General features: G+C 35.8%; 7 protein-coding genes across 53 annotated transcripts in view; 3 read left to right on the forward strand and 4 right to left on the reverse strand.

Annotated features, from left to right (window-relative positions):
• Positions 1-14,307: 14,307 nt before the first annotated feature.
• LOC18427795 (transcription factor MTB1) lies at positions 14,308-18,254 on the forward strand. The gene is made up of 2 exons (XM_006836841.4): positions 14,308-15,620; positions 16,025-18,254. Exon 2 carries the CDS (start codon positions 16,041-16,043, stop codon positions 17,736-17,738), a length of 1,698 nt encoding a protein of 565 aa, XP_006836904.1. The 5' UTR covers positions 14,308-15,620; positions 16,025-16,040; the 3' UTR covers positions 17,739-18,254.
• Positions 18,255-19,765: 1,511 nt separating this feature from the next.
• On the reverse strand, positions 19,766-22,930 carry LOC18427796 (B2 protein). 2 transcript variants are annotated; one of them, XM_006836842.4, is made up of 6 exons: positions 22,790-22,930; positions 21,944-22,406; positions 21,306-21,406; positions 21,105-21,188; positions 20,657-20,767; positions 19,766-20,044 (listed from the first exon to the last, which is right to left on the reverse strand). In XM_006836842.4, the coding sequence occupies exons 2-6, from the start codon at positions 22,308-22,310 to the stop codon at positions 19,988-19,990; spliced, it is 720 nt and encodes a 239-aa protein (XP_006836905.1). In that variant the 5' UTR covers positions 22,311-22,406; positions 22,790-22,930; the 3' UTR covers positions 19,766-19,987. The 2 variants fall into 2 exon arrangements, with proteins under 2 accessions (XP_006836905.1, XP_088707344.1); XM_088851218.1 differs by having other exon boundaries at positions 22,577-22,930.
• A 3,141-nt stretch (positions 22,931-26,071) lies between these two features.
• Positions 26,072-31,488, reverse strand: LOC18427797 (uncharacterized). 2 transcript variants are annotated; one of them, XM_006836843.4, is made up of 4 exons: positions 31,272-31,488; positions 27,029-27,382; positions 26,864-26,936; positions 26,072-26,776 (listed from the first exon to the last, which is right to left on the reverse strand). In XM_006836843.4, exons 2-4 carry the CDS (start codon positions 27,359-27,361, stop codon positions 26,280-26,282), a joined length of 903 nt encoding a protein of 300 aa, XP_006836906.1. In that variant the 5' UTR covers positions 27,362-27,382; positions 31,272-31,488; the 3' UTR covers positions 26,072-26,279. The 2 variants fall into 2 exon arrangements, with proteins under 2 accessions (XP_006836906.1, XP_088707343.1); XM_088851217.1 differs by lacking the exon at positions 31,272-31,488 and adding an exon at positions 30,588-30,739.
• Positions 31,489-35,930: 4,442 nt separating this feature from the next.
• On the reverse strand, positions 35,931-42,063 carry LOC105420161 (protein FAR1-RELATED SEQUENCE 5-like). Of its 8 annotated transcripts, XM_088851223.1 has the most exons (6): positions 41,510-41,695; positions 40,679-40,714; positions 38,059-40,233; positions 37,085-37,213; positions 36,636-36,811; positions 35,931-36,531 (listed from the first exon to the last, which is right to left on the reverse strand). In XM_088851223.1, exon 3 carries the CDS (start codon positions 40,141-40,143, stop codon positions 38,068-38,070), a length of 2,076 nt encoding a protein of 691 aa, XP_088707349.1. In that variant the 5' UTR covers positions 40,144-40,233; positions 40,679-40,714; positions 41,510-41,695; the 3' UTR covers positions 35,931-36,531; positions 36,636-36,811; positions 37,085-37,213; positions 38,059-38,067. The 8 variants fall into 8 exon arrangements, with proteins under 8 accessions (XP_088707349.1, XP_088707348.1, XP_020519070.1 ...); XM_088851222.1 differs by lacking the exon at positions 40,679-40,714 and having other exon boundaries at positions 41,510-41,981; XM_020663411.2 differs by lacking the exon at positions 40,679-40,714 and having other exon boundaries at positions 38,083-40,233; positions 41,510-41,965.
• Positions 42,064-44,107: 2,044 nt separating this feature from the next.
• Positions 44,108-77,682, reverse strand: CAND1 (cullin-associated and neddylation dissociated). Of its 21 annotated transcripts, none has more exons than XM_088851228.1 (31): positions 77,423-77,563; positions 77,146-77,176; positions 73,859-73,996; positions 73,493-73,651; positions 72,708-72,877; positions 67,921-68,131; positions 65,792-65,957; positions 65,418-65,547; positions 63,844-63,958; positions 63,253-63,413; positions 63,032-63,155; positions 62,396-62,446; positions 61,185-61,267; positions 58,252-58,336; positions 58,052-58,153; positions 57,789-57,887; positions 55,624-55,734; positions 55,351-55,434; positions 55,134-55,274; positions 53,539-53,631; positions 53,268-53,389; positions 52,876-53,038; positions 52,314-52,553; positions 50,950-51,198; positions 50,579-50,764; positions 50,016-50,162; positions 49,722-49,838; positions 49,422-49,590; positions 48,806-48,883; positions 48,545-48,683; positions 44,108-44,611 (listed from the first exon to the last, which is right to left on the reverse strand). In XM_088851228.1, exons 4-31 carry the CDS (start codon positions 73,526-73,528, stop codon positions 44,515-44,517), a joined length of 3,669 nt encoding a protein of 1,222 aa, XP_088707354.1. In that variant the 5' UTR covers positions 73,529-73,651; positions 73,859-73,996; positions 77,146-77,176; positions 77,423-77,563; the 3' UTR covers positions 44,108-44,514. The 21 variants fall into 21 exon arrangements, 19 of the variants coding, with proteins under 19 accessions (XP_088707354.1, XP_088707358.1, XP_088707357.1 ...); XM_088851232.1 differs by lacking the exon at positions 73,859-73,996 and adding an exon at positions 75,988-76,064; XM_088851231.1 differs by lacking the exon at positions 73,859-73,996 and adding an exon at positions 75,988-76,064 and having other exon boundaries at positions 77,355-77,438.
• A 10,325-nt stretch (positions 77,683-88,007) lies between these two features.
• LOC18427800 (protein BEARSKIN2) lies at positions 88,008-92,130 on the forward strand. The gene is made up of 3 exons (XM_088851238.1): positions 88,008-88,263; positions 89,766-90,031; positions 90,632-92,130. Exons 1-3 carry the CDS (start codon positions 88,104-88,106, stop codon positions 91,283-91,285), a joined length of 1,080 nt encoding a protein of 359 aa, XP_088707364.1. The 5' UTR covers positions 88,008-88,103; the 3' UTR covers positions 91,286-92,130.
• Positions 92,131-96,095: 3,965 nt separating this feature from the next.
• The window catches only part of LOC18427802 (tetratricopeptide repeat (TPR)-containing protein), a 52,215-nt gene continuing 4,131 nt past the window's right edge, over positions 96,096-144,179 (forward strand). For 2 of the 18 annotated variants that reach the window (XR_016043823.1, XM_088851239.1), the window contains exons 1-18: positions 96,096-96,445; positions 97,495-97,597; positions 97,783-97,890; positions 99,013-99,194; positions 103,846-104,041; positions 105,566-105,823; positions 106,171-106,317; positions 110,625-110,703; positions 119,742-119,855; positions 119,955-120,127; positions 121,794-121,912; positions 122,945-123,068; positions 123,152-123,220; positions 133,768-133,894; positions 136,682-136,796; positions 137,147-137,230; positions 143,802-143,989; positions 144,104-144,179. The exon at positions 144,104-144,179 is cut by the window's right edge and continues 37 nt beyond it. Coding sequence is in view for 6 of the 18 variants with exons in the window: in XM_088851239.1 (XP_088707365.1) it covers positions 96,144-96,445; positions 97,495-97,597; positions 97,783-97,890; positions 99,013-99,194; positions 103,846-104,041; positions 105,566-105,823; positions 106,171-106,317; positions 110,625-110,703; positions 119,742-119,855; positions 119,955-120,127; positions 121,794-121,912; positions 122,945-123,068; positions 123,152-123,220; positions 133,768-133,894; positions 136,682-136,796; positions 137,147-137,230; positions 143,802-143,989; positions 144,104-144,179 (2,564 nt within the window). In the remaining 12 variants the exon portion in view is untranslated. Of the gene's footprint in view, positions 96,446-97,494; positions 97,598-97,782; positions 97,891-99,012; positions 99,195-103,661; positions 103,733-103,845; positions 104,042-105,565; positions 105,824-106,170; positions 106,318-110,624; positions 110,704-112,262; positions 112,357-119,741; positions 119,856-119,954; positions 120,128-120,439; positions 120,560-121,793; positions 121,914-122,944; positions 123,069-123,151; positions 123,221-123,611; positions 123,681-133,767; positions 133,895-136,681; positions 136,797-137,146; positions 137,231-143,775; positions 143,990-144,103 lie in introns of those variants that run through there. The other 16 variants (XR_016043826.1, XR_016043825.1, XR_016043831.1 and 13 more) reach the window with 14 other exon arrangements.

Below are 144,179 nucleotides of genomic sequence, written 5' to 3' on the forward strand. Positions count from 1 at the left end.
CATGAGCATATGGTAGTAAAAAAAAATTAAGATTTCAAGCGCTTAAAATAGTGTATATTTTAACAAATTTTTTAGACCGTCCATTTAGCTTTGAAAAAAAGTGTTCAAAGATCCGTAAGATCTATACGATATTTTGAGTTTCAAATTTTATTTGGTATTAGAAATTGAATTTAGAGCCATCATCGAGTTTTCTGATGCCGAAAGTTTCAAGTTGAAGAGGCACTATCCAAACTGCTTCACCTCAATAAATTGGAATTTAATGACATGTCTTCATATTCAAATGCATAGCACATATCAAAAGAAAGGGACAATTGTTCTAAAACCCCACATAAACATGTGTACAAATTGTGTAGTTATGTTTATTTAGTCATATCAAAAGAAAGGCACAATTGTTCTAAAACCCTACATAAACATGTGTAAAAATTGTGCATGGTAAAATTGGACTTTAGACACGATATATTTATAAATTTTCTTCTTTTTTAAAGAAATAAAGACAAGTATTGCAATAGTGATGTGACCATAAAAAACATGAACATTAAGTGTAAGTTTTTTAAGCTTCAAACAAACATCATATTTTAATGTATCCACAAATGCCTAAACAAGTTTATCCAAGTCAGAAGGAAGATTTTCGATATGGGTGTGGCTTGCATAAGGCTGTAACTTTAAACAATCCAATTAAGGTGCACTTCTAAATTTTATCATAAATGTAATTTTGAAATAAAAAATTACTAAAATAGTTAGTGAATCTATTTTCATATCTAATTGCAAAATTTTAAACTCTAAAAATGATTCAACTCAAGTAAATTTATAAACACATGAAAATCTTGACAGTGGACGGTCTAGATAATATTTTGCAAGATACACTATTTTGTGGAGTCGAAATCTATTTTTCTGTTCATATTCATACATCTTGATGTCGAGATGATAAATTAGAGGGTTTTCCAACATTCAACAACCATTTATGATGGATTTTTGACGTGCACCTTTAATTCTACATTTTAAGGTTACAACTTTATATAAATGTTTTCCTTTGGATATTTGTCTATTTAAGATTTATTTTAACGTTCCAAGAAAATGGTTTGATAGGGTTGCAGCCCTATCAAAATAAGTAAAGCCTCACCTTACAACGCATCAAAAATTACAATTCAAACATTGAAAAACCTTTATATCAGTCATCTCAAATGTAATATTATGATTGTGAAAAAAAATTAGGATTTTAAGCTCTAAAAATAGTGTATATTTTAACAAATTATCTAGGCCGTCTATTTCACTCTAAAAATAAGTGTTCAACGATACACAAGATCTGTATGATTTTTCAATTTCAAAATTTATCGCCGATGTTGAAAATTGATTTTAGAACCATCATGGAGATTTCTATTGCCGACGGTTAATTTAATTTTCATAAAGCTAGTCCAAAAGAATTTGCACTCGCTGGAGAGTTCAAATGCCACTACCCAAAGTGCTTTACCTCAATAGATTTGAATTTAATGACATGTCTTCAAATTAAAATGCATAGCAAGGAGGGTCATAAGTTGGTGGGATACTAAATGATGATTTTCCCCTTTAAAAACATGAGAACTAAAAGTTCAAATGAACAAAGCGAGGTCCATAAGTTGGTGGGATACTAAATGATGATTTTCCCCTTTAAAAACATGAGAACTAAAAGTTCAAATGAACAAAGCTAGCCAACATTCTCACGAGTCTAACTCAATTAATTTTTCAAAAGTATTTGGTGAGTATCAACTTCAAAAAATGGGTAGGGACCTGTCTTCCTCATTGAATTAGCAAAAAGAAAACAAAAAGTACATGATGAGTCATTTTCAAAGGACTTTGGGCCAAACACATCTTAAATCACTGCAAATTTATTTTCGATTCGGATCTACGAGTTTAGAACTCCAAACTAAGGTAAATTTAATAATTTTTAAAGAAAACATTTGAAGTCCAAAATATACCCTAGATCACTGCAAATTTATTTTCGCTTTGGATCAACAAATTTCGAGCTCCAAAACTATTGCAAAATTAATGATTTTTCAATAACTAAAAGGAGTATATTTATATTCTCAAATTTATATTTAATAATAATGGTGATCAAGATGATAGACATGTGAAATTAGTACTAAAATCTTTGGGAAGATCTTGAATTTGGAAGGTGGACCACCAAAACCCCCACCCTTAAATAATTTTCCCCAAAATGAATGGAGTGAGAACTTTTTGTCATATTTTATTTTTCCCAAAGAACTTGTGAGCCGCCCATGTGGTCCACATGTCAAACTCCACACTCCTATTTTAGCGATTAGAGGGAAAGCTTCACTACGCAATACCACTTCTATTCCCTATAAATCGTCTACACGTGCCTATTTTAGAAAGCACGTGCCAATAGAATGTCGGAGGGAGCATAAAGCTGGTCCCATTGTTTGGTATGCGTGAAGTCAAAAGCATTCCATTATTTCTGTAAGGGGTCTATTTCACTTTTTTTTTTTTTTTGTTTTATTGGGTAAACTTAGTGGGAAAGAAAAGCCCTTGCTTTTTCTGTTTTTTTTTCTCTTTTTTATTTTTATTTTTTTCAGATAAATTAAAGAGTTATTTTTTTTTCTTTTTTAAAGAAAAAAATTTATATAAAATTGTAACTTTATAATGTAGAGCTTCGGATGCATTTTACGTCCCAGAAATAGTATATTTTACAACATATTATCTACATTGTCCATTTTCAAGATTTTCATATGTTTATAAATCTACTTGATTTTAACTATTTTTAAAATTTAAAATTTTATAATTAGATATAAAAATAGATTTTGAAGTAATCCTAAAAACATTTTACATCAACGCACTTTACCTCTACAGCGACAGCTACATATGCATCCATATGCCAACCGCACCCTTTTTAAAAAAGTTAGTGGGTAGTGTTTGGATCGGAAACTACCACTTGGTAACTAAGTACGGGTACCCGGCCCCTTTCTTCATAGGCGTCACACCTGAGTAAATATTTGTGAATAGTTGCTTCTTCTTTCTTTTTCTTTTTCTTTTTTTTTTTTTTAAATAAAGAGTATAGTGTGTGTCCTTGGCCTTTGAGCTGGCATCTACATGTGTACTCATAAAAAAAAATCTAGGATTGGGAACCGGATTGGAAACCTGTTAAAAATCGATTAAAATAATAAATAAAGCAAAATTAGGGAAGCAAAATTTGGTATATGTTGGTATGAGTACAAGAGAGATGTAGAAAGATATTCAACCCTCTTATTGCATAAGAGCAGTACTTAAAACTTTTCAGGCTCAAACTCCCCTGGTTCACTCACACCCGATACAGTTTTGCCTTGGAATGACTACCCCTATAAATGGAGCAAGTATGGCCAAGTGCTAAAAGTATTTATTGAGACTTAATCGAGTCAGGCGGACCGATTTGGCTCAGTGGACAGTCAGACTCATGCTTGGGACCTTGGTGAGTTAGAGACCGAACCTGGGTTCTTAAGTGCTCCTTGAGGGAGATAAAAGTGGAATCTAGATTTCTAGCTAAATAATGTGGATGAATGGAATCAAGAAGATGGGTCCCCAGAGGATTGCTTGATGAAAGGAGTCGAATGATGTTTCAATCTACATTCTACAATGCAAATACAAATGGTTTTGTTTTGAGTATTCGAAACATTTAGATGAAAATATGCCTCTCTCTCTCTGGCATTCTAAAATCTAACTATGGGAATAGCAAAAATATTGTTTCACATAGCAAAGATTGAAGCAATACATATAGGGTAGAGCTCCCTATTAGTCTACCCTTCCAAACTATATAATTGGAGACAGTTTTTTAATTTAACTTTCTGTGGGTCTATCATCTCGAACATCATATTCATGAATCTGAAAAAAGAGAAGAACTTCAATACTATTTTCTTTTTTTTGGACTATTCATTTCAATTCTTCAAAAACTCGTTGAATCTCTATAGTTTTTAGAGCTCCAAAATCATGGAATTTAGTCCAACATGGCTCTTGAGTTATCGGAAATTTGATTTTAGGTGCTATAACCCTTGAAAACCAAGACAAACACATGAGTTAGCATACCCACCAAAAGCTTTTTCACACATGCATGTATTTAATCTTTAACTGCCAAAACTCTTTTCACAACTAAAATTTGTGAAAAGATTAAATACATGCATGTGTGAAAAAGAGTCTTGACAACTAAAGAGTCTTGATAGTTCAATATATGCATGTATTTTATCTTTGACTTATTTATCTTTAGGTAGTTGAATAGTAGGAATTGAGCTTGAGATGGTGCAATATTTGACTTCAATCTAGAAAAACAAAAAGGCAAGCACATAGTGGTTTTCTAGCAAAATTATCTAGTAATCAACTAATAAATTATAAAATCTATAAGAAATGTATTCAATGAGCACAACTAAAATTTGGATGGAAATTTGACATATCACATCAAGCCAGTGGATGGAGGTGGACAGCTCTCATATGTCATTCCTCAACTCAAAATTTATCATTAAGTAAATTATTTAGGGGTGGAGATTAGGTATAGCCTTGAAGGCACCTATTTTAGTGACTTAGGCTCTCCAAAGTCTATTTAGGAGGTGGTTGGAAGATCCAAATATTTTTCAGCCTCTCATCTCAATTACTACAATCATGAATCTAAAAAAATAAAACGGAAATTGATATTGTGCTTTAACAATGGTCCATTTTATACTATTTTTAAGCTTTCATTTCAATTCTTAAAAAATTAACAAATCTACCCTATTTTTTAGTGATACTTTGAGCAAAGGAATTACACATAAGTTCTCCATATAACTAAGGGAAAAAATTCAAGAAGGATTTAAATGAGAGATAATGCACATAAATTTTATGAGGTGCATGACATCTAGCAATGCAATAAAGCAAGTAAAAAAAAAATAGAAAATAGATAATACGTATACAAGGAATGGCCTCTAGGCTTAGGTGGTCAAGGTGGCTAGGTGCCACAACATGATATCTAAAATTTCATCGCGAAGTCATGAGATAGCATTGAAAAGGAAAAAAAAACGATATAGTGCATCCACAAATTATTGAGGTGCTGTAATCTACATAGAGAAACTTGTATAAAGGGTGAGCTTTTTATGCATCTCTGCATGCATAATTTTTTCTTGCTCAAAAATGTCTAGTCAGTCGATGATCAGACGGCAAGATTTAATTGACCAGGCATTATCATTACCTGACAAATACGATGGCATGTGACATTGTTTTCTGTGAACTTTCAATCGTACGATTAAGATCAGACAATTGTACGCATCCAGAAACATACAAATCATATGTATGCATAGAAACATCGGCAATTTTCCCTTGCAAAAGAATAGCTGCGATTACTTAATTTATGCTTTAATCAAGACGTGCTGTTTCTCCCTTTTTCCTTTCATGGATAAAACAATGTGCTAAACGTTTCTTACTTGAGTCCTTCCAAGAAACGTTAATAAGAAGAGAAATTCAATGTATACATAATGGAAAAAGTTTATATAAAGCCGAGGCTCTGAACAATCAAATTAGAGCCTACATCAAAAATTTCACTAGAAGAGGTTGTTTTGATGCTCAAATATCCTCAAATTGATCATCTCAACATCAAGATGCATATACATGAGAAAAAAATGGATTTCAAGTCTTGGAAATAGTGTATTTTGGAATACATTATTGGATTGTCAATTTTCAAGATTTTCAAGTTTTCATAGATCTGTCGATCTACACTATTTTTTAAACTTTAAATTTTATAAAAAAATATTAAGGCTATCACAAAGATTTTTAGTATTGAAACCACATTTCTCAACACTATTTGAATGTAGGCTATAATTTGATTGTTTAGAGCCTAGGCTGTATACAAACCGCACCCATACATAATACATAAGGAAATAGTTTATGTAGAGCCCAGGTTCTAAACAATAAAATTAGATCCCACCACAAAATTTTATTGTTTTGATGCCCAAATATCCTCAAATTGATCATCTCAACATCAAAAAATACACATGAGAAAAAAAATGAATTTCAAGTTTTGGAAAAAGTGCATCTTGTAATGCATTTTTAGACCGTCAAATTTCAAGATTTTCCAGCTTTCATAGATCAGGTTGAAAGGCTATCGCAAAAATTTCTAGTACTGAAACCATATTTCTCGACACTATTTGAAGATGAGCTTAAATTTGATTGTTTAGAGCCTCGGCTCTATACAAACCGCACCCAATACATAAACATAGTTGAACTCGAATATTTTTTGAACCCTAGAGAGAGAGAGAGAGAGAGAGAGAGAGGGGCATTAGTTTTAGTAAGTTAGGATATCATTCTTAACATAGAGTTATAAGGCGATATACGAATAGCATTGGAATTTAAAAAAGTCGTGCTAGAGAGAGATGGTACATGATGAGAGAGAGATAAAGGTGAAAAATGAATAAGATCAAACTCGAGGAAATCGTGTGTGAGAAAGATGGTGCTTGATGAGAGAGAAATGAATAATGTCAAGCTCTAAAGAGAGAAAGATGAATAATGTCAAACTCCAGGAAATCATGAAGTAGATGGACAAAAGAGAGTATGGAAAACTCGTGATGTCATAACTACGAGGGATGTAAGAGAGAAGAGAGAGAAAGATATGAATAACGGAGAGAGAAAGAGGGATTAGAGAGAGAGAGAGAGAGAGAGGGAGGGAGGTAGGTGAATAATGCCTGGCTCGAATACCTCGTGAGGGTTTGTTGGATAAATATCGAAGCCCAACTTATCATCTCCATGTAAGAGAGAGAGTTTTTTGTCTTGTCCAGCGACTATCCTGTGTTCCTGCACGAACATTTACTCCCTCGTGGGTTTACTCGAATTAGTGTTTGACCAGGCCCGAGTATATCCAAGTTGGGTCCATCTTGAGAATCTTAAAAAACTCAAAAAGATTTATAAAAAATTTAAAAAATTATTTATGGTATATTTATTTCTATTTCCTGTAATTTCTTAAAAATTGAAAAATGTTTTGGGCATGAAACTTACTCTTTTCTTAGATTTTATCTAAAATAACCTGATCCACAATTGTTTTTTTAACAATAGTTTTTAAGTTTTTTTTTTTTTTTAACATTTTTTTTGCTGCTACAGTACTTGGCTCGGCCAGTCGGGTCGAGCACTTAGATCGGGCACCGGCTAAGTACTCAACCCGAGTCATTTTGATGGGAGCTCGCTTGGTAATCTAGGTCCAGCGAGTTTTGGAGGAGTTTTGAAGGATTGGGAATGACATATTCTTTTTTCTTATTCAGGTCTTTTGGGTGAGAAAAATGCAAATCACGTTGAATTTATAGCTCTTCTTCATGGTATGAAATTACTTAACGACCGGTTTTTAGGTTCGACTTGCAATATTGAAGGATATTCCCTTAATATTATTATCAATTGGTACAAAAGGAGATGAAAGTATCATGGGAGTTGTGTTCTATTTTGCTCCAGATTTTGGACTTGCCCCGGTCTTTTCCTCTTTCTTTCGTCCACGTTTATTGGGAGGCTAACGTTTTTTCTGAGATTTTAGTCTTTAATGATGTAATTTTTGTTTAGCTATTGAATAAAATTATATGAATTTTATCAAAAAAAAAAGAAATACTGACTCAAATAAACTTTTTTTATGTAAAATTTTGAGAACCACTAGAAATTACTAAACAATTATTGTTCAAAAGAAAAAAGAAAACTCAAATTTTGATATTTTTTCTTACTCTAATATCTCACTTTTAAAAAATTCGGCGGTCCTATTCAATCTTGAGACCTTCTAAAATGCTATTTGAAGTTTTTTTATTTTGTTTTAAACATATGAGTTCAGGATGTTACAATCCTAAATTTTGGTATCCCTAAAAATGCTCCCATATTAGATTTTGCCTGAAGGAGTAAATAGATTGTATGCTCCCTCAAAAAAGGTAGAGTGAAAATGGGGATGAGAGAGAGAGAGAGAGAGGTGTGGCACTTTTGTGCATCTTCACGTGAAGTGAGCCGAAAATAAGCCAAGTAGTACGTGAGTTGGCATTATTTCAAACGGACAAAGCATGTTGCCCCATTCTATCTTGGGTTAAGGTTTAACTTACTCAAATGTGATAACTTTTGGGAAAGTTCATATAATTTTTTTTAAAAAAAAAAATTAACGAGCAAAAAGTTTATATATAGCCGAGCTCTAAACAATCAAATTAGAGTGCATCTAAAAAATTCCACTAGAAGAGGTCGTTTTGATACCCAGATATCATCAAATTGACAATCGTGACATCAAGATGCATGGACATGAAATAAAAAACGGATTTTAAGTTTTGAAAATATTACACTGGTCAATTTTCAAATTTTCATAGATTTGCTCAATCTATATTATTTTTTAATTTTTAAATTTTATAGTTATAGATGACAATATATTTTATGATTATTCCAGTACTAAAACCACATTTATCCACACTATTTGAAGGTGCGCTCTACTTTAATTGTTTAAAGCTTCGGCTCTATAATTGAAATAATTGAAAAATTCCTAAAAAATATCTCAAATTATGCACGAAGAAGGATGTCAAATGGAAATAGAGGGTTGATAGAGGACTACAGAGACAGAGAGAGGGGCAACAACAACAGCCACGACATGGAAAAAAATATGGTCCCATGAAAAAAATAGCTACCACCTATGCCGACAATTTGTTTTTTAAGAAAATAAAAGAGGATATCATCGAAGCTTTATTCTAACTATTTGAAGTCAAATATACAAATCGTCGTGTTATGCAATTCTAATCTATCAAAGGGTATATCGGTAAATAAATGTAAAAGAAAACATACAATAGGACCTTCACATCGCTTTAGTACAAGAAAGTCATAATTATATCTTTCCGCTAGATGTGAAATCAAATAAATGAAAAATCATTGAAAATTTTTTCAAACTACGTGTGAATGACGTCAAACGAAAATAAAGGGTCGAGAGAGAGGACGAGAGAGAGGGGTAATAGCAGCAGCCAAAACATGAAAGGAAATTGGAGTGCCAAAGTGTCGGCATAGGGGTATTTGATGAAAGCAACGAAGAAAAAGCCCTAAAATTGTCGGAAGAAGCATTACAGGGCACAACGGGGGGTCATAAGTGTCTATACCATTAAATCAATTATCTTCATAATGAAAAAGACTTATCCGGTAGAATCATAACCACAAAATACGACTACATATAATCGGATGAAATAAATTCTAAAGAGAGAAAGGCACGAGTAAAAGGTGCAAGCGGAGAAGAAGAGAGTGGCGATGACGAAAAAAGAAAAGACGCCCATTAAAACGAAAGAAGGATTCTAGAGAGAGAGAATCTAGAGAGAGAGCAGCAGCACATGTAAAAGGTGTGAACACTAAAAGAGAACGGTCTATAACATTAGAGAGAGAAAACAAAAAGGTTACACAAGTTCAAGAGAGAGAATCCCACTACAATAAAGAGAGAGAAAAAGATGGAGAGAGGTGGTGGGTTGTTGCTCAATATTACCTCGTACCGTTCAGTCAAAAGTTTTTGGTGTCAATTTTCTCTCTCTATTTTTCTTTTTTGAAATCCCTCTCTCTATGTCTCTTTCTCCCTCATCTCATCCACCAATATATCTTTGATTGCAGTTCTCGTGAAACACTAAAAAAGAAGGCTCCACATGATACCAAACACAATAAAATATGAGCATTGATTAGAGAAGAATCCGGCGGTTCTTTTGCTAAGATGGACTCACTAAGGAGAGAGCCACGAGTTTCTAAGAGAGAGAAATAAGAGTGTTTCTAGAGAGAGAAAAAGGAGTTGTAATCAGTTTATCGAAAAATTCGGGCGGTCTAAATTCTAATCGCTTGGTTAGATTCGATTAGATCGGAACTCGTCATTGGCTGGTTTTGATGAATTGACATGATATTTTTAAAAAATAAGTAAAAAAATAAGTTATATAAATTCTCAATAAATAATGGATTTTTTATATGTATTTTTTTAATGTTTTTCATTATTTTGACAAAGATTGGACATCGTTTTGGCCATTAAAACTTATTTTTATATTTTTTTCATCTTTTCTTTTTATAAATAAAAAATACCTTGGGCACAAATCGATTATTTAAATTTTGATATTTTCATTAATTTTCAATTTCATTTGGATGTGTTCTGTTTGATCGTGTTTTAAATATATTTCTTTATTTTTTAATATCGATTTGATTGCCCGAGACTTATTCCAACTTCATTTTTTTATTTTTTAATACCATTAAGACCTAATTGGTATTTTTTAATATCAATTAGACCAATTGAACCGTTTCCAACCCCATGTCCAATTAATCATTCCGGTTCAATTTTTCCGTTGTAACGTACTTCCGTATATACCATGGTAGGGCCTCTAATCCCCTGCTATTTACCCAAAAAGAGAAGAAAAGAGTAGTTGTTGCTAGAGAGAGAAGCACGTTCTTCCGTTTCAAGAGAAATAAACAAGTGTGTTTTTAGAGAGAGAGAGAAGAAATAGGAGTTGCGACATGCTTATGTGTACCGTGAGAAATAAGGTAGGGCCTCTAATACCCCACTGATTTAACCAAAAAGATAAAAAAATAAAAGGAAAAAAATATAAGTTGTTGCTAGAGAGAGAAACACGTTCCCCCTTTCTTTGGCCTTAAGAGAGAGAAGCACGTTTTTGGAGAGAGAAAGAACAAAAGGAGTTGTTGTTAGAGAGAGAAACATGCACTCGGAGAATGGTAGTCGAAAAAAAATGGTATTTAATGTGAAAAATAATCAGTAAAGTAATCAAACTTGCACTTTTGTTGTTGTTGTTGTCCTCAAACATGATCTGGCTTTTATGATTCTTTGGAGCGGTTCAAAACTCGGGTTATAGATTGTCCACCCCTGTATCTATCTGGAATACGTGGATCGGCTGAATCGGTACGAATTCGTCAAAATGATCATTAAAATACTAGTATTGGGTGATCGTGGGGAGATCCGGATCACCCACTTGGTGGTTTCAATCTGGGTTTGCGATTTTCGATCCACATTATTGGGTTTTAAAATGAAAAAATATTTACAGAGACCATTTACCTTAGGATACGGTTTTCATGCGGCCTAGCCTGCACATGTAAAAATATGGGCTTCTTAATAAATTTATTTTTGAGATGGATTTTAAGACTTAAATGACATGTAATCCCTAACATGGAGATCATGAATACAAAAAAATAAATAAATTTAAAAAATTAAAAATAATAATTCTAGTACCATTATCACTTTCACTGCCAAACTACTTTCCCTCTGCTGTTATGTCATGGGCCATAGATTACCATTTATTTTCTCGTACCATTATCACTTTCACTGTCTCACCTCACATGTCTCTCTATAACTTATGCTCTCTCCAAGACATCGCCCTGTTTAATTAGCATCCCACACAGTCAAACAAGTTTTTATTATTTTTAGGCCTTACTCAAACTCTTACCGCACAAAGCATATCAAATGTCAAATTATTTCATGTTTCTGTCGGAGCATTTTGTGTATTTACTTCCCCAATAAAACCAGATTTAGGATATTTTTTTAGATCCTTAAAACTGGGGACGTGAACTCTTCAAACCCAATACTCATCTCAATTAAAAGAATTCCAAAGTGAATTCTTTATTGACTTGAAGAGAAGTAATATCTAGAGATTTACAAGACTATCTAATATTCTGACTCTGATATTTATGTGTTAGAAAATTTAAGATTCAATTTTTTTTTTTCTTTTGAAAATAATTGCTTGGTGATTCTTAAGTGGTTCTTAAAATTTTGAATTGAAAAAAATACCCTCTCAAGTTGTTTTCTGAATGCGTGAGTACGAGTACAGTGTGATCCTGTGGGAGCATCATAGACGTCCTCATTTAACATTAACATTTATTTCTCACTTCAATATTCATTCATAAGTGGCGTGTCACGTGCAAGCAGTCACCCACCGCCCATATTTTAATTTGTTTATAGATAAATTAACGATGAAAATATAGAACTATTTTTTAAGCTTTAATCTTTACAAATAAAAATGGAAATATATTTTAAAACTACCGAACAAATTTTCAATATTAAAACTACATTTCTCAACACTTTTTGAAATTAGGTTTTAATTCGATTGTTAGAGCCTAGGCTCTATACAAACCGAGCCCTTTATTTATTTGTTCGATTTGACCGCAATAAAATAATTGCTTTAATTTTATTTTATTTAACTTTAAGAAAAATATTTGCTTATTTGACAGACTAGCTTTGGGCACGTGTCAAGTACAATTAGGTGGGCCTCTACCTTCTCTTTTTCTATTATTAAATTAAGGAAGATTGTTTCATATGGGCTGCATTTCTATATATGCGGTCCAAAAAGTGTAAAGCATCCATCTTTAAAACGGATGTAAGAATGTTAATGGTCTAAATGTTTTTTTATTAAATTGTTTTTTTTAGTTTTTAAAATTTATTTATTTTTTCGTATTCGTGATCTCCACGTAAGAGATTAGTGTCTTTAAAAATTTAGTCCTAAAATTCGTCTCAAATATAGATTTATTAAGAGGCCCACATTTCTATATGTGCGAGTTTGGCCGCATATAAACCGGGTCCTTAAATCAATGAGAAAATTACATAAATATCCGTTATATTTTGTATTATTATGGATCTACTAAACAGTTTCCGTGATTACATGTATGTCAGTTTTTTACCTTTTATAAAGTAAATTTTTTTAAAAAAATACGATTTTACCCTTTTTCGGATGTTGAATAACCGAATTCGAGGGTTTTTTGGATATTCAACATCCAAAAATAGGCCGAAAGTTTAACGTTCAAAATCCCATTTTCGGGTGTTGAACATCCGAATTGAAAGGTTATATCGATACATTGTATTCCTTGTGAAAATGATTTCAAACGTTGGACATCCGAAAAACCTTTCAATTCAGATGTTCAATACCCGAAAATGGGAATGTTAAACTTTCGGCCTATTTTCGGATGATGAACATCCGAAAAACCCTTCAATTCGGTTATTCAACATCCGAAAAAAAGTAAACTCGTATTTTTTTAAAAAGTGCATTATAAAAAGTAAAAAACGAACATAAATGTAATAACGAAAACTATTTGGTACATTCTTAATAACACAAAATATAACGGAAATGTATGTAATTTTCTCTAAATTAATTATATTCATGAACTTTTCGTACTCTTGATGCACGTGTCAATGTAAAATTCAATTCGTGATTAACACAAAAAACAAACTTGAATTACAATTTTCGATCTTATGACATTGCTCTTAATTATGAATTATAAAAAATTTAGATGGCAATATATATATTTTTTAAAATTTAATGTTGAGTATATTAACAAAGAAAAAAGTTTATATAAGGTTGCAACCTTAAAATGTAGAAATAAAGGTGCACCTAAAAAACCGATTATAAGAGGTTGTATGGATGTTAAAAAACCTTCTAATTGATCACTTTGACATCGAGATGAATGAAAAAAAAAAAAGATTTCGAGTCCGTGAAATAGTGTATCTTGTAACACATTATCTATACCATCCATTTTCAAGATTTTTATGTGCTTATAATTAGATATAAGTTTAACCATTTTTAGAGTTCAAAAGTTTATAATTAGATATCAAAATAAATTCTCAAGCCATCTTATGAATTTTCTATATCCAAAGTACATTTATGATAAATTTTAGAAGTGCACCTTAATTGGGGATTTTTTAAGATTGCAACCTTATGCCACACCCTTAGAAAAACAACATATGCAAGTGTACACTGGCAAAACCTATCTGTCGTATTTCATAGAATTAAAAAATATCATGAATAATTTATATTTTACAAACATGTGCCTTTTATTAAGGAGGAAAAATTGCAGATAACTCTCGATTTAGTATTTTTTAGACAACCTCCTCCCAATCAAATTTTTTTTTAGCAACCTCTCCGTATTCAGTGTGACGTTAGAAAATTGTGTTTTGGGGTAAAGGTTGTAGACAACCTCCTCCTAATCAATTTTTTTTTGACAACCTCCCTTTATTCGGTGTGACGCTAGAAAATTATGTTTTGAGGTAAAAGTTGTGAACAAATTTAATTGAGAAAGATCGTCTAAAAAGTCCTAAGTTGGGGACATTTATAATTTTCTTATTAATAATGCATTTTGTAGATAAATTTCATTTTATTATTTATTTATTTATTAACATGTAAATTACCCATATTTTGATGTACGGTGAAGATTACCCGCGTGCCCAGCGAAATCTCGCGGAAACTTTTCTCCATAGCGCCACGTGCGAAATCATTAAAACACCGGCACCTCTTAACCCAACCCAGGTAACTAATTAACCGCGGTTGTTTAATCCCAACCCACCCCTCGTATAAAGAAGCCATGGTTCATTGCCATCAGTTTTTTGTGGTTCAACAACTGGCTTTTTCTCCTTTCCAAAGGTTCTTTTTGGGAGTTGCAGGTTTTAAGGAAACCCTAAAATTCTCTCTCGAACTTCCACTAAAGAAGGTTGCTTTTGTTTCTAGGATAAAGTTATAGCTTGGTTATGCTATCTTCTTAGGTTAAAGATATGGGGATGAGAGGGCTGAAGCTCTGTTGAAATTCTAGGTTTGAGGAATAGAGGTTGAAGCTCTGTGAGAAACTTGATTTCTGAGGTTAGGATCTGAGAGAGAGAGAGAGAGGTATCAGAGGGTTAGATGTCAAAGGAGAAGCTCAATTTGGTGGTTAGGGATCTGGAGAGAGGTGGGGGTCACTATTGGGGAACTGAGTCATTGGGTTTGAAAGTTAGGGTTAGGGATCTGTAAAGGGAAGGTCGGTTGGTTTCATGGAGGCCTTGTCTCATAGCTGGTGTTGATGTTTTGTTTAAGGGATCTGAGAACAAGGAGTAGTGTTGAGGGATTTGGTGGGTTTGGGCGTTTTGCTTTGTTTGTTGTCGAAAAGGTTGGGTTTTTTGGTTTGAATGAGCGTGGAGATTCTGGGTCTTGTTCAATTGGGAAATGGGGAGTTTCAGGCCTTTCCGGAGCTGGTTTCATGGGGCTAGGATTTGAAGGTCTGTTTTAAAGATCTGCAATTTCTAAAGGAAAATCAAGGGCTTGTATGTTTATTGAATCTGTTGCATTCAATAGTTAGTGGTGTCTTCCAAGTGGTATTAGTATGAGGATTTCTATAATTGATTAGAAAGGAAGAGAAAGAGAAATTACAGCCGAGGCGATTGTGAGGATGTGATTTTAGTCCAATGACCCTTGCAAAAGAACCAAAATTTATTGTTTTAGCACTTGAAGAATGCTATAGTGCTAGTTAGTTAGAAAAAATCAAGGGAGTGAGCAGGCAAATCAATTATCTTTGCAGATTCAGGGTCTGGATAACCAATTGCATCCTAGAAAAATCATAGAAAAAGAGGAACTTTTGATACTTGGGTGTTGAGAAATCAGCTGAAAGAGGTATTTTTTATGCCTGGGTTTTAAGAAATATTCTGAAATTTTTCTCAAACTGAGCAGAAGTCAAAGGTGCGTGTTTGTTTTTCTGGGTTTCATGCCTGCTCATTGCCAAGAAAGCACATATTTAGCTCAGATATATGTAATCTGGTTGAAGAGATTGTACCCACAAGCAAAGCATTTTTTGCTATTATGGCCCATGCTGTTCCTTTAACAAGTTGTTGGCCAAGTCACATCTTTTTGGAAGTGATGAATTGCCAACATTTGGAAGAATAATCTTTGAAGGTTAGTACCTTTCCTTTTAGATGCCGTATATTTTGTTCATGATGTTTTCATGTCCTTTTATTAGTATCTGAATTGTGTTATAACCTTTTGTTTATTAATAGAGGTTATATATTTAACTCTGTACATTTTCTTCTAAAGACATCTCAAATTGAAATACAATTCATAACCGATAACAGTGTAGTATGAGCCAGCAATGTCTTTTGCTTTTTATGCACATACTTTCAAAAAGTCAGAACACTGAAATCTTTCTGTTGTAGCCCTTTTTTTTAACCATTAAAAAAGATGTCATTTCTTCACTGTTGCGGTGATATAGCATCCCATTTCCCGATTATGTACACATATATAAGATATTGGAATTTGAAAAAGGCAAAAAGGATATTGATTTTTTTTGGTGATATTTTCAGTGTGAAATTTCTTGAAATGGAGAACTATGGTAAGTTTTGGAAAGATGAGGATAGGGCCATGGTGGAAGCTGTTCTGGGGCCCCAAGCATTCGAGTACCTGACAACTAGCAACAATGTCTTATCTGAGGGAGTTCTAACCTCCATTAGTGATGGCAGTTTGCAGCAAAAGCTGTGCGATTTAGTGGAGAAATCGACCCCTTCAATTAACTGGACCTATGCCATCTTTTGGCAATTCTCTCGATCAAAAACCAATGATCTTGTTCTGGGGTGGGGCGATGGCTATTGCCGAGAACCAAAGGAAGGAGAAGGAGAAGAAGGACCAATCAACCGACCCGATCAGAAAATGCGAAAGAGGGTGTTACAAAGGCTTCACACTTTTTTCGGGGGTTCAGAAGAGGACAACTATGCAGTGGGTTTGGACAAAATTTCTGATACAGAGATGTTTTACCTTACTTCCATGTATTACTCGTTTCCTCGTGGGGTTGGGCTGCCTGGTAAAGCCTTAACAGCTGGAAAACCCATCTGGATTAGTGACCCAGAGAGTTGTTTTGCTCATTACTCTTCGAGGTCATATCTTGCTAAATGTGCAGGTTTCAAAACCCTTGTTTGCTTTCCTATTGAAACTGGGGTTTTAGAGCTTGGTTCAGTGAACTCAATTCCTGAATACCAAAGTATATTACATGAAATCAGGTCTATATTGACGGGTGTCTATTCTTCTAATCCCCAAGCCTCAGCTTCATACCCAAAAATTTTTGGGCATGACTTAAGGTTAGGAAGAGACAAATTGCAACACACTGGTAATGAACTGTTAGCGGCTAAGGTGGAAGAAAAGGAATATCCCAATGTTTTGGGTCCCCCACAAGAGAGAGTCTCTCTTCCAATGATGGGAGGTAAGAAAGAGATGAGTTGGAACCAAGTTCATAATGTTGACTCAGGAGAGATCTATAAGCCCCAAGCTTTTCAGAAACATGGGGGTGGTATTCTGATCACTAACAGTGAAAATGTTTATGGCAAGTATTCTAATGGTGGAAACAGTGTGGGAGATAACAATAGAACAAAGTTGTTTCCTCAACAAAGGCAGATTGACTTTACAGGAGCTTCGCGAAGTCCTGTATTGATGCCTGTGAACCATCATATGGGGGCCCTGGAATCAGAGCTCTCTGATAAAGAAGAGAGAGCACCTCAGGCTGATGAGAGGAGACCAAGAAAGAGAGGAAGAAAGCCAGCAAATGGAAGAGAGGAGCCTCTGAATCACGTTGAAGCAGAGCGCCAGAGGAGAGAGAAGCTTAACCAGCGGTTCTATGCTTTGAGAGCTGTGGTTCCAAATATCTCTAAGATGGATAAGGCCTCTTTGCTTGGAGATGCCATTAGTTACATAACAGACCTACAGAAGAAGCTCAGAGACATGGAGGCTGAGAAAGAGAAGCAAGCCAGCTCTTCAGAAGCCAAAGCAGCTGATGATCAGAAGCTAGGTTTGGTTCCTGAGATTGATATTCAAACAGTGAACGAGGAGTTGATCATTTGTTTGAGCTGCCCATTGGATGAGCACCCAATTGCTAAAGTTGTCGAGACACTTCGAGAAATGCAGGTTACAGTGCAAGAATCTAGGGTTTGCACAAGAGAAGACTCAGTTCTCCATACTTTTGTGATCAAGCCCCATGTAGGAACAGAGCAGTTGTTAAAAGGGAAGTTGAATGCTGCACTCTCTAGATGACCCACGTCATGGGCTACGAGCTAACACTAAAGCCATTAACTGCCTGGTATGAATACTTAAGACTCTTTTGATCTTTGTATCAAGGTGCATTTAGTTATGGTAATTTTTGGATTATAGTGTATATCCATGCCCTTTGCACCATATAGGGACAGAGGCGCACAATTAGTGAACGGTGAAAGAAGGTGCACAATGTTTTTTTTTTTTAGAGTATTAAGTACAATCTTGTCCTCATTTTGTTTTAGTGAAATGAGCTTCTTTGTAGCGTTTTAAGTGTAGGTTAAAATATGGATAGTTCTAATCCACGATCACAAGCTCATTCAAAACCTCATTTTTCTTTTTTATACATGAGGAGAACTACTGTTCTTGCAGTTTTTTTGATGGGCCCATGGGCACCGTCAAAAACAGTCTCCCTGTTATAAGAAATGTAATGGACATGTCTAATGGATTTTTTTCTTTCTTTTATTTATTATGGTTGTAAATGCTGATCATATGTATTAAACGTGGCTTTTGGATGGATGAGTGATGGTTTCATATTGTGGTTTGTGGATGGGGCAGCAGACTGGCTTGTCTTTTTAAATCTGTTATTTGTCCGCCCCTTCTCATGCTATGTATTATATCATTTTCTTCTGCGCCCCAGCTTGATCATATTCTTCCAAGTTGTGTTTTGATTAAAACTGGATCATTAGGACTAGTTTTACTTGGGTAAAGAAAGAAAGAATGCACGAGGGAAAAACAAATGCACGAGGGAAAAACAAAGGCATGAGGGTAAGGAAGAAGGAAACATCTGGGTTGGATTCTTTATCAAAAAAAAACATCTGGGTTGGATTCTTTATCAGAAAAAAACATCTGGGTTGGGTATTTTCACTATAAGGTGCAACTAACATTGAGGGTATAATATTTTATCTACATTAAGATTTTTGAGTTAGATTCTTTTCGTGGTAATTGAGATGGTTAGGAGACAGTGTAGAGGGATCCTTGAAAATGGAGAGAAAGAGAGAGAGAGAGAGAGAGAATGTTTAGAGTTTACTCCCTTTCATGATAAGTTGTTATATGATGTCTCTATCATTCATTTGCTCTGATTTGCACTATTTTACCAATTGTAAAGTTGACTGGGTGTACATAGTATAGTATAAGAGAGAGCACCCCTACGAAGAGATAAAAAGCAAAGACAGAGCACATGTATTTTGTGGTTTAGTAGCTGTGGTTCCTTAAGAGATTGGTATAGTCATATTGTAGCCTTGATGGTCTTTGCACTTTGGGTATATTAATTTGACTATTTAGCGCTAACCAATTTAGACTAAAGAATTTGTATTGTATTAGGCCTAGGCTTTACATAAAGGTCAAAGTTACACCTCAAATCAGTGAAACAATGACACTATGATAAAATAAAAATCCATTTCTGCCCCTGATTCTGATATTTGAACTCCAAATATTTTGCAGATCTAACTTATCTATAAATTCTTGCAATGGACATCTAGATAATGTATGGGTTAGAAGATGCACTATTTCAAAGACTTGAAACCATTTTTTTTTTTTTTAGGGCTTGAAATCCTTTTTTGTTTTTTCATCACTAAGGGCTTTCTGATGCCCTACATACATTTCTCACCAGGATTTTGACGTGCAACTCTTGTTTTTCACTGAAAAGCCTAGGTTTTATATTAATTTGTTTCTTCCTTGATTGTAGTAGTACCCGTTTTTGAACACAACATGAACTTGTTATGATGTACTTCCCCACCCTGCCTCTCTCTTCGCCCCAAGCTTACCTGGTCAGGTCCTTGTCAGTTGGACCCAACCAGATCCACCGGGTCCACGCTAACTGGGTTGTCCCAACATGATATGCAACCTTAGTGCACGTACCCATGGACCTTGTCAAGTCTTGGTTCAGTGGACGCAGACCAGACCTGCTTGGTCCACACTTGGACCCAGCCTGATCCGATTTGCATCCCAGAGTACGCTTGCATGTGTAGTCACAAGAAAAACAAAAAAAGGAAGAAAAACAAAAAAGGAAGACAAGGATAATAAGACTATAAGAGAAACTATCTTCAGAGTTTCCATTTCTTGTCGATTCAATAAAAGGAGGCTGGAAATTTGATTCTTATCGAAGTACATAAATACTGATCAGAAGTTGAAAACAGTCCAACGTTCCACATTTTCACGGCCATTGCTTCATTCTATAGTTGGGCAGAATGTTCTCCCTCTCCTTTATCTAAACAGATCACAGTCTCCATCTTTTATGAGGATCTTCTCTTTCATTGATCATAGAGGGTTATTGCATCCTCGGTGAACAAGTCCAGCAGTGCCAACGCCTGAAAAAAGAAAATACAATATTTGCGTAATTGCCGTGGATTTTTTTGGGGTTTTGGGTGGGGGAGAGAGATTCGGATGGTAAAAAAACGTGTTACAAAAACCAAAAAAAAATATATATATATATATTTAAAAATAAAAAATACAAAAAATCTAAGAAAAATTTAAAACAAAAAATACAAAAAAAATCTAAATTTAAAAACAAAAAATTACAAAAACAATCTAACTAAAATGGAAAAATGTAAAAATAAGTATTAATAGCCAATACACTTTTCAATCTTTACAAAATGATTGAAAATCATTACAAAACACAGTACAAACAAATCTCTTATTTTTTGAAATTTTATATAAATTTTTTAAAATACCTAGACTTGCTGGTTCTGATCTAACCGGCCATTTCTGATTATATTGCATTCACTGATGGGAAGAGACATGGGATTTCTTCGATGTGGGCAGGGAGAGAGAGAGAGAGAGAGAGAGAGAGAGAGAGAGGGGGGGGGGGGGAGGCCATTTCTGATTATATTGCATTCACTGATGGGGAGAGACATAGGATTTCTTCGATGTGGGGAGAGAGAGAGAGGGAGGGAGAGAGAGAGAGGGAGGGAGAGATAAACCTCTTTGATGGAGAGCTGCAACCTGAACTTTGGGCCATCGTAATGGTGCAGGACGGGCCTGAAGGCATCTTCTGTCAGAGGCCTGCACCGTCTCTTCACCCTGATTCTCACCTACGCAGCATTTTCATCAAGTGTCTTACTCATTTCTCAGCTATTTTAGAATGAGAAATCCCCATTTGGTTTTGCTAAAACTTAGCATAATAACAATAGGTGTAACTTAGTGGTGACCTATATCTGGATTGCCGGATTCAGATCAGGATTGGTAGGTGGGGGATTCCCGGTTGAGGAACCTCAGAAATGTTCTGATTCTACCAGTTTCGTATTTTTTTTGTTAAATCTTTGTAGTATGTAGTCGATCTGACTCAGCAATCACACAAGAATTACTAGAAATCGGAGTCTCAGGAATTAAAGGCTCGATTTGGATTTTTGAAACAATGATAATGAATACCTGTGCTGGAAACCTGGACTCTCCTTTGCATTTCTTGTCCTCCCATGCTGTGGGATCTATGTTGGACCCTCCAAAGCTATCAGCCTGTGTCAATTATCATCAACATAGTTTTTGAGAGAGAGAGAGAGGGGGTGGGGAGAGGGATTCATTGACATTCTTCTTTTAATGGCTAGAGCTTTGTGGTTGAGAAAAAGAGGGGACCTGAAAGACACCATGGAGTTGGTGGGAGGTGTAGTTGTAGAGGAAGAGTGGTAATCCTGGAGTTATTTCCCTCACTGAGTCCTTGTATCTCTGTGGCAACCCTGCACCATTAACCAATCATCCTTTTTAACACCTCGAAGAGAGAGAGAGACGTACATTGAGCGGATCTATGTAATACTTCAAACTTTTGAAAATCGATGGTTTAGATAACGTGTTATAAGGTCACTATTTAAAATTTGATATTTTTTTTATTTTTAATTCATCCATACGTCTCAAGATTGAGAAGATCAATTATGGGGTTTTTTAATATAAAAAAATTTTTTTCTGTGGATTTTTTAGGTGCACAATACTTCTACCATATAAGGTTGCTAACCCTGTGAGAGAGTGTTTTGCCCACTAAAAGAGAGAGTTTCTCTTAAAGGGAGAGAGTGTGTTTTGCTCATTAAAAGAGAGTCCCTTAAAGAGAGAGAGAGAGAGAGTGTGTGTGTTTTGAACCCAACAAAAAGGGCAAATGGTTGATCCAACTCAAGGAAAAGTGAGATATCCTCCATATGTTCTGCACAACAAGAAAGGAGAGATATAGACTTGGCCATTAATGGAGAGAGAGAGAGAGAGAGAGAGAGAGAGAGAGAGATGACCAAAGAGGTGGCGCCTGAGGTCCTCTTGCATGGTATCATTGTTGCACACAAAAATGTAGCCCCCCAACCTCTCACTCCTCGGCAGCATCTCTGAAGCAGGCAATGTCTTATTGTTGTATCTCTTCTCACAATACCCCCCAATGTTACCATTTTGCCCCGAATTCCAAATGTTGCAAGTGTTTAGAGAGATGTAGTCCTCCATTTTCTCACTCTTCTGCGAATTCATGGTGTAGGATAAATTACTGTTTTGCCCCTGTTCCGTGCTCGACTTCTCAGTCAGAGCGAGCTTCGTCATTGCGATGCTCCAGTTCTGCTCTTCCTTCTCAGCCAACTGCATTGGCGGCCATAAGGTGTAATTCGATCCCATTTTCACCCTCTATATTTTCTTCTTTTCTCTTCCCTTTTTTCACTTGGGTTGGTGGTGCTGGGGGCGGAGGGGTGGGGGGAGTAATAAAAACAAGTTCTGTGAAAGAAAGGAAGGTTAGTTGTTTTAGAGAGAGATAGAGAGCACAAATCAAGAGAACTACACAAAGTTTAAAGAATTCAGTGTAGAATCTAAAAGACTAAGAGAGAGAGAGCTTGAATCAACAGAACTACGTGAATTCTAAAGAACTCAGTGTAGATCTTACGTACAGCTGCAAAAACCTCAAAATCCAGAGAAACCCATGTCGTGCTCATAAAACTATCCTATAAACATCAGAGAGAGAGAGAGAGAGAGAGAGTGCTTGAATCAACAGAACTACGTGAACTAGATTTTACATATAACTGCAAAAACCTCAAAATCCAGAGACACCCATTTCAAACTCATAAAACTATCCTATAAACCAGAGAATGAGAGAGAGAGACCTGGTGAGCAGCAGAAGGGGAGAATGCAGTGGGCTCTGCTGTTCGCTTCGAGTTAACTTTTGTGTCTCTATGTAGGCATTCCCTCTATTTACAAACGCTTCTCTTACTGGCTGCTTCGCATTCCTTTACTCTGCATTCATTCCTTGTATTTATTTGAAATCTCTCTCTCTCTCTTTCTCTATTTGTTCCCTCTAAATTTATTCAAACAATAATGTCCTCTGTCCTCATCCTTCACTATTTGAAAGATTTGAATTAAAGAGTTTTCTCTCTCTACATTCAATATCGATATATTCATTTGAAATTTTGAATCAAAAGGTTCAATCAATACTGTTTTTTTCTCTCTCTCTCTCTACCCATTTGAATTGAGTTGTGCGCCAAATTTATCCAGCTGCATTGCAACTACTGCAAATTTCGAATTTCAAGGGTTGAATTTTATGGATATTCTCTCCATGATACTATACTGAATTTCAGTTATACCCATTTAATGAACTTGCCAAAAAAGAATCCTGTTGTGGGAGACAGGACAACCGTTGTGCGAGACTGAGATTTAAGGGGTAGACCCCATATGTGTCCAAACATTGGACCTAGTGGGCCAGGTCCGAATCCAAGTAATATTTTTTGGATCTCAATGGACGATATATATACGAGTAATGATACTATGAGACCCTCACATACCCATGTGTGTAGAACTCTAAAAGATCACTATTAAATTTGGCACAGATCTCTAAAAATGTGTGATAACTTTTTAGAGATCTGCGTCAAAATTTAATAGTGATTCTTTGGAGTCCTGCACACATGGGTGTGGGAGGGTCTTATAGGATCATTAATATATACATATATATATATAGAAAGATGCTAAGGTGAGCCCAACGGTCCAGATTGAATCTGGGCCGATCTGACGATCATGAATATCCGGTAGTATTTGAACTTTAATTTTTTTTCTACAAATCCAAATCACTTGAAATTTGGAGCGTGTGTATATAAAAAATAGGTGAATTTTTCAAACATATCAAAAAAATATTTTACATGAAATAAATTGATCAAAATACCCTCGAAATGTTTCGGAGGTATTTTGGTCAATGTGTTTTCACGATTTTTTTTTATATATATTTTTATTAGGTACGGCTTGATGAGAAGAACGCACGCTTAAAATTTCAAGTGATTTAGATTTGTAGAAAAAAAATTTAAAATTCAAACACTATCGGACATTTGTGATTGTCATATCGGCTCAGATTCAATTTGAACCGTTGAGCTCATTTTTTTCTGCGAGCTAGTGGGCTCACCTAAGACTGGCTCAGACATTGAGGGCAAGTTCCAATTTGTTAAAAAGGGAAATTTATGCACATATCCTCAGTTTTGTTATTTAAAAAATCTCTAAACTTTCATGTTATTAAAGTCATACTCAATTTTTTGCGAAATCTTTTAAATGATGATATTGCCTCTACTTCAGATTTTGAAAGTATCAAAATCCAAAGTTTAATGCTACTAGTGAAACACTTTTGACAGTAAGACGTGTTGGAGGTTAAGGCTTTCTTTAGAACTTTAGATTCTCAAAATCTGAAGCTCTTTTTGGAATCCAATAAGCCTACACAGGTTTATTAGAGGCCAAGCTTAAATATTTTTTTTTCTTATTGCAATAACTTCAAATTGACAACAAAAAAATATAAAAAATAGGTATGAACATAATATTCACATTTTTAAAAGAATTTTTTTAATAACGATAATTTAAAGGCATATCGTCGAAAACCAGTTTCTTTTTTGGAACGTTATCCAATCCATTGTTTCATGTTCAAATAATACTCCAAAATAAAGCTTTTTTCTAGTTGATGTTGTAGGGGCATACAACACATAGGGATGTCAACAAGCTCGAATTGAAGTAAGGCTGGTCATGCCTGAACCGGACTCGTTAACAACCCTATCAATACCTAAGAAAGGCATTGGGCTTTAGGGGTGGCAATAGTGTTGGATTGACCCACCAAACAAAGTCGACCCGACCAGGTCCAAGTCTAAACCTGATTGGTCGATCTATGTCCATTTGATCTTAGACATGGTACAGTTGGGTCTGGGTCCCAAGACTGTCTAAAACCTTGTTGGATAGTGTCAGTGTACATTTATACATTATCACCATCATTATTATCATTTGAACCTTATCCCAACAATTTAGCCGGCTATATGAATCATGTTCTATCAATGACCATTACCTTCAATCGTATTGTAGGATTCTCGTGAACCCCTTGGCTTGCAGAACCGGAAATCCCAAACACCGGGATTCCACCCAAGATCGTGTACATGATTGACTAAATGCGAAGTAGATGAATACAACTATAAATCGAGTGCGAGAAATAAAGCACACATAAAAAGCATACTAGAACAACACACGATCCCCAACAACTAGAAATCTACTATCACAATGAAGATTACGGTTTCGGTTACAAGAGATAATACCTATCTTTAAACATCGATAAAAGACTATCACCGATCTTCCCTTCTAAACCCGCTCTCCCGACCGAACACTGTCGATCAACATCCTCTTTCCCACAGCGATACCGCTATTGGAAAGATAACTTTGAGAGCAACATAGATACTTTCTCACTTTATAAGTAAAAGTTAACCAACCCAAAACTCATGAGAATACTGCTTCTCTTTAGGAGGCCATGTCTCTATATCTTGAAGACTCATCTCCATATTGGATATCCATTCCCATAACCTCCAAAAAGGTGACCCTGAAAGAATAGGTATTATGCCATCCTTCACTCTCTTATAAAGATATCACTTTCTTACTCCTCAAGAAATCCATTTTTTATATACCCTAATATTTAGAAACAAATATAGATATGGTGATTTAGCTATCACCAAACCCAACACATATAAATCGCCACATCCTTTCTTACTACTTCCATCCATGCCCTTTGGGGCCATTCCCTATCCCTTTTATAGCCTTCCACTTGTACCGTACATATATATGTGACTACTTCCATCCATGCCCTTTGGGGCCATCCCCTATCCCTTTTATAGCCTTCCACTTGTACCGTACATATGTGTGTGCCCCTTTTCAATATTTGAGCTATGTTAAAATAAAAGTAAATATAAATGTGTATTACACTAATAATCTACAACCACCTTTTAACATGTCTATAATCTCATCATATCAGTCACAACATATCATTCTAATGTCAAAAATGAAAACATAAGAATAAAAAGCACAAGATATCAATATAAACGTGCACCACACACATGCCAATAACATAAAGCTATACCCAATCACAATCATGCCAACCCTAGTAGCTTAAAGTACTTGTATTCAACTACGTGTCTAACGACAACCAAACACTATAATAAACGACCTAGAAACAAGATTGACCATGTCCAATGTTATATTCATGTTCTGGTACTTGGCAGCAACAAATACATTGAAATCAAAATTTTGACCAAGTTTGAGCATGTATGTTAACATATCCATGAGATCTAGAAAATCATGGGCTGAGATTTACTATTCACCGATCTTTGAGCGCAACCAAGCCACACGAACCGATCCTTTCAATGTCATAAATGCATCTCTATTGTATGCATCCTTCAAAATTTCCACCAGTTGCACTACTTCGGTTTCAGAAAATCCTTGTAATCCCTGTAGCTCATTTAAGCAACTTCTATAAGAAAAAAGTCCTTCATTACCACATCCAATCATCTTACCTTGAATATGATTTGTGTTTTGCACTTCTATATTTGCTAAGGCATTAGTAGTTCGATGCCCAGCACCCATTCGACTCCTTTTTTTGGGATGACGAGCGGTTACAGGAGTAATAGGCCATTGCGTGTTACTTTGAGAAGCTTCCCCTTCAACTTCATTAACTTCTGGTCCATCATTATCTAAAGCAAGTGACACATGCAATTCTGTTTGGGCGTCTGGAGCCTCTAAGTCTCTTTTGGACTGCTCTTTTTCATCTAGTTGGGTAGTTGACTGCTCAGCTTTGCCTTCTGCACTCATATCTATTAAAAATTGGGGTCAATTTATAAGCAATTCAAATAATAGATAAAATGAAAATAAATTGAAAAGAAACATATATAGCAATATACCTTCGAATATCACTGCAAATTGTTCATAAAGTGGAAAGCACTTGTATCTATACTGTTTCTCTTCGTGGTGCGCCTATACATCATAATAACGTTAGTTGCTCTCAATAGCGTAACATCAATAAAAAGCAATGAAGGTCAAACAAAAACTATACATATAATATTTACCAAGAGATAGCCATTCCAAACATCCTCTGCAGCGGTCACCATATGCATTTGATCGTCCCACTGAAAGCCACTTTGCCCAAGAAGCTTCTTGATCGTCTTATATTGTTTATATAATTGCTTCTTACGACTCTTTAATTGATCGATGGTGAATGTTGTTTTAAATTGTCTGTTAAATTTCACTATCATAATCTTCCATGCTTCTTTATTCCATCTAGTGTCACATTTCCTGCCGGCATTCTGTTGTTCTACAAGTTGTTGTACCAAAAATTCATCGTGCCATGGTGGCCAAGTGGCCTTGTTGCGGTCTTGGGTTCCAGGAGTAGAGGAAGACATAATTCCACCCAAAAATCCACTCTACAATTATAATACGAAAATAAAACTAAATATTATTTCTCCTGTTTATCAGATATGTAAGACCAAATGCACAATGAAAAACAAGAAATTACACAAAGAAATTATGAAAGCTTTAGTTGACAAGGTTTACAATTGGGCCCAACCAAATGAGAATAAATATGGTTATATCCTAATCTAAGGTACCCCTTCTATCTGTTTTCTAAAAAAAAAAAAATTGCTAACATAGAAAAATAGTTATCCAAGTCATAAGCAGGCCAAAGGGCGAGCCATGACCCCTTGCTTGTCTAGAAACCTAACCAGACCCAGGCATGTCACAATTACATCAAAACCAGGTTAACTTAGTCATCATGTCTATGGTCATTCAGTCTTTCTTTTTACAGATACACACAACTCACTTGTCTGGCAAATGTAGGTTGTATCAGTCAAATGATCATTCAATGTTTGTAAAAATATACACAACTTGCTCCTATCGTACTCCAATTACATACTAATTTCAATTGGATGATGAGTTATTATGAGTGTATAAGAAGTTGGTTGGTTTGACTAAGTGGTGGAATAACTGTGGACTACAAAAATATGCGGGCTTTAGTAACACTTTCTGGCAAGAGATTGTTGAAAGGTGTAATATCACGTGAAGGCCATTCAGTTTTTCTTTTTACAGATAAACACAACACACTTTTGTTTCTGGAAAATCTAGGTTGTATCAGTTGAATGATCGTTCAGTGTTTGTAAAGATAAGCACAATTTTCTCCCATTTTACTCCAATTACATACTAATTTCAACTGGATGATGAGTTACTATGAGTGTATAAGAGGTTGGTTGGTTTTACTAAATGGTGGCATAAATGTGGACTACAAAACTATGGGGGTTTTAGTAACAGTTTCTGCCAAGAGATTGTTGCAGGGTGTGATATCATGTGAAGTTCATTAAGTCATAACTTCATCTCGTAATGGGGCCTATAATGTCACAGGAAGTTAATTAAGCCACAACTTGATTAATGTTAAATTAACTCTAAGATGACAATCAGTTACCTAGTTGTTTATATTCTATAATTGAATGTGTGCAAATTGTTTCCACTTTTTTTTTGGGTAGGGTGAATGTTTCCATTGGTTTTAAAATATGAATGAACATGCACTCTTAGAAAACAAAGTGTGTTTGGAACATAATATGGAACTTGTTCATGAACGAAATTTTCAACTACTCGAGTGGCGCTACATGTTTTTTTCTATTTTGCATTATTCTGTTTAGAAATTAGGGCAAGCGATAGGTCAACCAAGATTTTCTGGATGATGTAACTTCCAACCAATCTTATTGTAACTATTTACTTAGATGGCTACCATCGTGGCATACATGTAGACAGTGAAGCAAATATCTGAATTTTGTTCAGAGACCCACTTTTTAGTGAGCCTTTCAAAAACACATTATTTTCTCCATCACTACCTAATGAGAAATGCCAAAGTGCATAGGCTCTAGGCAAACAGGCTGTAACAATCATCAATGTTGCAGCTAACAAAGCTTTGATGGGGGCTAGAAAAAATCAATCTATTTCAAGCAATAGATATAGACTGGGCAACTACATACATGCCAATACCAACCACTATACAGGGATACAAAAATCTTTGCCAATGAAGATCTTCCTGGTTAAGGATCATATCCTTAACTAGATGTTCCATGAATGTTGCTACTCTTGCAAAATAATCATTTAAAACTCTGCCATAAGATACAGAATTTTTGCCTGAGTCTAAATAGCATGGGCACCTGCTGAATTTAAAGTTTCAGCAGTCATACCAATACCAAAGACAACCCCCCAAAGACGCTCTCCCCCCCAACCAAAAAAAAAAACAAACAGAAATCCACAAAAAAAAAAAAAAAAAGACATAGCAACAACAACAAAAACAGCTACTTTAGTTGAGATTTTAAATGCTTCTGCTCATAGTAGATTGGTTGAAAAGGGTCTCGATATTTTCAAATCAATTGAGACTAAATATGTTATATCCTGATCTCAGGTACCCCTTCTAGCTGTTTTCTAAAAATAAAAATGTTGACATATCTTCGTCCCTCCCAAGGATAGATCTGTGAGGCCCCCCTTTTGTGGGGGAGCCAATTTTTGTAAATCCTTTTATAATTAATACAAGTAATACAAGTGAACATTCTCAAAAAAGAATGTTAACATAAAAAAATAGCGGTCCAAATCATAAGCAGGCCAAGGGCATGAACAATGAACCCTTGCTGGTCTAGAAACCTCACCAGACCCAGGCATGGTGCAATTACATCAAAACCAGGTGAACTTAGTCATGTCTTTAGTCATTCAGTTTTCCTTTTTACAGAAAAGGACAACTCACTTTTGTTTCTGGCAAATGTAAGTTGTATCAGTCAAATGATCATTCAGTGTTTGAAAGAGATAAACACAGATTGCTGCTATTTTCAATTGGATCATGAGTTATTATGAGTGTATAAGAGGTTGGTTTCACTAAATGGTAGGGTAAAAGTGGACTACAAAAATAGAGGGTGCTTTGGTAAAACTTTCTGCCAAGAGATTGTTGCAAGGTGTCATATCACAATGTGCCATTAAGTCATAACTTCACAATGTGCCATTTGATTAATGTTACATTAGCTCTAAGATGTCAATCAGTTACCTAGTTGCTTAGATTCTATAAAGCGATCTCTGGTTGAATGTGTGCAAAACCATTTCTATTGGTTGTAAAATATATATAAACATGCAATCTTAGAAAGCAAAGTATTTTTTGGAACATAGCATTGATATGGAACTTGTCCATAAGCGACATTTTCAACTCCTTGAGTGGCTCTTATTTCCTTTTTTTGTTTTGAAAATTTTAGACTATTCTGAGTCTTTAGACATTACGGCAAGCAATAACCATTCAATCCTTTTTTTTGGGAATAATGTAACCACCAACCAATCTTATTGTAACTATTTATGTAAGATGGTTCCATTGTTGCATACAGGTAGACATTGAAGCACATATGTGAATTTTGTTCAAAGATCGACATCCTAGTGCCTTTCAAAACCATATCCTTTTCTCCATCATAGCTAATGAGAAATGCCAAAGTGAGCAGGCTATGGGTAACTAGGCTGTAACAATCATTAATGCTGCAGCCAACAAAGCTTTGATGGGGGCTAGAAAAAATAAGCTATTTCCCAAGCAATAGACATCGAGTGATCAACTATATACATGCCAATACCAACCATTATACAGGGATAGAAAAATCTTCGCCAATGAAGATCTTCCAAGTTAAGGATCATATTCTTGACTAGATGCTCCATGAATGCCACTCTTGCAAAATCATCATTACTCTGCCATAAAACTCAGAATTTGCCCGAGTCTACCTATAATGGGCACCTGCTGATTATTAAAGTTTTCAGCTGTCTTATCAAATATCAACCCAACCCCAACCCTAACCACTTCTCCCACAATTCCAACTGATAGTAAAATGATAAAAGATCAACCAGGCACGATCCAATTAGCCCCCAAATATCCTTACATGCCACAACTCAAGACAAAAAATATATATATTCCCTCCCATTAGTCTTTCTTTCAAAAATCACATTCAAAACCCTAAATTTCAAAGCATGCGATAAATTATTATGACGCTCAGACAATACAATTTACCCCAAAAAAATTTACTCACCCAACAAAAAAGAAAGAAAGAAGAAGCTCATACAATACGGAGATTAAATCCCAAACGACCAATAATTTTATGAATATTCAGCCTTAAAAAGGAAATTAGATCTGATAATTCCCACCGATTAAATCTGTAACAACGATTCTATGCCAAATAAATAGAGTAAAAAGACGATGAAATGGCGCATTGTATGAGTTAGGGCTAGAAGCTCGTATCATGCACGGAAGTGAAAGAGAGAGAGGAGTACCTGAGCTTGGGGATCAGAGAAGAAGCAAGACTGAAAGTCCGTGCTCCATGGAGATGCAACGCTGGTCGAGAGAGAGAGAGATTCCTCAGAATTTTCGGTTTTTTATTCGAAGGGAAAAAGTTTCACAGGGGTGAGGTCTAAACAATCAATTAAGGCGCATTTCAAAAATTCACTAGAACGGGTTGTAGGCGCTTAAAAACTCTCATAAATTCGATCACCATGACCTCATTATGCATGGACATAAAAAAAAAAAAATCTCAAGTGTTGAGAAACAATGCTTATAGGGCTGAGAATTTTTTGGATCGGTTTCTGTTCCACCCAAATCCAGAACTGAATCTAAAAAATATTCATAGGATTAAGATCTAGATCCATATCCGAATCCGATAAGATCCATAATGTTTGGATCTGCATCTGAATCTGAAACTATATATAGAATTTGGATCCAATTAGTTCGACAATCTGATCTAGAATGGGGATTAAGTTTTTAAAAGTAAAATATTATATACAGTATATTAATAAACTAATAAACATATGACATATATAATAATATATATTATAAAAGAATCATATCCGATCCAGATCGGATCCACATGTACCCAGATTTGATGTGAATAGTAATTCAAATCTAAATTTTAGATCCAAATCCAAGTCTTGGATCCATACCTAGATCCGAAAAGGATGTGAAATTCAAGTTCCAGATAGGAACCAGATAAATTCTCAACCCCCGTCAATTTTTAAGAGTTTCTAGTGTTTATGGAGGTGCTCAACCTACACAGTTTTGAATCTTTAATTTTATAATTAAACATGAAAATAAAATTTTAGACCATCATAAAAATTCTTGATACTAAAACAACTTTTTTTGATATTGTTTCAATATATGCCTTGCTTTGATTGTTTAGGGGTATCGGACTCATACAAACCACACGCGTACTAAGGATGTAATGCTTTATATCGCCTATTTCAGTTAAATGGTACATATTTGATATGTCTCATAAGATAATGTAAAAATGTGATGTGTTTTAATATTCAATGAATGTGGTTTGCATAAGGTGTTAACTTTAAATAATCAAAGTGATTGTGTATCTCTAAATTTGGCTAAAAGGCGCATATCCGGTACCAAAAACCCTAACGATGGCCTCAAAATCTATTTTTACCTCTAACGAGCTCAAAAAAAGAAAAAATATCCATAAAATTGACACATTAAAATGTAATGTAAGATGCACATCTAAAATCTTTCGAGAAAGGTTGTTTTGATGTTGAAAAAAAACATCTTATTGATCATCTTGGCATCGAGATGCATAGATAGGGAGAAAAAAGACATTTTAAGTTTTAGAAATAGTACTTCTTACAACACATTATCTTGGCTGTCCATTTTCAAGATTTTTGTGTTTATATATGTACTTGATTTGAACTATTTTTAGAGTAAAAATTTTTATAATTAGAGATATAATTGACTTTCGCAACATCCTAAGATTTTTCGGCACCAACATTGCATCTCATAACAAAGTTTGAAGCTGAGTTTAAGGTGCAACCTTATAAAACCCACCTCTTAAAAGATGGTGTAGATTGAATAGTTTTATAGACACTCAAAATTTTTAAAAACAAATAGTCTAGGTAACGTATTATAAGATGCATTATTTTTAAGAAATGATTTTTTTTTTATATCTATTATCTCAAGGTCAAGATGATAAATTATAAGGCTTTTCAATGTCAAAACAACTTTTTTTTTTAGAATTTTTGAGGTTCACCTTAGTTTTACAATACAAGTCTGACTCCTAATGTAAACTTTTTTTCTATATTGAATTTATACCTTCTAAGCCAAATAGATAGGAAGTACTTTGCATGTTTCGGATTGGTTAAATTATTACATTGTCCTTGTTCACCAAGAACATTGAACAAAGCCAATTTAGATAATAAATTTATACAATAAGACTATTTATTTTTGGTAGAAAGAGATCACAATCATTATTGATTGTTAGATGAGAAATCTGGTGGTTGGGGATATATTATTGATTAGACAAAATATCTAAAATAAAATTACTTGAATATTGTGACAATATTCAATTTTTCAGATTTCACATCCAATGGTTAAAATATGTTTGACCACCTTGTATAAAAAAAGTAATTGCTCTTATAATATACAATCCTTTTTGATAATTTTGAAAATATTGTTTTAAGGAGGTATCCAGTAAAATATAAATTTATAAAAGTAGGTCAATTTTTTTTTAGACAAAAAAAAAAAGAAGGAAAGTAGGTCAACTACCCCCATCTTTTTTTTGTTTTTTGACGACAAGGTCAACCACCATATCCTCCGCCCCAAAACTACTGAAAAAAAGAGGTAATTGTCGTAACCGCCCACACAAATATAGTGAAAGAACATTGGTTTACTTGAATATATTAGTCTTAGGGAAAGAGAATATATATATATATATATAGAGAGAGAGAGAGAGAGAGAGCGGGAAGCATATCTCCCACGGGTTAAAAATGTAGTCAGAATGCTTTTTTGAATCTGAAAATTTGGATCCATTTAAATATCAAAAGATAATTATTTTTTGGAAAAAAATGGATTTTGGGCTCTCGGAAATTTGGACGGTGTTCGTTTCAATTTTGGACAACATGTTTTAAGTTTGATTTTTTTTTCCTTTTAATTTTTTGATGGCATATAGGTAATTGATGTAAGTAAAATTTTGGCTATTTAAAATTTTTTATTTTTTATGGCTTATTTTTTTAAGGAAGTGGGAGGTGGTGTTGAAGGTGGAGTTCAAATCTTCTTCTTTTCTTCTCTTTTCTTTTTTTTTTTTTTTTTTTTTGACATGAGTTTTTTAGGAAAATAAATGGTTTTTTTTTTTTTGGGAAAATGTCTTAGGTTTATCCTTTAATAGGATATGGTTTGGAGTGGTGAGCATAAGTAGAGAAGTCATAATATTATGAACTTAGGATTTAGAAAGAGATTTGGGGGCTCATGTTGGATAAAGAGTTACTAAATTAGGAAGCGATAAAACGTGAATGAGAGAGATATATAAATTTTGGTTTTTTATTTTTATTTTATTTTGTTATTATTATTATTTTTAGTGTATTTAAAAAGGAAGATGTCCCTTTTTGTATAAAGATTATGAATTGAGTAAAGAATTTAGGTATTGAAAAAAAATCTTTACGGTGGGCTCCCTTACAAATCGAGAAAAACGTATAATCTCTCATCTCTTATTTTATCTTTCATTTCATGATGATGATCATCTTTTATTTAAAATCTCCAAAATTTAGGTCAGAATGAAAGAAAGTGGATGGTTATACTAGGGAAATGTATAGACTAATAACTCCAAATAACCTTCAAGAGATGAGGATAAAAAGTTAATCGGTATGATTAAAAGATAAAAGGTTGCTCGAAATGTGAATGGACTTCAACTAACCATTTGGAAAAGGTTTTCTTCATTGGCCATGGACCTTAAGTGAAATGTTTCAAATTATTTTACGAGCTGAGATTAAATTCCAATGGAGCATTGATAAACATTTTTTTACCCTGCCAACCAAAATTTAATAAAGAAAAATAAGATACTTCAAAGGTTACTTATTGTTGGTGCAATGAAATAGGACACCGCTCATATGAATGCTCAAAATATAAGACAGCACAATCATCTGGCATGCGGAAATATCACCTTGGAGCATCAGTGTCCATTACTCTAATTTGTACCACTTTCTCGATCACCGCATGTCATTCCAATGGAGAGTGATGATATTATAGATACATTGTCCCCAACATCCAGACGTCCAATTTAGGTCAAGTGAACCATCGACTGTTTGATCTAGATACGACCCTCAAAAATATTTTGTTTTTAGTTTGTTTCTAAAAATTGTATAAATAGGAAATTTGATACATATCATCTTATCAATAGAATACACCTAAAAAAAATATTACAAATTTTTTTAATAAAATATAATAACTAGAATATTTGAAACTTTCATAGGTATTTTGGTTATTTTATTTTATTGATAATATATTTTTATATTTTTTACAAGTGCAAATTTAAGAAAGAAGCGGACGCCGAATATTTGGTGTCAGCATATTTTTGTAAAAAAATTAAAAATAAAATAATATAAAGACATGACACTGTGATTAAGACCATCTCATACGATTGGACGGTTGGATAAGGGAAAGTATATAGATTAAATCTATATGCAGTACAGGAAGCATAGAAAGCTTGTTATAAATATAACAAAGCTGAGGGAGAGATCTTAATCTCCAGTCCCCTTTTTCATTCTCTGTAATTCCCATAAACTATGAGAAATAACAAATAAACAAAAAAAATCCAAACTAATCTATGGGACATTTACCACCAACTTCGCTCTCTCTAACATCAGCTTCTCTCTCTCTCTCTCTCTCTCTCTCTCTCTGAGTTAGTGCCCCTAGTTTCTCACCCATCTATTGTTTTTACTCCCAAGTATGAAAAATTTATTTTTGAATGATCAGTTGTTTGCTTCAGGGAAAAGTGCTTGGCCCACATCTTTCATCCATTTATCATGTACGGTGCAGAACGCATCAAAATCTTGATTTTCGAGGCAATTATCATTGTCCATTGTAAATAGGCGGTGAATGTATCAAGGGACACCTTTAACCACTATCTCCAACAGTTAAAGAAACATCTTCAGTTAATAAGAAAAAGATGAGAGAAAATGTAAATTTAGTTTCCAACAGCAGAGCATTGTTGTATCCATACAACACAGAAGAAGAGATCAGGGCCTCTTTTTGAAAGTAATGTAAAGAGGAATGCTTTCATACAATAGTTTATAGTAATATAATAAAAACACCGATTAGACCATAAAGCAATTTCGTCTAGCGGTCGCCAAACTCAAAAATGGACCGCTAATACAGTATCATGGGCAACTCAATCAAAATTGACCGATAATACAGTATCATGCAAGGCGTGATACTGCATTCTCAAACCATATCCGAAGTGTGATGTTAGCTTATGCTATACCCAATGGTGTATCATATACCCATTCAACCCATTGATAAATGGATGGTGGAGATGAACTGTGACTCGAGAAATCTCCATCATCAGGAACCGTGGTCCATGCATCTCAACTGTCAAATTAAGAGATCGTGTACTGGATGTCACTTTGGTGTGTACCATATTTCATACACTGTTGCATGGTATGCTTTCTCTTGAAGAACATCAGTCTTTGCCATGTTTGTTTAGAGGCTTTAATGCTACCATATGAAAAGGAGAAAATGGCAGAACTGTGCCATTGAAATTACCAAATCCTTCACAAAAAGGGACCATTCAAGTCGGCTGATGAAATATAGAAACGGCAAGTATACAATAAGACCGCTTATCTTTTCTACGAGAAGATCACAATCACATGTACCTGTTAGATGTGAAATTAGGAAGCTAGGGGTGAGCCGTTCACCATGCTCAACGTCCAAGAAATTTTTATCAAACTTTGTGTCAAAAAATGGCACCCCTAACTGGCTGTTTTCAATTCCACTGGCTCCAGCTCATTGCGACCTTTTACCAAAGCTAAACTGTTTAGAGTAAACAATCCTGTACAAATTCATATAGACCCCTATCACATAAAGAGCAAGAGAGGCAGGAAACATAAATACTATGGAAGTATGAAGCAACAAAAAAGAACTACAATTTACAGCAAGAACTAATCAGCAATGCGATGCACTCTACTCTCGCAATGGTTTTAAAACTTGATGTGCAATTTCTTTGCTAGTACATGCAACCAAACTGGGATCAAAATTGTGTGTGTGTGTGTGTGTGATAGAGAGAGAGAGAGAGAGAGAGAGAGAGAGAGAGAGAGATGAGCACCATGAATCTGTATCATAGCTTGAACGTGAAAATTGAGAACCTCCAATTCCTGGATTTTCTTAATGCGAGCAAGAAATTGCAGATTGTTATTCCATCAGCATTTCAGATTTTAAGTGGTATTTCATACTCCTGCATGAAAGAAAACCAAGAAGAGAATGTTGTTATATGTATAGAGAAGATAATGTACAAGGTAAAGCAGGTTATCCACGAAGGGAGAGAAAAAACAGGACTTTTCTTCTCAAATTTCATGGTAATAACCAAGACGGTTTTTCCTTATATAGTGAAGATAAGCATTTCTCCATAATGCATCTCCTAATTTTCAGCTCCTTATAGTTTCCCAAAAACAGAACACAGCATGTGCCTTCCATATAAGACGCAAATCTTGAAAGAAATGCAAACAGACGAGATTCAACTTCAATCATATACTTGAGCAAAATAACATCTAGAATAAATATCAAAATACCTCCACCACCACAACCACCAATAACAAAAATGACAATAGTGATCCATGGAGATAGAGAACAGATGCTTTTCTCTTAAGGATAAGCGATCACAAACATTTTCTCTTCGGTTATTGAGGGAAACAATAAGCATTTCTCTGTCCTGAATATGCTGGATTGTCAATTCATTTCAGTTTCACAAAGGAGGAAAAAAGCAACTGCATTCAGGTAAGACAGATTTTGAAACAAATGCACCTCAAAAATCACGGATATGAATCATAACCTTACAACAAATCGCATCCAAAATGCATATAAAACCAGTAACACCATCAGCAATAACAACAAAAAATACCAACATCGGCAATCAGATAACAAAAAGTAATGAATGTGTGGGAGTGTTGTTTTGTTGGAGGAGGAGGCAATCACAAAAGCCCACACATGAACACAAATTTTAGTCAAAGAGCAAGAATCAGTCACATGTAACTATTAACAGCAAACGCCGGCCACAAATTTAAGAGTTTATTAAGCATTCACCTTTTCTACTCAACCATTTGGTACCTTCGATGAATCTTTGCAAATATTGTCTCCTTGAACACTATTACTAGTTGAAGAACCAACCACTGCAATTGTCTGAACATTTTTCCTAGCAACATGAAGCTCTTCAAATGCCTTTTGTAGGACACACATTGCCAAATTGTAAGTCTCTACAGTTTTTGCACTTTCTCTAGCAATTTTATTGGCCAGTTGACATAGATAGATGTATCTCCAAGCCCGAGATCCTTTAGCATCACCGTACATTTCAATACCCTGTTCATCGAATGCAATCCCACTCCTGGCATTTCTAGTCCACCTCTTTAAGATGTAATGAGCTGGAAGCAACATAACATTTTTAATGCTCAAAACCCTTAGAGCATGTCTACAAAGAATGCCTGAGAACTCAAACATTTGGCAGCTACAAATTACTGTCACATTCGAAGCATTGAACTTAACAGTACGCGCCCTCTTATCTGACCCAAATTCTACAACCCTAAACATGCTAGTTGACCCCTCTTCCTTGGTTTTTTCAGACATAAAACGATGACTACTCAAAAATTCTTCATGAAATTTCATGAACATGGTTCTTGTATAGTTTCCCATCGCCTGGTTCTCCAAAGGTAATCCCATCTTAACGCCTGGTTTTGTATAACTTGTAGTTTTGAGATCCTCTTCAACTTCCATTTTATGCCAACTGTCTTGGGCTCTCTCGTATTGATTGATAAGAACTTGCAAGTTAGCAGGGACATCTACATATTCTTCCAAAAATGAAGTCATACTTTCACATCGTTGGGCAGAACCCATGTTTGAAGAGAATATATCATGCAAATAAACTTGGACCCACTGTTCCCGACATTTATATAACGACTGAAGCCATTCATTGTCTCTGAGTTCATATTTATCAATAAAAGACCACCAACATGATTCAAACTCATCATTCATCTCAGTCAGGCTAATGCATTTACAAAAATCTTCCCTGAAATTGTGGTTTTTAAGCTCTACATGACCCAGCTTTTCTGACAATTGGTTTAAGATGTGCCTCTTACAAAAGCGATGATTCGTTTTGGGGAATATCATCGCAATTGCTGCTTCTATGGTTGCATTTTGGTCAGTTAGAAGAGAGACAGGATAGCGCCTGAACATGGCTTCAAACCACGTGTTAAACAACCAAAGAAACGAACTTTTTGAGTCATCTAGCAATAGAGCACAACCAAACAGGACAGGTTGCCTATGATGGTTTACCCCAACAAATGAAACTAGTGGAAACCCATTATGATTTCTTTTATATGTTGTCTCAAATGTGACCACATCACTGAAGTATTGAAAATCCATTCTTGACCTCCCATCAGCCCAAAATAAATTTGTCACACAACCTTCTTCATCGGGTTGTATCGCATAGAAAAATGAAGGATCTCTTACTTGCATACGGGCAAAATAGTCTAGTATATAATCTATATGCTGAGTGTCTTCTCCAAATATCCTCCTCCGAATACTTTGGATATCATCTATGCATCCCTGCAAAGTGAAGTCAATGTTGCTTGATTGCCCAATTTGTGGTCTTGATAGAGGCATCACACACGATGGGTTAGTTCTCGCATCACTTGAAGCATTCGCAAAGTTTCTCATACGCCGATGTGATCGAAGAAGCGACACTTCTCTCGACGTTACCAAAGCATGATTATGCTCCTTGATAAATTTTGTAATAACCCATTTACCAGAATCTACCATCTTTACCTTAATCATGGCCTTGCACCCTTCCCTTGTAATTGGTCGAGACCTCTGACCACTTGAGTATTTCTTTTCACGAAAACCCTCTTTCGAACACACAAAGTGTCTGCCAATAATTCTTCCATCACGCTTTGAACGACGATTCACGCTAAGACGAATGCTAAAACCCACACTCCTCGCATATGTATTGTAGAAAATCTTTGCAGTTTCCTCAGATTCAAACTCCATACCAACATAGGGTTCAATATTTGAAGGTCCTTCACATTCAATATACGCATTTTCCACAAAGTCCATAGCCATCTTATCAATCTCGACCTCACAAGCAATGGCATCAGATGAGGGGCAACATTCTGTCATCTCGCGATCTAAACCAATTGATGATTCTTTTGTGTTACTACTTCCAGGTTAGAATGTTGTTCCAGTCATTCATGATCTTCAAGTCTAGTACTACAAGAAAAGTACATTTAAGGAAGTTAGGGAAGTACGAAAAACTAAATTCATAATCTCCAATTTAAGGTAACAAATTCATAACCTATAATTTATAAGAAAAAAATAAAAAAAAAACGCAATCGCTATTTTAAGGCAAGAAGTATAATGAAGAGAAAAAATATAAAGGGTAAAGCAAAAAAGAAAAACAGAGAATAAAAAGGAACAGAGAAGAATAGGGGTAGGTACACAGAAAATAAAACAGAATGGAGACAATTGCAAAAAGGGAAACATCAGAGAGAGAGAGAGAGAGAGAGGAGGGAAGGGAATAGTACTTTGGTCTTTACCCGTGATGAGTGAAATAGGGAAAAATACCATTTCAGTGTAGAATCATTTACTCGTAGTTTTACACTCATGAATCATGACAGTTAAATTAGTTCGCTAACAAGCATCACTTCTTCCTTACTTTCTTTATCAGTGCAAGTATCATGTCATTGAGAATCTGATAATGATAAGAAAATATTGAAAACCATATTAGTATTGCATCAGAAAGGTATCACAATTCACAAGAGGTATACTAGTTCCTTTAATTCTTACTCTACCATGTAAATACTTAAAATTCTTCTTTATTCTTGATGAAATTTACCTTCTTTTTTATTTTCAAAGATCACCATCGCCCAAATACTTAATTCTGATGATACATATATCACAATCAACATATAAGAATCGCAGAGTCCAATCAATAGAAACTTTGTAAAACAAAGAGTATTGCTCTCTGTTTTTTTCCCTTTTTCTGGGCTAGATATTATTGCTCAAAATTTGATGAAAAAGAAAGTAAACTTCATCTCAAAAGAATTTTTTGTTTTCCTTTTTAAAGGATAAGAAGAGTTTTTCGTCTATTCTCGGATAACTGTAAGAAGAGTTTGATCCAGCACCAGATAAAGAAAAGTGTGAAATGAATCTTACTAGAAAGGGCCCTTCAATAGCTTAAGTGCCCTAGAAATTAGGGTAACAAAGCATATGCAATTAAGAAACAGACCCAGATTTATTTATGCATAAATTAGTTAGAGAGAGAGAAAAACATGCAATGAGAATATAATGGGGAAAAGAAAAAAGGTTTTATGAGTTTCTGAGAGAGAGAAAGATGAAAGGGTTAGAGGAAAGGGCAATTTTGAGTAGCAGGGTTGCAACAAAAGGCTAACTTTATGAAAAATGGAGGAGGAAGGAGCACCATGCCATTAACATAAAATGGGAAAATGCATGCTTATGAATTTTTAGAGAGAGAGAGCGGGATTACCTGCGAGCAAGAGGAGGGAGAAATATGGGCAAGGCAAAGGGGTGGAGATTGGGATTGAGAAATGTTGTTCAAAGAGAGAAGCACGTAACTTTGGTACTTGTGTAAGATTGGCGCGCATGGATTAGAGAGAGAGAGTCACAATCCTACACCGAGAGCGTCTACGACAGAGAGGAGAGTCACAATCCTACGCCGAGAGCGTCTACGACAGAGAGGAGAGAGAAATAGTCTCTTCGAGAGAGAGCCTATGCGTTAGAGAGAGAGAGAGTCCCAATGTCAGAGAGGAGGAAGGAGGGTGAAGGGGCCCGCCCAGTTCAGCCGGGCGAGGGTGGTTAGGTCAGGGCCATGCTGGGCCTCGACTGGCCCTATGGAGAGTAAGGTGGGAGCATGGCCGGATTGACCTCGGCTCAGCCCGTTGCCAGCCCTGGATAGATTAGATAAAATGTTTTAACCTTATCCTATAGAAATATGGTGCAGCTCGAAATTAGGGGGAGAAAAAATTATTCTAAAGTTGGAAAACCTTTCAATCGACCTCTATATGTTTAGATATAAAAAGAATTAAGTAATTTCAAATCTCAAAAATAGCCCATAATATAATAAGTTATATAGACTACCCATTTTCAAAGTGTTTATATTCCTGTGATATCTGCACCACTTTTAAATTTTTAAAAATTTCTAATTAGGGTTAAACAATGATTTTCAAGCCATCTTTAAATAAAAAGATTGCATACAATGGAACTATTTACCTTTACAATAGAATGGTCACAAATATTTACAACTAGTGAAAGCTGATAGCTTGTGTATATCACAAAGTTCGAAAAAAATTCTTTTGAACTTTATGCATAATCAATGACATAAATACAGCTACCTAAATTCACATTCAATAATCAAGATTTATTGTGGGTAAATGGTCTCATTATATACTTTCACTAATAAAACTACATCTTCGAGCAAAATTTAAAGGTGCCTTACTTGTATAGTATGACGCGGGCTTCTTGTAAGCTTATACCAACCTCAACCTTTATCCTAAGCCCTAGGTAAAGGACTTGAATGTAAGAGAAAAATATGGATGATGTTTTTGTTATAAAAGTATATCAAATGTAAAGGAAAGTCTTAATATGACGGGCAAGGTTCTAATATATCGGCTCCAATCATCTATCAATGCATTGAGGGCCGTTGCTGCGGTATCGAGTCTCCTGATGCATAAAATACTTTTCGTAATATATATGTATTACGCATTAAAGCATAGTGTCTTGAGGTACTATGAAAGCATGGATCATTGAATTTCAAACTATGTACATATAAATCTCATTTCAAACTATATACACATAAATCTCATTTAGGCTATTGTCGTCGTCATTATCAAAGCCTTTTTCAAACTAATTAAGGTTAACCATACGAATCATGATTCGTCATTCGACTCTATTAAGAGTCATGCCCTCAATGAGGATTTTGGATATTGACATAGAAAAAGAAAGTTACATGAGTACTCCATATGACCTGGTAAATTTCAAATTCTATTTTGACGTGTCATTAGGTACGCTATTTAACATGGGATTGTGTACGATGAGATCATTTACTTTTTGTACAAGGATGTCACAATTTCTTACAACCATCCGATGTGAAATCTAATATCTTAGGTGTGCATAAAATTTGTAAAAAAATTCTTTTGAACTTTGAACTTGATCAATGAAATAAATATAACTACCCAATTCGACATCCAATGGTCCAAATTAATTGTGACCACCTTGTACAAAAGGTAAATGGTCTCATTATGTACTTTCCAATTTAATATTTAGCTACTTGCCATCAGATTAAAAAGAAAAAAAGACAAGATGTTCAATGGTTCTTAGATAAATTTCCCAATAGAAATAAATTCAATAAATGATTTCAACATTCACAATGGATGGACATTGTCTATTTGGCGGGTAGCTGGTAAAGTTTTCAAAAACTCTGAACTCAAATTTCTTTTTCCTTTTTTTTTTTTTTTTAGTTTAAGATTGTCTATTTTCAAATCAAAGATGATAGGTACAATTTCAGCACTAAAAGAACCTCTGCAATTACATATTGGGGTGCAGCTTATATTTTAGCTACAAGCCTGATGGCTTACAAAATCCTTTCCCAATAGTCATGGGGGTCATCACCGTCCATTCCCTTGGTTAGATGGTGATAGCCACAGTGGGATGGATGCAATAAACAGCACCGATTGGATCCACTGCTTGGACTTCGTTAATATGATGCAGTCATATGAATCATTGAAAAATTTTGACATATCCTTTCCTAAATTATTGCTTACAACAATAACTAATAACTGGTGACGGGGTTGATATACTGGCTATCACTTGCTTTCCCTACGGAGCGTTAACACATCCCCCAACCATCAGACCATCAGACGTCAAGAACAGACGATTGGGGCACATCGTTCTCAGAAACTTTTGAAGAATTCCGCAGGGGAACGATGTGCCCGACTCTTCTTAGAAAATTGGGGAACTGCCCAAATGATAGCGTAGCATACTTTCCCTGAAAGAACTACAAATTCCCTAAAATATAATGTATAAAGCAATAAGGTAAATGGCTATAAAGCAATAAAAATCAATTTCCTTTTTACAGTAAGGAACCAGTAATACTGCTTCATATTATGTAGTGTCACTTGTACTGAGGTTGCTTTTAACACTCGATGCGTTGCTTTCATAGGTACAAGCAATTACACCAAAATGAGAGAGAGAGAGAGAGAGAGAGAGAGAGAGAGAGATGCCCCAAATTAAGCTGTCAAAACCTTGACAATATCAGCTGTGTCACTGTTTGACTACTCTCAATTTTTACCACTTTCTGTCTATAGAGAGAGGATGAACAAGTCCCATGAAAAGCAATTGTAGCTTTTGAAGGTATCTGCAAATCATTTGAACTCCCTCACCCTATCTTTCGCCTTTTCATTTTTCCCCGAATAGAGGAATGCCAGCTCCAAATTTTTCTTTTTATGTTGACAACCCCATAATGAGATAACAGAATCACTCACATCGAACTGCATTGTACTTCTCAATGAGATTAGGGGTTTTCATGATGGTATTCATCAGCATTTTGAACTTCGGGCTGTATTCTCCGCCACTGAATAGAAAGAGAAGAAAATGGACACTAATCAATTGATGATGTATAGTGAGAAGGAACCCCAATTATTCAGCAAAGAAAAAAAGGAAGGGAAAAAAAAGAGAGGAAAAACACCTGTAACATACTACCAAGAAATAACATAAAAGTAGAATCTGTATGCAAAGATAAATCGGGTGGCCACAATAGAGAAGATCAGCAACAACCATCAACTTTTACCTTCATTAATCAGGAAATTACACAATAAGATTCCATCCCATTTAAATATTTCAGTTCACCTAAACTTTGTGGAACTGCCTCAGAAGGGGCATCGAAAATGGAAGATATCCACCCAATTGAAAATCGGAGATCATAAACTTAGCGATAATGATACAAAATCTTTATTTTTTAATTCTTCTCTTGGCTGGTGTTGTGGGGAAGAATCCTCACGGCACACCAACTCGAGACGCGGTTTCCAGCTCCCCAATAGATGTGTGATGCGTCTATCGGAGGAAGAAACCATCAACCATCGTCTTTTGCACTGTCCGGTGGCCTTACACCTATGGGGGGAGATCCTGGCTCTCTTCCAATGGGAATGGGTCACTCCCAATACCATTCTTGACCTTTTCAAGTTATCGGTCTTCTTACCTTGGCCTAAAGCTGGCGGCTACTGTGGAAGGCCCCAGTGGCACTGGCAGCTATCATCTGGTCAATCTGGAAGAAACACAACAATAGGGTGTTCCAAGGGATATACGCACCGGCCCACAAGACATTGGAAACGATTAAGGGCCTTGTCGTTTTCTGGGCCTCCAAGATCCAACACTTCAAGGGACTGGCGGGTCACAATTTCCGACTCAATTGGACATCCATTCTGTCCTTGAGACCATGGAGGATCCCTCGCTCCTCCCTCTGGCGACAACCAGAGAGGGGGTTTATCAAATTCAACTTCAATGGATCCTCCTTGGGCAACCCCCAGCGCTGCCGAAATTGGGGGAATCTTCCGTAACCACGCGGGCATCACCCTTCTCACCTTCTCATCCTCCATCGGGATCACAGATTCCACAGAGGCAGAAGCGCAGGCTCTGCTTGAGGGCTTAAGGCTGTTCAATCCTACCTGGGAACCCTCGCTCATCATTGAAGGGGATTGCAAGAATGTTATCCACTGGGCTTTCCACTAAAGCCAACCCTCCTTGGAGATTGTGGCATATTTTTTACGAGATTTACAATCTTTACAGGTGTACACAGGTCTCTCGGACACATATTTGGAGGGAGGCCAGCCGCACACTAAGCTTGGAGCTACGATGGAGTAACAGTGCCTTTAGGAAGGTGCCGCTTGGTCGGCTTTTTGGGATCTTTTTGGGTTCTTTTCTTGGTTTCTTTTCCGTTTTTTCGGTTGACGTTTTTTTGTTGTCATCTATCTTGGTGACTTTTGTTACCCGCTTGGAGCTTTTGTATCTTTGTACTCTCTTTGTCATCAATACAATGTCAACATTATCAAAAAAACAAGAAAAGAAATTCAGAATAGGTTTCCTTAACTTCCAGAGAGTGCTCTTTGTAGGAAAAAAAAAAAGTATTTTACTCTGATACTCTTGGGTAAGAATTTTGGACACACAATTACCGATCCAAGAACAAACATTTGCGCATCATATTTATAACCATAATAGAATACGCTTCAATAGGTCCGATTTGAGATCGAATCTGTATCAGCATCCAACTGTTTTGAAGAAATTGGACACACAGGTGTTAGGGCACTCATGCGTCCCTAATGAGGCCCAGAAATTGAATCCCACACCAAGAAAATCCCTACAAACCAATCCTACAAATTTTCCAAACTTTATACTGCATGCTTGTTGAAAGATAAATATAGCTAAGTGTGTTTCAAAAAGCGCTAGGCGGCAGCTAGGCGGTCGGGAGGGTCTAGGCCGCCCAGCACCTAGGCGGGCGCCCAGAACCTGGGTGGCCTAGTAGATTTTTTTTTTCTTTTTGGTTTTCTCTCTCTAAAATAGCCTCTAATGGGTTTTAGGTTTCAAATGAACCTAAAACCCACAATTTTGCCCCTGTAGTATTAAAAAAATGACCCAAAAATACCCTCAAGGAGCTGCATTTCCGCCCCTGGGTGGCCGCCAAGCGGGTTTCCCAGGCGCCTAGGTGAATTCCTGGGCACCTAGACAGGTTCCTGGACGCCCAGAGATATCCACCTAGTTTGGCCGCCTAGGCCTGGGCGCATTCTGGACCGCCTAGGCGTTGGACGGTCTGCATTTTAAAACTATGATAATAATAGGAGTATAAAGGACGAATTAGTTAAGATTGATGGCCAAGAAGCACCTAAAAGAGATTATTTTCTATATCTTAGGTCGATAATCCACAAGAATTAAGAGAGAGAGGAAGATATCACGAATAGAATTAGAGCCGGGTGGACTTGTAGAGATGTGCTTCTAGGGTCATGGTATGATAGTTGCATACCAATGAAATTGAAGGGGAAGTCCTATAGGACAGCTATAAGACCGGACATGTTTTACGGGACAAAACATTGGGGGTTCAAGAAACAACATATCTCTAGAATGAATGTAGCTAAGATGAGAATGATGAGATGGATGAGTGGCAAGACAAGAAAGATTGATTTCAGAATTCAGAATGCATGCATTATAGGGAACTAAAGGGGTGACCATGTACAACATCAACATAGAACAACACCAATTAGGAGGAACGATTTTGTTTAAGTGGAAAGATCTAAAAAGGCAAGGGGTAGATCCAAAAGGACATGGATAGAAATAGTGAGAAGAGATATGGTGAGTTATGGTATGAATGTATGTATGGCCCTCGATAGAGCAGAATGACGAAACAAGATTCGTGTATAGCCAACCCAAATACGTGGGATAAGGCTAGGATGATGATGATGATGATGACGATGACCCCCCCTCATCACATACTTCTCGACCGCAGGAACTCAACATATTTCACTCCAGCAACAATCCCAAACTCTAGACTCCTATTGTCCAAACTAAGATTCTGATGCCACTTGGTCCTATAGTGAATATAATCTGGTTATTGTATTTACTAATATCCATAAGCAGGCACACATACACAGGTATATTGGAAATAATATATTATAACACACAGGATAGAAAAACCATAGATCTTTAGTTGAAGTCTAATTTCGTGAGTTTTTTGCATGAAATCTGGATTTCACGCATTACTGTTGTTGCCCAATAAACAAAAGATCGCTAGGGTGCACACAAACTTCCATCATCAAGAAGTAGATTCTCCTCTTTGGTAATATTAGGGAACCCATTTCCGAAAACCACATAGATCTCTAGAGTAACTTCTCTAATGGAAAATTTGTTGGGCTAGTCCTTCAATCTTTATGCTCAAAGATTCAAAGAACAATAGAAAATAAATGAGTCAAAGTAATTCAATAAAAAAAAAACAGAAGAAGAAAATCAAACAAGTAAAAACATGAGGCATCGAAAACATATTAAAGAATGCTTCTTCTATCAGATATAACACCAATACGAATAAGCAATTTACTCCACCATGAGCATATCTTGAGAATTGTTTTCTCCTTCAATAGATATCATCTCAAGAAATGTTCTACGACAAAGCTAGCATGATAATTTGTTACAACAAAATACACCACAATCAAAAGGACAATGAAAACTGATATCAACTGAGGTGATTACAATCCAATAAAATGGTCAGTGAGAGAGAGAGTGGTTAGATGACTCAAAATAGCTCCCCCCCTCTCTCTATCACCATTGAATACATCATCTCCATGGACAAGAAGGACCCCAATGGGATAAGGTTTTCCACAGTCCACTTGGTTTTGGTATATATTTCCAATATTTCCTCATCAAATCTGCTTAGAAATAATTATTCTAAAAACAAAAAGGAGCACATGACACAAGAACAAAATTCATAGACACAACAATTCAAGGATGAAAATGAAGGACAAGAAACCTTAAGTGATTCAGGGAGGCAATAGCACGAAGAGCACTCCGGATCATGTCTTCATTGCGATCCACTTCCTGCTTAACAGCATCTTGCTTTGGCCTGTGACTTATAGTTTTCTCTAGAGGGCCCACCAACGAATCCAGCACTGCAAATTCGAAAGTTTTTTTTTTTTGAGGGGGGGGCGGGGCAGGTTCAATTAGCATAGTTTGAAGGGACAAACTTGACAGAGAGAGAGCATGAAACAAATATAGATCATGAACTGCTCACCTGCAAGGACAGCAGAAGGGCATTTGTCCGCAAGTTTAGAAAGGATAAGATGGCAAGGCATTTTGACATCATAATGATCTGAAATGAAATTAATTCCAGATTGTTGTGGCGATAGTGTCAGCGAATACCCAAAGAAATATCATTTGCAAAATCTATTCATTAACATGCATTTGAAAAAAAAATCAGACCAAAATATACTTCTTGACTGAATCATGACATGGTTTAGCACTTTGCTATCCTCTACTCATTATTGTATTTCTTATCTCACTGTTAAGTGCTTTCCTGGAGTTAACTTTGAAATCTTTTCCCTAAGGAGTCCATGATGGAATACAAGCTCTTTAATGGGCCATTTTCCTTTTCCTTGGCCCATTTTCCTTTGCATTTAGACAGCCTTTTAAAAAATTACACTCCTTGTAATGTTTCAATGTACTGGAAAACAGTTAAATAGAGAAAGAAAAATCACATCAATGCTGCTCCTAACTGCTAATTCTGGCTATTTATATTAGGCCTGAAAATCCAATTAATGTAACAGATACACCCCAAGAATACAATAAACTACATAGCTATTGACATTTAAAAAGTAAAAGAAAAAAAAACTGGAGGACAACACATTTACCATCCAAGCCAGCTTTTAGGTAAGGGACAATGAAAGATGATGGGTTCACTTGATCAAGACAACTGTCGAGCAATGTATCCACACATTCAAAAGCTGCTTTTCTAAGCTCAAGACCATCATCCACAATGTGCTTGAAAGGGCCAAGATCAACTGTCCTTATCAACTCTTGCTGCACCAGAATTGCCAAAATACATCAAGAAACCAATATAATATGCAAGCACCTACACACACGTGTATCATTTGTAAAGAGGCCATTTATAGAACAACCCAATCATGTCAAACCTCACATATGTTGCTTACCTTGACGACAGTCTGGTCATAAAGAAGAGGTAATAGCTCTGGAAGAAGCCCCTTGATGAGGTTCGGCTTATTGTGGGCTGCTGTGCTCAAAGCTGAAACAGCTGCTCGTCTAACATGCTGGGGATTACCCCATTCGAAACTTCAATTAATAAACAAATCTCTCTCTCTCTCTCTCTCTCTCTCTCTCTCTCTCTCTCTCTCTCTCTCTCTCCACCCCACCAAGAAAAAACACACACACACACACACGTGCGCACGCATTGTAGTTGCTGGAAATAAATTGGATGCAAGACTTACTCGGTCATCATCTTTTATAAGCATCAGAAATGAAGAGATGGCCGGATAAATAACATCATCAATTTTCTCTGGTCGTTCGACAATTGAATACTTCACAGCAATGGCGACTGTGGCCCTGGTAAAACCAGCAGGGCAGGTTGTCCGCACCTAAAAAGCATTACACAAGGATGGAAAAAATATCGTTTGTCAAAGTGCAAATATCTGACAAACACTGCAAATTGAATGGCAATACTAAAAGGAGATACCAAACTTAAACAAGAAAATCTAGAACCACGGGTTTCCACAGATTTGTGGAAACAGTACACTAGAAACCATTGGATCAGTCTTTGTGTAATGAAATGACTAGAAACCATTGGATCAGTCTTTGCCCACCCTCGCTCCCTCCCTCCCCCCAACCTTTTTTATCTTCTCCCTTGGCCTATGTTTCCCATTGTCCATTGAATTACAAGATACTCTTACAAGTTGAAAAACATTATCACATAATGCTTCGAAAAATCTACCGGACATCTACATATCATATAACTGTTGATCGCTTCTGGATCACTTGGGAAAGAAAAAAATACCTGGAGAGCAGGAACAAGTTTTTTCGGTTCAATAAGTGCAATTTTGCCTAGACATTCGGCAACAACATTGCGAACTCCTTCTTCCTCACTTTCACAGTGGTTGAAGAGCAATCTAAGTATCTTTTCAACATTTTGATCCTGCAATTCCACTTGGCCAGCCTTATCCATAGATTGCCTGGCTATAACCTGAAAATAGAGAGAGTCGATCACGGATTGGATTTCTTTTTCTTTTTTCCCCCCCTTATTTTTGGATAAGTGACTTGATTGAGGGTTTCACAAAGCTTCAATTGCATGACCAGGCAGAAGAATTAGGTAGAAATACTAGACGAATATTAACTGACTTTTCATGTGCAAGAGCAAAAACTACCAACCTCCTTCAACGAATGAAGCAAAAGGTATTGTTTCTTCTGTTGGTTATCAATTTGATCCAATATAAATGGTAGATACTTGGATAGATTCCCAACAGCTATATTTCCTAAAGCATAAGAGGCCGCAGACTTAATCTCTTCAAATGGCGACTGAAAGGATTCAATTACGATATTCTCTATATTTCGATGTGAACTAAGATCCTTCCTTCTGCCAATTTCTCCCAAACATAGCAAAGCAAGGTGCTGTTTAGCCTGAAGAGAAAATTAAATCCAGTAATTTAAAAAAATTAAATATACACAGAAGATAGACCAAAGCTTAGTGATCCAATTCAATCTAATAAAAAAAGATAAAACAGAATCAGTATTTAACTTTGAAGCAAAAAATATTTAAGCTCCTGCCCTCTTCATCGCATTTATGAATGATCTAAATCAAGTTTTTGGTGCATGCAAAGACCATCTTTAACTAGACATGGATCATAACCGCATATGGAAATAGCAACCTAGAGACAACCATGTACTCATGAATAATACCTATCCTCGTGAACACCTTGTGGGAAGTACATCATACATTTACATGTGTACAAGATGGAAAGGGACATCCAAACATCTACTATCACCAAATTTCTAAGGATGTGCATGTGCCATCATCACATAATAAGGGTCCTTGATTTTCAATTATTTAATAACCACCGTCAGATCTTTTGCTATCCTTGCAAATCTGGAAACACACCTCACAAATTAGAATCATGATGAAAAAGATATCCTTGTATATCTTTCTCTCTCCTAAAAAAGTTGAAATCTCTCCTTATATTAAGCCTTCCATACAGATATGGGTTTGAGATAAATTTTTTATTTTGAATATTAATGATTTTTAAGAAAAATAAAAAATCTACTCTCTAAATTCTTTTGTTTATTACTAAAAATTTCCATTAATTAGTTTTTTTTTACAATAAAAAAACTAACCTTATACAGTAGAATCCTGGAAAAATAAGTTTCTTTGCATTGATAAATTCTCAAATTATATGAATCCCCTTTTTTTATGTCTAAGTAATAATATGGAACCTTCCACTTTTTATGGATTTAATATGACAAACTTTACATGTGTGAAAATTAATGTGTCAAATTAATATGAGAGGCTTTGAAAATAATACATAATTTGATTGGTTGTGCCAATGCAGTTGTAAGTGTGCATCTCGCAGACTCTGAACTAGTACATATCTGTGTATATGTGTACGTCACATATATACAGTAAAAATTAACAAAACATATAAAATTAACCAAGAACTTCTCAGTATATTAATGACGAACTTCACAATACATTCCCCACCACAAAAATTACACTTGCAGGATGCAGAAGGAAAACTCACAGAATTGGTATTGTTATCATCTTTCAAAATGCTTGTAAGCATTTCCACGGTAGAAGCACATTTATTATCACCAGCAGCAAGGCACAGGACAGCAACACACTGAGCAATTGAATATAAAGCCTGTTTGGCTAGGCCACCAGACTGAGGAGATGGCTTGGCACTAAAAAGGAGAGAATCCAACAAGACATCAAAGCTAGTGTTTGCAGAATGAACCAACGCAGCAAAGAAAGATTGCAATGCCTGTTATTCAAACCAAGGAGGTATTAGACAATTATGTTTCCTTCAATAGTATAACGATACAAAAACACAAATTATGCTATAAATCCCATGGCCTATGAAAACCATAGTTCATTTGGTCATCACCATCAACTGATATGATGGATGGTAATGCTCATTGGCCATCACCATCGATTGAAATGATGGATGGTGATGATAGAAGAATTGGGCTCACAAGAATAAGACATAACTCTGATGTTATGGGATGATCCAATGAATTATGGTTTTCTCATAGCCCATTGCTCTAGTATAATTTCCCAAAATACAAAAGTCACAGGAAAACTACCTGAAGAGCTTGCCCCTGCAACAAAGAGCTTCTCACCAAAACAAGTGCTTGAGGAAGAACTATCTGCCTCACTGACAAACCAACATCTTTATTGAACTTTCTATCAGCCATCATTGTGCAGCAAAGCTCCAAAGCGGAGGCCGTCATATGTAAGTCAGAATCACTGCAACATAGAATATAGAATTTAAGAGCAGGCTCCCCAGTGCATTTCCAACAAAAATTGGGCATATCAAGAAATGCATGTTCACTAGAACCCTAAGAGCAGTGTTTCAAAACTCAATTCAGGTTGACTCAGTGACCTAGCACATTCAAATTTTAGACATGTTGGCTCAGACTGAGTCTTGGTCAGAATTTGATATTTAAAACCGCGGCTTAAGAGTACAATACAATACCTTATCAGTGCTGAAAGTTCCACAATGATAGATTCATAGGTGGAGGTGCTGATTCTGTCACCATAAGCAACTACTAGAGAATTCAGGGTCCCCAAAGATGCCTGTCTCAAAGCTCGGTTGGCCTATGTAATAAGAAACAAAATACGACCATTACATTACAGATCTTTAATAGCCATAAAATCCCAAAAGATATACAAGATCAAATAGCAAAACCAATTTTTTTTGTTCACGAGAAAAAGTCCCTCTCCAAAACATGGACAGCATGTATTACCTTTCGCAAGAAAGCCGTTAACTCTGCTAATACATGGTCCAAAACACACGATAAATCTATCTTAAGTGGTGAGCTGGCAATTACGGCAAAGGCCTGGCATTCAAAAAAACGTAAGAGTACATTCATAAGCTAGGATATCTCTAATAATCAGTTGGCAAGCACACCGTGCATAAATTACCATGATAATACAAATTCCCCTGCATCCAAGGTAGCGACGATAAAGAGAAAATTGGGGAAAAAAAATATGCATCAATGCAATGGAACATATTTAAGTAACTAGGAGTTGTGTAATTCAAAAAAACCCCAGGTTTCACTTAAATGTAAAAAATTCAAACGAAGAGCTGTCATGGGATTCAGCTCCATGACATCAAGATAATCAGTGAATGCAGACAGATGCAGTAGCATGTATTTGATTTAATATTTTCCAACAGTAACCTAAGTTGTGGGAAATGAACATGCATCAAGTACCCTCCACAAAAGACACCAAGAGATATATAAATATTAAATACAACATATGAGAAACTAGATCCGTACTTCTGTGCACTAACCAATACTGAGGTTCATAAATCATATAATGAACCACAACAGCCATCCTTCATGTAAACCACATGAATAAGTGATGTAACCAGTTTTTCGCTAAGCAATATGTATATGCAGCAAAAGTTGCTCCCACACTCCATGATGAGATCTTTTCCCGGACCTCAGAGGGTCACATAATGAGCTGGGATTATCAGAATCATCCTCGAGCTCTTAGTGATGCAACCCACAGTGAATAACCAGAAAATATGTGCCTTCTAACCATATGTATTATTCTAAATGGGGGATCCTCCCAACTATCTGGTAACAGGAGATTAACCATGCTATGGAAGGAACCAAATAAAGTCGAATCTCATCATTGACATGAAACCAATAGCGGATCCTCCGGTGGCCAGTAATCCAGCAATAAATAGAACATCAGCTAATGAAATTTCCAATCAGAAACAAATCTTCATGAGTTAAAAGCCGAAAAATGTAAACCACAAGTCAAAAATAAATCCACATCCAAAAGCAATCCATCTTCTCTAATATGGCTCACATACACATGCAAAATTGCACACAAGTAGTCAAAAAGAAAGGTATCCCACAACAAGATCATCTACGCTAATAGGAAAATGCAGCAACATGCAGAACCCATAAACATGGTGGCACGCATGAATAAAGGCCAAATCACAATCAGAATAGTAGCTATCTGCTTCTGACCCCAACAGTGGGTCCTACTCTCCAAAACATAAATGAACACGAATCAACCAGCACACGCATTGGATTACTTTCCATTCCAAAAGATGCTAACTCTAAATGACCAGTCATCTAATTTCGGTTTAAAGGAAATAGGGGGGTTTTTAGGCATACTACAGTCCACTTGTAGTTTTGCCTTTGCTTCATTTACTCCTTTTTTCAAAGTGTGAATAGAGTATAATTATAAAATGGCACCTATATTTGTGCATACTCTGAACAAGATAACTCAGAAAAAGTACTACAAACAAAGAAAGAAAGCAATGCAAACAAGAAACTCACGAAGTCAGTAGACAGCACAAATATATGCATTCGGTATTTACCTTGACGGCTGTGAGTCGTGTTATCTCGTTTCCCATACGATCAACAAGGACAGGAAGGCATGTAGGTAACTCCATTTGGAGGTCATCGCCAAATGTTGAAATGACGAGACCCATGCAAGAAATTGCACACTCCTTGACTTCCTGGACAAGTACTTCCATGAGAAACTCAAAAAGAATAAAAGAAGAATAAAATACTTACCACGCGCTTGTAACGAACCTGATCTTGATCTTGGTTTGCCAGACGCAACAAGATAGCAGTATATATGGAGCGAACATAAGGTCGGAAATCAAAGACAGTTTCCTATTTCACACAAAGAGCAATCATTACTACCTATAAGAAAATCTATTAATTGTAAAATATATACAAACTTTTAGATACAAATTCATAAAAAATGGTGGCAAAGAGTCCAGCATATGGATCAAGTAATTAATCATACATGCTTCAAGCAGGTCTTTTCTGGGTGGAAAAAAAAAAAAAGTTGACCATCACCTCAATATTTGGGCGGATGACACGAACAAGCTCTCCACAGACCCTTAATGCCTCAGCCGTGACCTTGTAGTAGCGTTCACTTACAGCAGATAATATAGGACCTGAGAGAGCCTGCAAAGTATTACATTGCTGCCAGTTATGAGACTGTAAAGTACGATCTCTCTAACCACTAACAAGACGACCTCCCTTCCTTCCCTCCCAGTATGCATGTGTAATATGTGCGTGCGTGTGTTATTTCTGCATTTTCACATGCACATCAATATTGGAGTCATTGAATAGTAGAACTGGGCATTAGACTAGGTCAGATGACACCTGGCTGACTCAAAACATAATACAAAACTCACCCTACCTATTCCATACCAGACTCACCGCAAAATAAAAACCAATGCTATAACAGATTTCCCTAATAGGATCCAAGATCCCAATCCTTTTTTCCTTCTACAGGTATAACACCCTATAGTTTCTCAAGGGATGCATGGCGCATGGCACAATATTCAAAACGACTAGCACTAAATTCGAGGGATATTTGAAATTATTGTGAGCATATCTAGAGACTATAGGAACTAGTTTTTGAAATCATTGTGAGCAACTTAGTATATCTAGAGAATCTAGGAACTAAGTGAATAATGGATACTGAGGAAAAAGTAAAACAAGAACCTTCAGGACAAGACCACCCATGCTAGACACAGATGACTCTTTTTCATTGTTTTGAGGACTCCTGCTATTTTAAAATATTCTTGCAACCATTATGTTAGACATGCCTTCAATGCAAGTGATGCATTCACACTTTTGACTCTTCGGTGAAGAAAACTTATAGAAAAACGTTTGTGTTGGTTCCACAATCCAACAAGAGCTAGAAAAAAAAGCACAGCTTAGATGTCTTCAGAGCAGTCTTATCAGTCTCAGACCAGTGCTCGAAACAGCAAAGGGGTGGGTCTAGTCAAAACTGGTCCAACCAGAGAGCAGACTGGTCACACCATTTTTTCAATATAAAAAATCAGAAAATTACTAAATTATGAAGAAATCAATGGAAATTAGAAGTCCAGTTTTTTTTTTTTTTTTATAAGTTGGAAATTAGAAGTCCATTAGGTAAAACCAAGGAAATGTCAGTAAAAAAGTTTGGTGTTTCCAGAGTTATGAAAATTTTATTCATTTTAGATAAACTCTCATAAAATATTCTTTTGTACAGCTTTCCAAAATTAGCCGAGTATTGGCCACGTTTTTAAAAATTGACAGAAAAGGAATGAACTTTACTCCATTCTCAATAAACAATTACACAAAGATGTTATGTTTGAAATAAATTGTGTTCCCAAGAAAGCGAGATCTAATAAATAGTCATGACAAAAGGAATAGAACTTACTAAAATTTTCAAAATGAAAAATATAAAAAAAATGATTAAAAAAAGGAAATATTTTTAACAAATTTGATCTTTTTCGAAAAAGGAAAGCAAGATATGGTTTCCTTTTAATCATAATTTTTTGATACAATGTTTGGGAATAAAAAGCTCCCATGCAATCAAAAAGAAAAACATGGAAATAAAAAATTGATTCCTATAAAAATTTAGCAAGAAATTTGAAAAATAATGGACTTACGTTCAACTTTTTCCCAAAACTGGCTAGTGTAAAAGAACCGGCACATCCAGTGATCAAACCAATTCGACCGGTCAAATGCCAGTTTTGACCGGGTTTGTGTAAATCCCGGTTTGGGACTTCCATTTGACGGACAAGGTTTTTGCCACCTGTTCTCCAGTTGGACTGCCGGTCTTTACAAAGGATGGAATTGAGCAATCTTAGAAAATTATACGGGCTCACTAGGTAGTTGAGCAATCTCCACAAATTATCGAATCATGGAGAGCTACGTCATCGGGATATTACATTGAAATTCCTGGATTACCTTCCATTTTTTCCTCTTTTTCTTGGCTTGTATTTGGTTCCTCTTCCTTTGCTTGTGAATTTTTAACAGCTCAATAATTTTTCACTTAAAGAAGAGATTGTTGAGCAAGCAGCATATATGAGGGTCGTTATCAATAAATTGGGTCATAGGAATGATTATCACCATAGGCAACTGTTTAATAATGTTAATTCTTTTTATCAATTTAATGCATATATACCTATTGAAAGAAAAATAAAATCAACATTTATTTGAAAAATAAACTTCTCAATTACCTTGATGTATGGGTGGAAAACAGATGGCAAATGTGAAGCCATCACTAATCTGGTAAAAATGAGGGCCTCAATCTTCAGATTCGATGTAGAAGACTTGTCCTACAAATGAAGAGGGAAAAGTGAATAAAACGAGCAAAGTAAGACGCCACCGCACATGAAAAGAATAACAAGGACATATATTAAATAAATCATCAAACATTTATTAAGTTTCCAACCTAAAAGAAATTTCTTCTTTTCAAAGTAACTAAAAAGATATTACTTACACTTAGTGCTTTTTCAATTCCGGGCACAAGAGATCCAATATGATCGGCTAAGCAGTCTGGCAACACAACCACAAGTTCTCTCAAGACTGAGAATGCGCCAACCTGCAAAGGAAGGATGTTAGAAATAGCCCGTCAACTTGCTCCTCAATGAACCGTACACTCCTTATTCTTTCAAAAACTAAATAAATGTCTATAATTACCTTTGTTTTTATGGATTTCTCCCTCAATTGCTTGTTTATGGATCTCACTATTTTTTGCACTTCTTGCTTCAACATCCACAAAGGACTGCCAACCACCAGAACTTACATAAATTCAACGCCAAACTCAATTTTCCACAAATAGAGTTTAAAAATAGTAAGCCAAGACAATTCAAAAACCAAATGAGCAGATGGTGGCCGGCACACCATCTAACATAGCCACCATCTAACATAGCCATGCTCCAGGAAACCAAATTAACAGTCTAACATCTGGAACTGCAAAAATTCCCTTTTCTAACTAATTTACCCCAGGTAAGTGTCCGAGGCCCCAGAAAATGAAACTCAAATAAAACTAAAAATCTGAGCAATCTTTATAGATTTTTTTTCTTAAGTTATCTTTCTGTTTAGGCTACACACCTATTTAGACTATCACTTTCTTTACAACTTAGAAGTATTTACTAACACACCAGACAATAGGCAAGTTCATCATAACAGAGAAGATTTACTGGTTTGTTACTACATAATTATTCCAGGCAGCCGCTTTGGTTTCTAGGTTTTTGTGGACCAGCATGTCCTTGGCACTGTTTGCGGGTCTTTGGCAGATCACTTAAACAAGTTCATAATGCCGCTCAAACAGAGATCAAACACATGCAATAATCCTGATACATCCACATATTGGGAATCTTAATACACTGTCAATAAAAACTCGGAAAGAAGCTTGTTACATTATAAATAAACTTAATTTGTAATTTCCATCCTTAGGAGGCATGAAACACATATTGGAAGAAAGCATGAAGAAACAATTGCAGTATTCAAATTTTCAAATACTACCATGAAGTGCTCCCCACTTCCAGCCATGAACCAACACCAAATTCCAGGTAATACTTGTTTAAAAACTCAAAGAATTGCTCACAACTTTCACGAGCCCACTCACCTCGAGCATGTCCCAATTATGTATGTAGAACAACAAAAAGGGGAAAAAACCACTTCCTAAAAGACTCGAGCCAAGTCTTTAGTAGACTCGAGTTTCTACTGCACAAAATTGGGACTCATGAGTCTTTGTGGACTCACGGAGTCTGCACCTGTCTTTTTAGTAAACATATTGTTCTGACACTAAAAGATAAGATGCCTATTGTAAGCGATTTCTTATTTAGAGGGCATATGACTTTTTTGGTCTATTTTCACCATATTAGCAATTACAACAGTTTCAGCTGAATCAATCACAAAACTTATAGATTTAGATTTTTGGGTTAGGATTTTCTATTTCATTCTAAAAAAGAGTTTGGTGAATCCCCAAATAAGGCCATCCTAAATCTGGTCATCTCCACAGTTTGGGATGAGGATTTGAAGAGCATTTTTAGGTGTACATGTGACTGAAGATAAAAAATTTCAAGATCAAACATCCTTTTTGATTCACAGATATCAGGTATATATCTTTTAATATATCTTTCGATGAATACTCTTGGATCTAGATAGACCTCGTGTTTATTTTGACTAGAAAAATCAATAAGAAAAATTTCAAAATGTTATAAAAATTTAGCAAAATACTAGTCCAAACCTGTACAACACACAAGTGTAGTCGCATAACCAAAGGCCCCAGCCACGGATTGTATATTATTTTTTATTATATCTTATTTTAAATTCACAAATAATTTTCTCAAAACAATAAAAAGCCTGATTAAAAAATTTCAAAAAGTGGCATAATACTTAACCCCATCAGAAAATAAAATAATAATCCTATAAATACAAACAAAACCTCATTTATTAGGACTCTACTGTATAAGGATGAATTATTTATCTTAGTTTAAATAGGACAAAAAAGTAAAGAAATAGAGATTCTTAATTAAACTTAAAGAATTATAAATCTCATTTTTTAATAGAAACTAAAATTTAAGGAAATGCAAAAAATGAAATTCGTAATGCAATGAAATCTTATTATACAGTGAGATTCCTACTGTTAAGAAAGAGATAGATATTCAAGGAATCCTTAGGTGATTAGGAACTAATTTGTAAGAAAAGGTTCCTAGTTTGTAAAGAGAAAGAAAGATCTGAACATTGTGATTACATCAAATAAAATCGATTGATCTGATTGTACGATCATGATGGACAAGCAAACATCACAAGAAATTTTTTATGTGTATCATAAATTAGATGTTTCAAAACTTTTCAAACGTAACTACCTTTCCCCTAAAGATATTCTAGTTCACTAGATCTAGGGATTCTGATGAAATCTAAGCATGCTCAAGTTTCCCTATTTTTCAATTTTTTGGACTTCTCCTTTTTTATATTCTCTGGGCCTTTTCCAGGCCCTGTAGAAACTCACCAAACCAACATGCGAATCAGTGAGTGGACCCGGCAAGTCCAATAATAAGTCCATGTTTTGAAAACTATTGATATTTAGTAAATGGAACTGAAGTACTTGGTTCAAAGTATTCAAACGGGTAACCAAACCAGAGAAATATACTATTATTACCCAATGGGTATGGAAAAAACACATTTTCCATGAGCCATCAGCGTCCATTGAAATAATGGATGGCGATGGCGAGAGTGGCAACCACAATTGGGTTACATCCCGTGGGTTCCACACTCTCCACGCCAGCCACCCGTTCGTGCTGATACCAATCGTCTATGATTTTCCTGTGATTCAGTAGATTATAGGAAACTTTCCCCTTCAATTAACCTGTAGACTTATTCTTATTACATGTTGCCCCAGGGAAACATACAGGATCCACCAATAAGATACTCAGATGTAATTTCCAAGGTCAAGCTTTTGATATTTAAGTCCCACAAGCAAGCTTCTCTGTATTCACTGAACTCTGGTGATAGTAACAACTTTTCTCAATATGTTCTAGAAAAGTATTCCTATAACAAATAAACACCGAAAATAAAAGATATTTACATATTTAGAACTGGAATAAAAGGTGGAGTGCACTTGCCTGTACTCTTGTATGTCAACCTGTCCCTTTGTAACATTCCCTGTTTGGCGTAGTAGCTCAATAAATGCATTGAAGACATCCATCTGCCGCACAACATAGCCCAAAAATTTGAGAGAAAAGACCAAAACTCTATAGATATACATGCATGCTTGTGTGTATATAAATATTTCTATGTATAGAAAAGTATACAAAGAGACCATTTACTTTCAATACAAGGAGATCACAATCACTATTGTCCATTAGATTTTAAATGAAATAGTTGTGAGTGTGTCATTGACTAAACTCAAAGTTTAAAAAAAAAACTTCTCGAATTTTGTGACATATCCCAAGCCATTCAATTTGACATCTAGTGGCTAATAACAATTGTAACCTCCATGTAACAAAGATAAATGGTCTCATCGTATAACAATCCCTATATATATATATATATATATATATATATATATATATATATATATATAGAGAGAGAGAGAGAGAGAGAGAGAGAGAGAAAGAGAGAGAAATGACGCAATGAGACCCTCCCACACCCATGTGAATAGGACCCCAAAGGATCACCATTAAATTTTGACACAGATCTCTAGAAAAGTTATGACATGGGTGTGGGACTTGGATGAATGGGTTTCTAGAGATCTGTGTCAAAATTTAATAGTGATCCTTTGAGGTCCTACTCACATGGGTGTGGGAGGGTCTCATAGTATCATTACTCATATATATATATATATATATATATATATATATATATATATATATATATATATATATATATATATATATATATATATATGCAGTTTATATAACGCTTCAGCCTAATGAGAAAAAGTAAAGCCTCCCCTCGAAACCTCATCCGGAAAACACTTCGGGCATGGTAAACCCCTATGATGGATATATAATCTATTTCCGTCACTAACTATAGAATTTGTAGCACAAAAAATAATACATATATTGCGGATCCGTGAACACTTGAAACAATATAAATAATGTGTTACAATATACACTACTTTTAGGGCTTGAAATCCTTTTTTTTTCACATTCGTTATAGTCAAGGTCTAGATGATCGATTTGAAGGCTTCCCAACACGAGAACTACAACTTTTGGTGAGATTCAAGACAGGGCTTTACTTTTTTCCATATGGTCTAGGCCTTATTTTAACCTTTTGCTATATATGTGTATGTGTGTGCGTGTGCGTGTGCGTGTGTGTGAATTAAGTCCACCTTAACATTTTCTTCCCTCTCCTTGAACCTTTCTATCAATTTAGGGCATGCCTGCACAAGAAGAAAGGAATAAGACCAGTTTTCATGCAAACTGTATAACAAACCAATGATGATGGGAATCTGTACCCTCAAACAAGAAATTGAGAAAGCGAAAGAGTAAGATAGAGAGAGAGAAGACCATGCAGCATCTTTGAATGATTTGTATGCGATGCATTCTATTTATGCCATTGAGCATGACCTTTTTTGCATTCAAAACGAAGTAATTGGCATTTAACCAAAAAAGCACATTATTAGTACCAATTTATGAAATGTACCCAAGTGTCACAAATCGGAATTCCATCCCACTCCATAACAAACCATCAAAGACGGAAATGTCTCAACCAAAAGACCAAAATAGAAAGAGTGAGAGCGAGAGAATGCCAGAGAAAAAGGGGATACGGGGAGAGAAAGCCATGCAGCATATTGGAGAAGCAGTGCATGGTGCCAGTACAGTCTATGGTATTTAGCATGAGTTTGGGTGCATTAAAAAATCAAGTACTTGGCAACCTAGCGAAGCACATTATTGGCATTAAATATCAATTTACAAGATTGTTACACAAGTTCTACAAATTAGAAATTCCACAAACTGATACATGCCTCCTTGTAGAGTATTGAAAGCATCTCTGGACGAGAAACAATTACAGCAGACAGACACTTTGCGGCTGCTCTCCTGACTTTCCAACTGATATCTTCATCATCGCTATACTCATTGGCACTCTCTCTAAAATCCAAAAATTCAGAAACCCGAATACACAAGTTAGATCTATCAAACAAAATGAAATTTGTGAACTTCCTGTTGAAATTCACAAGCTACTCACTCATCCTCCTCCTCATCCTCGAGATTTTCATTATCAGTGTCTTCTTCCATATTGTCTGTGAAGTTCGGGTCATAGCTTAAATATTCAAGAGTTAAATCTAAAATTTCATTGCAGTACACTGATATGTCCCTGGGGCATCTGAGCAAGAAACTTTCCAGTGCCTGTAAAAGGGTCACAGCATGGAGTGAGAGAGAGGGGGAAGGAGGGAGGGGAGGAAGAGGAGGAAGGGCATGCCTATCAAGAAAAGAAGGGTAAATATCAGGATAGTACTTGTAACACCTGCATACATCAGGCAGGTGGCAAGAAACTTACATATAAAGATAATACTTGGATGCCACTTAAGTTTCAAAAAAAAAAGATTATTCGACCTAGTCTTGTATATCAGGCACATGCCCAGCATCCTTTAACCTAAGGGTAAATTGGTCATTTGAAGAATTGATTGTTCAAATGCTGTCATGGTATTTCAAGTTTTTGGGGCCACCTGCATGATCTTTCCATGCGTTCCACGTACTGTCCTGATATATATTACGGGCCACATAAGCAAAGGAGGAACCCTAAAAGGTTACAAAATGTTCGAAAGCATATTTATACCTGCAAACTGTACTCACGGAGCTCTTCATCGACTTCTGACGCATTCACACAGTAACTGATCAGCATTGGGACTGTCTCACTAAGATGTGGTCCAAAGCGGTATCCAACAGCCCGGCTGTATGAGCAAAGTATTATAAGTTATACCCAAAATCAACATAATAAATATGAACATGACCTCACATAAAGCTCAACTAAAATAAACAGACTAACAAAGGAAATAATGGAATGGTCTATAAGACCATAGTACGGCCATGAGATAACGGTAAGGGGCATGGTCCTAAAGGTCATCATCATCCAACTGTGATGCACGGATACTTCAAAAGGGGTATTGTAACCATGTTAGATATTTTAAAAATATACGTAAAAGTGAATTGTCAAATAATTTGGAAAATTATACTATACAGGCCTTGTATATGGCTTATATAGTATCATTACAGGCCTTGTATATGGCTTATATAGTATCATTACAGGCCTTGTATGAGGCTTATATAGTATCATTACAGGCCTTGTATATGGCTTATATAGTATTATTACATTTTTTTCATTTTTCTGCTGTCTATGATCAATATCAAACAGTGAGGTGGATCATTCCTTTACTCATGTCCACCTTTGCCGATTGAGCAGAGGAATTGTCCTGGATGAGATAATGCTTCACACACATCATATACATGTTTTTTTAGTCCTTGGAAAGATAATGCATGCATCAGCTTGCACCTTAAGAATTTATTGGGGATACTGTCGATTACATTTTAACATTTGGTCCTGCCCCCCCCCCCCCCCCCCCCCCCGCCTTTCAACTGAAAAATATCTTTAGATTTTTACATTATTCTCCTTTAAAAAAAAAAAAACTGTTAAGTTTGGTAGATGGTGTTTTTGGTCTTTGCCTCTCAATTTGCAGCCAGGTGCTCTAGGTTATTAAGGAAGCATGTATGGTATGATCCATATGATCACAGTAGCAGCATGGTCATAGGCATCGTTACCATCCAATCAATCAGCTGGATGGTGATAGTGGGACATTGGGATATACAGTCAAGTTAATGGCATATTTCGATGGACCCACTCTCTTCCATCACTCTTTAACCTATAGATCAGATGGCTATAGGCACAGGTACAGCTAAACATCAAGTTGCAGTGACTTTTATTGCTCAAGAGTAGGAGAGGTAAAACAAGAATATACAGGATCAAACAAAAAGCAGGTACATGATGACTCCAAGGAACAGTTTAAATCTTTCCTCTTTTTAGAGTGATTCTACATAACTGTTATTTTTTTAGCAAAAATTCTATAGAACAGTTCCAGAAGGTGAAAGTTTCCTGCATAGCTAATAAAGAAGGCTAGTAACAAGAACAAAAAGTCATTAGGAGTATATCATTGTGAAGGAAACAAGAATGATTGACAAATCAAAATACGGAGGCTGAAATAAACCCTGCCATATAGTACAGGGAGATAATTTAATGAAGAAAATTATAAGCACCCAATGAGCTCTTTTTATTAAGTACACTGATAAGGCAGTCATCTCACTCTCATTAATATCAAGTTTAAATATAAAAAAAAAGAGTAACATATTCCAACATACCTAAAAGCTCCAATCATCTGGATGTTTGTGCGTGTTAACTCTGGTTTGGTGCCCTTCTTTTTCAGTAATTGAACAACTTCAACAGTTGCTGCTGCCAATAGATCGTCTGATAAACTTGAAGACAGCGAGGCTACAAGATATTGAGCAAGTTTAATATCTATGGTCACACAATTAATATTGATAGACCAATGAAATGCAGAGAGAGTGATGGAGAGACTGGGAACCAAAGGGACAGTGCACAACTCCAGGGGTGGTCCCACTGCCTCTCCATCGCTGTCCATTAATTAATCAAATGGTGATGACCCAGAGGACTATGCCTTTTCCATAGTCCATTGGGTAATAGTATACATGCTCTGAAGGGCTGAATCAAATACCAATACAAGAAATGGATTTCTTTCTGACACTGGCTTGGTTGGAACTCAGCTGTGACAACAGGGACCTAAGCAGTAATAGATGATCATGTGTCATCAGATTGCCAAATCTATGGAGAACATCACACAGGATGTCAAGACACTCGCACTTTATTTCTGTGCTCAAGCCCTGGGCACAGGAAGAGATAAAAGAAACGCATGTTACATCACACAGGAGCCAAGATATTTGGAGCCCTCTGTCAAAAAGTAAGGCATGTCATATCCAAGGAGGGAGGGAGAGAGAGAGAGAGAGAGAGAGAGAGAGAGAAAGAGAGAAAGGGGTCGAGGGAGGGAAGGAGAGTACATGAAAAGGGAAAATGACTAAACAGTGTCTGGGAAACCAGCATTTATCAGAGAGTTATCCAAGAAAACCAAAAACACAGACAGCTACTTGATCCGCAGAAATTTTTCGCTATAACTATTTTGCCAATGCTATGGTGTTTCAATTCCAGGACTACTGGGTAAAAATTATAATTAAAAAAAAAGAAAAAGAAATAATCTTGATAGCTGAAAAAAACAATTAACTTAAAAAGTTGATAAACAATTGCTGAAGAACCATGCCTTTGCAGGGTCGGTGACCTAAGAAAAAATCTTCAGAGCTCTCTTAGGACACATACAATACTTTCAGTACACAAAAAAATCAAAAAATTAAATGTTAACATTCTCAAAAAAAAGAAAAAATCCTCAGAGCTGAAGAAGTTAATTAACGTAAAAAATTGATAAACAATTGCTGAAGAACCGCACATTTGCATGGTCAGTAGCCTTAGAGAAACCCCAGTCGATCATCTGATAACAAGAGGAATGCCCATTCCAAATTCGTGTTATATGCCAGTCGATCATCCGATAACAAGGGGTATTGCCCAGTCCAAATTTGTCTTATGTGGGTAGATAATGCAGAAACAGTAACTCATCAGTTGCTACATTGCCCTATAGTTATTGAGATTTGGTCTTTTCTGTTGGAATTGTTTAACCCCACTTGGGTTCTGTCCCCTTCCTTTGAAGTCCTGCTAAAGGAGTGGCTCACCAGATTTATGCAAAAACAAAGATCTCAATCCCTGAGACTGAGTATTGACGTATTGCCACTTTAATGGGTAAATTCACTAGAGAAGAATAATAATTAATAAAAGATAAAAAGGATAAAAGTCCACGGGTGAACATGATTAGAGACAAAGTACGGGCCATTATAATATCTTGGCCAAGTGTCGAAGAAGAATATTGAGTGATATTTTGCATTTGATATTCAAAATCAATGGAACCAAATTGTATATATGAAGACAACAAGACAGGAGAAACCTTCTAAATGGAGTAAAGGACTCCAACCCAAGAAGGTATATTAAAGTTGAACTTCAATGACAGCTATCAAGGGAAGAAGGTCTGGCAGGTGCAGGAGGCATAGTAAGGAATCATTTAGCAAGATTCTGTTGGCATACTCTGCTCCCTTGCACCTTGGTGAATCCGGAATAACTAAATCATGGTTGCCACTTGTTGGTCTTATGAATCAGCACCCAAGCCGGAGTTCTATCATCACTAAGTGTGATTCTAATGCAAATGCTGGGGCCCTAAAGGGGAGGCCTTGTCCTTGGTGCCTAAACAACTTTTTTAAGGAAATATGGGATAGATTGGCAAAAATTAGGAACTTATTAAAATACTTGTCAAGAGAAACCAATGAAGAATCTGATTCTTTTGCTATAGACTATCCAAACAATTATCGTCGGTGACTAGATGCGGTGACTAAAGGGCTTCTTTATAGAAGCTTCTTCATTCTACTGTACATAAAATGAATTTTGTAAAGGCAAGCCATACTTGTACATCAATTATTTCGATAGTTGAATAAAAGCCATCATTTTCCCCAAAAACAAATTCAGTAGCTTCCATTTCATAATTATTTTAATTTTCTAAACATGGACCAGGGGTAAATACATAACAATTGACAGTTCCAAGCATTGAACCATTGGCTCAAATTTTTGGGCATATATACAGTAAATGCAGGTATCCCATCACTGTTTTGCCATTTCCCCAACATAAAATAAAAAACAGGGTTTTTGTATTATAAGTAGGCACTCTAAAGAGTCAAAGTGCATTTAAATACATACAGTGCTTGAGATGCCCTGAATTAATTGTGGGGTAAGAGACTCAAGAATGCGTAAAGCAACAGCAGTTGCGGTAATCTCAGAAACAATTGTTTTCAAGGCTATACTGGCAGTGTCACGATGCTGATCTTTTCCATGCAGCAATCTATCACATAACTTCTCTGTCATATCCAAAACTCTGTCCTGACTGACCTTCTTTACCAATGGTGCTAAACTGCAAATGCACATCAAAAGTAAACCATAATCCAACAACGAATGAAGAACTTGAAGCATCAAGTTAGTAACAAGCAGACCACAAGATTAAAAATTTTAACCCACAAAACAACCAAAAGTCAATCTAAAAAGTATACAATAACCTAGTGGACTACAAAAGGTTGATATAGAAAGTACGTTATGAAGAAAACCATAACCATGGGGGCAAAACGGTCCAGATTAACAAGTATGGTGTGAAAGTAGGACCACCTTTAGGGCACATTTGTTTTTCTGAAAGATATTTTCTAGAAAGTTTAATGTTTTGTTGTGGAAGGTTTAATTAAGTTCTGGGTAATGTTAAGAAAGTTTTGGGTACTGTGTTTGATAACATCTATATATATATATATATATATATATTAACAACATAAATATAAATATATAATATATAACATAATATAATACAAGTTTTAAAAAAACAGATCGATGACTCGAATCCGTCACACCCATACCCATGTCGGATAGGAGAATCGGTGGAACGGATTGCAGAATCGGCCATTTTTTTTCAAAAAGTCAAAATCTCTAAAAATAGTGTTCTTTTATTTTCTAAAAGATATTAGGAGTGGTGTATTATGTATTTTCGTTACTTTGTAAAAATAGGTGAATACTGAGACGTTGTTTTCCCATCTGGATGCTTATATAATTATTAATTCTAATAGGGCAATGATTTCATGCAACCGTTTTATAGTACTATGATGCAACAACCTGAAAAAACCATCTTATGGCCATTTGTTTGATTCAAATTTTGAAATATACACTCTTTTCAGTCTAATGAACAATCACAAAAAAAAAAAAAAAAAATTGAAAACACAACCTAGAAAGTAATTTTTTAGCCCAATTAACATAGGCCGTTCCTTTTGATGAGATACTTAGATCTAGGCCTTAGAAGGATTTTTTCATTTCCAATTTTTTTGGATGGCTTTAATATCATTAGATGAACAATGTTAAAAAAGAAAAAATGATTTTGAGTTTATAAAGGCTAAGATCTTGAAATTCACAAAATGTATGGTCTAGATTCGTTTTTGGAGGGGACACATTTTGACCATATCTAGGGTTCAAATTGAACTTTTTTTTTAGGGGGATTGATTATTGAGATGAAGAGAGTGTGTGTGCAAAATTTGGGGTCATACAAATACCACAAACATGGTTTTCTAGAAGTGTCGTTGCATTATACTATTATACACCCGTTGCAATGGATCATTGCTCATTCCAATATAGTATTATAATATTGCATCAAAATAATTTAAAATATTAGAATATACTTCTATATTATAAGATTAAAAAATAATTTTCTATATAAAGAGAAATTAGTATCACACCAAACATTTCTCGTTCAAAATTATCACAACCTAACTAACTATAATATTATACAATGAAATTGAAATTATTGGTTTATATTTTATTATCATTTTTTTTATGCAAATAAAAATAGAGTAATGATCCTATGAGACCCTCCCACACCCATGAGTGTAGGACCCCAAAGGATCACCATTAAATTTGGCACAGATCTCTAGAAAAGTCAAGTCTCACACCCATGTGATAACCTTTCTAGAGATCTGTGCCAAATTTAATGGTGATCCTTTGGGGTCCTACACAAATGGGTGTGGGAGGGTCGCATAGGATCATTACTCATAAAAATAAATTTGAAATTTTTCTTATAACATTATCTAAATTTCAAAATCTAATTTGAAATAAATAAAATGTAAGATTTGGTTATCAATAAAATTAGCATAATTATCAATATAACTAGCATAATTATTAATTATAACATTGAAATAAAAATGATTCAAAAAACATGAGTATAACACTCCCAAATAAAAAAATGTAATGCGTGAAATAATTAGTGTGGATAAAAATATAGAATTTAGAAACATAAATTTGTAATAACATTATAATAAAATTAAAAAATAAATAAATAAATTCATACTTGCAATGTAGGATAAATGATAAAGCCACTTGAAAATAGATTCTAAAGCGGCATGAGCTAATGTTATTTTTCTCTTAAAATATTCCATTAACTAGTAAATTTTTTTAATTGTCAATAAACTAGTATTAGTATTATTTTGTACTTTTTTAACATCCTATGAGCTAGTACTATGTTTTTTCCCTTTTAATCACAATTAGTTAAGAGCCTAATATTGATAAATAATCCATGAACTTTATTAGATCCCACTATTCTATATAATAGTGGTATAGAATAATAGTATTTGATGGATTGTATTATATTAGATGCACTTTATTAGCACTAGCGAGTGAGGAGAAGCGAGTGAGGACAATGAAATTTGTCCCATATCAAAGGGATGTGGAAGAAGATGGCATATAAAATAGTTCGTCTCACCCAACAAAGTATCGCGTGAAGGGAAGAGTGGTAGCATGTGCTGAGGGAAGTTGTTATCAATGATAATCGAGGGTGGCAAGATGGGCCCAGCATACCAATTTTATAACAGAAGGAGACAAAAGTCAAAATAACAAAGGTGGAACCAGGTGAGCTGTCGAGTTTCTAGCATTCCATTTGCCCGGATCCGGTTTCTTTGTGGAACCAGATAGGTATGGACGATATCCGATCCGGATCACCTGATTCCGGATCGGGTCACCGATTTTTAAAACACTAATATAATATATACAACATATTTTATATATCTTATTAATGTATATTTTTATTATATATAACATATAATATAATATTTATCATAATATAATATAAGATATTAATATATTATATAATATAATAATATAAATAGGGAAAAGTTTATATAGAGCCGAGGCTCTAAACAATCAAATTAGAGCCTACCTCAAAAACTTCACTAGAAGAGGTTGTTTTAATGCCCAAATATCTCTCAAATTGATCGTCTTGACATCAAGATGCATGGACATGAGAAAAAAATGGATTTCAAGTTTTGGAAATAGTGTATTTTGTAATGCATTTTTTTACCGTCAATTTTCATAGATTTGTCGATCAACACTATTTTTGAAGCTTTAAACTTTATAAATAATTATGAAAAATATATTTTAAGGCTATCACAAAGATTTCCAATAATGAAACCACATTTCTTGACACTATTTGAAGGTAGGCTCTAATTTGATTGTTTAGAGCCTAGGCTCTATACAAACCGCACCCATATAAATATTATATGTAATATATATTTAATATAATAAATGTATATTATATTTATATATTATATATAATATAATAATATAAACATTATATATAATATAATAAACATATATTATATAGTAAAATATATATTATATATAATATAATAATATAAATATTAGTATCAATTATATATAATAATATAAATATTATATAATATAATAAACATATATTATAAAGTAAAATATATATTATATATAATATAATAATATAAACATTATATATAATATAGTTAATACTAATATAAATATTTATATGATATAATATAATATATTTATATACTATATATAATATCGTAAATATATAATATATATAATATATAATATAATATAAATAAATATTATATAGAAAAGTCTAAAAAACGCCTATAGGCGAAGTGCTACAGTATTTCACCCCATCACGGACATGCTATGTCCGTGATGGTTTTGCCAAAAATCGCCACGGACCTACGGGAGCCGTTGCGGTCCCCTCATAGTTTTTGCTTCAAATTTGCGTGAAAAAAATCCCGTCACGGACTTGCTGTGTCCATGACGGTCTTTAATCCACGCTGTCCAAAAAAATCGGACGGTGCTAAGCCTATGGGCGAAACTACTGTTCATTTTTCGCTCATAGGCGTTTTGCAGTCTCTTCCTTAATATTATATATTACATTTAATATATAATCAATATATACTATAAAATATAAATTACATTAATAAAATATATATATAATATATAATATATAGTATTATATTATATTATATTATTTAATATTTAAAATATTATTTAATAGTACGTTATAGTAATATTATATTATATTCTATCATATTTATAATATTACAATTATGTATTTATATTATGCATAATGAATAGTGATCAACAAAAACGTTATGAAAGATTAAGTTCCTATCCCCCAGTAGGAACTTAATCTTTCATGTTTTGACAAATGAATGTGAACTTTGTTGGAAAATTACTTTCTGAACTTTTAGATGGAAACCGTGTGTCAAACGCAAAACTGTTAAAAAATTCAAAAATTTCAGAAAAACAAACATGCCCTTAAGGTCATGTCTTGTATTAGTGGGTCTCACTCTTTCTCCCTCCATCATCATAGGTCATTTCAATGGAATGACAATGACCCAATTAATTGTGGTTTTTCCATCATCCACCAGATTACAGGATACTTTCGCAAAGTTGAGAACATGAGACAGATGCACTCGATCCTCTTAATCTAAAGCAATCCACATCCAAAATGGATATGACAAATATTAATAGCAATAAAGTAATAAAAATCAGACAGAACAGCAATGCTATAGCTGAAGCTCTCAGCATAAACCGACAAAAGGTTACTGCGATGTTCTAAACTACAAATTTTAAGCATTATCCACTGAAAAAAGTTATGAAGAACAAACCATTTTACAGCCAATCCAGAAACATCACCGGCAGCATCATCAAGTTGTTGCAAGACAGTATTTGAAACCTTAATCTCCAGATCGCTATCAGCTTTAAAACTATCCTTGCTTAATTCATTCAGTAAATCTGATGTTGCCATATATCTGTAATCTTTGTCCTTCCCAGTCATCTGCACATAACAGTAGTATGTAGCACAAAGCACTGGTAGACTGCACCTTCCACTAAATAAGCTATCAATTCTAATGAAAATAAATAATCAACAAACTATCCTTCCATCACATAAACCTAAAAAAAGGAAAAAAATCACTATGGCTCCTGGAACACCTGCATAGATCGTGCAGTGGCTCAGAAATTTTGAAATACAGTGTAGCACCTCATCCCTCGGATTTTCAACAAAGGCTGTTTTCTTACTCCAGTCCAGAGATTGATGATACCAGACACACCGTTGAAAAAGAGCAAAATATATCCACGAATTTGATTACAATATTTCACTAATATTAACCTTGTTTGTTTGGTACAGTGCATTAGGGGTAAAAGAGTCGTTTACAAATTTTGTAGGGCTCAAGTACAGTCGGATATTTCAGGATTTTGGACAAACAGCACCATCTATGCATGTGTTCCAGGTAGTCACAATCTATTTTCCCAAGATACCATTCACCCATCCTACCAATAAAACGTTCACACACAATTCTCATAAAGGACCCAGTAGATACACGGGAAGATCCACCAAATGGATAATTGATAGTAGAAAAAAGGTAAATCGGCATAATTTGAAAGATATTACCTTCTCCAGAATGCCATTGATTGCTAAGTTTGCCATTTTCTTGGAGCTTTCTCCGAAGCTCAAGAATCTGGATATATCAAGTCAGAAGAACTTCTCTTGGACAACAAATAATACTGAAGCCAGATCAATCTCAAGTTGATTCGATCAAAACTTCAGAACCTGGAATCAAGAACCACCAGCACAATGTGTCATAAAGAAAGAATTCAATCAAGACACACGTAGAAGATTGCAATAATAATAACCTCAGTCATATCTTGGATAGGAGATCCATAATTGATGAGAATTCCAAACGTTAGTGAAGGAGAAGGACATTTAATACTAGAAAGTGATCCAATATGACAGAACAAATAAATAGTCATCACCCACTATCAAGGATCTTGAGAAGAAACAATAGTAACACTTCAAGACCCATCAGAAGCTCTCTCCTCAACACTTCAATAGAAAATAATACCCTAAGGACCGTCAAGAGGATATCACGCTCAGATTTAATAGAATGACAAGTACCTACAAACCCACAAAGGTCATCAAAATTGTGTCAAGTTAATCGAAGGAAAATTGTTTCATGTAGGCTGGACCGCATTTCTACATATGCGGTCCAGAAGTGCAAAGCATCCATCTTAAAGACGGATACAAAAAGGCGGTCCATCTAAAAACAATGGAAACTAACGGTCCAATGTTTTCTTAATAGAATCATTATTTTTACAGATTAATCATCTCCATGTTAAATGTTATATATTCTCTAAATATTAGGATCGACTTCTATTTTAAAAACAAATTTATTAAGGGGCCCACATTTCTACATGTGCGAGCTTGGCCCACATGCTAACCGTGTCCTTGATCAAAACCACACACAGACCATGGTTCCCAGTGAATTTGCCATTAAAATTGAGCTTCAAGAAGCCCTCCCAGTGAATGCCTTGCCCCCTTAGACCCTTATTATGGCATAAACATGAGGGTCACATTGCTAGATGGGCTATTCATGAAAAGCAAACACAAAATAGCAACTCAACAAGTACGTGCCAATCCACATAAACAAAACCAAATTATCCAGATTCCACAGCCTAATCCATGTTTTGGAAGTTGAAGTGAAATATCTTCAGCACTAATCAAGTCTCGCATGCTAATTCTTGCTACTATACCTCCTAGAAGCATGATATGTCGAGCATTTTGGCCTTTCAAAACCAATAATTTTTTTGGATATTTAGATGTACCAAGACTAAGCCTCCAACACCCAGGAAATTATTCTTACTTTACCCCCAAGAAAAAAGAAAAAAAAAAGTCAAACCACATCTGGTACATGTAAATAGTACGATCATTAACTCGTATATATCCTCGGGGCATTGGTGGGACCCACAACTAAAGGAATGCAAGTTATGCATGGCTTCTAGAGTTTCTATTCCCCACCATCAAGTCAATTAATGGCATGCATTTTAGTATCCTATTGTGGGATATCAACAAGTACTGCAAATCTACATGAAAAGTCAATTGATACCATCATTAGACACACTTAGCTAGAACAACTTTTATCTGATGAACAGTTTAGACCACAAGATGCAAGCCAAACACAAGTATGAGAAATAAAGGCCGAATCAAGTGGCTTCGAGTTGACTCTTCACTCGCTTTTTTCTTTTTCCTTTTCTCTTTTTTTCTTTGCAGGGGGGCTTTTCTTTCTTTTTTTTTTCCTTTTTTTTGTTTGGGGGGTGGGATGGAGGGATGAATGTGGGTGGCATTCTTCACAATGTAAAAGTGGGGTCCATTCAATTCAACAAAAATGAAAAAATGTGGGATCCCTCTCTATTCGCACGTGCACACTACGACACCTGTTACAAGTATAGTACAATTTATAACCACTATTCATTTGATCCCTCTCTATTGGACATGAACAACATGTATATTATTTGAACCCTTTCCCATCTCCAAATCTGTAATATGAGCAATCTCCATAATTTGGCATCCAAGGATAGCTTATCAACCATTGCCTATAAGCTTTAGCAGAAATATGCACAAACAGGTGTATGTACATGTATATACAAAATATACAAAAAATTATACAAAAGATGCAAATGTGCGCCTTTAAAGCAATTCAGCAAAGAATCAAGAAAATTGTAGAAAAATACTCTAGAAGGACAGAAAGAGCAGCATATGTCCCGGAGGAATCACTGCTAAATAAACACCAATATATCAAAATAATGAATAATGAATACATAAAATCCAAAATACCCCTGCCCATATTAGAAACAAGGGTGAATGTCATTTAGTCATTTTAAAATTTTAAGTAGTATGTTTTTTATATTTTTTGGTTCCCCTTGATGAAGCATGCATATCCACAAAAAATAAGGTCAAACAGATTTGATGAAAAATATTATAAATTACTCAATTTCCATACACATCGGTCTGCCAATATCAATTATAGGTCATTGGGCTAAAACTATTATATGTTAGCATTTGGGCTAACAAACAGACACGCACACACACACACATACACACCGACTCACCCCGCTCATGTGCAGTCTCCATCCCAAATCCATCTCAGAGATGGGTTTAGAAACTTTGGACCATGATGATTGTGAATCTGAAAAAAAAATGAATAAAAATTGAATTTTAAAATATATGATTTTAAACTTTGTTTTATTATCATGTTTTAAGATTCATATTTATTCTTCCAATACAATGTATTCTATGTTTTGAGCTTAATTTTATTTTTCATGATCTTGGTGGTAGAGATTATCTACATGATCTGTAAGATGGATTTTGGAAGGAGATCGCACTTAAACATGAACTAACTTCACATGCATATGCACACACACACACCTATATAACAATGAACTATAGAGATCTTTAAAGAACAATTTCGTAATGGGTTGAAAAATTTGAAGACCTTGCACTAATCCAGGTGCCTATATACCGCTTATATGAGCAAAAACATATAAAAAAATAGATAAATAGATAAGAGCGATTTAGCATGAAGGGAGGTGATGGCCTTTCTGGTTCATGGAAGAGCCATACAACTTCAGACTGCGACAAATTAAAATGAAATCTTTCTCCAATACTAAATCTCACCATAGTAGTAGAGAGTGGATAGTACAATAGTGTAATATAGGGTAAAATTTTTCTTTCTTAATCAGTGATCAGCACAGCTGATGAAACTTTTAGGATCTTTTAATGCCAGTGAGACATCGTTACCTTTCACGATTCATTCAAACAAATCAAATTCAAGCAAATTTTCAGACGCCATTCTCTTATAAAATGAATGAGTGAGACTAATGTCTCCACATTCAAATAAACAGTAAAATCTATTGGGGGGGGGGGAGGGGAGAGTTTGTATATGCATAGATTGAAACCAAAAATAGATAAAAAAAAAAAACACACAAATATATTTCAATAAATCATAGATTTTCAATAAGTCGTAAATTTTTACAAGGGATAGAAAGTAATAGAACCATAAAAGTTAAACCATGTTTAACTAAAGGCAAGACAAAAATAACAAAATCCACACAGAGTGATCCATTTGCCCTCTTTTACCTCTAAAACCCAGAAAATAAAAACGGATTTCCATGACAAATTCCATTGGAAAAATCAATAAGCAGCCAATATCCAGTTCAAAATTTTTGATATAAACTAAAAGAAAATAACATATTTCAGTCTCCTCTTACCAAGTTAGAGACTCAGAGCATTCGTTTCAACCTGCCTCCTCAGTTGAGTTTATAACACAGCAATGAACAAAGCCATGAGAACAAAAACCCTACTCTGTAACATCACATTCTAGGAAATAACATATGTAGACAGTAGCATCACATTCTAAAAAAGTACGTCTATCTAAATATAAATATACAGAGAGAAAGAGAGAGAGAGGGATAAGTACGGGATTTACTCAGCATTGAGAGAAGGAATGCATTTCGTGGAGTTTGCAGCGGGAGAGGAAATGCTTACCAGTTTAATCTTCAGTGTGCAGGAATACCAACCTCGGTTACAAAAGTAGAGAGAGAGAGAGAGAGGGCTTTTGGTAGGAAGAGACCAATCAGGAGCTCGTTCAGAAAAATAAAGGCGGAAAATTCAGAGAATGGAGAAAGCGAAGGGGAATCTTAGAGAGAGAGAGAGCGCGCGACTATAAAAGTTGAGGAGAGAGAAACAGTCTGTAACATTTGTGGGACGCAACATGTGAGGAGAGAGAAAAAGCTTCGCATTTTAATGAATGACAGTAATAGCCCCGAGATTTTCTGTAGTGACCAAAATATCCTATTTTCAGTAATGACTATTTTTACCCTTGATTGCTTCCGTTCATCCAAGCTCTCGTCCCCCCTTAATCGAAAGGTCTAGAAGGCTAATCTGGACCGTTGATTGACGGATCGTGCGATCCATCCTCACCTCACCCCGAGTAGGACCGGATCACTTTATCAATGTATCGGAAATAAGCAAATTGTAACTCAGAGGGGGAATGGCGGGGAGAGGGGGATGAAGATTAATGCAGCAAAATAATGTGTTTGACATGATTTTGAGAGTGAAAGGGATTTTTTCATAAGTTATGGAAGGCTGCTCTTCCATTATTTTTTATAAGAAATGAAGTCTTCAAAAAAAATGATTTCATTTTAACATTAAAAAAACTGCGTTGAAAGCCTCTGACTTTACAGCTTCCGCACAATAATATCAAAAAAGTTAGACGTTTAACTCCCACTTTCGGAAACTCTCGCTTATCAAAAAAGTGAGGCGTTTAACTCCCACTTTCGGAAACTCTCACTTATCAATCACAGGTAAAAAAAAAGAGAATGAAGCCATGGGGGTTAATATATTTTTTTCCCATTTAGGTATTGTTAATCTTTAATCCTCATTTGGATGTGCTAATAATCCTCTCAAATAAACCTATGCTAACTTTGCAGGAGCCTCGTAAAAGTCTATTTATTTATGCCGAGCAGCAGAAACATGTATGTTTAGGGAAAATGTACAAAAAAAGGTTGGAACCCCTCATAATATCAATGAATGTGTCAAGATATTATAAATTTCACATGAGAATATGTTTTAAAATTTATTTATCAAGTACTTCCTCAAATAAGTTAAAAAATTTCCAAATTACATCTCTTTGTTGTTGAGAAGCCAAAATAATCATGGCTACTCTAGTATATTTACCTTGGAAAGTATTTATGCCATTTAAAATTGCCAAAATCCCCCAATTATTCTAATTTTCCAAAACAAACAGGGGCAATTTGGATTTTATTTTGCTTTTCTGAAGAAGTACTTGATTAATATAAAAAACAATGCCGTCATATGTAATTTGTAGTATTTTGACCCCTTTAGTGATATTATAAGGAATTTTTCACCTTTTTTTTTTATATATTTTCCCTTTTTCTTTTTCTACTATGCTCGTCTCATGGCATGTTTTAGATATGCGCTTGCACCTTACGCACATTTTGTAGTTGCATAAATTTTTATTTTAAAAAAGGGATAAGAAATGCTGCACTGTGAATAGTGTGGACTAAGCTGGGTTTATTACTCTCGAGCATAGTGTTAGCAAATCAGGGAATGCCAATATCTTTGCAAGCCAAAACATTATTAATAAATCGCCTTTGTTCTAAAAAATCGGAGGCAAAAAATCGGGTAAAAAATTCAAATCGTCAAAAATTAGTAAGTTTGATAATCATGAATATTTCGTATTTAGCTCAAAAAATTGGAGTAAAAAACAACAAATATGCAAAGTTAATATAATATAGGAAACATCTCCACACGCCATGTTTTTAGGTTTTACTTCTCAATAGACTAAAAGTTTCAAAACATATATGGTTGTCTAAATAATCTATGTATTATATCTTCCAACCTTTTTGACTAACTTTACTCACTTTGACCCATATCTGTAGCGTAAGCAGATGTTTAAAAGTCATCCATTATTCTATGCCTTTTTAAATCCTTTCTCTCTCTCCCCTTATTTATGTCTCTCTTGTGATTGCCCCAAACATCTCTCTCTCTTCTCCCTCCATGCATGTCTTTATGGTCCTTAGTCTTCCTTAAAAAAGCAAAAACCAGCTAAATAGTACCCTGCTCCTTGCCTAAAACACGTGAAATTTAGTAATATGGTGCTCTGTTCCTTCACTTGAATAAACTAAAACCAGTACTATATTACCCAAAACTTTTATTGGAGAATGCAAAATCCAAACAATGTGGCCTACCATAGTTCACAAAAAATGGGGGCAAACGGATAATTTCAAGTTCAACTCATCATTTGAATCACGTATAGTATCCAAGCTCACTAAAACCATCATCTCCATCTTTTTCACGAGCCCTCGTCTCCCTCTTCCTAACATTCCATCCCTCAAGCTCTTCATACTCATCTCTTGGCTTTGCATCTGAGAGAAAACGAAAAAACCAGTGTCCTCCTCACGTCATAAAACTTGCCAGAATTCGCCCCAAATTCGTCAGAATTTCTCCCACTTCGCTAGAGTTTTCCCCTTAAAAGCCTGAATGGCTAGAATTTTGCTGGGAATTGCCGAAAAAATGAGCACTCCGGCCAAAACTTTCATCCCATTCTAAGTCAAAAAAAGGGGGGCGGAGTTCCTAGAGTCGCCGGGAAATGAGCTGGCGATGGCTGGAATTGGCCGGAGGTTTGTTGGAAAATGCTAGGAAGAGGAAGAGGCATGTGGCAAATAGGGCGTAGACTACAAGGGGGGAGAGAGAGAGGGATGGTGAGAGAGTGTGAGAGAGAGATTTAGGGAAAACACTTGTATGGAGAGAGAGGTTCGGGGAAAATCATGGGGAGAGCGAGGTTTGGGGACAGGAACAGAGATAAGGAGGTTTAGAAAGGCGTAAAAAAAATATTATTTTAACATCTGAACTTATGGACCATAATGAGTAAAGTCGGTATAGGGGATTAGAAGATGTAATACATGGGATATTTATACCATCATATATGTTTTGAAACATTGGGTTTGTTTAGAAATAAAACCTAAAAACATGATGCATGGAGATATTTTTCCTATAATATAAGTTTATGAGTTACTATTTCGTGTATTAAAACCATTGAGCTATAATTTTAATGTCCTTTCCAATTATCAATAGTATCATACTCGACAAATTTTTGTCTAGACTTTCAATAAATACAACAATAGTACTTACTCGATTGTCATAACATAAAATATATGATAGACTTATTGGGAGAATGCAATAAAACCATTAATACTAAATACAAGAATTACATTAGGAAACAACAAGAATGGTAACTCAAGGTGTAAGATTAGTATTCGAATAAAAAAAAACCCTAGTAAAGGATTGCAGTTAACCAACATAAAAACCTAAAATACTAGTAAATCGAAATTGCAGAGTATACACTGATGAAATAAAAATATATATGAAAAAATCGAATTCATCAAACTTTTTATGTAGACAAAATGTTAAAGTGAATCCAAATATTCTAAACTCACCCTAAATTCTTAGTTGTCAAATATTTAGTTGCCACTTAAATTCTCTTGCTCTTTATGATGCCATTGTGCTCAAAAAAAATAAAATATTTTTCGTTGGGTTACTCTTCCTCTAAATGTAATTACTATTTTGAGATATATGGTTGTTTTCATGGATTATTTTAGGAGGAGATATTGCACTTTTTTTAAGGGAATATGGTGGTGAAAATATTTGACAAAAGTTATTGTTAGATCAATATTCTTAATTTACTTCCACTTTTAATGTGATTATTATATCTAAACCAAAATTGAAATATATTAAATCAATAAAGATATAAAATTATAGGGAAAAAGTTTTTTTTTTTAAAATATTAAATACGATTTATATCGGTTCTATGAAAAAAAATACGTATTGTTTTAAGATATTTAAAAAAAAATTATAATTCTCACTAGAATCCAAAAAATTTGAATTTTTTTTATAATAAATGGAGACTTGCTAACTATGTTATCAAGTAGGAGGATGAAAAAAAAAACGCATATTTTATAAACTTCATGCATCCAAACAAGACCTATGTTTTATTGTCCTATATGTCTTCAATGAAATGTAGCCCAAGGGGAGAGTTTGAACTGTTTAATTGGGAATTCATCATGTAATTGGGTTTGGGGTGTGACTAGTTAGTTGTTGATAATTACAATACTGCATCCCTGATTCTCTTCTACCGGACTGCCCTAAAAAAAAAGGAAGAAGAAGATGAAAACAAATATTAACTTTAAAATCAATACAAATATAATTCCTTGTTAAGAGAACACTTTCCAATGCTTATAGGCGAAGCGAATAGTATTTTTGCCCCCGCAACGGGGGTAACAAGTTCGTTGTGGTTTAATGTAAAAAATTGACCACCGTAACGAACATAATAGGTCTGTGCCATTCGATTTTCCATGTAGTCCAAAAAACTCAGGCAATGACAGACTTATAGGCGAAAATACTGTTATAGGCATGGCATACTGCTTTCCTTGTTATTATTATGTTATTTAGCACTTTTGAATGGAAAATAGCCGCCTTCATTAAAGTCTATTATGGCTGATACGGCATGTTCAAAAAAGTATTATAGTTCATATGTCGGGGTAAATTGATTTTGATTATCACCATCATGAATTGTCTTTGAGGGTACATTTAGATTGGCATAGCATGTGATACCCCTTTATCATCATCATCAATGGTAATCGTGCAAGTTAATAGGATTAAGACTGTTGAAACTAGATGTCGCAATGGGTGAGTCGGGCACGGGTAGACCCTGACTTGGACTCCACCTGACTAGGTCCTACCTAGACTTGGAGCCATGCAGGGACCAAATAAAAGTAAAATGAAGTTTATTATCAACATTTTACGATATATAAATAATATTGCATTGAATACACATACATATATGCATATACTTACACACATATGTATATTAAAGCCTCACCTCAAAACTCACGAAAATTGCACTTATGTTGTAGAAAAACCATCGAATCGATCATCTAGGTCCTGACCATTATTGTTGCGGAAAAAAAAAAAAATTCAAAGCTCTTAAAAATAGTGTATATTGTAACATATTATTTAGACCATATATTTGTGCCTAAAAATAAGTGTTCGCATATCTATAAGATCTGTACTATTTTTTAACCTTCAAATTTCATAGTTGGTGTTGGAAATTGATTTTAAGACAATTATTAGGATTTCTAATGCCCCGAGTTCTTTCTATACGATGATTCAAGATGAGGCTTTACTTTGTTTTTATAAAGCCTCAGCGTTATAGAGCCATCCTATTATAAATGTACAGTTGGGTTGGGTCGCGTCGTGTCAACCTTAACTCATAACCGACCCATTAGAAATATCTGGTTGGATGGGACTGACCTTGACTCGGACATAACAAGGTCGAGAATGGACCCAAACCTAGACCAGCCTAGGTTAAGTCCGTGTCATATGGACTCTGACTCAACGCACTGGATCCAGACTAGACCTGTGTCAGGTCGGCCTACCTGCTGACTTAACCCAATTGACACCCTTAGGTTGAGATGATGGCTTACAATGCAATGATGAGAGAGAGAGGGAGGGGAGTTTGATAGTGCAACGAATACTTGGCTAATTTTAATGACCAAGGCTAAATAAACGTAGTAAAAGTTGTAGTGGCATTACTACTACTTTTGTAGTAGTAGCATGCTACTTTTATTGTTGTTATTATTATTATTATTGTTATTTAATAATAATAATTATTTTTTATTCTTGGCGTTATTTAGTTAATTGAAGCTTGTTAGAGAGAGAATAAAAGAGTATATTCTCTAAGAATACCAGATAGACTCAAAACTTGTGCAATTCTGAGTACACATTTATACATCAAATTTACAATATTTATAGAAGGTGATATAGTAAGTTAGCAAAGAAAAATTCCACCATCCCATGATTTCATTCAATGGCACATTTTATTTTGGGTGTGGTTTCTATAAGGTTGCAACCTTAAACAATCCAATTAAGGCACACCTCTAAATTTTATTATGACATATAATTTTAGTATAATTTTTTTTAAAGCTCATCTGAAAATCTATTTTCATATCTAATTATAAAATTTTAAACTCAAAAAATGGTTAAAATCAAGTAGATCTATAAGTATATGAAAGTTTTGGAAATGGATGGTCTAGATAATGTTTTGTAAGATCCACTACCAATGGGATTGAGAATAATTTTATTCTATTTTTTATATTTATACATTTCGATATCGAGATGATCAATTATAGGCTTTTTCAACATTATAACAACATTTTCCGAAGGATTTTTTAATTGCATCTTTAATTCTACATTCTAAGGTTACAACCTTATATAAACTTTTTCCTTTGAAGTTTGAATGCATGGAAACCGCCACTTCCTGAAATTGTTGCACTTTCTTGTTTGATCCAAGGACGCATTTTCTAGAAGCCACAACATCCTACGGTTCCAAAATGAGATCGAGCAAAGAAAATCACGGCTGCCCCGTGGTGGTATGGAATAGGCCATTTCCATTATTTCAAATGGTGCGGTTTCCAGAACTGCACCTTCCAATAATCAAACGCGCCATTAGAGTTTTGAAACTCATAATTGAGTTTAGATTTGGATATACCGGATCGACCGGATCATAAAAAAACTCGTGTAAAATAATAAAAGTAGGAAAAAGGTTGTAACTTTAAAATGTAGACTTGCAGATGTACCTCAAAAAACCATCAGAAAAATGTTGTTTTAATATTAAAAAAATCTCTAATTGATCACATCGAGATATATGAATATGAAAAAAAAAAAAGATTTAGAGCCATAAAAATAGTGCATCTTGAAATACACTTTCTAGACCATCCATTTTCAAGATTTTTCGTATGTTTATATATCTACTTGGTTTTAACCATTTATAGAGTTTAAATTTTTATAATTAGCTATGAAAATAGATTTTGAGATAATCCTAATAAAAATTGTCACCAAAATTATGTATTACGATAAATTTGGAAGTGCGCCTTAATGTGATTGTTTAAAGTTGCAACCTTATAAAACCACACCCATAAAAGAATGATATTAAATGACAATTCTAATAAGATTTGGATCACCCACCCACCGAATCCAATCAGGATCAACCATTCCTGATCAAGATGTAAGACAATTCGACTTAAATAAAAAATTCAAAAAAGTCAATTAATTCTAACTTTTAATCATTATAAAAAAGAAAAAACAAAGAAAAAGAAAAATTAGACCTAATAACTCTCTCGCTCCCAAAATGCATGCACTCCTCTCAAGCCACCCACGCTTGCTCTGGCGTATGTTTGGGTCAAGCGTGTGCCCTTTCCATTCATGGTGTCTCCTCGCCAACCGTGCACCTTTGATGAGCTCAAATACTATTTACTAAAAAAGTCAAATCACCTACAAATTAATACCCAGGGGTTAGGTACCTAAAAGAAAGTCAATGGCTGCACCTTTCTCTCTTTTTTTTATCTTTTTTTTCTTTAGTTAATATTGGAGCAACACAGCATGCACCTAACCCAACCCAATAAGGTCCAAGATAGACCCAAACCTCAGCCCGACCAAGGTTGGCTCCGTATCAAATAGACTTGGACCGACAAAGGTTTAAGAACAGTCGATCTAGATAGAAATTGCCGGATTTGAATCAATTTTAGGGGAGCCAGTTCGGTTACTTGTATATATAAGGAACCAACTAATCTAGACCTATTTTATTTTTTATTATTTTTAATTTATTATTTTTTTCAAATTTTTTATTTTTTTATTGGTTGATTCTCTCGACCAGATCGGCAATCCAATTCGGCGCCAATCTCGACCAATTTCCTAGATGGCAGGGCTACACTAATTCGGGTTTTCAAACATTGGACTTCTTATCCATCTGGTCCAATAACTAGATTCCAAAAACAAATTCTGGTCAGGTCTACAGGTCACAATGGACCCAACCATACCCGAGACCGAGGTGGACCAGCTATCTTGCTCGCTATGCCATGGACTTCTGTTTGGACTTGGCCTCCTTCACTTCTTCTTCCTGTTGAGTATAGAGGAGGTGCAACACTGCAGCCCATGGTTTCTAACTGCCATACTATGAGTTGATTTCCTTCCCGCATATAAGTCGGTGAGTACTCTACATCCAGAATGCACGTAAAGAAGCGACTACCTTCAATCAATATGAGTTATGAGTTGATCGGTAGATCCGACTTCAGGTCCGGGTATGGGTCTAAATTTTGGATTTGAAAGGTTGGTTCCGGGTCCAAAATCTGGACCCGAATAATATTCAGGTCTAAGTTTAACTATACCCGACCCGTCGCCACCCCTAATCAAGTAAAGTCTAGTCAAACAGACCTAGATCGATCCATCAAGTCCATTGTCGAGGTCCAGCCCGTGGCCCGGTGAACCGATCGGGTTTGGGGGGTCGACCTAAACCTATTGTAACCTCTAGCTACATAGTTGTTTACCAGGAATTATTTGTTTTATTTTTCAAAAGAAAATCTCCTCCCAATTGTCATTGTGTCTTGTGTAAGCAACCTCGTGGATGTGATGGCACATACATCCTCCCCATTCAGTTCTTAATAAAATATTATCTCTATGCCTTGAAATTGGAAAAAATAAAGAAGAGAGAATGATGAAAATGAAAAGGAAAAGGGTAAAGATTCATCTTTCTTCCATGAAAATAGATGATTGAGTTGCACTCTAGAGAGAGAAACTTATAGGATGAAAAAACTACCGACACCAAGTAACAAATGACATCATCAAACGGGTGCACGGAAAGTTTAACTGTCATGTAACTACCATAATATTGCTATTGTACTTTAGTATTTACTGTTCCAAGTAAAAAACAATGCACCTCTCTCTCTCTCTCAATAATTTGTTATTTTAGAGTATTTTCTGTTACGAGTAAAGCAAATGCAGTTCTCTCTCTCTCTTATAGGACAACAACTAGATGTCTTTTATTTACTAATTGGAATTTACTGCAATATCTTTTTTCTTTTGTTAAAACTAGTCAAATATTTATTTTGATTGGTTTTTTACTAAATTAGGTTTTTGATTTGGATTAGACTGCCTAAGACACCAATAAACGATAAACGATATAACAGATGGTTGGGTTTGGTCTTGATAACTATGTTTACTACCTGCTCTCTCTCAATTATAAGATCATAGTTGGACTAAATTTTAAAAGTTTATAAAAAAAATAAGAATAGTTGTTTAAAAATATAAACTATATTAGACAACAGTTTGTCAACTTCGTTCAGCTAGTCGAATCGGTTAAAACTAGTTGGTCCAACCTGCCAAATCAGTCAAACGCTTATTTTGATCGATTTTCAACCAAATTAGATATTTTTTTAGACTTGACTAGCCAAAGCTCCAATCCAGTAACTGGCCTGATCAAATGGTCTGATCCAACCTTGATAATTATGTTCAATACAATCTCTCTCTCAAGTACAAGGCGCAACTATAACTTACTATTTCTCTCTCAATTACAAAAACATAGCTACACTTTCATCGATTTAGTAATTAAAAGTTTACTACACTCTCTCTCTCTCTATTGCATGAATATTCCACTACTTAAAAATGTGAAACCCTCTTGCACAATAAAAAATGCACCCACTTTATATTTTCAACGATGAAACACCTCCAAAGCGTCCATTACAATCAAAACTACGAATACAGCAATTCCTAAATCTCAAACCAGTTCTCTCGCACATGCCTCAGCTCAAGCCGTGACGGCTGCCCCTCAAGCTGCAACACCACCATTATTATTATTTAAATGCAATTATTTCCCATTCCTAATTAAAATCTAATCCTAAATTAGATTCCTAATAAATAATAATTATTTGTTTCTCTCTTTCATGTACTAAGCCGGTTAAAAGCGAGGATCCCAAGCCATAACTTAAGAAACAAACCAAAAATCCCCCAATTAATTTTTATTTTTATTTCCTAGGGATCATTTCACAATTATTTTATAAGCTCATTAATAAGAAATTGACCAAAAAAGAAGGGTGAGGTTTGTGTAGGGTGTCAACCTTATACTATTGAAGTAAGGTGCACTTCAAAATTATCCTGAAAATGCAATTTTGGTGCCGCAAAGCCTTGCGAACCTCAAAATTATGTTGTGAACGCAATTTCGGTGCTGCAAAGCCTTGCGATGATATAAAAATCTAATGTTGCTCCCAATTATGAAATTTAAAGTTTCAGAAATGGTGATGATTAGGCAGATCTATAAACACTTAAAAATGGATAGTCCATGTTAAAAGATCCACTATTTTTAGGACTAAAAATCCCCTTTTTTCATAACTACGAATCTCGAAGTCGAGATGATCGATTAGAGGGTTTTCCAACATAAGAATAACCTTCTCTGGTGGGGTTTTTTAGATGCACCTTACTCGTACAGTATAAGGTGCCCACCTTATATTAACTTTTTCCCAAAAAAAAAACTCAAAACAAATTCTCCTCGGTCTTAACCATTTAATTGGAAATTTCCCTTAGTCTTAAGCTTTTTGCTTAGATTTTAAGTCACTTACATGCTACCGTTTTTTCCGGCTAGGCTTAAGGCTTCAACTTTTTGACAAAGCGATAGATATATATGAAAGGTTTAAGGGGTTTGAGAGAGAAAGTGTCACTTGAAAGAGTTGGTTGAGAGAGAAAAGCACACTTGAAAGAGCTTTTTTGAGAGAGGAAAGGGTGCTTGAGAGAGTTTACAGTTTTTTTCGTTTGCCGGAAAATGACATCATCAGCCGGAGTTCCACCCGGATTCCGGTTTCATCCAACGGATGAGGAGCTCTTGTATTACTATTTGAGGAAGAAGGTTACCTATCAGAAGTTTGATTTGGAGGTGATAAGGGAAGTGGACTTGAACAAGATGGAGCCATGGGACTTGCAAGGTGAGGAGAATGTTGGCTTCTTGTTTTGGGTCTCTCTCTCTCTCACTAGAGGGTGGTGTGTGTGTTGGGGGCATGCAGGTGCACTCTCTCTCTCTCTCTCACTAGAGGGTGATGTGTGTGTTGGGGGCATGCAGGTGCTCTCTCTTTCTCACTAGAGTGTGATGTGTGTGTTGGGGGCATGCAGGTGCTCTCTCTCTCTCTCTCACTAGACGGTGATGTGTGTGTTGGGGGCATGCAGGTGCTCTCTCTCTCTCTCTCTCTCTCTGCGCAAACTTTGAATTTTGGGGTCTTGTGAGAAGAAATATGGTTAGCACCTCTTTCTACAATAAAACATCTCACAAGGCATTTGATTCTTTACACGTAACTTATCTTTTAGTTTTTGAAGAAACTTTAAGCATGGGTTCACAGTATCATAAATTTGCATGGACACGGTTTATACGAGTGCCTGGACAGAGAGGTAGAAATGCTGTCCTCTTGATAATTTATTTTTTAAATCAATTTTTATTCTGATTTTTAATAAGTAGACATGAAGATCATTAATGTGTTAAAAAAAAAATTTAAAACTAAAATTATATATGTTTTAGAAGTATTGAATTTACCCTTTTTTTTTTAAGGGACCATCACTTACATCCCACCTTTAGATTGATGGTTTATGCCATGCCAAGGGGGATTCCAGTGTAAAATCCAAACCATATTTCCCCACCTCAGAGAGAAAGAGAGATGGCTCATTTTACTCTAAATTTCTATGCAAATTCAGTTTTTATTTGTATATTGGCTATGTATAAGGTGTCAACCTTGTACTATTTAAGTAGGGCCTCCGAAAAGTTTGTGATGGCATCCAAATCTATTGTCATTGTTAATTATGAAATTTAAATATAAAAAATGATGCAAATTGAGCTGATTTATAAACAATCAAATTTTTGAAATGGACGATCTAGATAATGCATCTTCGTATGCATCATCTTCATGAATTTTTTTTTTTATATCCATACATCTTGAGATTTAGATAGCTAATTTGAGGATTTGCCATCATCGAAACAAGCCATACTTCAATAGTACGAAGTTGACATCTTATATGAACTTTTTTCTTTATTTATTTATAAAAAGTGACTAGATAAGATATACTTAAGCACAAAAATTGAGTTTCATTAGAACCTACTTTTCTCAAAACCCTAATCTTCTTGGTACACAACCCTATGCTATTATGTTTTTCTCCTTCATTTTGGCCATCCAACGCAGGTTGTCTTATAAAATCAGTTTGTAATTTAAAAAATGAGATAACCTTTTACTTTCACTTATGGAAATTCATTCACTTATGAGATAGGGATTTATGACCCATATAAAAAAATAACATATGCGTACGTGTCTTAAAAGATAGAGAGAGAGATAGAGAGAGAGATTCACAAATAAAGACTAGAAAGGGAAAGCTTTAAGAGAGAGAAAACATTTTACTCTGGCTAATGAAGATCCATTCTTTGATTTCTTCCCTGTTCCTTTTTCAGAGAGGTGTAGAATAGGAGCAACCCCTCAGAATGAATGGTACTTCTTCAGTCACAAGGACAAGAAGTATCCAACTGGTTCAAGGACAAACAGGGCCACAAGTGCAGGGTTTTGGAAAGCCACAGGAAGGGACAAGTGCATAAAGAACAGTTATAAGAAGATTGGGATGAGGAAGACACTTGTTTTTTACAAAGGGAGAGCTCCTCATGGACAAAAGACTGATTGGATCATGCATGAGTACAGGTTGGAGGAGAACAATGAGGTCAATGTGAGTCCCTTTCTCTCTCTCTACAAAATAAGAAAATAGTGCCTTTTTCTATTGAAAGTCTTTCTCACCCCCCTCTCTCTCTCTTTTTTTGAGAAAATAAGACATTAGTAGTGGTAGTGGTGGTAATGGACCCAACCAAACCCAGGACCTAACCTGAGCTCCATTATGAGTATGGATCCAAATTTTTAACTCAAAAGGTCGGGTCCAAGTTCAAAACCTGGATTTGAATATATTTCTCTTACTTTTGGGTTGGGTCCAGGTCCAATCAGGTCGGGTCCCTTTATTTTATCTGGGTCCGGGTCCAGCCAGACCCGACCAAACCCGTTGTCACTCTCCCTTGCCTTCTTTCCCCCGCCCCCCCCTCTCTCTCTAGGATAGGTTTTTTAACTGTTTGCACTATGCACCAAACAACCATGAAATTTATTGTTTGTCTTATAAGAATGCCTAAGGTCGTTTTCTACATTTTAAACTGGTTGCAAATATGCAAATGCACAGCGTCTCTCTCTCTCTCTCTGTTCTTTTCTCTCAAAGATTTCTCTTTAAAAACCATTAGTGCAACACTGTCTCTTTGGCCTGACACTGTCTCTTTGGCCCTTGAAGGAAGACGGTTGGGTGGTGTGCAGAGTTTTCAAGAAAAAGAACTTCTTCAAAGTTCCCCAAGAAGCAAGCACAAGCCTAAGCATGGAGCAAGAAAGCAGCAACATAATGAATCATGGTGTAGACAGAGAAAGTGTAGAGAGAGAAGGAAGCCACAGGGGGCTCCAATACAATCACCACCTGCACCACCACAACCAACCTGCCTTTGATCTCTACAAGCCCCCTGAGCTTGGCCTCCAATTCACCAACATGAACCCAAGCCATGATTTGCAAATGCAGGTCCAAGCACAGATCCAGAGCCAAAGGCCACCTCTCGGCTACGACTTCTCAGGATTGTCGGCATCCTCAGAGACCATTGCTAAGCCATTTTTGCAGATTCAAAGGCCGTGCGAAGGGGAAAGTTTCTCAAAAAATTTGAGTTATCAAGCTTGTGACAATGGCATGAACATGAACATGGCTCAATGTGGGGCTCCACAGGAGATGGTGGAGATGAGAGAGGATAATTTGAATGACTGGTCTGCTCTCCTTGTAGGCTCCCATTTGAGCGGTGAGGATTCGTCGAAGGCAATGAGATACTCGGATGCAAATGCAGCGAGCAACACGATCAATCCGGCTCCATTGCGGAATGAGATTGATCTCTGGAACTTTGCGAAATAAAAGTTTTCATGACTATGATTGTTGTAGTTTATCAAAATAACTCTTGGGGTATATTTTGGTGATTTTTATTTGTGATTTATGTGGTTATATGTACAGTGATTGATCAACTATGTATGTATTGAAGATGATGTGTCCCAATGACTACATGGAACATTCATAAATTGAGTTAATCATGTATGGATTTTAATATGTATGAAATTGTGGTACATAGTAAACAATGTTTAAGAGTTTTAATTCTTAAGTTGTATAACTTTTGTACTCAATCATGGGTTAATTGGCTTTTAATTGTTTTAATCCTTTTTTATTTTATATGCAAATTACCTATTGACAATATTGGGTCTATTACCGTTGTGTGTCCAATATGCTCAATAATACGAGCACCACCCCCCTCCCCGTGGCTTTTTTCTTCGCTAAGTTTGCCCTTGTCCATCTGGCAAAAAACACTAGACAGGGAGCTATTCTTTCTTAGTTTTTTATTTAGTTCTTTGTTGCCCGGTATTCCAAATACCGCACAATGTGCTATCTCCAAAACTAGCAGTTTTTTTTAGTTCTTTGTTGTCCGGTATTTTAAATACCGCACAATGTGCTATATCCAAAACTAGCGAGCCATCTCTTCCTGTCATTTTAAAGAGAAACAAAATAGAGAGCGAAACAAAAAATATTCATTACGATTTTTCACTTTATGCAAACAACCAATATGAAAAATACAAAATAATAGCGATAAATTCAAGAAATAGAGGTAAAAATACCACTTGTAAACAACTAAGGTCTAGGTTTCCATTCTCACCTAACGTATTAAAAAAACACTGAGTATTTAAAAAATGAGTAGGAGCTCGTCATCCCTACTGAATTCTCCAAAAAAAAAAAGAAAAAAAAAAGCATAAAAAGATCAATTAGAGTGTGAGCGCAGGTATGACCTTTAGCATCATACTCCATAATTCTAAAATACAGTCCACTGATATATTCTTCGATAGAGTAGTTCATGAAACTAAGAAGAACAATGGAGCATTATAATTATAAAGCAGTTCAATGAAACTGCCAAGATCTGATAGTCATGTGAGTTTATTCCTATATAGCCATTGTTTTCAGACCACGACCCCTATTGCACTTATTTTTGAGCCGTTGGTTTTCATCCATACTCTCTGATGGCTTCTCTTTGCCCTCAAGAAACTTGCTGGAGAGTGGCGTTGTCTTTGACCTGGTGAGGCTCCAAAACATTTTCATCGGCCAAATTGTGAGTTCGGTTGGTCGTGTCTTCTCTTTCTAAATCACAAGTATCAGGTTACAGAGAAGTTTCATGGACACTTGAAAACTCGTTGGGAATTTTGCTAATAAACTCACCCGCACCCCTATTTAATTCTTCAACAGCGACATTATCATTCATCTTTGCAATGTCATAGCCAAAAACCATTTTCAAATATTCCTTATCTTAGTCTCTGAAATCGTTAACTTTTGAATCAACAGTCTCTTTACCAAAATTATAATCAGATTCTAAATTCAAGAAAGAAGCATTTTCATTACTTCCATTTTCAAGCTCTCTGCTGGAAATCTTTTGCTCTACAACTGGTTCATCTTTAATACACTTTTCATCCTCAATGTACTGAACTTCCTGCTTTTTTGAGATCTCCCATATTTCTAAATACTCAATGGCATCGAAGCAACCATTTTCAGTTATCCCGACCTTTCCAACATGATCATAGGAGTTAGATGTCATATCCAAAGAATTCTTGACTCCAGTTGGTCCTTCAATTACTTCTCATCCTCAGTGAAACCAGTTTTTAGCTGCTGGAAAGTCTCATCGACTGGAGTCTCAACATCTTGATCAAAGTGGCCAGAATCCATATCCAAATAAGAGTTGGTGAGAGAGAAGCGGGATAAAGTGCTATCTGGCAATACAAATGCTGGACAACATTGGTGATTCCAAAAAAAAAAAAAAAAACTTGTCCGACACAGGAGCAACTTAAGAAAAATAATGCCGCAAAGGTAGGGGGTGATGCTCGTAATATTAGGCAAATGACCCCTGACCCCCCAAATAAGGTCCATATATAATTTGCTCTATTTATTACGGGAATTTTTTCTTTAAATTATGCCCGCACACCTTGCCTTGGCCCGGCCTTTCCTTCCCTCCCACATCTGTAATGTCAAGAAACGAAGAAATAAAAAACACAAAAAAATAAAAAATAAAAAATAAAAAAAGAAAAGAAAAAAGAAAGGTACTTGTCCCCGCCAATATATCCTCCATAGGAGGATATTACGCATCTACTCCCTTGATCGAAACACCTAGCCACATTGATTTTTTAGTCTAAATTTTTGTAGCATATAGAAATAACTTGATGATTATTTTTAAAAGAAAAAACTTGAATTTTGAGTTTTATGACATCTAGATCTAGCCTTTAAAAATTGACCAGTATTTTTAGTAGACTTATGTGTAGCTTTAATCCTTATGCTATAGTGAACTACACTCATTTTCACTGGGAAAATGAAAAATTGGATAGAAGTTTCACAATACAATATTAAGATTTGGAATCAATGTCCTTGGACTACCTTTCTAAAACAAAATAAGGACTAGATATTCAAATTATTTATTTTCAAATAAAGAAATAGTTTGCTCTATCATCGATAAGCTACACTACAAAAGATTACATGGATTCCGAATAAATCAGTGAATAGATTGCATATAATTCAATGAAAATACAACTTTTTAATTTTTTTATTTCAATGATCTATACCATACATTATATCTTATATACTGTGGATGACCTATGATTTTAAAATCTTGGTCACATAGGACAAATATCACTATCTCATGATGAAACATTTAATGAGTACTTAAAACTAAATCATTTTCATGTCTCCATGTCTCTAAATTCTCAAGTTCAATCAAATACATGTTTCCAGACTTCCTAAAATCTAGACAGGTTATCAAACACAACTTCTGTCGATTATAAACATAAAAAATATCCAGTTTCAAGAAGTCAAAAAATCCAATTTTCATGGAACTTTCAATTTCCATTTATCGAATAGGCCCTAAGGCCACATTTGATTGGAATGCGGCTTTACATCTTCCACCAATTTCCAAAGTAGCAGCTTCTAGTTACAAAGATGGAAGCCGCGACTTTCATTTTGTTAACACTATTTTGGAAGCCATGAGAAGTGGTGGCTTTCAAACACGAGGAGTACTATTGCAACAAGAAGCCGTAGCATCAGAAATCATAACTTCCCATTATCAAATGCGCCCTCAGTATTTATTTAAGAGTAAATGGATCATATCAGAAATCATAACTTCCCATTATCAAATGCGCCCTCAGTATTTATTTCAGAGGGTAAATGGATCATGTGCTATAAGTTTCCTGAAACATAAAAATCTTTTGACAATAAAAAAATGGCCTGAAACATAAAAATCGTTTAATAATAAAAAAATGAGATTGCAAGTACTATTTACATTAGGTATAAGAGGGTCACAACCACTTTTAACTTGTTAATTATAAAATCTGAGTGCTTGAGACCTATAAAAAATAGGAAAAATATATAAACTTTGAATAAATTGATAGCACCTACTTCCTTATATAGAATATTTACTTCGGATGATTTTCTCAATCTAAAATTTTAAAAACCACCTAAGAAGCACTGGAATAATATTTTAAAAAGGAAAAATTGAAATTTAAAGCTTTTTTAACTATTAGATCTCACCCTCAAAAAATTGGATGGCATCTGTTTCATATTGAGATGTTATTGGGTGCCACGGCTTTGGTGAGGCAGCTGATTCACCTATTACAGTATGGTCCCTTGTCTATCAAATATCCTTATCTAAAATGGATCTCACAAAATATTACATTGACGAAAAAGTAAAAAAATGGATAGTAGAAAAAGGAATTCATAAGATAATATTTATAAGTTTTGAGAAAAATTCCAAATTAGATCATTGTCCTGGTTGAGATTATCGAATTCTAAATTTTTGAATCGGAAATACATATTTGATATATATTTCAAATGAAGACCGCACGAGAATAAATGAGTCGGCCAACTCAACAAATACTTTTTCTTATTTTATTGAGGCCAATGTTACATCTATCAAATTTTGGATCCTAAAAAAAGCCTCTAGGATTTTCCCGCGAGTAATGCTCTGGCGGGATCATGAAAAGGAAAAGGGGTATTTTAGTAAACAAACCCCCTGTCTCTCTCATTGCCCCTCTGTAGTTTTTTCCCGCTGCCGAAAACTCGTACGATTCCTAGGTTTCTTTGAGAACTGTCTGCAATTTCTGTGAATCAACTTTGCTCTCTCTCTCGCTCTCTCTGTCTCTCTACAGTTTCTTCCCCTTAGTGAAATCTCGTACAATTCCAAGGTTTTTTTTTCCAGAACACTCTGCAATTCTTAAGGTTATCGAACTCTCCTTTAGCAACTTTGCGGGGAGCACTTGCTTTTGTGATGGTGGATTGAGCTCTGGATGGAATTTGCAGAGAAATGAATATTGCATTTTTTTTCCATATATTTCTGTTTGCAAATGGTGGATTTGAGCTCTTGAAGGAACCTGAATCACGGAGAATTGACAGGTTTTTTTTGTCAAATTTCTGTATGTCAATGGTTGCTTCAAGAATTCAAAGGAACAACTGATTACAGAATTCCACCGTGTTTTTGCTGATATTTCTGTTAATTATGGCCAATTTAAGTTTTGAAGGCAAACTGTAAAGAGTTTTATGCGAATTCTCTCTGATTTCGAGCTTTTAAGGTAAAAAATCTCAAATTCGGTAATATTCACAGGGCAGTGGTTCTGAGAGGGTACTCGAGCTCGTCAAAGGAATAAATTATTGATCAAGTTATTAAGTTTTCTCTTGTATAATTATTTGCTAATCTCCAAATATGGAAGAAGCAGAGGCACCTCGGAGTCTTTCCGAGGATATGGAAGCCTCAGTTGTAGAAGAAGAGATCAATGAAGGCATTAATGATGAATCCGCCAACGAAGAATCTATTAATGAAGACGAGGTCAATGACGAAGACGTTGAAGAAGAGGAAGATGAATGCTTTGCTTTATTCGAAGGGGATATGGATCCTCTAGGGTTTGCTGATGCCAATGAATCAGTAATCGAGACATTTGAGAAGTTTGAGAGGCTTGAGTATGAAGCCTTGGCTGAGCGCAAGCGCAAGGGAATCACTGATAGTAGGTAATCACAATTTCACATTGAAAATGAATTTTGACTTTTATAGGCACTGAATTTGTTACTTCAAAGTTTTTAGATTGTTGTTATACTGAGTAATGTGGAGCTCTGGTTGCAACATTCATGGGATAATTTATTTGCATATTAGACCCATGAGTTTTATAGTTTTTATGTGGTAGCTCTGAAGATCCTTGCGCACTTGAACTACTATACACTGAGCTTGATAAAATATGGTTTGCATAGAAGGCTATGTAGTTCAATTCAAGAAGAGACAGTGTAAATACTATGAATCTTTCTTCCAAGCCCGAAACTAGTGTTTTGAAATTGCCGAGCCAGCTGAACCATCCAAACAGGCTTGGAACCTGTGGGTACGTGTCCGGATCTAAGGCCCCCCTGCCAGCTCAAAACTGGTGGGTGACCAATTCGACCCATTAGTTTAGTTTTTCACACACTGCTTGAGTCGAGTACCTGCTACGAATATCTGCATTGATTTTTTATTTTATTTGTTTAGTGTTAACTACCAAAAGATTAAAGTAATACTTGTCAGGTCATCCTCTACACAGCAATATAGCACACAAGAACCACAAAGAAACAATGGCAAGTGCTAGTGACTGAAAAAATAAGAGATAAATATTATGCAAAATCATATTGTTGCAAGTTTTTTGGCAACTCTCTCTCTCTCTCTCTCTCGCATTCTCTCTCTGCGAAGATTCCATGGTTATCAATATTTTTCCAATGTACTTGTAGGTTTTCTTATATTTTATTGTCAAATTGCTCCACGTGAGGATTTTATCTTGCTTTTGCGCTCATAATGTGCTCCATTGTTGAGAGCGACTAGATAGGTTGATATAATTTGTTTTTATTGCATGTTAACATGCTTGGTTATGTTGTTTTGCATAATCTTATTTGCTCTCAATTAACAGTGTCTATGAGTAGAACCTGCTTTCCATGTGGTAGATTATATGCCAGTTCACTTATGCTAATTGATTCTTAGGATAAATGAGTTATATTTTTATTTAGATTAAATTTTAAATATTGGAGTTTATTTGGAACAGCGGTGAGTCTAGTAAGAGGCCTAGACAAGAGAACCTATTTGGTGCAAATATTGAAGAAATTGAGGAAGTGATGCGTTATGGTTCAGGCCGGAAATCCTCTGAAGTATGGTCCTTATCTTTGATTTATATTTTGCAATTTTTTTCTTGGTTTTTACAGAGACTTTGGTGGAGCTTCATGTGAGTAATGTTGGCACAATTGCACATGAGTCAGTGACGCTAATAACATAAAGGTAACTTATCTACATAGATCCCCATTGACCCTCTCTGTTTGGTTCCTTCTGAGTGCAGCCTAAGAAGAGGGGACGGAAGAAGGGCTCAAAGAAAAAACTTAGCCCAGAAGTGACGAGGAAAATTATGGATGCTAATATCCATTATACATTTGGCCGCTACGATGAGGTGAAACTATTGTTTCAATTTGGTCACACTTATTTGTTTTCCTTCTCCATCTCCAATTGCATTCTAAACTAGAGAAAAATGTTGATACTGGAATCTACACTCAGTGTTCTAGGAACAGATATACCGATCTTATCATAAGACACTAATGTTCTAATCTAAAAGGACCAAGACAAAGATGATCACACAGCCATTCATCTGTTTTGCTGGCCCCTTCCTATCACACAATGAATTAATTATTGCACTCATGTGATAATAAAACCGTATTGGGTGAATTTACTATTGGACATAAAAGAGGATCTTGCCTTATGAAACTTCTGTTTTGTGCTTTGCACAGGGAAGCTTTGAATCCAGTTGTACACTTTATACATCTCATGTCTTCCAAAATGAGTTAACATAACAGTTTTTTGATTTTCACCTTGAGGAGATTTTACAAGCTTTTTTATGTCTTGTACAACTTTCCTTTACTATGACTTGTTGCATATGCTAACAGAGACTAGTGAGAAAATATGTTCTAAATGAAGAATGGAATACTTGATTCAGAAATGCCGAAACTTTCAGGTGCTACCAATCTCGACATACTTTGTGCAACAAAATCTGTAGTCTTATGTTGCATTATGTAGTGAATAGGAAGCCTGGAGAACCTCATATTTTTACGTTCAAGTTTTGAGGGTGTTTTCTTTAATCTAATATGTCCTAAAATTAAATTTTGAAAAATGTATATGATTATTAGAAAACTTGCTTTCTTGTTTGAGTGTGCAATTCACTTGAACAGATAGATAATTGCATCTTTATCATGTTTTAAATCTCCTCAAATTCTGAATTAGGGAAGATAGCCCATGTACATATAGCATATGCTATATGTATCCTCAACCATTGTTATCAGTGGCAGATGGCTGAAATGGTTTATTCTTTGTCAAAGCAGAGAAACATCTGAGACCAATGGTTGAGGGTACATTATTGACATTGTTTATATGCTATGCGTCATGGTACATCATCCTTGCTTTAGAGGCTTTTTAAAATAAGCATTTGCTGAAGTGCTTATCTGGATATTCCTCTTGGGTTGTGAACAGCTCCTACTTATTTAGTTGCTAATTATCTAATTCGTATGGCTTTGAGTTGCAGGCAGTAAGTTTGTTGACTGAAATTGTGCGGCTTGCTCCTAGTGTGGCAGATTCTTACATTACTCTTGGTATCATTTACAACGACCGCGGGGATAAGAAAAGAGCAAAAAACTTCTACAGTCTTGCTGCGTATTTAACTCCCAAGAATCCCAAGCTATGGGAATGCCTCATAACTCTGTCCAAGTAAGTTTAAAGGTTTGTCAATACTTGTCAGGTTGAAGTACTTAAAGAAAGAAAATATTTTCCTTCTTTATGAGAGGCGGTCCTTATTGTAATTTGTACAGTGGTATAGTACATACTTTTTTTTTTTTGGGCTTATTTTGTAATTACTGCATGAACTTAGCTCTTCCTTCTATGTTTTAGCCTACCTTATTTTGATCATGCTGGACTTAGGTCCTTGCATTTATCTTGGATAAGAAGTTCATAGAGATTAACTATTTAAAAAAAAAAGAAAAGAAAAAAAGTTCATCTTGTTTGCAAATTATTTTGAGACATTTTGGGGTCCCTACATATGCTTAATTTCCTCTTCTTTTTAGAATGCTGGTTATATTGATATATTAGGATTGTGTTATATTGATATATTAATTTCCTCTTATTTTGCATTATTATTTTGAGACATTTTGGGGCCCCTACAGATGCTTAATTTCCTCTTCTTCAAAGTTACGATTATTATTTACTGGTCTACTGTCGTGTGATTAACATATATAAAACCAAAACACACAAAATGCTCAAAACGTAAATAGGAATATTTTCAATTAGAGGGCTAGTTCATACAAATAAGAATTGTTCATGTGCGCACAGGTCACCCAACCTGTTCCTCTTGGGATGGGATTTAGTTTTAAATGACAAACAGTATCGCAGATGCAGACCAATGTAGACCTCCTTGGCAGCCTGCCTCTAGGTGGGCTCGTAGGCTGGCTCATTGTGGCCTGTGCCTGGCTTGGAGCATTGCGCCTCAGCTGATGGTCCCCCCTAATCCTGTGTGTGTGCGCACATGCATATGTGAGTGCATGCATGGCATCATGCCTAGGCACCTGACCCCATCTGGCCACCTAGGTGGCACCTCGTGCTTTCTTTTTTTGACATTGCTCGTGCTTATTCATGGGCATTAATTTCTCTTTATAAGGTTTAGACTTTTCCCTCATTTCAAGGTAAAAAACAAGAAAATATAAGGTGCATGGTTTAGATGCTGCAAGCCATTTGTTGCAGTTTAGATTTCAGAGGTCCTGCTAACTATGAAAATTGGGTAATTAATAAAAAATTCATGGTGGTTTTAAGAATAGAATTTTACAAGTTATTCAATGCAACATTGCTGGGAAGGTACTGTTGATGTTACCTTCCTAAGGCTATTTAGACTTTGGTACTTAATGACTTGGGATGTTCTCTTCTCCAGTTAATATTGGATGCTTGGCAACTTGTTTGTACACTTTGTCCCTAACTAAAAAAAATATTGATGATAGGGTTCACAACAATAAAATGGTATGGGTTTGTCAGGTTCAATTGGTCTGTCCGCAACTCTGAACAAAGAAAAACATAACCAAGAAAAAGAAAGGAAAAAATGGGATCCTTAAGTGCTGATTTTGAGATAATAAGAAATCTCTCTGGTATAGAGAATAAGATACTATTTTACGGCATTCTGAATGATTGAATTGGATGTGACTTTGGAACAAGGTTTAAAAAAATGGATTGTTGACCCAGATTGGCCACCCCAAAACCATGTCATATCAGTGGATCGGCAATCCGGTCGGCCCAAAAACGTGTCAAAAAATCCCTTTAAAATGATGTTTTTTGAGTTTCCAAAAACATTTGACGGTAGTGTACTATGTACTTTCATTATTTTGCACTCCATGGATATTAAGATACAGTTTCCCTGTTTGGATGTCTGTTAACCATTCTATTCACATTACTGAGAAAAAGAGATTACAATCATCATGAGTATCAATACATGATCCAAAATAGAGCATACGACAGCTGAAATACAATCGAATACCAAAATGAAGGATGGTATCGTTCTTCCCCTGTATCATGTTGGTTCCACTCATTAAATCGTCTTGACAATTCATTGTAGTTGCCAATGCTAATATCTGTATAATATGTGCCAATTTGACTATAATAAAATCCTTATCTGTAAAATATTTGAATTTGGGGTTCGGAGGGGTTCTTTGCCCAAAATCTAGGTTTAGCACACAATGGGGCAAGGGTTTAGGAACACTCGCTAAACAATAAAAAATGAAAAACAATGAGAATATGTGTGCTTTGTCCAACTCAAACCAATTAACAGGAAACTATAAAAAAATAAAATTATAAAAAGTGTTCTTGATATCGAAATAACTATGGTGATTGAACCAAATGGACTTCACAATAAGAGTCTAGACCAAATTTCTGATTTCTCTGAACAAAGATAAAAGAATTAAAATTACCCCAAATGCATATTGGAATTTCGTCTCATGAATTTAATTATATAAAAAATTGTGCTATTCAATCCACCAATATTATTACTATAAAATTATAATATTGCATCATGATCTAAAAAATAATAAAAAGTTACTTTCATATTATAAGATTTTCTTTTTTTTTAAGGAAGGCCCTTATAAATTTCCAGCTTACAATATTAAAACAAAATCTTAAGAGAAATGATTTTTCCCTGAAAATTGGAAATATATACATAAAATTCGGTTTAATTATAAAAAAAATGACCAAATACTTATTCACACATTACATGCATGGAGAACCTATATGGATCAAAACCCCTAATTTTATTAAGTAAAATATTAAATTAAAAAAGTGATTTAGCAAAAATCCAAAACTGATACTCATTTTACCCAAAATTCATTTTTTTTTATATCCAATTTGAATATTTAATATGAAATAGTCCCATTAGGATCATTTTGAATCAAATTTCAAGTATTTTGATTTAAATTTGAGGAGAAACTGATCAAAATGGCGAAACCCTAAAGGTTGCAGAACATTCAAGTAAAAAAAAATGTACAAGAAAATATACGAACTGAAAAAAATACTTACCTGATTTATGCTAAGATTAAGGCTCTATAGATCAGAAACTCTACTGAGATTTGATCGAAATCCACAGAAATCAGGCCGTCCTCTCCAATTTTCGTGTATGTGAAAGTTTCTTGAACCCTAGCATTTCGATGCAAAATTGATGCACAATCTTCATTTGATCATGAAGATTAGCGCATTTGTTTGGAGGATTCAACGATATTTGATTTGAACCAAAAAAATATGATTTGGATCGAAATCAAACATATATATATTTTTTTTGGGTAATTCAGTGGGTAAGACAGGCCCCTAACCGTTTTTTCAATAGATTAGAGAGTTACATTTTGAAGGTGTTAATTGGGGGTGTCAGTGTTAGGAATGGATACCATGATGTGGTAATTGGGTGTGGGGACGCTACCACCACGACCCTAGCCCCTTTCCTAGAAATCAAACATATAATCGAAGAAATGGAAAATTTTCTCAAAAATGTGAAAAAGACCCAGTTTTGAATTACCAAATCGAAATGCAAAATTTGGAGATGTGTTTTTCAAACCAACACTGTTTTTATTGACATCTTTCAATTATTATGATCCAGTAATTCTCTAAAAAATCCAAAAAGTAAATAAAAAAATAAAAAAAATAAAAACAAGGTAATGAAAAGACTCATAGGTTCACTGTAACATGAGAAAGGGTCATTGGTCATTGTACCGTTGGAATAGGCGATTCCTCTGTAGAGAATTGTGGGAATTGGCTATTCCAGGGGGGGTGGTGGGGGACACCGCCGGATCCCAATATATTACATGATTTGGAATGGGCAGGATGAATCCATATCCGGATCGGGCAATTCTGATTCGGATTGGCAATTTTTCGGACATTGCTTTGGAATGCTATTCCTTTTGAACTTATAGGGTTTTGTTATGTGGGTATGGTGATATGCTTACATGAAACTGATCATGGAGAATAGGATGTTTTTCGACAATACAGGTTGACCTTCGTCCAAAATATACTGATATTGGTCATGATAAATGATTGAAAGTTGCTTCTCCGGCCTAGGAAAAGCGGCAAACTCTAGAAGCTAGGGCTTTGTTTACCCGAACACTACACTATTCAGTTATCAGCGGAAACCCGCCTTTTGCTTTCTTTATGAATGGATATCAAAACAATAAAAGATCCTTACCATGATAAGGTAACTGTGCAATATGTCCCATCATATTTAAAAAAATAGAATTATTTATGTTATAGTGTTATACTCATGCATACAACTATTGAATGCAGATAAGTAGTATCTCTTTTGGCTGCACTAATGTAAAAAGAAGTTTGATCTGGTGTCTAAGTTCAGTAAGATATAGGTTCATTCAATTCAGATGCAATTTTAGTTGATATGCTATTCTATCCTTTTTGTTGTTCAGATGCGGCCCTTCTTTTCCCAGTTTAAATAAATTTCATATACAAAAGAGTTTGACAAATCATCCTTCCTGACATAGTTGTCTCTTTTTTAAGATGGTGTTTCTATACGAATGGTCATCTTCCTTTCCAAATGGTACACAGAAAATAGAATTTGCTGCTTCTTGATGTCACAGCCTTTTCTGAGTCATTACCTATATCTTCATGGTCACAAAAGCATTTAGCTGGCATTATTAATTCTATTTTATTTGGACTTGTCCAGACATGAAAGTGTTTACTGCTTCTACTTTGCATGCTCAGCGGTATTCATGCCCTTATTGGTATTCCCAAGCTTTAGTTCATTAACTTCATGTATTGATATTCATGACCTTTATCCTTTTGGAGTTGACAATAGTGTCTCCTTCACTTCATTTATATGCTGCTTTGAATGCAGGGAACTTGGAGACATGGTGCAGGTGAATTATTGTTTTAGTAGAGCAATAAAGGCAAATCCGGAAGATTTGAGCCTTGCATTTCTTCTTGCTTCACATTATAGTGAACTTGGGGATTATCCAAAAGCAGCAGAATCATATGATCGAATACTAAAGCTCTGTCCTGGAAATGTCGAGGCATGCAAATTGGCTGCAGAGGTTCTCTCTTTCTGCTTTGTGAAGGCCTTTCCTGGCTTTAGCTATTTGGGGATTAATTTCCATGATGAGTTGTTTTGCAATTTAATGGTTTTAAGCATGTTCTATTGCACGGTTAAACCAAAAAGAAAGAAATTCTGTTTATTTAATATTTCTAGCTATGCTCCATCTGAAATTTTATCTTTGAATCTTTGTCTTTATTATTATTAGTTGTCCTTACTCGTCTCCTGTCTAAGTCGTGAGCAGTACTTGGAAAATATATGCCTTCAACAAAAGCTCACATTTGAATGTTCCTTTCTGGCTTTCCCCTGATTTTTGGTGTTCCTTATGATGTTCTCCTTTATTTAGTTTAGGTTCATTTGTATTTTATGTTGATGGGTTGCTTAATTAGTGACGCTTCCATCAAGTGAAGACAGAGTGAGCAAGATGTTTGATCCATGACTAGCAAGCTTTTACATAATGGAAGTAGTATGCATCAGAAACAAAGGTGGTGTAAGATGTAGAAGGGGAAGTCACACACCCAAATAACTTCAGAAGTTAGGTGGATTATTTATGCAGAAATAACTGTCATCCTCAACTTTTGCATTTAAGGATTTGAATCCCCTCTATGGAATATTAGCAAATGCATGTTTCTTGTCTCAATGTATATCAATGCAACTTAGGAAGTGTACTATGGCAATGGATCATTGTCATTGATAGTAGTTATTTCTTCTATATTTTATCAGGACCAGTCTTAATATTTATTTATAACTAACGGTGGTTTGGTGATATGGACCATAAAGTCTATGTATATGCAACTATTGCTTGTAAACTGCTGTGTCAATTTTTTTTCTTGTGTGTTACTTATGCCTGCTTTACTTTGTTTACTTTCTTGTCGTTATTAGTGATTTTATTCAACGTCTGATTTAATTTTTCTCATTTCATATGGGATTTTGTGGTCGCCTCAACTGTCATGTATGCCTTGGCAATCGTCTTGAATCTCATAAAATATTATGCATTTTCAATTTTACGTCTCCATATTTATGAGATCAAACTCCACTTCAAATTCATATTGAGAATATGGAGTTTTTTATTTCGTTTTTGTTGTTTAATATTTGAAACTGGTTATTTTAACTATGTCAAGAATGAATCTTAATGTTCCGCAAGTTATATACAATTTTCTAGAGATTCCTTGAGATCACTTTTCTCTGTTAGAAGCCAATCTTGTTCTGAGTTTCCTTTCTTACTCCGGCTTTTTTTATGATTGGTATGTTCCTCTTGTCTCTGTGTTGATCCTTGGTGGAAAGAGTACTCATTTTTCATCCATTATTCCAGATCCAACTTTGTTTTTTGTTATAGAAGAACAGTGGTAGGATCTGTGGTGATACATGTGTGCTCTTTGGTCTTTTGATGTATCACTGTTTGCTCGTGATGATTATCTACTAAATAGTAACCAATATACCTTTTTGCCTGATGGTTGTCTACTAGATTGTTGGAATCTGCCTCTGCATAATGACCAGGCTGAGTTATATTTTTGGTTTTATTCAGATGTATCACAGTTGTGGCCAGGTTGAAAGGGCTATCAGTATTCTGGAAAACTTTATTAAAGAGCATCCGGAAGATGCTGATTTGACTGTAGTTAGATCGGTAGCAGCTCTGAATATGGAAAACAAGGACTACTTGAAAGCACTTAAACATATTGAGGCTGCAAAGGTGGTTTACTGCTCTGGCAAGGTTTTGCCATGTGATTTAATTGTCAAGGCTGGAATTTGTGAAGCATACCTCGGACACATGGAAAAAGCAGAGGTTTGTATTGGTTTCTCTGACTTAGTTTTATCTTTTTACTTATCCAGTAACCGTTTTTTTTGTCAATTTTCTTTCTGAGTTTTTGCTATGAATAATGCATATTCTCCTGGACAGTATTGTATGTTCCATCAACTTCTGTTTAGTTTGTGATCCATCTTTTGGTACACATGCATGTCCTCGTGCATGCTTCTTGCAAATGTTTGTTTTGATGCATGTTGATGTGAGGTGGACATGTATGCATATGCATTTTAAGTTGGATGCAAATTGCATTCATTCTATGATTCCTCATTTTGTTAAAACTTAGTGGTTGATTTGCTTACATATGAAACATTTTGGATCGATTTCAGGAGCATTTTGGGATTCTGCAAAAGGAGCGTGTTAAAGATCTTTCTGAGTTGACACTCGAAGTTGCTGAATCTTTAGCTAATATTGGACATCATGATATTGCACTGAACTATTTCATGATGTTGGAAGGGACTGCTGGCTGTGGCAATGTAAGATACATACGTAATTATAGGCAATTAAATGTCTCTACTTCAGTAATGCACTGAAAATAAGGAATGTCCTCTTGATATTAGGCGGTGGTCTACCATTTAGCTTGATAATTTGGTTATTGGAGGATATGCTCTTGATTTTCTGCAGGTGGTACTTTTAATTCAATTGGAAATTGATCAAAAGTGTTCCCCTGATTTAGAAATTTGTAATGAGTGAGAAACGATCTTTAGATTGCATAACCTAGTTTCAAGTATCAATATTATTGATATATTCTCTGCTTCCATTCTTTTCCCGAGTTTGTGACCTGATTCCTTTTAACAACTTGGAACTTGGAGTTGCATTATGCTGAATTAAAGTTACAAATTTTAGATATCGTTGTAGCACCTTTTTTTTCCTTGAAAGATGAGTGAAGCAATTTATTTTAATGATCAAAGGATATGGTAATAATGTTGTTATTCTGAAAATTATGAATGATTGCACATCAGAAGTTTGTTGGGGTTTTGTGGTCATTTAAAGCCCTTATGATAGCATGTAAAACTATGACTACAGATATGATGACTCCAGTGGGAGTAGGGTCCGGTGGGACCAATGAGGCATGTTTTGTGATGCCGTGAGTCACCCAGGTTTGACATGCTAGGCCTACGATGGAATCTGAAAACCTTGTAGCCTGGGCATATGAACAACCATAGAGGTTTTGTAGGGTTCGTCCTTGATGAGGTCGGAGAAATGCCCAAGGTGGTTTGTTGACCAGGGGACTTCATAATTCATGTGTGAGTTGGCAGGCCTGAGAGGGTAAGGGCCAAATCCTTATCATTTACGTCACACAACATGTACTGGCGATAGCGTGTTTAGGAAGCAACCCACAGGGGTGTAATGTGTACATGTGCATAAGACAGGAACCCTTGTACCATTGCGATATTATATGTCCAAATGGATATGGCTCGTCCTTAGGGGAGACCTGTAATCCACATACTAAAACTATATTCATTTCATTTATTGGCCAACTTTGATGGACCAATCATGAGCCCCTGCTATAGATTGTAGGGCATGGGTTATGTTGGATTGGTTTGAGAAGATGACCGTAGTTAACAATTGCTAGAATAGGTGGATTGCCTCAGTTAATTTGCATATTTCTTGACTCGATGGATCTAATTCCCACTTGATCATATTTAATTATATTTTATTTGAATTATGGAACATTAAAATGAATTTTTAAAATGTGCTATCTATTTTATTTTCTCAAAATGAATTTTTTCTAGCCTAAAAATTGATTTTTAGGTTTTCAAGTTGCAAAGCAATTTAAAAATACCTGTTTCTCATTTAAATTTTGCCAAGGGCTTTATAAAATTGGGGGGCATGTGGGGGCGATTTTCAGTGGGGCCCACCCATGGATAGCCCACCTTAGTAGGGGCGTGGGGTCCAAGTGACATCCATGCCCCACCTCTTTCTCTCTGGTTTTCTCTTTCTTGGTTGACAAGTCATCTAGAAGAAGACCAGATTATTTTAAGAATATTTGATTAAGTTTTGGCTATCGAGAGAAAGGGATGATTTTGTATTTTTATGGCAACCTATTTCATAACTTGAGATTTTAAGAAAGATAGAATATAATTTCTTAAAATCAGATATACAACGGGAATGGGCCAATTGAGGGGCTCTAGAAATTTCCCTTTAATCATAATGGCTGAATTTAGGAAAATGATTGCTGAGATTGAAATCCTTCTTCACCCCACAGATCTCTTTAGATCGATGGTCAAGATTGAATTTCTTTATAATGACCAACCCTAGCCCCAAAAACACTAATTTTGTTCTATAAATATCCCCCTTGGGGTGGCGTCTCTTACACATGACCTAGCCCTCTCTCGCTCTCTCCATCCTCTTTAGAGCTCCACACTACTCGTCTCTACTTTTTTTCTCTCTCTCTCTCTCCCCTTCTCTAAAACCTAGATCAAAGGGGTTCCATGCCCCAAATAAGACTCAAGGGGTGGCACGCCCCAAGTTTGAATGCTTGGTGTAAGACATTGTGCTATCCTATATTGTTTTGAGATTTGACTTTTACCCTTGGTCGTGCTCCCATTGTTGAATTAGGGTTTTACCTTGGCTTCCCATTTTAAGAGATTAAGAGAAAAGGACCTAGAGCATGTGCGCCATCGGTGTTGGAGATATGGAGTAGGGTATGCTAAGTCCTTGGAGATGATCCAAGGCCAGGTAATATGGCATTTTATGGTTCCTTGTTTCTTAATTCTTGGTTCACTTTTGTACATTGTATCTTAATTTTATTTGAATAAAAGGGGTTTTTTTTGGTATGCAACTTAGGATCCTATAATGTCTTGAAGGTTTTGTTTTATGATTTTTGAGTTGTAATTGGTGCTTGTAAGTGGATTAGCTGTATAAATAAATATAGTTAGAAAATATTTTAACGCTACATACTTGTCTAGAGCACATTCCCACCTTTCAATTGTCTTTGTGATGCATTTCATTATTGACGTCAACTTTTTAGAACTCATATAAATGGGTTGCGTCAACCTTTGTAATGGTGCCATATGGTAACCTTTGGTTTATTATATGATGCTTCGAGGTAGTCTCTGGCTGTAGACTGAACTTGAAGAAACATATCCGTTATGAGTATTAAGGTAATTAAGGGAGCCTTTGTTGCTCCTGTATTTCTCATGAATGTTGGACTAACCAAGGCCACTGCAAGCACCTCAGGTTCCCTTTATGCATTGGCAGGCTTAACGGTCATCTGTGGAGACTGGTATTGAACAATTCCAGATGATGTTGCCTACTTAGATATTATTTTATTTTATTTGGAAGAATCACACTCATTAATATGACATCATCTCCCATTTCATTTATTTTATAGTTCTATTCAAAGTGCATATCAACATTGCTGATAGGATTGAGCTTGTTCAGAGGGATTTTCTATGGCAATCAAATGATGAATGTCACCTTTTCAGATGGTCAAATGTTCCTGAGCACTACGAAAATCAGGAAAGCCAACAGAGATTTATTGGGCTAGTGTCGCAATGGTTGTGAGAACTACCAGGCCTTTGAAACCTATAATTTTCTAAAGTGTAGTGTTGGAGGTCATGAATAGATTGTGTAGCATTGAGCTTCTCTAGTGAACCCTCAATGATATGAAGGGGCATCAATAGTTGGGATTTAATTTGCAGAAGGCTAGAGATTCTTTGTGGGTAACGGGACGGCAATTGAGTCAGATTCTTCTGAAAGTTTTCTTTTGTAACTCATTGTCATTTTGCAACCACTTAAGTGTCTTTGATTGCAGGTTTGCACTTGATCCAGATTTCAGATGCCATTGTAATTGTCTGTTAGGTTTAACTCCATATTGGAGAGACGGCAGTGGGATCTCTCAGTAACCGCATGGATTGTTTAGGCACATCTTTCATTCCACCACTGAAGAATTCCACTGAGACAAGCCTGTGACCAGGGTCGCTGAAAGATCCCACTTCTGTCTCTCCAATAGAGTCACTGAGAAAAGCTTGTGACCATCCCCTGAGAAAAGCCTGTGACCATCCCCTGAGAAAAGCCTGTGATCATCCGCACTCCAAAAATGTAGAAACGAGGAAAAATAGGAGAGGTAAAAGAAGGAGAAAGTCTAGAGAGGAAGATATTTAGGGATAGAAAGCGTTAGAGCATAAGAAAGAGACTGATGTTGAGGAGAGGAGAGAACGGGCTTTCACATTAGGTTAGATTGCCCACACTCCCTCTCATTCTTATGTATAGTGATAGATTATAAAAAGCAAAAGTGCCTCAAGTATGGAAAGAGGACGAATAAGTCCTTAAGGACTTGAATACAAAAGAAATAACAATAGGATTTGACATTTGCAACACAACTGCTATCAATGCCATCCACGGCCATCACGCCATTTGCAAGTCAAATATTGGTAGCTAAACATTCATAAGAAGCATTATATGCTCATGCTGCAATCCATGAGAAGGCAACCTTAACCTCAAATAGATTCAAACAGTAGCTGCTGAAAATAACAGATCGTATGTGCTTTTGATGGAAATGGATTATATTGTACTTGTGCATCCAAAGAGTTCCTTATATTTTCCGATGCTTTCGAAGTTGTTTTTTGGGCCTCCTCTCTCATTGTTGTATATTTTACAAAAAGCAAAATTAAATGGTTCGATTGCATGCCCTTATCATATTTATGTTTTTGTTCCACTATAAATAGGTATTGATTTCTGAATTGTTATGTCTTTGTTCATTGTCAAATCCTGTGCAAATAAAGTAGTTTTACACACCGGCTAAATGTTTTCCTCGTTACTGTTTGAACGTTTGTAGGAGTCTTTCTTTCTAAAGGTTGCACAGAGTTATTCAGCCTTGAAGGACACTGAAAATGCTATTCAGTTCTTCTACAAAGGTAGCCTCAATGTTCTTGCCCTACGGTATTTTGCTTCTGTTTTGATTTTTGGAGTCTGTGATTGGTCTTGAGCATCATACATGGAAAACTTCCATATCAGTATTTCTATTTTGCTGTATATACCATGCAAGACATGCCAGGTCCCCTTATTTAAGTAAAAGTGTCGGCATTATAAAATGTTATTTTATTTATTTATTCCTTTTTAAATTGTATTTGTAAAACTTTTTATGGGTTGTTGTGGTTTCAAAAGTTCCTTCAAATAGATCATGTTTTGTTACATTATATTTCCAAGTCTGACAAGATATGAGGTTTTGAGTTTCAAGAATGGAAAGTATGAGAGTATCAAGTGTTAACAATGCAATTGTATTTCCATCTCTTTAAAAGTCAAAATACAAGAACCCAAAAGTCTAGGTCTGATAATTCTCTTTCATTGTCCATCCTATGCAATTTGCAATCAATGATAGCAGTTTTGGATTTATTTTTTCTCTTAACTGAATGTTAAGTGAGGAAAGATGATGTAGATAAAAATTAGGAAAAATTCAAAATTATAATTTAATTATTATTTTTGAGTTACTTTTATTTAGGAATTGGGTAGGATAGCAAGTTTCAAATTTTTAGGGTTAATGTGGCACAAAATGGGAAAGTCCTAATTTCATGGACTTAAGGGATTTAGTTAGAGATTTATAGGAGATTTAGTTAGAGATTTATGGGGCCTCATGTTGGGGGAAGAAGAAGAGATTTGAATAAGAAACGAGAGATTTATGGGATTTAGATATGGGAAAGATCAAACGTGGATAAAGATTGAGAAAGTGGGAGGAAAAATAGGGTAAGAGAGAGAGAGAGAGAGAGAGAGAGAGAGAGAGAGAGAGAGAGAGAGAGAGAGAGAGAGAGAGAGAATTTTATGGCTGTTTTATTACTTTTATTTCTTATTTCTTTTATTTTGTATTTAAGGGAATGAAGTCCCTCATTGTGATGGAGATTGGAATTGAGAGTCCCCATACCTTCCCTAAAAGCATAAGAGCACTCTAAGGAAATGCCAACAAAGACCTCTATACCTGGGAAATTGCATTCATGACTTGTCTCTCTCTAGGATGCAGTTTAGTGATTGGTCTTAGTTTTCCATTTGGGTTAGGAATGAACGATCTATGCATGGGAGAAAACCGAAAGGAGGATTCTATTAGGGCGTTTTTCATATCAATGACTGAAGATTCATTGAGCTTGTAATGAGAAGCTGCTTTTGTCTTCCATAAAGCATCTCTACTCGTGTAACAACCCGTTCTGTCAAATGAGAAATTACACTCTTGCCGGGACGATGAGACTCAATAAACGTATTAATATGCAAAAATAAGAAATAAGGGAATCAGAGTTGTGGGTAAAGAATTTGGGTCTTGTGAAAAGATCTTTTGAGGTGGACTCCCTTGCAGAAGAGAGGATATATTTTTTCACCCTTTGTTATTATTTTTATTTTAATTATTTCTTCCTTCCATACCCTTAGGAGAGGGTATACTCTCTCAAATCTTTATTTCTTATTTCTAATTTATTGTTTATCCCCATATTAGTTGGTATCAGAGCCTTGAGTTCAAAGATCCATTAATTATATGGAGCTTTTGGATCGATATGAGCAATTGGATCAACAATTCGATAGACACATGGAAGACCTTTGTAGATCAATACAACAATATCTACAAGATCGACTTAGTATATTGCAACAAGAGGAACAAGAATATGAAGAGGTAGATCTGAATACAAAAGACGACGTCGATAACCCAAATGTGCAAGAAATTTTGAAAATCAATTATGAAGAAGAAGATATGTGTGATGCAGTATTTGAAATCTGAAGGAGAAATCACGATTAAGCTTGCGATCCTAGTGTTTTACTTCAAGATGAACCCAAAGTATCTGTTGAATTGGTTTATTGAATAAAAAGTACTAAGGCGCATGGTGGGACTACGTCAACAATTATGTGATTGGCCTATGAAGGATATAAGTTCGATGTCGAGCTTCTCCCAACCCTGAGAGAATGATGCAAATAAAAATTTATGTGGATTCTTTTTTATTTATTGATTTATTCTTCTAAGTGTATTTAAAGGGAAGAAGTCCCTCATTGTAAACTAATATTTTGGTGATTCAGGAAAGAGTTGATCTGGTGAAAGGTCTTTGGGGTGGATTCCCTTGCAGACCTAGTATTCTCTCGCCTTTTATTATTATTATTATTATTATTTTAATTATTTCTTCCCTCCATCCTCCCTGCATCAAAATAACTTTGGTAAACCTTAGATTTCTCCTCTCCCAAGTTTCTCCTTTTATTCTATAGCACGCCTTTAAAGGAAATACTTTGAAATTATTTTCTCTTAAGCATTGTGAACTTCTCTAAAAGAATGTCTAAACTCTAATCATAAAATCCAAATTTATCTCAAATTTACAAATAAATTTACAGAATTTCCCTAAGGGAAAAATATATAAAAAAGAAATTCTTGTAAACTTTGCTTAATATTTCATAGAATATCCCTTTAGAATTTTTTATGGCATGAATTTTATGATTTGGGAGAATATTTAGAAATTTCTCCTTGTAAAGTTTAGCTAGTTCAGTCCATCAAAAAAAGAAATTAGCTAGTTCCATATTCATATGATTTGCCCTTACGCTTCTTAATTTCCTATTTTTGTGTTCTAAGACTTCACCTTGGATGGCATGACATTGTAAATGCTACTGATTTCCTTGTGCTTATTTGCTAACGCTAGATATCAAATGTACTTATATTAGTCCTAGAACTTATGACGTATCCCTGTAACCTGGTAAAATGCTATGCTAGGCACCTTCACTAACCCTTTAGGTGCAACACAAGAAACATTATCTCCAATGAACCGGGCTAGTATTGATTGGATTTCTAACTCTCAAACATTTGCATATGTATGTGTGAATTGATGAGACCCAATGTTCTACGGGTGAGCTTTGCATTCTTTCCTTGATACTAGAACTAGATCGTCTTCTCTTTGCCCCGTCACATGGTAGGCTTTCTCTTTAACAACCATAAATTTTCAGGTAATTCTTCAGTTCCTTGTTGTCCTATCCTTTTTTTCTTTCACTCTCCTTTTTCTATGGTATTTCTTGACTCTATTGCGTATCTTTTCTCTATTTTCTGTCGAATTTTTTGTTCTATCTTCTTCTTTCTTTTTCTATTTTCTTTCTATTGTAATTTTTCTGTATCTTCCTTTCTTATCGTTTTCCTTATCATCCTTTTGTTTTCCACCATATTTATGTTTCTTGCCTATGTCTTTTTCCTATTGTATTGCTTCTCTTTTTTCTTGCCGTTTCGAGAAGTTATAAGGCCTTCTTTTTGAGCTTTGTGGTTCTAGTGAAACTTCCCCTTTATCAGCTGCTTCAGGATCCAAAAAGTGTACAAGCCTGGTGAGAAGAAGTTGATTCCCTTCATCATAATCATACTTGGACTCTTATCCCTTGTCTGCGTAGCTTGAACATGTATTGTTCAGGATTGAGTTTTTGTTTGATTTCACCATTGCCTGGCACAAGTCTCGATTGCTATTCATGTTGATAAGACCTTTGGTATGTTGGTTCTGCTAGCTAGCACTTACATATTTTTATCTCTAGTTGCTTTACCATGGTAAGTTGATAATATTTTTTTTATATGCATCAAACTCTGGTCCTTTTATCTTGTACGAAGTAAATGGAGCTTCTATGTTGTACTTACCTGCTTGTAGGGCTGCCAAGGCCCGGCCTGAATTATTTTATTAAGCCTGGCCTGATCCGTTATCTGCCTGATAATGTCCTTCAGGCTGGGCTTGGGCCCGACCCAGCCCATATATACCTTTTTTTTTATAAGGGTAAGATCTCTCTCTTCAATTTTTTTTCCCTCTAAAAAAAAAGCCTTTTTGTATAGAAATTATATTCAAGTCGTTTTTTCAAACCCTAATAAAATCTAACAAATAAAAAAACATTTTTTTGAAAATTTTAAAAGGGCACGTCTACCCTACCAGCACATGCCCATCTCTCTCTCTCTCTAAAAAGTTTTTTAAAACCTAAAAAGGCATTGGTGAGGGTGATGGAAGCACGTGGGCACCCAACCAGCTCCCCCCCCCCCCCCCCCAACACACACACGCACACACACAAAAAAAAAAAAAACCTCTTTCTCTCCCATGGCCCCCCCCAAAATCGCCTGTCTCTCTCTCTTAAACTGGGGCTTATCAGTTATCTTTGCTGTCTCGAAAATAGCAAAAAAAAATGTTGTTCTTCTTTGTCTTTCGCTATATTTTTGGAGGATTTTATTCTCTTGTTCTCTCTCAATATTCTCTCTCTATACCTTTCTCTCAAACCTCTCTTTCTAAAGCACTCACCTATTCTCTCTCCTAAGCCCTATTGCCCTCTATTGGCTGTTGACTGAAAGCCAGAGTTTACTAAAAGGAGATGTATTGTTTTGGCGGAAGACTCTCGCTCTTGGTCCCCATGAGACTGGTTTGTTGAAGAGAGGAATGAGTGGGAAAGATGGAAACCTTAGAAAATGCTGGCGCAGAGAGCGAAAATGGAAGGGCTATGAGGACAGAGATGGGTTTGAGCGAGTGTGGTGCTTCAATGCTTGGAAACCAAGCTTTCTCTCTGCTTTCTCTCTCTCTCATTATTTTTGCTTCTCTCTGAAGCCATAATCAATAGGCATCCATGGCCCCAACCAGTGGGTTTTCTCTGTCTTTAGAGAGAGACTAGGGAAATTTGGATAAGAGAGAGAAGATGGAGGCGAAGAGAGAGGGTGAGAGAGATTGGATCTTGGGTGCAAAGAAAATATGAGCTTTAAGAGGGAGAGAGAGATTGGGTTTCGCAGTTAGAGAGGGGGAGAGAGATTGAGTTTTGGGTGCAGGTTTAAGAGGGCTATCTCCAGGTTTTCAGACCGATTTGGGGTCTATCTGACCCAGCCCTGCCCAAAAACAAAATGGCCCGCAACGCCCAGCTTGAAAGCCCAGTACGGCCCATAAAGTGGTATGGAATCGGCCTGTGACCGGCCCGGTCTGTTGGCACCCCTACCTGCTTGACTATGATTTGGTGAATGATCTGAATTGCAAGTTCACTTTGATGTTAGGAACGGTGCCTATCCGTGCGCATAATTGATATTCTTAGTAGTTTACATTATGTTTACTTGCTCAGTTGTTGTGCAGGCTTGTCATTTTTGGTTTGCCAATTCGTGCACAAATTGAGTAGTATTTACTTGAATGATGCTACAAATCTCCATCAAAGAAGAATTTTATGTGATTTTATAATTGAACAAAAGCGAGGAGCTTTCTCCCGGAAATAATCCAAGACAAATCCAATAGTGGCCACCGCTGCTCTTCTTCCTACAGTTCTTTTTCTTTGTAAGGCTAACACTTATGTTCGCTTACATATTATGTGGCTTTGAAAGAGATTTTGACGCCTATAAAGAATATTGTGCATCATGAATTTCTTTTGCAACACACATTACATCTTCCCTTTGTGGCCTGTTTAACTGCTATTGTTTTGGCTGGTCTGTTTAACTGCTATTGTTTTGGCTTCTCCTATCTTTGACACTTCATGATTAATTTTAGTATTCTCTAGGGTTGCAAAGAGCACTCTAATCCCCATCTTTTCGGTTGAATGGAATATCTTGTGTTGATTCGATTGCCTGAGGGGATTACCTTGCCGTTGTTCCTTTCCATTATGTTACGCTTATGTTACAACATGTAACTGCCAATTCGATCTTTGCCATGAGCTAAAACTTGAGGTGTAAATCAAGCCAAGAAATTTCTTCTTTCATTAAATAAAATTCATTGTATTGATATAATCATCCTATAATGTGACATCCGAGTTTTTATAAGCCTATGAAACCCTAAAATTAACTTGAAATTCAAGTAAATAATTTGAGACTCTAAGATACCCCTAAGCAATACTAAAATTTCAGAAATACCCATGGGAAAGAGTAACTTGTGAATAGTATCCATAAACAATACCATGAACAATAACTAGTGAATGCTAAAATAATAAAAAAATAGAAATTTAGTTTTGGAGATGAACCCCACTTATAATTCTTGAAATATTAACCTTAATAAAAAAACAAAATGTACACCTAAATCCATGAAATTGAAAAAATAAAATAAAATATTTAAATCATCTAGCTCTTGATCTTCATCATTCTCCCATGGTTGGAGAAAACTCGCCCTTGAGTTTTGAAATGGGTTAATTAAATCCTCCTCTAAACAAAAAGTCTGTCTCAACCCGAATATTGGTATTAATATTGGGGCTTAATCCTAGAACTTATGTGTTGTAGGCTTCATCAAAATATCCTCAAACAAGTTGCTGAGGATTTTGGTGCACTCAGCTATAGTCGCCTGCCTTTGTGGGATGGAGTCCTCTAATTGGAAAAAGGAAAGGTCGGCCCCACTATCGATGAAAGAAAATACCTCTTTATGGTCATTGCCTCTAGTTGCCTCCTCTTTTACCTCTTCACCACTATCGCAGTCATTACCATCATTGCAATGACCATCACCATGTCTACAACTTATTATTCTTCATACATAGGAACCCCAAGTTCTTCATTTTCATCCAATGGTTCATCAAAAATAGGATCGCCATCAAAGATAAGATCACGTAGTTCTTTATAAAAAATAAGATCTTTGTCAAAGATAGGAGCATTATTAGAGAGAGGACCATCCGCCGATTCAAAGAATATTGAATTCAATTGAAGATAGGATTAGCGTCTGATTTACGCATCTATGCCATTGTGCATCAAACCCATTTACATAAGCTGTTCCCACTCAGACTTGGAGTTTGATTTGTGCCAATCTTCATAAAACACTTACAATTTGGTACTATCCCTATAAATTCCTCTTCGTTTAGGGCACAATGTTGATGGTTTTGCTTGCGCAACAATAGTGTAATCCTCCTTATTTAGTTGTTGATTTCCTTGTGCAATCAGATCAGATTGGCATACTTACGGCTAATACCTCCACGACCAGCCATCACAATCTCTAACTGTCTTTGAACGGAGCTATGATACGAAATTGAAGCGGGAAGGAAAGGTTTGTAATTACATTCACCTTTCTTCCAAACCTCAAACAAGAAAAAATCAGCAATATTGGAGAAAAAACATGGATGTAAGTCAAGTCAAGAGAAGAATTTTCTTCTTTCATAAAATAAACTTCATTCCAATATTATAAGAATCCTATAATGTGACGTCTCGCCTTTTATAAGCCTATGAAACCTTAAAATTAACTTAAGAACCAAGTAAACAATTTAAGACTCTAAAATATACCTAAATAATACTAAAATTTCAGAAAGGACACGGTTTCTATGAGTCCATGTAGAAATGAGTCACCTCTTAAAAATCTATTTTTGAGATGCATTTTAGGACTTAATTTTCATGAACATGTAATTTCTAACATGGAGACCATAAATATGAAAAAATAAACAATTTTTGAAAATTAGAAATATTTATTTTATTAAGAAAACATTTGGACCGTTAGTTTCAATTGTTTTTAGATGGATCACCTATTTGTATCCATCTTTAAGATGAATCCTTTGTACCTTGGGACTGCATATTGTAGAAACACGTTCCAGCCCGTATGAAGCAATTTCCTTTCAGAAATACCTATGTGAACAGTATCCATGAATAGTATCCACGAACAATAGCCCTGAGTAGTAACCAACATATAGTAAAAAGAAGAAAATAGAAATTAAGTGTTAGAAATTAACCCTACATTATAATTTCTAAATAATTATCCTTAGTAAAAAATAAAACGTACATCCATATTTATGATATTAAAAAAACTAAAATTAAAATTTTGAATCACCCAGCTCTTGATTTCCATTGATGATATATGTGTTAAAGCATTTCCTAGTGTTCCATTTTAAACTTAGTGGCTTAAAAAGAAGTACGCTGTCGTCATACTTTACCCTCCTTCTTGAGGGGAGGTTCTGGTGGCAACTTTTGGGTCACTTAGGTCAGACTCAAAATGTTTTGTTTGTTTTAGAATTTAGATTGTGAAGGTTGCAATTCTGGTATTTGAGGTCCCTATTTTGCAGTTCGTGTATTTGAGGTCCCTACTTTTGGTCGCCAGAGTGGTGGCTCCAAAGTTTTGGGTTTGTTATGGACTTGTTGTTCTCACTTTGTTCAGCACGATCCTTACTTGAGTGATTTGGATTACAAGCACTCTGCAATTTGGGACACCCAAGTTGGGCACGGTTTTCTCTCACAGTTACATAGATTCTACATAGGGACGAAATTGAAACCATTAAATACTCTGATTATGTTAATAAATATAATTATTTGATAAAAGAATATTGAAGAGGTTTTCTTTGGTGAATAAGATATTGTAGTTTTTTTTTTTTTTGAGAGGTAAGATTGTGTAGTTTTGGAATTTCTTATAAACATATCTGTAAGATCCAAGGGGATACCGCAGGTACTCGACAAATAGTTAACAAAATGCCGCACTGTTATGTTGTAGAAACCAGAACTAACCCAGTCAGAGCCAGTTTATGCAAAAGAGTTTTTAGAAGTTGCGTCATGTTATACCTTGGACTGATTTTCCTCCTGGGTATAATCTCTGGACTTCTCTGGCATAAATCCTTCTAGTGTTTCCACAGAATTGTTAATTATTTTGTGAAAATTGTGGCGTGACTTGCATGTTTTTAAACACGCACTTCCACAGGCAGGGCCAGAGTCTGAGCGAGCAGTTCACACTCAGCTGAGTCTGAGTCTGTAAAAAACATGACAAAGAAAGCTCAAATAGGGAGACTAAGCCGGTTTCTGAGGGTTTTCACTAGGGCCTGGCACCCTACTGGGTCCAAGTGTCTCAGCGAGTTTTGAAACACTGGTAGTATGAAATATTGCCTTTTTAGTTTTGGTGACGTGATGCAGCTGTAATATTTGTTTGATATTGGTGTAACTACTTTCCGTCAACATCTCTTCTGGATGTTAAAATTATTCCATGATTCATCTAATTTTGGTGAAATTTGACCTTCATGTTTCTCATGACACTTCTTTGTGTTGTACACCTAATTGTTTGGATTTGGACTTTTGCAGCTATAAATGCTTCAAATAATAATATTGATGCTCGTTTAACTTTAACATCTCTTCTTCTCGAAAAGAACAAAGAGGATGAAGCCCTGAAGTTACTTAGCCCTCCTGAAATTATGGGTATTTTCTTTCTGGGACTTAATTTATTTCATTATATAGTACTCTAATTGATTGTATTTGAATTTCACCAGGCTTTCTCATTATTAGTTTGTCTTTCAGATTCAAATAATACACACGATTCTGTCAAATCTGAACCTTGGTGGCTCAGTGGGAAGATAAAAAAGCAGCTTGCTTATATGTATCATAGAAAAGGAATGCTTGTGGAGTTTCTTAATACAATCTTTCCTCTGATTGAAGAAACATTGTCTATTGAGGTCAACAAGATTAAGAAGGTTAGTTAATGGGTTAACTGTGTCAGTTATTTGATTTGTAAGCTTCTGCCTATAAATGCCCATTGTCTTCATGACATAATGTACATTTCCTTTGTACGGAATAGTGGTACACCTGAGACATGGGGGACATAGAGGTTGATGACTATTGTGATTGAGGAAAAATGATTATGTTGCATGGTTTTCGTCTGCAACATCCACACTTTGTATTTGCCATGACAGGGTTATCTTTTATTACTGGTTGTATGCAACCATAATTTCTTCACCATCCTCATTCCCCAAGCTTATGTACGTTTGGTATTTCATTATGGGCAGCTTGGAATCTTTTAATTGATGATCAAATCAAGGATTGTGTTCCTGCCACTGCAGTCAACTTTGCAGTAGTCCACCTCTGTTAGAAACTTGACATCTTCGTAGAGTCTAGATCGTATCTTGGTAAGCGATGCAATAATGCTAACTGGGGTTTCTCGTTCTTCCTTTTAGATATTCATGATATTGATTCTTGTTCACTGTTTTTGGGCTGCATTTGATTTTATTTGGCTAATAATAGTGGACCAAACACTTATCCTGTCCTTAAAGTGATTCTGAGTTTGATGATAATCTAACAGCTAATTGATCCAGGCCGGACAGTTTTAATATTTGCTGTCCAGTCTGGTTCTGGTAACACTGGCATGCGTTACATTGATATCCTTGATAAATAAAGAATCACACAAAGGTCTAGGGTCTGACTATACCATATGTTACAATATTAACACGGCTATCTAGGCCCTTGCCTGTACCATCTTTGTACATTACGTTACTCTTCCCCAGCTCATCTCCGCGGTTTGTTGATGAGAATAAAAAAAGGGGTGGGCCATCTATGTACTCCAAACTATTCATTTAGGATATATATTTAGGGATACTAATTTTTTTTGTGGCTAGGATGGGCTAAGGAGCTGAAAGTGAACAAGGCTTATTTTGTAAGCAAACCAAAATACCTTGAATTTTCTTTAATGAATCTCAACAGAAAAATGATCCAGTTTGCTTTTGGGTGTTTTCTTATAACTGATTTTTTCCACAAGAATATTGTGGGGATTTTTTTTATTTTCAGCAATGATTGCCATTACAACAAACTGCGCTTGAATCAATTGCATCATTGCGTACACTTCAGTTCATGAGCTCAGATCATAGCATGCATTCACATTTGCATGTATGTATGCATGCATGCATTTATATATGTGTATACATGTATGTGTGCACAATTGCATGTATACATATGTCATATAATCATATAATTTTTGGCTCTCAGATTCTTTTTAGTATTTGTTTTTTCATGAGTGGGACAGTCATGACTTAGCAACAATGTTTTGTATTGGGTCTTTCGTTTCAACAAGATGCTGAAATCCTTTGTTTGGTACTAAGTTCATTGTTTTCAAGTTTGCTTGTATTGTGGAGAATCATATGGTAGTTCGTATGTTTTCAAGTGCCATTGCTTTTTCTACTTTGCTTTTTGACTACACAGTCCAAATATACTCTCAAAGTGGTGAAGTATTGTCAAAATTTGAACTTTAATGCATGCAGTAAATAGCTTATTTTGGGTTCTTAATAGTGGTCATTCCTCTTTTAGGTTTTCTCTTTGTGAATCACGATCTCATCTTATCAACAATTACTCATTATATGCTTGTAATAGGTTCGGCCAAGGAGAAAGCTCACTCAGAAAGATCTTCTTAAGAGGATCGAGGTGTTAAAAGATTGTGATGGTGATAATTTGATTCGTGGGGCTAGGCTTCCCATTCCTCAGAAAGAAGTGTGAGTACATTTTATGCCTCGGAATGCGTCTTTTTAAGGTCGTAAGATTTGAATATGAATCTGCAACTGATTTTTATGGATCTCTACTAATGTTCTGTACTTCCCTTGATATTCCATTTATTATGGATCCCCATGTGCAAATATTAGAATTCCCTAATACAATTTTCAAAATTCCTTGATGTATCTATGATGATTTGTTACCTGATTGGTTTGGCCTGCTTTGTAAGAAATATTAAGTTCTAAGAAAACATACTTTGGAAGTGACTTGCATGCTTCTTTAAAAATCCCACTTCCAAGAACTCCTTCAAAATTATACTTCCCATTATTTCCGTTCATTTGTTTCTGTAGTAATTAATTTGTTGAAATTTTATTTTCTTTATTCTTCTGGAATTTCCACTTGTGCATATTGCATGTGCTGCAGAAATTTTTGGTACGTCCCCCCACTTCGACTAGGCCATCTCCTTTTGCCCTCAACGTTTCAGAGTGTGCTAGAGGTTTCATCTGCAGACTTAGAAATGTATAGTTCTGCTTTGCCCTGTCTTTGGCAATGTTGTAACAACATCCCCATTCAGAAATGAATGGGCAAATTAAGTCTGATCAGTACGTGTCCCCTCACTTCTACATTGTGATAGTTCCAACTAGGAAATTCTATTTGAAAGGTGGTAACTGAAGGCATGAATTTATTGACAAAAGATGTTTTTTGTTTTTGGAGGCCTCTAGTTTGTTCTAGATCCAAAATTACATTCCATTGACGCACTTTCTGTTACTCATTTTGCTATATTTGGGTCGCTATCTGTTGTCTATATATGTGTATACCACTTATAACAATCAATCTTAGGGCAATGTAATATTATTCATAACAAGAAAATCAAAAGAAATTTATCATTATTCAGAACGACACTGAATTAGTGTAATTGTTGTACTTTCGTCTAATTTCTGATAGGCTTCTCCTTTTGCCTCTTCATTTGCAATGAACTAGCAATTTTGTGCAATCAAATTACTATCTTGTAACTCACATTTTTTTGATTATAGGATCAAGGCAAATAGGGCAAAAAAGTTGCTTCCAAAGCGGGCAATGGAGGAGGAAGAAGCGAAGGCTGCAGCATTGGCTGCAGGAATGATGTGGAAGAGTGATGATTCAGATATTGAACCTCTGGTATTGCAGCATTTTCTCTAAGGTAGAACAAACAGTAAATTGTTTGAGAGTTATAACAAGACTTGCATCTAAATTTTGAGCAGGAGACAACAAAAGAACCCCCACTACCTGGACTGCTTAAGGATGAAGAGCATTATCAGCTTCTTTTAAATGTTAGTGCTTGCTTTCGATGTTACTATTTGTTTGGTTTATGTCTTACTTTTTTGCTAGGGTATGTATAAACTCCAAGAACTCTTATTTTGTATGATTGCTAAATGTTTTTGTGGATGTCAATCATTGGGAGTTAATTGGCTCTTGCTCAGTAGAAATCATGATGTGTTTTACCAAATTTTACGCAAAACTTTTTCCTGATTTACTGACAATAGTTAAATCTGTCAACAATTATTTGAAAAAAAAAGGACCTATTTTCAAATCTTCCTGGTTGGTTAACTCATAGTGTTTCTTCAGAGCATAAAGTGGTGCTCTGACTCCCTTGAATTTCAAAAAGATGCCCAAAATTTCCTTGGATTGGGTATTGTAATGAGAAGCATCTGACATTGGCAGGCAGTTAGGGCTCCACCAGCACTCAGAAGTGTGTGTCAATGTGTGTGCTAGTACATGAGCATGAAATGGGTATGTGTTTATGTTTGCATGCATGGAAGTTATTTATGTATGTTTTCTCTGAGGATTCATGTATGTTATGATTATGGAACAGTGGATTCATTTTTTGAAATGTAGGAGTGTCTATGTATATAGTTTGTAGGCATGTGTAAATTCAGTAAGTTTATGGAAGAGTGAAATTGTAGTGGTTATATTAGATACAACCAGCCAACTCCTTATGTGGAGTATATTAGTGAAAGAATAAGAGAATGATAATGGCTTAACGTATGTCAGAATAGACTGTATACCACTGGGAGATAAAATGAAAATAACCTTCATCTGCTTCATTCTCACAGAAAATCAATTAGAGGTTATCTTTTTGGACCTATGATTATGATAATAATTAGTGTAGATGGTGTGCAACGTACCAGGTCACGAAGGAATTCTGAAAGCTATATGTACTCATTGCGGGTTTGAGACATGGTGCACAACTAAACCTCTTCATTAGACTTGGAAACAATCTCCTACTTCTTGGTCGGCCAAGATGTGCATTATGCTTCTAGTATGACAGAAAAACTGGTCAGGCATCTAATCAGGATGTTAGTGGAAGTCAAATGCTCTACTGAATAGTGCTACACTGACCTATAGATATGGCTTCCAACTAGGTGAGCCACTTGTTTATCACTTTATATCGCGCCTTTGCTATTTTTAGAGTTCGGGAGCTGGCTCATCATCTGCAACCAAAACATCTGACTCTACTGAGAATATCCATTGTCGTGTTTGTGAGATGAACAATGACATTACTGGTGAAGGATGGACATATTTCAGCGAGAGGAGAGATAAGCACAAGATATATAATTTTTATTGTCTTAATTCAATACCTCAATAGGCTTTACAAACTCGTGTCAAACTCTCTTTCTCAACCATTGGCTCACTCATGATAGTGTAACCCCAATGCCCCAATTTATGAATCCAAAAAGCCCAAACTTAGCTCTTCTTGCAAGCTACTTCTATGCCTTCAGTACCTGTTGCTTCTAGACTCTTATGTATCCTTAATACTCATCCAAAAGTAAAACCTACGAAAATGATTGGACTCAAGTACTTTCCAAAATCCCAGACTTCTTAAATTCCTAACCATCCAGAATATTTGCATTATTTCTGTCTACATCGACTTTCCTATTAATAAAAAACTCTAGAAATCTATCAAGCAATGCTATTTTTAACACCCTCAATTGCAAAGTCGTACCAATGTCTTTCATGCCTAAAGATCTTTTGAAGGTCTCCATCTCATCTTCTTTTGATTCAAAGCCTTACTGAAGATGTCAGTCACCTGGTCATTGGTTGGAGTTTATATTAGGTCAATCTTGTTTCTCAACACCTCCTCAAAAATAAATTTATAATGCTCCTCAATGTACTTCGTACAGGCAGGGAAGACTTGGTTTCAGGTAGCTGATATTGTCGCTTTGAATTGGGACAATGCAATCCATGGCTTCTTCAAATTTCGTTTGGAAAAATTTTATGTCGATGGGAAAATTGGTAGATCAAGGTTACCATGTTGTATTTGGTGATGCTCCATATGAGATTTCTATTAAAGGAGAACTGTAGGATCATCACATCAGTTCACAGCGTCAAAAAAAAAATAAAAATCTATAGGATCCTCAAATGTTACAACTGACAAGAAGATGGACTGCCTAAATGCCCTGATGATGGGTTACACTCAAATGTTGTAGACTTGTCCATAAAGCTACATTGCAAACTCCCTAGGCTAAAAGATAGGGCAGGGAAGAAGTTAGTCATTTGGCTGTGCATGATTACATGTGAAGCATGTGAGTTTGCAGTCGAATAGCAGAGTATCTAGTAGAATTAATCCAAGTGATGCGTGGGGCCGAGTCCTGCAAAGTCTTATAGTTGCGTGAGGTACTGTGCCTCTTTTTTTTGGAGATGAGGGTAGCATGTGTCCATTAGTGATTATTTCTGTTTTACATGGATCTATTTGCTTCATAATAAATCTGAAGCATTGGGTTACTTTTAACAATTTAATGCACTAATTGCAAATGAATGTAATAGAAATATCAAGAAATTTCGGACCAATAATGGTGGAGAATTCTTGTTGAGAGAGTTCGACGAATTCTTGAAAAGTATGGAATCAAGAATTATGTTTTATCTGTCTGGACTTCTTAACAATCTGGGAATGCCGAGAGGAAGAATCGACACATAGTAGCCACTTGAGCTATGATGAATGGGAACAATTTGTCGAAATGATATTGGGCAAAGGCAATATGTACCACCATGTACTTGATCATGGTCACACCTTTTGAGACCAAGGATGAAGAAGAAACCTGATTACCTTCATGTGGTTTGGTGAATAGCTTATGTGTGCTTGGTGATGATGCCATGACAGTCTTGACGATCAAGTACACGTGCATCTTCCTTGAATATTCATATGAGAGAAAACCATGTGAACGCAAAATCCAGTGGTCCACCTCATCTATGAGAGCCGAGATGTGATGTTTGATGAGCAAGTACAATGGCATCAGGCTGCTCAAGAAGCCGGAGGAGAAGAGGATTCTTTGACATCCATACCACCAGTAGCTGTAGAAACAAGTCCCACTGGATGCTGAACATCATAAAAAGGTGCCTGTACTGCTTCAAGTTCCCAAATTTAAGAACCAATCCAGTGTTATGAGGAGTGCCAAAGGTGCCCCTCAAAACGACTTGATGATTATTATGTCCAAAAAATGCACTATGCTTGCATGAAGCGAGTTATAGAGAGCATGAACTGAGTTTTGAAGAGGCAGCTAGTAGTCCAATGTGACAGCATGCCATGGAGGAAGAAACTGATGCTTTGGTCAAGAACCAAACATGGTAAAAGGCGAGAAAGCAATTGGGTGCAGGTCGATTTGCAAAATAAATCGTGAGTTAATAGACATGTCTCTATTCCTCGGGGGGGGGGGAGATGAATTGGGTTTTTGGTTTTGTTGCTTCCAAGATTCTTCTCTACTTTTATATTATATCACGTTGGTGAAAGAAGTGGCAATTTAGAATTTCAAGTTGTATATTAAAAAATTTACTTTCTTTTTCTTTAATTAATTGCTCTAAATTCTACTTACAAGTACCAGTATTACAATAAAATAGACCTATTACAATCAAATAGGCCTACTATAATCTAGGATCTTAATAACTTACTGCCACAATAAACTGTATTCAAATTGTATATAAACTAAGAATTATTGGAAATAAGACAAGAAAAACAGTAAATAAATTAAATAACTAAGGGAAAACTTACTGGATTTTGCCAAGGGTTACCCCTTTAAGGTTTAGCACTCCCCATACTCGATCACCTAACCAATGGTGCACTTTGATCCTAGAACCTACTGAATGCACGAATTTGAACATATGAGCACTTCTACGACTCGCTTTTTGAAACTTATGGCGCAAGAGAGCTAGGTTCACAATTAGAGTTTCTCTGAGAACCCTTATCAACCTATGGGCATGCCCCCCTCCTTGACTTCTCCTTTGAGGTGCATGCTACTCCAACACTTATGGGGGGTGGCTTGTCACCGTCTAGAGAGAGAGAGACAGAGGAGCTGTAGAGATTGAGATGAGAGAGAGAAGGGCATGGAGAGGGGAGAGAGAGAAGGGAGAGGTTTGATGTGATGAATGAGGGGGGAGACCCCCCTATTTATAGGCTTCTAGGGCTTAGGGAGTCCTAGTTAGATTAGGAGTTCAACATTATCTAGAATTATTTGGTGATCTGTGACGTGCGAGAGAAGATTTTATATGAGCCATTCATCTCCAAGATTAGCCATCATGATTGAGAGTGAATCTTTATGAATCTTATCCCTTGTGATTTGACCCATATCCACTTCTAGCCAATCTATAATTTTGACCAGTGAAACATAATCTTCTAGAATTATCTAGAATTCCTTTTCTCTCCGCAAAAGGATGATAAGGAATTTAAAATTAATTCAAAGTGGTCAAAGATAAACTAGATCACTGTTGGAAAAACCAGGCGATCTCACTGCTAACTGCCTGGTTTGTGGTCGGTTTCGGTTTTGGGCATTTTTGGTGATCAACCGGTATTTTTTTTTTTTTTTAAATGTATATAAATTCCTAAAAATAAGGAATTTGGTTTGTAATGCATTTTTTAATATTCTTTACATTATGGTAAAGATTAAAAATTGTTTTGGTCATTAGTACTTACTTTTATATTTTCCCATCTGTTTTGGAAAATTTTAAAAATACCTTTAGGCACAAATTGATTCATTAAAATCTATTTTTTTCATTAATTTTCAACTTCATTTGAATGTATTTCGTTTTAATCATTCTTTATATGCTTTTCATATTTAGTAGATTTTTTTTTTTCAACATTTATTTCACCGCCCGAGACTTACCCGGTTAGAACGGTTGAATCGGCCGGTTTATCGCTTAGGCCGGTTAAACCGCTTTTGGGCCCATGTCCGGTTAGCCGTTCCGGTTCGATTTTATGAACACTAAACTAGATCCACTTAAAACTCATAAAAGATTTTCTTAATGAATATTTTTTAACCAAATATTTTCACTAAAAAAATATTTCAAAACAAGATAGACTTTTTCTTTAAAGTCATGTGCCTAACAAGAAGGGGGCATCTCAATTTGAGAGACAGGTGGCCCTAGTGGGCCCCACGTTATACCCCATTTTGGGTCCACACATGTGGGGCTAGGCCCTTAGCCCCTCCATGTGGGTCCCTCACAATTTAATAAATATCCATAATATGATTATAATTTTAAAATTCCAAAAATACCCTTTTAAGGTTTTTAAGTAGATAAAAGTATTTTAAATTCTCAAAGGAATAATCCAAAATTCACAATAAAACATTTTTAGTTGAAAAACAATTTTTTTTAGAGTTCTACAAAAATCTAAAATACACAGAAATACAACTTAGAAATAGATAGTTGAAAAACAATATTTTTGGACTTCCACAAAACTCTTAAATACAAAAAAATACAACTTAGAAATAGATAGGTACTTAATAGGTCAAATAACATGTGTGTATCACGGGACTCCACCTATGCAAGGATCCATGATACACAACTATCTTCTCAAACTAACCCAATGAGACCCATGACCCACAGTCAAGTGCAGGGGCTCATGATTGACCCGTCAAAATTAGCCAATAAATAGTGGAACCATAGTCCCCGTACGTGGATCCCTGGTTTCCCTCTTAAGAGCAAGTCAAATGCACACATCATTATGGTGCAAAGGGGTGCTCTATTTATGTACATGTACACGTATCCCTCTATATAGGATTGCTTCCCAAAATGTGGCTGCCATATATACATGCCTTGTGGAAGTTTTGTTGAGGATTTGGCCCTCGCTCTTAGAGGCCTTTCTTCCGTACATAGGAGACCACACAACTCTCCTAGCTTGCAAACAACGGCCTTGGGCATTTCTTCGACGTCAACAAGGGATGACCAACAATAAACCCTCAAAAGGTAGTGCCACATGCTTAGGGGGCAAGGGATTTGGACATGACTCGGGTGTAGACCGCCCAACCTAGGCCAGTCAGCCATTGAACAACCCCAATGTAGTACACAAATCACTATAAACAATTTTAGTTACATGCTCTAGGCCTTTAAAGGCCACAAACCCCAATAGTTGGTACGAAAGCTACCAGAATCCTCTCATTGGGGCTTGAACGTAGAACCCAGAAAACAACTGTTCCACATGCCATCATTCGGGCTAGTCAACAAATTAAGCAAACCAATTAAGTGATGCTTTCTAATCTTCTCTAAAAAGGTAAAACTCCTTTGGTGGAGAAAAACTTGTCTCAAGAACGATTCTCCCTTCTTTTTTTTTTTTTTTTCCTTTTTTTTTTTAACTTTGAACTTTCTTTGCAATTTGCTGTATTTCTTCTTCTTCACTTTTGACTCTTGTGACAATTGGTGTTATTCCACCATTTGCCTTAATTCTCTCTCCTTGAACCTTAGTGTAGTCACAACCTTGACCCCTCATATCCCTATAAATTTTTTCCCCTAAAAAATGTTATCGGTTGAATGAATCCATGTAAGGAGCTCATTGAATTTCAGACTCAATGAAATTTTAAGATTTCAATGTGAATGCCTTGATCTTGAAATTTTACGATTTCAATGGCAATGCCTTGATCTAGATTTCTCATTAATGCTCAAATCAACTTGCTTTTATGCGGTTGTCTTCAATCTTAGTATCTTTATTCTAATTAAAAAAAAATTAATGTATTCAATGTTGCCTTAGGTGGATGTTCTATTGTGCCTTAATCTCCTAGTTCCTCATCATAGATGTGTTCATTGACAAAGTTGATAAAGTGGTTACTTTTCTTCATATACGTCTTCACAAAAGATGCTCGTCAAATGGATTATTTGGGGAAATTTCACTTAAAGTGACAATCAAACCGTGCACGGTTCCTATGGTTACTCCTCTCAGGCCTCTTTGAAGTAGTTTTTCTAAAGGTTTATGTCCTCCAAACTCCCTTTGTGGAAAATTTTCTCTGTCTTTTGGGGACATTTGCTCTTTCATTAGGATGATTTTGACCTTCATGGCGATGTTGATCTCCATCATTTCAGTTTTGATGATTCCGTGTCTTGCAAGAATACTAGTCATTGCTTTAGGCCCTTAACCAATCTTGTTAGATGGTTCATTTCTTCTTGCATTGGTTTGAGGCTTTTTATCTGGTCTTAGCGTACTTTAATTGCCATAGCGTCTGTTACTACATACCAGTATTATGAAAGAGCAACCTTCTCTAATACCAATTTATGTAGCATGACGTAGTCAAATAACCAAGATTAAGGGAAACATTAACCGAAAAGAAAGATGAATGTAGTGGAGCTCGAACAGTGGCTTCCTTAGAAGCTAGGGCGTAAGCATCTCTGAGAGTCTCTCTCTAGATAGAACTTCAAAATCTAGAAATAAAAACTAAGCCATGCATGACGAGATATTTATACTAGTAATTTCTTATCTATTCCCTAGTGACTTCTTATCAATTCCTGATTTAAATAAATCTAACCATCCATAAAGAAAAACATAAAAATACCGAAAACACCTAAAGTAGAATAAATCCCAAGCTACGACTAAACCCTTGTCCTATAACGAAGTTCGACATTCTTTATGGATCTTGTCACTAATGGCTTGAAATTTGATGCTTAAGACCACCAAATCTGGAAAAATATGCAGATATAGGAATTGTAGAGCCTTGACGATGGCTTTGTAAAGAGCTCTAGAGTGCATCCAACAAATGCTTGGGTGGCTTCTTGGAAGCTGATTGCATCATATAGTATATGTTACTGTACATTACGGGACGTAAGGATTAACTTGCTCAAACAAGTATTTATCAGCTTCCCATAACCATCCTCAACATGATGTTGTGCTCTTAGTGAGACGACATGCTGTGGTAGATTCCTACACCATGATTGTTATATATCATTGTTATGCAGTTACTGTAACTCTTGCACATGGGATACATGACATTGTCTTGTGAGAGGTTGTGCATAAACTGCTAATCAGTATCATAATGGGGTTTTTGCTGTCTCTATCGCAAGTGGCATGTGTTCTTTATAGAGCCTTAGCATATTGGCTTCAGGTGTAATACACAATTACTTTTATATCATATGCATGCGCCATGGGGCAACCATCGTATTAGTATCTTGAGTTGGATGATAGCAACCTGGAGCATTTCATAACCACTTACCCCAAAGAATTCATACGTATGGTCTTTCATGGGTCTGTTGAAGATGTCTTGGATCCTTGAGTTGTCAATAATGATGTGGAAGAATAGTGACAATGATTACTAGTTTGTGGAAACCCCAAAATCTCTTTAGAGACCTAATATCATGTCGAGGAAGAATAATGACAATGATTTACTACTTTTTGGAAACCCCAAAATCTCTTTGTAGACCTAATATCATGTCGAGGAGCATTTTATACTTTTCTTCATCCTGCTGTGAAATGCCTTGATCTTTATCATGGCGAGGAGCATTTTATACATTTCTTCATCCTGCTGTGAAATGCCTTGATCTTCGAAGAATTTATTTTTATGACATCTTTGATCATAGTTAAAATTAGATGTGGTGTACTCATAGTTACCGGAACCTTGGGAGCAAGGTCACGGTCCCACCCTAGGAACTCAATCCCGTGGTTCCTCTAAGGGATCTTCGAGGGATCTAAGTTTAGAGAAATAAGGATTTTGCTCCCTATAAAATGGATCTCGGTCTACATTCTTGTAGGATCTCTTCAAGGAGAGGAGCTACACTATTAATTGAACTACTGGTCCTCTCCTTGGTATTGTAGATTTATTTCTTTAGAATATGTTAAACTGTGGTGCATATCACATCGTGGTATACTAGAACTATGGAACTATGGTATTAGAAAGCTACAGTTTATTATTATAGCAAGCCCATTTATGATATTATTAAACTATGTTGTTGTAGTAAATTGGAGTATGATAGCTATGGCATTGGTAATAAGCTAAGGCGTATGATAATGGATTGAGCAGGCATTGGTTGGATCCTAATTTTCATATATTATTAATTTATCTCGTTTGATGTATAGTAGAGCTTAGATCCCTCCAAGTCAAAACCTCGATCTTAGAGACATAGGATCTCGCTACCAGGTATGCTAGGATCTAGCTCTTTAAATTGTTGCGCTGATCCTAACCCCCAGAGAGCTTCCACCCTAAGGCGGTTCGGATTTCTCTGAATCGATCCCGCTCCTGAACCCGCTCTCGCCTCCAACAGCTATGGGTTTACTTGATATGTAGCTAAAATGGACCACATGTTTTTCTAATTGAAGCTATGAATAACACTAATTATCTCCATACAATTTATGTTATTCTATGAATGAATTCTATATATTGATCATGATCATGTGCAAGAATGCGCCAATGCATCGGTGATCAGGGTGATGGGCCGGGGTTCCATTTCTACCCCCTTTCCTCATTGAACGTCCAAAAAAAAAAAAGGAATCATGATTTTGACGAAGATGTGCTTAATTTTTTTAATAAAATTATTATTTGGCATAAAGTGGGTTACCCCCCCCCCCTTCCCCCCCGGTAAAGGCTATTCTAACCTACAATCTTGTCTCAAGTTGGCCTAAGGGCGGAAGAATCTTGTGGAAGGCGACTTTAGCTGCAACTATTTGGATAGTTTGGCTGGAAAGAAATTCAAGAATCTTCCATGGCTCAAAACTTCAAACTCCGGCACTCTCGCACAAGGTAATCTCTCTGGTTACCTTCTGGGCCTCTAGCCACAAGTTTTTCGCGGGAATCTCAAGGACTCTTTTCCTATCTCAATGGGGAAATATTCTCCACCACCAACCACAGAGGGTAACAAGGCCTAATAACTGGCTACCACCACCACAAGGTAGTATCAAGTTAAACTTTGATGGGTGTTCCCTAGGGAACCCTGGCCCAGCAGGGGCAGGAGGGGTTTTTCGAGACCATGAAGGCAATATACTCCTAGCAATTTCTGAATACCTTGGTCTCAAGGACTCTCATCAAGCAGAAGCCTTAGCCCTCCTTTTAGCATTGAAACATTTCAATCCCTCTTGGGGCTCACATCTTATAGTGGAAGGAGACTCAAAAAATGTCATACAAGCGATTCACCATGGCACCTGACTCCAGTTTTTGACGAGGTTCATCACATTTATAGGGCTATGGATGTCTCATGGCAACATACTTGGAGGATGTCCAACGATACCGCAGACCGTCTGGCGAAAGAGGGAGCTAGAAGTCAGAGACAGGTCGCTCAAGCCTGGTCCACATTATTTTTTGCGCTGGACCAGTGGAACTTAACTTGAAGTTCTTGTACTTACTATTTTCTTTTGGCATTCTTGGTCTTTTTGAAAACTCACTGTGTACGAGCACTCTTATAAGCCTTTTTTTTGCAAATTCCTTGTAAACCTTGTAAGGGAGCAATCCTATGAGCCCATTTTTTTGGTACAGGGTCTATTGACCTATTTTTTACCGAGAGTTCAGTCTAGAGGGTTCTGTCAGATTAAACCCAAAACTGTACTCTATCTCCCTATAGTAATAACAAAGTCAACATTTATCATTTTTTTTTTTTTAAAAATAAAATTAACTGAGATTGATCTGTTCTGTTCTATTTGTAGGTATGTAAAGCACTTTCTTCTTTGCAACGTGATTGGGATGCATTTACAACCATAAGTAGCACTTTGAACTTAGTTGATAGCACTTTTCCTAATGAAAAGAAAGAGGAGCTTCAGTCATTACGTGCTAGTGAGTATTACTAACTTTTCTATTCTATATATCTAATTAATCCAATTATGGCTAGTATTCTCCCTTCAAAAGTTCAAAAAATCAAATTATTTATTTGCTTATATTTATCTTTAATATGATGGCCAATGTTATCTCTGAAATCCGGATCATGTTGTTTGTCTTCTTTGAGATTTCAAAACGGCTGCAGTTTCCACTATTAGTCAATATTTATCATGATGCAAACTTTGTCATTGTTACCGATGTAAAAGTTTAGGGAATCAATGTGTTTGTTTCTTATGTGTGCATGCATTGTTGCGTACGAAGCATATCCGCCCAATTCTTGGAAAGGTCATTTATGTCCTTTGAAATTTAAAAATAGCTGCATGATTCTTTAGTTTCTAAGTCTAGCCATACAAACGTATAAATCATTTTATCTAAATAACGGATCCAGCCTTTTTAGGTTTGTTAAAACATTGACCTTGCCCCCTCATCATCATCATCATCATCAGAGCCTTATCCCAACTATTTAGGATCGGCTACACAAATCTTGTTTTGTCAGTTTGCTCTATCAAGGGCCATACCCACAATGAGACCATAAGTCTCCATTTTGTTCCTCCTCATAATTTCTTTATTATACTGGAGATTTCTTGACAAATTTTTCTTTCAAGATTATTTTTATAAGTTGGTTGGGACTAGGTGTTTATTTTAAAATTTCTTTTATACTTTGGGGCTTATGTCTTGATTAATTTGCATAAGATAGAGTGAATGAGGTGATAGCATAATGTTCATGTTATTGAGTTCCGTGATGTCACAAGATGGACAAGCTTTTATATGACGAACTATAGGAACTGGTGAATGTACTAGAAGAGATTAATGAGATTGTTAGTTCCTTGGAGATATCCTTACATTTGAATAGACATGCCCATAAGGTTAACTGTTGACTTGCAATGGGCTGTAAAAACATCTTTTTGTTTGGGATGCATACCCCCATTGCAATATTGGTGATGTATGATTAATAATTTTATGGTGAACTATATGACATATTCTAACATTAAAAACCCCAATAATAGTAGGTTAAGGATAGAGCATGTTACAAACCCCAAATCGCAAGAAGAAACCTCACGGTCTCATCCATGATCAAACTTTTTCTTTTTATCAAGGGTAATTAGGTCATCGAACAAGTGCTTAATGGAAATTTGTGTTTAAGAAAATGAGCATTTGTTAGATGGTGTTATGCCAATATCGCCTTTGAAATAAAGTTGATCTTTTCAAGTGTATACCTTTGTTTGTTGGTGAAATGTTCAATTGGGTCCCTGTGCTAACATCTCACCATGAACCTCACATCATTAATGTAGCTATCCTCCAATTTTGATGAGATTTCTTGAAGATTTATTTTGTTATTTTTCATTTTTGGGAGGATGGACTATGTCCTCTTTAACAAAGATTTGTGTGGGCAATATGTATGTGATATTTATTTGCAGCCACTAATGGTTGAAGATATTTCTAATTCTGAGGAATGCATTATATTTACATTTGTGCAATGCACGTGCCTTGAACTTGTATGCATACACATGCACATTTCTACACACACACATTTATATTTTTTTATGTTGGGAAGGGGGGGGGTTAGTACCTTCAAAGTTTTAATGCAATGATGGGGTCATTCAGAGCTTAAATTTCTTGCAAACATTTCTACATCGTGAACCACTGTGTTACTGGAGGTTTGAGAGAGATAGAGCAGTACTTCAAAGTCTTGATGCATTGATGAGGTCATTCAGAGCATAAATTCTTGCAAACATTTCTCCATTGTGAACCACTGTGTTACTGGAGGAGGTTGGGGTAGAGAGAGAGAGAGAGAGAGAGAGAGAGAGAGAGAGAGAGCAGTGTCTTCAAAGTCTTGATGCATGGATGAGGTCATTTAGAGCATAAATTCTTGCAAACATTTCTGCATTGTGAACCACTGTGTGCATTGATGAGGTTATTCAGAGCTAAATTTCTTGCAAATCTTTTCACGATATGAACCATTGTGTTACTGGAGGAGGTTTGCAGAGAGAGAGAGAGAGAGAGAGAGAGAGAGAGAGGGAGGGAGGGAGGGAGGGAGGGAGGGAGGGAGGGAGGGAGAGAGAGAGAGAGAGAGAGAGAGAGAGAGAGAGAGAGGAGAGCAGTATATTCAATGTCTTGATGTATGGATGAGGTCATTCAGAGCATAAATTCTTGCAAACATTTCTACATTGTGAACCACTGTGCATTGATGAGGTTATTCAGAGCTAAATTTCTTGCAAGTCTTTTCACGATATGAGCCACTGTATTACTGGAGGTGTTCTGTAATTAATAAGTCTAGGATGATAGAGGTCTTAGCTTTATTTGGCTTCATTTTTATGGAGTTAAAGATTTTTTAAGTATCAAAAATTCAATTGACCATAGTGACGAGATAAATTTCTCATTAGATGTGGCCTTTGCCATAATCTAAAGTGTTAAATGGTGACTCAGATCTGAAATGCATGCACACAATCCTACACACACACACATGTGCATCCCCCCCTTAGGCCTTGTCAAGTTCTGTGGGGATAATGTGAAAGAATGCTTTCAACCACAAACACATATGTAGTACTCGACCCACCATCAATATATGTTTGCTTGCTTAGCTTAGCAGGGCTTTGCTTCCCTTAGCTTCTTCTTTTGCTTTCCCCTTAGCTTACCTTGGTTATTAATAGATAGATAATTGTTGGATAGATTCACTGATCTTGTTACATTTAGATGAGGAGATCATGGAAATAATTTGTTATTCTTTGTTCAATTTCCCTGCAGAAGTTGCTTATAATACAAGTGATCCAAATTATGGATGCATCTGTGCGAAAGAAATTGTTCGACGACGTCCTCACAGCATAGCTGCCTGGAATTGGTTTTATAAAGTCCTATCAAGGTATCTTCTTGTGATTTCATCGAATTAAATAAATTAGTATTTGGTGGGGTGTCTTTGTCATGTGCTATGGAGCAGAAGTGCTAAACTTTTGCGTCAAATCTCCAATTCACACTTGAAGAAAATAGAGCATGATTTACCTAAATTAGTTATTCTAAACTTACCAGTGTCTTCTGCTTTTGGAGGTTTCTTTCTAACAAATAGTTGGAGGTGGGGAATCTTTGAAATCCGTAAATCTAGAAAATCTTTTATCAAGGATGCTTCTAATATTGTAACAAATTCTGAATTGTACCTAAATTTTTACATTGTTAATAGTATCTCTTTCTATTTTTCCTAATAGCCCATATTTGCAGATTTATGGAACATCGAAAGGAGATTCTTCTGTTACATGCTCAAAAGGTGCAATCTCCCTTTGTGAATTCGGACTCAATAAAGAGGTAGTAGATGCACACAGAGTAGGGGTAACTTTGTGATTGCATATGTTCATATTCTGCAATTCTTTATATTTGAGAGATATTTTAAGCACTTCCTGAGATATACGGTATTCTGCATATTCGATTTACAGTTTGAAACCCAGTAAGTCTACTTGGGGCTTGCCTGAGTTGACTCACATTGGCAACCTGGCAAGTCTTTGGCTCGGTTCCCTCCCGAATCAACTCACCTAAGGACCAGGATGAGGACCCAAGCAGAGACCATGGTTTTACTCATTGATTTACATCCATATCTGGCCTTGCATAGTTGTTCTCTGGCTGCTATTCTTATCCGGAAAGGGCTTGAGAGAGCTGGCCTGTGCACTGTTCAATTGAGAAGCCGTAAATTTGGCTCATTTTCCAGTTGTAAATAGAATGTTATCTTAAGGTAGTAATTGTAGGATCATGAGGAAGTGGGTCAATACATAGTGTCGGGTAGGTGTATTGGAGTGCATCTTGGTTTAATCTGTATCTTAGCTCCTTTACTGAAGTGTGTTCTTTCGATATTTTCAAGGATTAGATTTCTACACTTTCTGGTTTTATCCTGTATTCAGACATAGTGAGATTGACATTGCTACTAGTTGTACAAGCTCAATATCAACAGTTTCGATGCTGGGTATGGAGCTGTGGTGATCTCGGGATGGTCAGAGATTTTATTTCTTTGTGACTGTACTAACATATATTATCCTGTAATCAGAAGTAATCCTACGATCAATTATTGCCATTGGCCAAAGAGAACAAAATCAGAAAACAGCCATCATCCAACAACACATACATGATTTAGTATGAAAAACAAAAATTAGTAAAATAATACATCCATAACTTCAATCATGCATCAGCTGAATAGTTGAGGTCCTCTGGTTAATCCATATCACACCAGGTTCGGCATACAGTGTTTGCAAGAATGTCCACCCATCTGTTTCTCTCTGAATGTACATCCCTGCTTGCTAATGAATCCTATTCAGTTCCCTAAACTTGAGGCCTAAAGGCCTGCAATGTTAAGCCACCTGTTTCCATAGGGACCATAGTGAATTCTAGCTGTTGGATATGACATTGAAATAGGATATGTGATACAGTAATGAACATACAATACTTGATTCGATCAATAACTACTTTATCTCAGCTTCAAAACACATTACCGAACTGTAGAAATGGGAATATGCTGCTGAGTGGAAGTATGTGGTTAAATCCTAGATAGAGATAAATTTAAAGTTTTTAGGGTTAACTGGGTTACTTTCGTACACTCTAGAGAACAAAATTCAGTTTATGCATATTAGATCATGCAAAAAGACATTATGCATAAACGACTGTTTTTTGTATTGTTTTATTTTGAGTTTTCAAGAAAACATCTTCCGATATGTTTGTTTCATGCGAGTATCAGATATTTGGCAAAGACTCGAGAAAAATCCAACATGACATGTTTCCAAATAAATCCAGGGTCTCACAATGCACATGCATTTCTAAGTATCAGTTAATATTGCTGAAATTAGGGTCTTGGAGATATTATGACCTCTACAAGATTTTACCCTATTTGATCTTGTATTTAAAGCTAAAAAAAAAAGAAAATTTAAAATAAGAGTTTTCAAGATCTTAGATTTGAAAATCAGATTAATTGATCTTAGTGAGACCTGGTATTAAATTCATGAGTTGAAAGAAAAATTACAAGCTTGCATCATCATCATCATCATCATCATCATTTGAGCCGTATCCTTACTATTTGGGGTCGGCTACACGAATCATGTTCCACTATTTTTCTCTATCTTGGGCCATACCCTTAGATCATAAGTTACCATATCGTTTTTCACTACTTCCATCTATGTATTTTGGGGCTTTCCTTGCCCTTTTGGAGCTTTTCATTTGAATCAAATCACCCCTCCTGACTGGTGCTATTCTTGGTCAACGCTGCAAATGACTAGACAACCTAAGTCTACTTACCCTCATTTTGTCGCCTATTGGAGCTTCCCCTAAGTTTTCTCAAATGTATTCATTCTAAATTCTATCCTTATGTTGCCACTCATCCATTTCAATAACCTTATCTCAGCTGCACTCGTTATATGGATATACTATTTCGTAACCACCCAACGCTTTGCCTATAAATTATGGCTGGTCTCATAGCCGTCCTATAGAACTTCACCTTCAGTTTCATTGGTGATGCGATGATCGCATAAGATTCCAAAAGTACATCTCCACTTCGTCCACCCAGCTCAAATTTTATGAGCAATATCTTCTACAATCTCTCCTTTCTTATGGATTATCAACCCAAAGTAATGAAAATGATCTCTTTTAGGTATTTCTTGGCCACTAAGTAGTCATATTATTATAATTTTAAGATTTCATGTTATGTTTGATGGTGTTAGGTTACGATTAAAGGGCCTAAAAACACCTTTTAATGCAATAAAGTGAATGAGAAGCACAGAGAAAAACTCATCCTTGCTTTCAAGGAAATCAAGATGCACAAACTCAATCAAGTCTTATCACTAACGTGATGGACTTCATGTAATATTGGGGTTTCTTCAGAACTCAACTTGACTCAGCTCAACCTTGAATCATGTCAATTCTCTAAGTTTTAAGCAGTGTTTTAAAATACAGCTGCATCATGTGGGATGCGCTCGCATCCGCATCCGCATCGCGCATTGGCGCATATGCGCTTTTGACATATGCGGCCGCATCAGGCCGCATCATGGCCGCATCTCGCATCGCACCGCATCAGACCGTATAGCGCCGCATCTGTTTCTGAGGAAAAAATTTTCGATTTTGCCCCTCGGGGAGGGGCAAAATGGTCTTATTGTAGTTCCAAAGTTTAGGGAAACTGTTTGGGGGGTTACTATACCCCCTAAACGAAGATTTCCAGCCACTTTTGTGGCTTTTTTTGCATCAAATCGAAGGAAAAAAAAATTTCGCGAATTTTTCTTTCATCCAAATGTTTGATTTGGCGGTGGTTTGATACTTGGATGTTCATTTGATGCATTTGATTGTTGATTTGGGGATGTTAAGGTGAATTTGTCATAAGAAATCGAGCACTACTTCACAGAGTCGGTAACTTTTTATTTCTTCTTGTACAATAATACTGTTATGCTTATTTAGGGTCAATGTCTTCTTCCCAATCTTCTAGTAACAAGGATCCGGCTTGAAAATATGCTAAACTAAAAAATCCGAAAGATAGAAATTGTGTGATATGCTTGCTCTGTAGAAATACTTATATGAGTGGTATTTTTTGACAAAAAGAGCATTTAGCCGGAATTTTTGGGAATGTAAGAGCATGCCCACAAGCTACAAATGATATAAAAAAGGAGATTAGAGAATATTTGGATAGATTGAAAAAAGATAAAGAGAAAAAAGAAAAGAAAAGAAAGGAATTACTTGATGATATGCAATTATTTGATGATGATGATATGTCTGAAGTTGCTAGGAGGCAAAGGGGTACTCATACTCCAACCTCAAGAGAGAGGGTTATAAATATTGGTGGTAGTGCTGAGAGAAGAACACCTCTCTCTAAAGGGCCAATGGATTCTTTTTTCACCCCTAGCCCCGAAATTGTGGTTCAGGAGAAAGAAAAAAACAAAACAAACCACAATTGACAATAAATATGAGAAAGGACAAAGGAAGTCGGTATGTAAGTGGATTGTAAAGTGGATTTACATGGTCGGCATTCCTTTTAATACTATAACTCTGGATAGTTTTGCATGTATGGTCCAGGCAATTGGGCAATATGGCCCAGGACTTATTCCTCCTTCACTACATGAGGTTAGGAAGCCCTTGTTGAAGGATGCTGTATTGATGTGAATAAAATTTTGATTTCTCAGAGAGAAGGGTGGGAGAAATATGGGGCCACTATTATGTGTGATGGTTGGTCCGATGGAAAATCAAGGGCATTCATTAATTTTTGGGTTAACTGCCCAACAAGTACTTTTTTTGTTAAGTCTATTGATGCATCAGACAAGTCACATGATGGTATATACTTATCTGTCTTGATGGATGAGATTGTTGATTTTGTTAGGGGGCAAAATGTGGTACAAATTATCACTGACAATGGTGCCAACTATGCTGCAGCTGAGCATTTCTTGGCTTTGAAAAGGAAGCATATGTTTTGGACACCTTGTGCAGCTCACTGTGTTAATCTTAAGCTTAAGGAAATGGGTACATCTTTATTTAGTGGGGTGATTTCAAGAGCTATGTTTGTTGTTGGATTTATTTACAATCATACCATAGTCCTAAGCATGATGAGGTCTTTTACAAAGAAGAGAGAATTAGTGAGACCGGGTATCACTAGATTTGCCACGTCATTTCTCACTCTTCGAAGCCTAGCCAAGCAAAAAAGTGCCTTAAGGACCATGTTTGCTTCAGAGCAATGGAGTCAAAGCATAAGGATGGGAGAAAGGCTGAAAAATTTATTCTGAATACATCTTTTTGGAGTCAAATAATTATTGCATTGGAGGTGGCTCGCCTTTTAGTTAGAGTGCTTCGACTGGTTGATGGTGATGCGAAGCCCACCATGGGCTACATACATGAGGCAATGATTAGGGCAAGAACTGAAATAAAAGACGTTTTAAAGGATGATAAAAATTTGCGCAAGGCTATACTTGAAATTATTGATAGGAGATGGGATACCCAGCTTCATAGGCACCTCCATTCAGCCGGTTATTTTCTAAACCCATCTCTTCACTACAAGCACCCATCCATTGAGTCAAATCGTGTAATAAATGGTGGTTTCTTAGATGTGCTGGAGATGTTGGTGCCAGACAAAGATATCCAGGATGAGATCCAGAGCCATGAATTGATTAAGTCCAAGTTAGCCTTGGGAAACTTTGGGAGAGATATTGCCACTTGAAATAGGGACACTACAGATCCAGGTAAAGGCCAAAAGCCCAAAAATAATCTTATTTGCCTCTTACTTTATGTATAGTTCCATTGTTTATTTTATACCGTTTTCTTGAATTTCAATTTTCTAATCTAAAATCTAATTTATCTGATTTCAAATTTCTACCACAGCTCCATACAAAAAACAGAACTAGGTTGGAGTAGAAAACGTTGAATGCTTTGGTTTATATGCGGTATAACGAGCGGCTTAGGGAGAGGTATGAAAATCGCACGAAGCTCAACCCTATTCAATTATATTAAGCTGATGGTGATTCCATAAGTGAGTGGACCGTGGATCCAAGACAAGAGCGTGTGTTTGAGGTGAGGATCTCACATGGCTTGATGTTGAGCTAGCAACAGGGATTAATGACGAAGATCGACCTAACACTAGAGCACAAAGGAGTAGAGGAGCTGCTGGGTCTAGTCGCGCACATTAGCTTCAGAGGTCGAGGAGGACGCTAACTCAAAGGAGACCGATGAAGAAGAATACATGGAGGTCGTTGAGGATGATATTGATGATGCACATGATGACTCTCAAGATGACTTGTCTGATTGATATTTGAAAAAATGAAGTTCAAATTTCAAAATTGACTCTCAAAATGGATGATTGTATTAAGTCATTATTTATTAACTATTAACTATTCTTGAGCTTGACTTTTGATTTGTATTTTGTAATATCATTATTTTGTACTTATGGTTGTACTTATGGTTATTGATGGTTGTGCTTAATTATAGTTGTGCTTATGGTGCAAATTTGTGCTGATGGTTGTTGATTGTTGAATGCTTTATGAAGTTGGTTTCAAGTTTCTAGTTTCTGTCAGGGGATAGTGGATAACTGGATACAAAATCTCCGACAGTTAATAGTTTTGAAGTTAATCATTAAACTAAAATACCTACTATCACATATATCACCTTCATATTTTTTTCTATGCATTAACTTATTTTTTTAGCTTTTTTAGAATTTTTTTACATTTATTGATCGCATCATTGCGATGCACTCGCATCTGGGCCGCATCGAGCTGCATCGGCCCCCCACCGCATCAACGCCACATCCCGCATTTTTAAACACTGGTTTTAAGTGCGCATTTGGTAGGGTTTTTCGAAGAGAGCTAGTGCTGGTTCCATTCCATGTTTTGCTTTGGTAAAAGGTTTTAGTTCCTTGTTCTCTTATCAATAAAGAGAGTTATCTTCATGTCATACTATTCTAAATTCTACTGATCTTTTTATTTTTGCATATTCATTAACTCCTAATGCTTCCTATAGTGTATTACATGTGTGTATAGCCAGGACCTTGCGATACAAGTCACTGGCACATCAACCATGCTGTCTTCTTCCCTTCCATCTTTTTTTTTGATGCTCCTGGTGTCCAAACTCAAATTATACTTCCAAATCATTTAATAGTCTTTAATAATTAGAGTTCTCCCTTAGAAACACCAGTCTTCAATTCTTTTACATTTCAGAGTTCTGGATACATATAATTGACCTCATCTTTTGTAGGAAAAAACATATTTTTTCTTTTGTTTCTTGGCACCTTTCAGTCGTAATTTTTGAGTCTTTCTTTTGGTGTTATTCGTAAATTTTTTTTCCATGTATGTTAGCTTTTTCTTTTTTTGATGAGGTAATGTTGGTCGGTTATGCAATTGCTTTCATGCTAGTCACAGCTTTTAGTTTGTTAATGAAGATTGGACCATCAGTATTCGAAGCATGGGAAGTTCCTTCTGTCAATGCGTAGATACCACAATTGTGTACCACCCATGATTATTTCTGGGCATCAGTCTACCATGATTAGTCAGCATCAACTAGCTGCAAAGGAGTACTTGGAAGCATATAAAGTGCAGCCAGACAATCCATTAATTAACCTATGCGTTGGTATGAAAGGCTTGCGGAGTTTGCCGCCGCCAATCTAGATTGTTTTTAACTCCTTTTTCCAAGAATATGCCTGTTTATGTTAACTAAGAAAAGAATTTTCTGCTTGTTGTGCAGGGACTGCTTTGATCAGCATAGCCCTTGGACACAGAGTTCAGAACAAAAACCATTGTCTGGTTCAAGGTTTTGCATT

Source organism: Amborella trichopoda, chromosome 11 (assembly GCF_054954075.1).
Source record: "Amborella trichopoda isolate Santa Cruz 75 chromosome 11, AtrichopodaSantaCruz75HAP2 v2.0, whole genome shotgun sequence".
Taxonomy (NCBI): Eukaryota; Viridiplantae; Streptophyta; class Magnoliopsida; order Amborellales; family Amborellaceae; genus Amborella; species Amborella trichopoda.

Bases quoted from the DNA above. Each gene is read 5' to 3' on its own strand.
- LOC18427795 (XM_006836841.4), top strand. From the start codon at position 16,041: ATGGAGAACTATGGTAAGTTTTGGAAAGATGAGGATAGGGCCATGGTG.
- LOC18427796 (XM_006836842.4), bottom strand. From the start codon at position 22,310: ATGGGATCGAATTACACCTTATGGCCGCCAATGCAGTTGGCTGAGAAG. The intron at 20,768-21,104 runs GTATTCATTATC...AATGCTGCGTAG, and splicing joins AGTCCAGGTTTCCAGCACAG to GTGAGAATCAGGGTGAAGAG. The intron at 20,045-20,656 runs GTTTATCTCTCC...TTCTTTTTTCAG, and splicing joins TGCAGCTCTCCATCAAAGAG to GCGTTGGCACTGCTGGACTT.
- LOC18427797 (XM_088851217.1), bottom strand. From the start codon at position 30,665: ATGGAGCATCTAGTCAAGAATATGATCCTTAACTTGGAAGATCTTCAT. The intron at 26,937-27,028 runs GTAAATATTATA...TATGATGTATAG, and splicing joins TTTGGAATGGCTATCTCTTG to GCGCACCACGAAGAGAAACA. The intron at 26,777-26,863 runs GTATATTGCTAT...AATTTTTAATAG, and splicing joins ATTTGCAGTGATATTCGAAG to ATATGAGTGCAGAAGGCAAA.
- LOC105420161 (XM_020663411.2), bottom strand. From the start codon at position 40,143: ATGACAGAATGTTGCCCCTCATCTGATGCCATTGCTTGTGAGGTCGAG. The intron at 37,214-38,082 runs GTACCAAATGGT...TCTTTCATGCAG, and splicing joins TTTGCAAAGATTCATCGAAG to GAGTATGAAATACCACTTAA.
- CAND1 (XM_006836844.4), bottom strand. From the start codon at position 73,528: ATGGCAAACTTAGCAATCAATGGCATTCTGGAGAAG. The intron at 57,888-58,051 runs GTAAGTAATATC...CTTCATTTGTAG, and splicing joins GAATTGAAAAAGCACTAAGT to GACAAGTCTTCTACATCGAA. The intron at 53,039-53,267 runs GTATTGTATTGT...TCTATGTTGCAG, and splicing joins GAACTTTCAGCACTGATAAG to TGATTCTGACTTACATATGA.
- LOC18427800 (XM_088851238.1), top strand. From the start codon at position 88,104: ATGACATCATCAGCCGGAGTTCCACCCGGATTCCGGTTTCATCCAACG. The intron at 88,264-89,765 runs GTGAGGAGAATG...TTCCTTTTTCAG, and splicing joins GGAGCCATGGGACTTGCAAG to AGAGGTGTAGAATAGGAGCA. The intron at 90,032-90,631 runs GTGAGTCCCTTT...TGGCCCTTGAAG, and splicing joins AGGAGAACAATGAGGTCAAT to GAAGACGGTTGGGTGGTGTG.